This window comes from Bos taurus, chromosome 29 (assembly GCF_002263795.3).
Source record: "Bos taurus isolate L1 Dominette 01449 registration number 42190680 breed Hereford chromosome 29, ARS-UCD2.0, whole genome shotgun sequence".
Lineage (NCBI taxonomy): Eukaryota > Metazoa > Chordata > Mammalia > Artiodactyla > Bovidae > Bos > Bos taurus.
This window is the reverse complement of record NC_037356.1, coordinates 26,963,001-27,079,382: the sequence shown is the minus strand read 5'-3', so window position 1 is coordinate 27,079,382 and position 116,382 is coordinate 26,963,001. Positions and strand designations below refer to the sequence as shown.

The following is a 116,382-nucleotide window of genomic DNA, read 5'->3' as shown; positions in this document are numbered from 1 at the left end:
TTGTGGCACAGGAAGGTATTTAAACATTCGTCATATGGCAGTGAGAGGTACTGAATTTATTGTATACGTTCAAGAGATTGGGTAAAATTAACTGCTTCAAACTATGGGAAGAAATATTTGGTTTCACAGCAAAGACAAACATCCCTATCATCAGACTCACCCTGACCTGACAGTCATAAAAGTTGGAGCACAGACTAAATAACCACGTACATAGCAGATATTCTCTCAGTTCAGTTCAGTCAGTCAGTCGTGTCTGACTCTTTGCGACCCCATGAATTGCAGCACGCCAGGCCTCTCTGTCCATTGCCAACTGCTGGAGTTCACTCATACTCACGTCCATCGAGTTGGTGATGCCATCCAGCCATCTCGTCCTCTGTCTTCCCCTTCTCCTCCTGCCCCCAATCCCTCCCAGCCTCAGAGTCTTTTCCAATGAGTCAACTCTTCGCATGAGGTGGCCAAAGTATTGCAGTTTCAGCTTTAGCATCATTCCTTCCAAAGAAATCCCAGGGCTGATCTCCTTTAGAATGGGCTGGTTGGACCTCCTTGCAGTCCAAGGGACTCTCAAGAGTCTTCTCCAACACCACAGTTCAAAAGCATCAATTCTTTGGTGCTCAGCTTTCTTCACAGTCCAACTCTCACATCCATACATGACCACAGGAAAAACCATAGCCTTGACTAGACGGACCTTTGTTGGCAAAGTAATGTCTCTGCTTTTGAATATGCTATCTAGGTTGCTCATAACTTTCCTTCCAAGGAGTAAGCATCTTTTAAGTTCATGGCTGCAGTCACCATCTGCAGTGATTTTGGAGCCCAAAAAAATTCAGTCTGACACAGTTTACACTGTTTCCCCATCTGTTTCCCATGAAGTGATGGGACCGGATGCCATGATCTTCATTTTCTTAATGTTGAGCTTTAAGCCAACATTTTCACTCTCCTCTTTCACTTTCATCAAGAGGCGTTTTAGTTCCTCGTCACTTTCTGCCATAAGGGTAGTGTCATCTGCATATCTGAGGTGATTGATATTTCTCCCGGCAATCTTGATTCCAGCTTGTGCTTCTTCCAGCCCAGCGTTTCTCATGATGTACTCTGCATATAAGTTAAATAAGCAGGGTGACAATATACAGCCTTGACGTACTCCTTTCCCTATTTGGAACCAGTCTGTTGTTCTATGTCCAGTTCTAACTGTTGCTTCCTGACCTGCATATAGGTTTCTCAAGAGGCAGGTCATGTGGTCTGGTATTCCCATCTCTTTCAGAATTTTTCACAGTTTATTGTGATCCACACAGTCAAAGGCTTTGGCATAGTCAATAAAGCAGAAATAGATGTTTTTCTGGAAATCTCTTGCTTTTTTGATGATCCAGCAGATGTCGGCAATTCGATCTCTGGTTCCTCTGTTTTTTCTAAAATCAGCTTGAACATCTGGAAGTTCACGGTTCACCTATTGCTGAAGCCTGGCTTGGAGAATTTTGAGCATTACTTTACTAGTGTGTGAAGTGAATGCAATTGTGCAGTAGTTTGAGCATTCTTTGGCATTGCCTTTCTTTGGGATTGGAATGAAAACTGACCTTTTCCAGTCCTGTGGCCACTGCTGAGTTTTCCAAATTTGCTGGCATATTGAGTGCAGCACTTTCACAGCATCATCTTTCAGGATTTGGAATAGCTTAACTGGAATTCCATCACCTTCTCTAGCTTTGTTTGTAGTGATGCTTTCTAAGGCCCACTTGACTTCACATTCCAGGATGGCTGGTTCTAGGTGATTGGTCATACCATCGTGATTATCTTGGTCATGAAGATCTTTTTTGTATAGTTTTTCTGTGTATTTTTGCCACCTCTTCTTAATATCTTCTGCTTCTGTTAAATCCATACCATTTCTGTCCTTTATTGAGCCCATCTTCGCATCAAATGTTCCCTTGGTATCTCTAATTTTCTTGAAGAGGTCTCTAGTCTTTCCCATTCTATTGTTTCCCTCTATTTCTTTGCATTGATCACTGAGGAAGGCTTTCTTATCTCTCCTTGCTATTCTTTGGAACTCTGCATTCAGATGCTTATATCTTTCCTTTTCTCCTTTGCTTTTCTCTTCCCTTCTTTTCACACCTATTTCTAAGGCCTCCTCAGACAGCCATTTTGCTTTTTTGCATTTCTTTTTCTTGGGGATGGTCTTGATTCCTGTCTCCTGTACAATGTCACAAACCTCCGTCCATAGTTCATCAGGCACTCTATCAGATATAGTCCCTTAAATCTATTTCTCACTTCCACTGTATAATCATAGGGGATTGGATTTAGGTCATACCTGAATGGTCTAGTGGTTTTCCCCAGTTTCTTTAATTTAAGTCTGAATTTGGCAATAAGCAGTTCATGATCTGAGCCACAGTCAGCTCCTGGTCTTGTTTTTGCTGACTGTATAGAGCTTCTCCATCTTTGGCTGCAAAGAATATAATCAATCTGATTTCAGTGTTGACCATCTGGTGATGTCCATGTGTAGAGTCTTCTCTTGTGTTGTTGGAAGAGAGTGTTTGCTATGACCAGTGCGTTCTCTTGGCAAAACTCTATTAGCCTTTGCCCCGGTTCATTCCGTGTTCCAAGGCCAAATTTGCCTGTTACTCCAGGTGTTTCTTGACATCCTACTTTTGCATTCCAGTCCCCTATAATGAAAAGGACATCTTTTGGGGGTTCTAAAAGGTCTTGTTGGTCTTCATAGAATCGTTCAACTTCAGCTGCTTCAGCATTACTGATTGGGGCATAGACTTGAATTACTGTGATACTGAATGGTTTGCCTTCAAATGAATAGAGATCATTCTGTCATTTTTTAGATTGCATCCAAGTACTGCATTTCAGACTTTTTTGTTGACCATGATGGCTACTCCATTTCTTCTAAGGGATTCCTGCCCATGGTAGTAGATATAATGGTCATCTGAGTTAAATTCACCCATTCCAGTCCATTTTGGTTCTCTGATTCCTAGAATCTCAACATTCACTCTTGCTCTCTCCTGTTTGACCACTTCCAATTTGCCTTGATTCATGGACCTGACATTCCAGATTCCTGTGCAATATTGCTCTTTACAGCACTGGATCTTGCTTCTATCACGAGTCACATCCACAACTGGGTATTGTTTTTGCTTTGGCTCCATCCCTTCATTCTTCCTGGAGTTATTTCTGCACTGATCCTCAGTAGCATATTGGGCACCTACTGAACTGGGGAGTTCCTCTTTCAGTATCCTATCATTTTGCCTTTTCATACTGTTCATGGGGTTCTCAAGACAAGAATACTGAAGTGGTTTGCCATTCCCTTCTCCAGTGGACCACATTCTGTCAGACCTCTCCACCATGACCCACCTGTCCTGGGTGGCGCCACATGGCGTGGCTTAGTTTCGTTGAGTTAGACAAGGCTGTGGTCCTAGTGTGATTAGATTGACTAGTTTTCTGTGATTATGGTTTCAGTGTTTCTGCCCTCTGATGCCCTCTTGCAACACCTACTGTCTTACTTGGGTTTCTCTTACCTTGGATGTGGGGTATCTCTTCACGGCTGCTCCAGCAAAGTGCAGCCGCTGCTCCTTACCTTGGGCGAGTGATATCTCCTCACAGCCACCCCTCCTGACCTTGAACGTATGGTAGCTCCTCTAGGCCCTCCTGCCCCTGAGCAGCCACCATTCCTTGGGCGTGGGGTAGCTCCTCTCGGCTGCCATCCCTGACCTCAGAGGTGTGGTAGCTGCTCTCACCTGCCGCCCTTGACCTCGGACGTGGGGTAGCTCCTCTCTGCTGTTCCTGCGCCATCGCAGCCTGGCACTCTCGGCCACTGCCCCGACCTTGGACAGTGGGGTAGCTCCTCTTGGCCGGTGCCCCTTGGGCATGGGGTCCTCTTGGCTTCTGCCCCTGACCGCACACGTGACATAGCTCCTCTCAGCCGCGCTTGTGCAAGGTCGCGGCCACCCACGCTTGTGCACTGTTGCAGCCGCACCTAATGGGTAGTTGGATTAAATGTACTTCTAATATCTTCATTCTAATGGATCCTGATTATGTTAGACAATAGAGGATCAAATCCTTAGCTTAATCCCATTCTTTCTATGGAGTCTTGAGATAATATATCTACTCTCCAACTCTGAAAAAAACAGATATACTAAAATCCACCTTCTGTGTAAATTCAGATAAATGATTCCTATGAGGTGCTTAGCACAGTCCCATACAGTTGGTAAGAACTGGATTCTGTCAATGTTATTTTAGTTTCAATCTATTGAGTTGCTTTCCATTATATCTTTTGTCTCAGTGGCATTTTCAATCCTTCTATGATGGCTGGGATTTAAAATTTTTTTTTTCTTAAGACATTTTCTTGCTTCTACTTTCTACCTAAATACATACCATGATACAGAAATTTGAAATTATTATTAAATATTAACCTCTTAAATACAATATTTTCCAAGGTTGCCAAATAAAGTTTGAATAAATGTCTGTCATTCAATGATTTATCTTACCCAATAACAAAATCTTTTATTTTTATATCCCACCAGGTATCACATGATTTAACAATGACACAAAACAGCACTTGATAGAATTTCTTTTATGACTCATCATATTTCTTTATCTTCTATCACACATTCCCAGGGCATCTGATGAAATCTATTAAATAGTTAGGGTCCTTAAGTTAAGGGCTTTAATAATGTAAACCCCAGTTAATAAGACCATTTTCTATGTGCTGAGGAATACCCTTCTTATGTTTACATTCTTAGAACACGCTTGATTCTTTATCAATTATTATGAGTTGCTTATTGGCTTTTCTTCTGTACTAGACTGTAAACTCAATGCAATGCTTGCCACAATGCCTTGCATACAGCTACCAATAAATATGATTTTTTAATAAAATTAATGAAAGAATTGTAGTGATAAATTAACATAGACTCCAACACAAGTGAAGGAATCTCTCACACTGCCTGAGTTGAAGTGAGTAAACAAAGAAATACTGGCCATACATTTATCCAGTGGGGACAGAAAGATGGTAAGGGAACCTTTGCTCCTCAGGAAGTGTTGATATTAGAGTGAGGACAGATAGAGACAGAAAATAGCTACTTGCAAATCTATTAGTGCACTGAGAGGGAGCTAGAACAGAAGATCTGACTTTTTAAAGTCCAGGACTGGGATTCAGATACATCCCTCTTGCTCCCAAAAACATCAGTGCTGTGTATTCTTCTACTCTATTTCTCTGAAGGGAAAAATGGTTCTGGTGATGCTGATGGATAGTTCTGAGTACTAACCTTGCAGGACTCATTGTAGAGTCATAACCTAGAAGACTCTGTTGCAATAATTTTGAGTCACTGGTCCTGACTTGTTGAAATCAATAGCCCTCTGCAAAGGTAGATTGATATGAATTGTGATTTACACTCTGAGTATTGATGCTAAGAGTCAGATGAGGAACAAGTAATGTTAATGATCTCCAATTAGAATCAACTGTCAAGTATCAACTGTCAGGAAAAGTTACAATTAGCTCTTCCCTTTTCTCCCACTGACTCTAAAGTATTTAATAGTGTCATATCATTGTAATTTTTCATTTTTGTTAGATTATAGGTTGGAAGAAATGTTGTGATAAATCTTATTAGAGCTCTGGTGAATTTCACATCAAGCTATGTAAGAATTCAAAATTTTAGGAAATTTTTATGACCTGCATTAAAGGAACACTCTAAAGAGATTTCACACAAGAGATAAATAAAAAATCAGAAAAAAAAATTTGTGTGCAATATTTGAACTTTTTTTCCTCATAGACCTATAATAACTGTATTTAGATGTCATGATGTATTTATAAAACAGTAGTACTTTAAATATTTTAACATGTGTGCTGCAGGAAGGTTTCAACTGGTTACTGTCATAACCCCATGAAAACTCCTAACAAGTAGAATAAGTTAATGACTTTTCTAAGTATATAAACAAAAGAAATATTGGGGAATAATATAGCGATCTGTCAAATAATGTGAAAATAATTACTAGATATTGTTTGCTTAAGATATAGAGTAATAAAAAATCATGTTCTGGTTCAAGGTGACAATCTAGGAAGATCTACAACTCTGCAACAATATAGCTCATCATCTTTTCTCTTTATCTAGAAATTAAATTTACATATGGTAAAATTCTACATACTAAGAATTTTCTCAGTGTCAATATAGGTGATGTTCTTTTCTGGTCTGCTTATGGGAAACCATGGTAATCTAGACTGGAGTATTCGAGTTCCAGATACCACTGTATCTCCAGATTTGCTATGTTGCCCCATCAGATAACAAATATACATATTATTTTTTTAACACATATATGCTACATGCTTGAAAACCAAGAGTTTTGTTTCAAGGACTTGGGGTAGTTGACTTCATTTAATGGCTTAAAAAATCATGTGTTCATGAGTTATCTTACCTGTACTGGGGTTTGATACAGAAGTTACTCAATTTCATTCTTCTAAATTTTTTATAGAAATAATTTAGGATGTCATCAATTTTATTGCAGATCTTTGAAGAACTCTTCAAACATAAGTTCAATTGATTTTAACTTTTAAAAGTCATATGTAGCTAACTGGATAAAGTAATGGATAAAGATAGCATGAGATGTTTATGGCTTCCCATAAATATTTTTTAAAAAGGAAATAAGAAAATTATCAAAGTCTTTCTAGTGCCAGGAACTATCTTAGGTCCTGCAGATATGGCAGTGAAATACATGCACAAGGATAACCTTCATGAACATTACAGTACAATAAGCAGGCAAGTACACACCCAAAACAATAAATGACATAGTAGGAGCATACAGGTTTGAGCAATGGTACAAATCAAAATTGCTGGGAGAAATATCAATAACCTCAGATATGCAGATAACACCACCCTTATGGCAGAAAGTGAAGAGGAACTAAAAAGCCTCTTGATGAAAGTGAAAAAGGAGAGTGAAAAAGTTGACGTAAAGCTCAACATTCAGAAAACTAAAATCATGGCATCTGGTCCCATCACTTCATGGGAAACAGATGGGGAAACAATGGAAACAGTGACAGACTTTATTTTTTTAGGAGGGGGGGCCTCCAAAATCACTGCAGATGGTGATTGCAGCCATGAAATTAAAAGATGCTTATTCCTTGGAAAGAAAGTTATGAGCAACCTAGATAGCATATTCAAAAGCAGAGACATTACTTTGCCAACAAAGGTCCATCTAGTCAAGGCTATGGTTTTTCCAGTGGTCATGTATGGATGTGAGAGTAGGACTGTGAAGAAAAGCTGAGCACTAAAGAATTGATGCTTTTGAACTGTGGTGTTGGAGAAGACTCTTGAGAGTCCCTTGGACTACAGGGAGATCCAACCAGTCCATTCTAAAGGAGATCAGTCCTGGGTATTCTTTGGAAGAAATGACGCTAAAGCTGAAACTCCAATATTTTGGCCACCTCATGCGAAGAGTTGACTCATTGGAAAAGACTCTGATGCTGGGAGGGACTGGGAGCAGGAGGAGAAGGGGACGACAGAGGATGAGATGGCTAGATGGCATCACCGACTCGATGGATGTGAGTTTGTGTGAACTCTGGGAGTTGGTGATGGACAGGGAGGCCTGGCGTGCTGCAATTCATGGGGTCGCAAAGAGTCGGACACAACTGAGCAACTGAACTGAACTGAACTGAACAAAGCATGAAGGGGTTCTTAACTCAGATTTTAAGCTCTGATAAGGATTTTGAAGTAAGAGAACCAAACACCCAACAATGTAATAAGCAAAGACTATATCTAAAATAGCATGCTTATGTTATGTCCAGTCACAAAAACATTCTCTCTATCATTTTCATCACGACAACATTGACATCTTTATTCCTGAGGCTGGAGAACAGGGGATTCAGCATGGGCACAGCAATAGGATAAAACACAGAGGACACTTTCCCTTAGTCCATGGAGCTCACAGATGATGCATGCAGGTACATGAATGTTAGAGATTCATAGAAAATAGCAACAGCTGAGATGTGGGAGCTGCATGTGTTGAAAGCTTTGGACCTGCCCTCTGTGGACCAAATGTGGATGATGCTGGAAATGATGAAGATGTTGGAGCTGAGGATGGTCAGGATGGGGACAGAGATGTTAGGTGCACCAAAACATAAAACCAGGAATTCACTGAGATAGGTGCTAGAGCAGGAGAGCTTGAGGAGGGGCAGAAGATCACAGAAATAATGGTTCAGTGCAGTTCAGTTCCATTCAGTCATTGAGTCGTGTACAACTCTTTGTGACACCATGGATGGCAGAACGCCAGTCTTCCCTGTCCATGACAAACTCCTGGAGCTTACTCAAACTCATGTCCATCTAGTTGGTGATGCCATCCAGCCATCTCATCCTCTGTGGTCCCATTCTCATCTGCCTTCAATCTTTCCCACCTTCAGGGACTTTTGCAATGAGTTTGTTCTTCAGATCAGGTGACCAAAGTATTGGAGTTTCAGCTTCAGCATCAGTCCTTCCAGTGAATATTCAGGACTGGTTTGCTTTAGTATTGACTGACTGGATCACCTTGCAGTTCAAGGGACTCTCAAGTGTGTTCTCCAATACCATAGTTCAAAAGCATCAGTTCTTCAGCTCTCAGCTTTCTTTATAGTCCAACTCTCACATCCATAAATGACTACTAGAAAAATCATACCTTTGACTGCTGCTGCTAAGTCACTTCAGTCGTGTCCGACTCTGTGCGACCCCATAGACGACAGCCCACAAGGCTCCCCCATCCCTGGGATTCTCCAGGCAAGAACACTGGAGTGGGTTGCCATTTCCTTTTCCAATGTATGAAAATGAAAAGTGAAAGTGAAGTCGCTCAGTCGGGTCCGACTCTTCACGACTCCATGGACTGCAGCCCACCAGGCTCCTCTGTCCATGGGATTTTACAGGCAAGAGTACTGGAGTGGGGTGCCATTGCCTTCTCCGACTAGACAGACATTTGTTGGCAAAGTAATGTCTCTGCTTTTTAATATGCTCTCTAGGCTGGTCATAGCTTTTCTTCCAAGGAGCAAGCTTCTTTTAATTTCACAGCTGCAGTCACCATCTCCAGTGATTTTGTAGACCGCCCCCCACCCCCCCAAAAAAAAGTCTCTCACTGTTTCCATTGTTTCCCCATCTATTTGCCATGAAGTGATGGGACCGGATGCCATGATCTTAGTTTTCTGAATGTTGAGCTTTAAGCCAATTTTTTCACTATCCTCTTTCACTTACATCAAGAGGCTCTTTAGCTCTTCTTCACTTTCTGCCATAAGCATGGTGTCATTTGCATATCTGCTGCTGCTAAGTCACTTCAGTCGTGTCCAACTCTGTGCGACCCCACAGATGGCAGCCCACCAGGCTCCCCCATCTCTGGGATTCTCCAGGCAGGAACACTGGAGTGGGTTGCCATTTCCTTCTCCAATGCATGAAAGTGAAAAGTGAAAGTGAAGTCGCTCAGTCATGTCCGACTCTTAACGACCCCATGGACTGCAGCCTAAGAAGCTCCTCCCACGGGATTTTCCAGGCAAGAGTACTGGAGTGGGTTGCCATTGCCTTCTCCTCTGCATATCTGAGATTACTGATATTTCTCCTAGCAATCTTGACTCCAGCTTGTGGTTCCTCCAGCCCAGCGTTTCTCATGATGTACTCTGCATAGAAGTTAAATAAGCAGTTTTGCTGGAGCAGCCGTGAAGAGATATCCACATGCAAGGTAAGAGAAACCCAAGGAACATGGTAGGCACTGAGAGAAGGTATCAGGGGGCAGACAGACTGAAACCACAATCACAGACAACTAGCCAACCTGATCACATGGACCACAGCCTTATCTAAGTCAATAAAACTAAGCCACGCCATGTGGAGCTGCCCAAGATGGACAGGTCATGGTGGAGAGGTCTGACAGAATGTGGTCCACTAGAGAAGGGGATGGCAAGCCACTTCAGTATTCTTGCCTTGAGAACCCCATGAATAGTATGAAAAGGCAAAAAAGACAGGACACTGAAAGATGAGCTCCCCAGGTCAGTAGGTGCCCAATATGGTACTGGAGATCAGTGGAGAAATAACTCCAGAAAGAATGAAGGGATGGAGCCAAAGCAAAAAACAACACCCAGTTGTGGATGGGACTGGTGATAGAAGCAAAGGAAAGAAGAAATGATTCTAAGATGAAACTGACACGAAGTGGTAATTGTTTGTAAATTATGGTTTTTTGGCTACTATAAGTAACTGTTCCATAAATAATACAGCATTACTAGTATAAAGATAAAAAATGTTTTGGGCCACTTTTATAAAAATTGTTGGTGTTGAGCATAGAAATTTGAATCTCTTTAGTAAGACTCTGTTATAAGATTCTGCAGTAACTCTCCAACTGATTTTTTTTTTCCCCTTTGATCAGGACAGGTTTGAAATATTTTAATTATTTCATTATATCAAATGAAACAAAAGTGATACTAGGATTGGATAGAGAGAAGAAAGCAGCACAGTCTTATAAGGAACTGTATATTAAAGTGTAGAAGAAAATTACTGGTAAGGCCTTAGACTTACCCACGTTTACTTGGGGCCAAGTATTTATATTTTGAGTAAAATCACGGGTCCTGGAGCCAGACATTCTAGATTCTTGTCATTTATTATGTTTGGGAACATGGACATTTACTGAAACTAAATAAGTGTCAGTTTATTCAGCTTTCAGAATAAAATAGCACCAGGGCTTGCCCTGAAAGAAAACTGTAAATGCTAAATGAAGTCATCTACTTTAAATTGCTGGGCTTTCTGCTTGATATTTTATACTATTTTAATCATGTATGCTATTATTTTATGATGATCATCATAGTTGTGGTTGTCTGTATCAAACTGGAGCTTCTTTAATTATTAGGAATCTGTGAGTTTATTCTTGTTATTTCTCCATACATAGTCACTGTAAAACAGTTTCAATGGAAGTGTCCCAGAGAGAATTTGGGAAAGGTATTATATGAGAAAATGATTCTGAATTTCCAAAAATTTTAACAATAAAACTAAAACATTGCCTATCTCGGCAAACCAAAGGCATATTTCTGATATGACACTATGACATTGAGTCTATTCATCTACATTTTCCACTCTCTAGAATTTTCTTCAGAGCAAATTTGACATCCTTATTCCTCAGACTGTAGATCAGAGGGTTTAGCATGCTTACAATGCAGGTATAAAACACAGAGGACACTTTCCCTTGGTCCATAGAGCTCACAGATGAAGGCTTCAGGTACATGAATGCTGCAGATCCATAGAAAACAGCAACAGCTGAGATGTGGGAGCTGCATGTGCTGAAGGCTTTGGACCTGCCTTCAGTGGAGTGAATGTGAAGGATGGTAGAGAGAATGAAAATGTAGGAAGCAAGGATGGTTAAAACAGGAATCAGGACATTAAAAGCACTAAAGACTAGAGCCAATAATTCATTCATGGAGATGCTAGAACAGGATAGCTCCAAGAGTGGGAAGACATCACAGAAATAATGGTTAATTACATTGGCCTTGCAGAAATGGAGTCTCAACATAAAGCCTGTATGGATTGCAGATTCAATGATGCACAAAATATAAACTGTCACTGTGAGCTGGAAGCACCTATAACAAGACATGATGACATTGTAAAGCAAAGGGTTACAGATGGCAACATAGCGGTCATACGCCATTACAGCCAACATATAACATTCTGCAATAATAAAAACAATAAAGAAATAGAGCTGAGTCATACATTCAGGGTAAGAGATGACACTTTTCTCTGTCATAAAGTTCACCAGCATTTTAGGGGTAACGACAGTGGAATGACAGAAATCAATAAAGGACAAATTGGTGAGGAAATAGTACATGGGGGTGTGCAGGTGAGAACTGAGCCCTATCAGTGTGATCATGCCCAGGTTCCCCACCACTGTGACTGAGTAGATCCCTAGGAAGAAGACCAGAAGGGGAATCTGGAGCTCTGGTTTCTCTGTGAGCCCAGCGAGGATGAACTCAGTCACTGAGGAGTGATTTCCAGGGTCCATTTTCTTCTCAGCAGGTTCTAGGTTTAAAAATGAGAAAATGAGTGTACTTTTCTGTTAAGGTGTGTGAGAGACAGAGAGAGATATTTTTGGACATATGTATGTGCGTGTGTGTGCTGCAGAGAGTAATCCTGCTGAGATCATTGTTTATTGGTCATCAGAGGACATAGTGTGGGGATTTCTTTAGCATTTATTGCCATTCTAGGACGACTATGATTCTGGTTGAATTAGAATGCTATGCTAAGTCACTTCAGTCATGTCTGACTCTGTGCGACCCCATAGACAGCAGCCCACCAAGCTCCCCCGTCCCTGGGATTCCCCAGGCAAGAACACTGGAGTGGGTTGCCATTTCCTTCTCCAATGCATGAAAAGTGAAAAGTGAAAGTGAAGTAGCTCAGTCGTGTCTGACTCTTAGCGACCCCATGGATTGCAGCCTAACAGGCTCCTCCGTCCATGGGATTTTCCAGGCAAGAGTACTGGAGTGGGGTGCCATTGCCTTCTCCTGAATTAGAATAGAATTCATAAACTTCAAGAATTTTATAATTGAGATATTTCATAAAGTTTAAGAGAAACACTGATTTCTGGACTTTTAAAGTCAAACAAATTGAACATTTCTACTATTCATTTGAGCACTCTTCTTTACTCCAAATTTCTGGATTCCAACCTATTTCAAGTCAGCAGAATTTTACATCGAGGCCAAGATTTTAAGTTTTATAAGCATGAGCATGATATAGACACAACTTATCATCACTTCATATAGTCAAGTGGAACTGGATCTCATGATATGCTTGTCGGTAAGATGGAATTCCATGGGCTGGTCACTTTATGTCTAAGTCACTTCAGTCGTGTCCGACTCTGTGTGATCCCATAGATGGCAGCCCACCAGGCTCCCCCGTCCCTGGGATTCTCCAGGCAAGAACACTAGAGTGGTTTGCATTTTCCTTCTCCAATGCAGGTGTAAAAGAACATATCTGAACACAAAGGATATCTGTTGATTCAGGGATTCACCAATATGGTTGAGCATCACAGTCACATAGACAGAATACAATATTTATAAAAATAATGAGTGTAAAAATGTAAATATATTATAATTAAAACCACAAGTCCTGAATCATCATCCTTAACATTCTTTACTTCAGGGATATATTAATCTCTGTAGAACAGCTCTGAAATGATTTTTGTTTCTGTCTATTCTTTCACTTTCATGCATTGGAGGAGGAAATGGCAACCCACTCCAGTGTTCTTGCCTGGAGAATTCCAGGGATGGTGGAGCCTGGTGGGCTGCCGTCTATGGGGTTGCACAGAGTTGTACATGACTGAAGCGACTTAGCAGTAGCAGCTGTTCTTCAGAAGATTGCCTCTACAGCTTTAAATAATTCATAAATCTTGGTACTTCCAGAATTATCAACCATGAGCATTTTATCAAATTTCTATTTTATTATCTATGTTGTTACTTTAGTTAACTTGCTGGCATATTGAGTGCAGCAATTTCACAGCATCATCTTGCAGGATTTGAAATAGTTCAACTGGAACTCCATCACTTCCACTAGCTGTGTTTGTAGTGATGCTTCCTAAGGCCCACTTGACTTCGCATTCCAGGATGTCTGGCTCTAGGTGAGTGATCATACCATTGTGATTATCTGGGTCATGAAGATCTTTTTTGCATAGTTCTTCTGTGTATTGTTGCCACCTCTTGTTAATATCTTCTGCTTCTGTTAGGTCCATACAATTTCTGTCCTTTATTGTGCCATTCTTTGCATGAAATGTTCCCTTGGTATCTCTAATTTTCTTAAAGAGATCTCTAGTCTTTCTCATTCTATTGTTTTCCTCTATATCTTTGCATTGATCGCTGAGGAAGGCTTTCTTATCTCTCCTTGCTATTCTTTGGAACTCTACATTCAAATGGCTATATCTTTCCTTTTCTCCTTTGCCTTTCACTTCTCATCTATTCACAGCTATTTTTAAGGCCTTCTCAGACAGCCATTTTGCCTTTTTGCATTTCTTTTTCTGGGAGATGGTGTTGATCACTGCCTCCTGTACAATGTCATGAACCTCCATCCATAGTTCTCAGGCACACTAAAAAATTTAATCCTTTGAATCTATTTGTCACTTCCACTGTATAATCATAAAGGATTTGATTTAGATCATACTTGAATGGTCTAGGGTTTTCCCTACTTTCTTCAATTTAAGTCTGAATTTGTCAATAAGGAGTTCATGATTTGAGCCACTGGAGTCAGCTCCCAGTCTTGTTTTTGCTGACTGTATACAGCCTCTCCATCTTTGGCTCCATCAGTCTGATTTTGTTATTGACCATCTGGTGACATCAATGTCAGTTTTTGTTCCAATCCCAAAGAAAGGCAATATCAAAGACTGCTCAAACTACAACACAATTGAACTCATCTCAGATGCTACCAAAGTAATGCTCAAAATTCTCTAGGCCAGGCTTCAACAGTACATGAATCGTGAACTTCCAGATGTTCAAGCTGGATTTAGAAAAGGCAAAGGAACCAGAGATCAAACTGCCAACATCCATTGGATTGTTGAAAAAGCAAGAGAGTTCGAGAAAAACATCTACTTCTGCTTTATTGACTATGTCAATGCCTTTGACTGTGTGGATCACAATAAACTGTGGAAAATTCTGAAAGAGATGGGAATAGCAGACCACCTGACCTGCCTCTTGAAAAAATTGTATGCAGGTCAGGAAACAACAGTTAGAACTGGACATGGAACAACAGAATGGTTCTAAATTGGGAAAGGAGTATGTCAAGGCTGTATATTATCACCCTGCTTATTTAACTTATATGCAGAGTACATCATGAGAAAAATTGGGCTGGATGAAGCACAAGCTGGAATCAAGATTTCCAGAGAAATATTAATAACCTCCGATTCCCTGGTAGCTCAGATGGCAAAGCATCTGCCTGCAATGCAGGGGACCCTGGTTCGATCCCTGGGTAGGGAAGATCCCTTGGAGAAGGAAATGGCAACCCACTCCAGTATTCTTGCCTGGAAAATCCCATGGACTGAGGAGCCTGGTAGGCTACAGTCCATGCATTCGCAAAGAGTTGGACACAACTGAGCTACTTCACTTTCACTTTCAGATATGCAGATGTCACCACCCTTATGGCAGAAAGTGAAGAAGAACTAAAGAGTTTCTTGATGAAAGTGAAAAAGGAAGTGAAAAAGTGACTTAAAACTCAACATTCAGAAAACCAAGATCAGGATATCTGGTCCATCATGTCATGGCAAATACATGGGGAAACAGGGGAAACAGTGACAGACTTTATTTCAGGGGGGGCTCCAAGATCACTGCAGATAGTGACTGCAGCCATGAAATTAAAAGACACTTGCTCCTTGGAAGAAAAGTTATGGCCAACCTAGACAGCATATTAAAAAGCAGAGACATGTCTTTGCTAACAAACGTCCATCCATTCAAAGCTATGGTTTTTCCAGTAGTCATGTACGAATGTGAGACTTGGACTATAAAGAAAGCTGAGTGCTGAAGAATGCTTTTGAACTGTGGTGTTGGAGAAGACTCTTGAGAGTCCCTTGGACTGCAAGAAGATCCAACCAGTCCATCCTAAAGGAAATCAGTCCTGAATATTCATTGGAAAGACTGATGCTGAAGCTGAAACTCCAATACTTTGGCTACCTGATGCAAAGAACTGTCTCATTGGAAAAGACCCTGATGCTGGGAAATATTGAAGGCAGGAAGACAAGGGGACAACAAAGGATGAAATGGCTGGATGGCATTACTGACTCAGTGGACATGAGTGTGAGTAAGCTCCAGGAGTTGGTGATGGACAGGGAAGCCTGGCATGCTGCAGTTCATGGGGTCGCAAAGAGTTGGACATGACTGAGCACCTGAACTGAACTGAACTGAACTTTAGTTAAATCATTAACACTGCCTCCTTTTTAGTCTAATATTTGATGCTTATATTTTTAAAAAATGTTTTTCTTAGTTGATCTTTATCTTTAAAAATGTTCTTAAAAGTTTTTAGAATCTTGGAATATTTTAAAGATATTAATATCTGATAATCAAAATAATATAAAACAAATAAACCAACAAAGCCTCCAATGTAATTCTGATGATTAGCCAGCTTGGGGTACTAGTGAGTGACACAAAGTTCATGTAACAGCATGTTTTAGGTGGAGAACTTGAGAAAATTTTTTCTCCTTTCTTTTCCTTTAATGTTTTTATTTGTTTTACTCCTTTCTTCCCTTTCCTTGTTTTCATCCTTCTTTCTCTACCTCCTTCCTTCATTCTTTCTTCAATAATTTAGCAAAAAATGCTGAAACAGCACTTTACTACAAAATGAAGTTTAGTCAAGAGTATAAAAATTGAAAAAACACAGTTACGAACCTGTGTGAAAAAGAAGAGTGAAAAAGTTGGCTTAAAGCTCAACATTCAGAAAACTAAGATCATGGCATCTGGTCCCATCACTTCATGGGAAATAGATGAGGAATCAGTGGAAACTATAAGACTTTATTTTGGGGGGCTCCAAGATCACTGCAGATGGTGATTGCAGCCATGAAATTAAAAGATGCTTACTCCTTGGAAGGAAAGTTATGACCAACCTAGATAGCATATTCAAAAGCAGAAACATTACTTTGCCAACAAAGGTCTGTCTAGTCAACGTTACTGTGTTTCCAGTGGTCATATATGGATGTGAGAATTGGACTGTGAAGAAAGCTGAGCGCTGAAGAATTGATGCTTTTGAACTGTGGTGTTGGAGAAGACTCTTGAGAGTCCCTTGGACTGCAAGGAGGTCCAACCAGTCCATTCTGAAGGAGATCAGCCCTGGGATTTCTTTGGAAGGAATGATGCTAAAGCTGAAACTCCAATACTTTGGCCACCTCATGCGAAGAGTTGACTCATTGGAAAAGACTCTGATGCTAGGAGGGATTGGGAACAGGAGGAGAAGGGAATGACAGAGGATGAAATGGCTGGATGGCATCACCGACTTGATGGACCTGAGTTAAATGAACTCCGGGAGTTGGTGATAGACAGGGAGGCCTGGCATGCTGCAATTCATGGGGTTGTAAAGAATCGGACACGATTGAGCGACTGAACTGAACTGAACTGAACTGAATATTCTTTATAAAGAAGCATAATATGAAAATAAAATTGGAGTGAAGACTCAGAGGGGCATGCAAATTTGAGCAGGTCTCCTAATGGATTCAGAGCAAGGTAGCTAAATGTTTTGTAACTTTTGTTTCAAAATGTCTTCTGTTATTTATTAGTCCTGATCCAAGTTCCATTTATAAACCTAATGTAAGAATTAGGTGTATATCTCATCCTCTGTCATTCCCTTCTCCTCCTGACCCCAATCCCTCCCAGCATCAGGGTTTATTCCAATGAGTCAACTCTTCACATGAGGTGGCCAAAATACTGGAATTTCAGCTTTAGCATCATTCCTTCCAAAGAACACCCCAGGACTGATCTCATTTAGAATGGATTGGTTGGATCTCCTTGCAGTCCAAGGGACTCTCAAGAGTTCTCCAACACTACAGTTCAAAAGCATCAATTCTTTGGTGCTCAGCTTTCTTCCCAGTCCAACTCTCACATCCATACATGACCACTGGAAAAACCGTAGCCTTGACTAGATGGACCTTTGTTGGCAATGTAATGTCTCTGCTTTTGAATATGCTATCTAGATGTATATAACAATGACATATATGTTGGATTTAAGTCATTTATCAGAATATAAGATGAAATCACTGAACATTAAAAATGACAAAGATACTTCTTACTGGCCTTTAGCTTATTTGACTTTTAATGGGGATAGGAAGGAGTACAATTAGAAAAGAGCAGTTGGGACTCCTCTCTTTCTCTCAAATTTTTCTTTTCTCAGTGAAGCTTGAGCTTTAATTTTGCCAATGCTCCCTGATTAGCGCACACTCTGTGATCAGCAAAACCTTCCAAGTTTGTACAGCCTAGACCCTGATGGTGACGGCAACTGGAAAAATGAGTAGAAACACTGCAAACAGTTGAAACAAACAAATTGAAATTTAGCAAAGCAAAGAGTATTTATGTTTAAAATTTAGATTTTAAAAAACCTAATTCTTTGTATACTGGACATAGCTTTGGGTGCCATTCACTTGAAAAGAATAAGGGATCAATTCTTTTTTAACTCAATAAAACTCACAAAGTAAGTGGCTGGTTAATAATGATATTAGTTTCAGATTGCACTTGAAGAAACACAATGTCTAGAGTATGATCAATAGAAAATCCAATAGCATGATTTTCTAATACTAGTTCCATGGAACTACAAAGCCACAAATATGAGGAAGTGTGAGTGAACCAGTACTTCATCATATGTTAAACTGATCACCATAGTCACGTGCAGCCTGGTTCACTTAATCTGTCAATTCGCACAAATATTACCATTTTCTATGTGTGCAATTAGGTTAAGAAGCACTGTGCTACACTTTAATTATTTCTGGAGTTTGGAGTTTAGTTGTGGATATTCTTTTTAAGGAGAGATATTGACAAGATAAAAAGCAAATAAAGACTGTGTACAACTTGAAATATATTTGAGGGTGTTGGGATAATTAACAGATTTCATCATATTCTCAAGGGACTCTAAAGAGACAAATGTCATTTTATATATGGCATTTGAAAGATCTAAGGATACAAGGAAAATATTCTAAACCTTTGAGTTCTTTTTTTAATATAAATTTATTTATTTTAACTGAAGGCTAATTACTTTACAATATTGTATTGGTTTTGCCATACATCAACATGAATCTACCATGGGTGTACACATGTTCCCCATCCTGAGCCCCCCTCTCACCTCCCTCCCCATACCATCCCTCTGGGTCATCCCAGTGCAAAATGTCTATTCTTAATCACTAAATACACTCAAACAGACTCAGTTCACATCTGATTCCTTCCAGTTTCAGAAATTACATTCAAATTCAGAAAATGTTCATTTTCTGGAGTAAGTCAAATTCTCTCAACTTGTCTAGATTTTTACTTGCTCATGTTTTCACATGAAATAAGTCTCACCACCTCATTCATCTCTATTATCTGCTAAACAGTTTTTCTTTACTAATCTCATTTACAACTAATGTCATCATAGTAGTAGTAGTGATAGCTGCTCAGTCATGTCTGACTCTTTGTGACCCCATAGACTCTAGCCCACCAGCCTTCTCTGTCCATGGGGCTCTCCAGGCAAGAATACTGGAGTGGGTTGCCATTTTCTTCTCCAGGGCATCTTCCCAACCCAAGTATTAATCCCAGGTCTTCTGCATTGTACAGCAGATTCTTTACCACCTGAGCCACAAGAAAAGCAGAAATCCTTAGACTCCTTCTAATCGATTAGATTTTCTTACTATATGCTGAAGAATCTTTCATTTCTAAACAGCACATTTTCAGACTCCAGCTGCACTTTAAGTCAAGTGATGAACAAATCTGACTTAGTCTCCTCTATATCCAAGAAAACAGCCCACATCTGGCACATCACAGCAGGTTTAAAAACATGGTTTGTGAATAAATTGATAATTATATGAATGAAGAAGTTGTGGAATATTTGCCTGAATGCCAATGATTATTACTTTCATAATTGAAGTCTCAAATATCAAGTACAAAGTTAACACACTCACCTTTCTTTGTTCCTAGAAATCAATGCCAAATCTATTTCACAGTGTGTTCTCAGGGAAGAATAGCACTAGTGTTAGTGTAGGGAGTGATAGGTACCCAGCATTCTGCTGTCTTTACTGCTGGGACAGCAGGTCTGACAGCCTTGGTCTTAAGAGTCAATTTTGAAGCTGTTCTGCATTACACATCAGCATCTCCAATTCTAAGTCTTCAATGTTGTTTTTTCAGGGTAGCAAACATCCTGACCTTTCTCAGTTCTCCCCTGAGCTCTTGTGATCACCATACTATGAGGTTTGTACTGGATTTAGATATACCAAACAATAAATAACATGGAGTCAAATACTCCCCAAGGATTTTCATTTCTCAAGAGACTGGTTCTTGAGAAAAGAGGCAATTGCAGGTGATGGGTCCCCAGTTATCCAACATTTTCTTTCAAAAGGTATTATTTGTCAATCCTGAACTTACCAATTAGTGATAAAGATTTGTTCACAGGATCTCCTGAGGATTTTGTTAAAATGCAGATCCTGATCCAGCCGGTCTAAGTTGGATCTGAAATTCTGCATTTCTTACAAGCTTCTACCAGTGCTGTGGATTCATGGTCCAGACTGCGAATAGCAGATTTAGAGTATCAGGACATATTCTGACAATTTATCTTACTGTTAATAAAGCCAGAAAGCTTTAATAATGAGTTAATATCATTTTTCATGTAGTAACTATATTTAATTTTTATAGAAATAGGTGATATAGATAATTGATTTAACAATGAAATCTATATATAATTGAATTTTATAATTATGGGGCAAAAATTCAGAATACTGATGTAGTATTTGGGGTTTTTTAATAAAAAGTAATAATTTTTATTATTATAATAATTTCACTAATAATAATAATTAATATCACTAATAATTTTACTTGTTAAATTGTATATTTAATGAAATAGTTTCTTATTAGGCAATTATATTTCATAAAATCTTTTTTTTTTATATACTTTTGCTTTTTTTCCAAAGCTGGAATAACTGGAAGCAGTCTTAGATTTTAGCATGATGTAAGATAAATTGGAAACTCACATTAGGGAGCACTTATAAAATATGATTAAATATATTAGGTTCAATTATTTTTAAAAGATTTACAATTGGGTGACACAGTGCTTCTCCATCATTTTTCCACATTGAAACTGTCAAAAAACTCAATCACTTACTCAAATGAAATAAGCTTCAATTATACTAGAGCCTGCCATGAGAGAATACGGTAAACAGTTACCCATTCAAAGATAGGGCATAGTGTTTATATTTCATAAATCATTCATTATTTGTTATTTTTATTGAAATATAATTTCTTTACAATGTTAGTTTTTCCTTTATAACAAATGATATTTGTTTTTCTGTTTCTGCTTTACTTCACTCTATAGGACAGATTCTAGGTCCTTCCACATCTCTACAAATAATAGCATAATAAAGTATATTACTATAATTTTCTTCATCATCATCATTGCTGTAGTTTTGCTTTATTGTAGTTCATTAAAAATAAAACAAAGGCTCTGTTAATCCTCAAGAACATTTTATTTTATTCTTCCATTTCTCCATTCATAATCTTTGTAATATACCTTTGAAGAAGTGTCCAGGAAGAGAATGTTAGAGATGAGTTATATGGGGAAGTGTCACTGAAGCTATAAATATTTAAATAACAAACCTAACTCACGGCAAATTATTACTATGACATCATGATACAGATTCAATTCATGAATGTTTTCTACTGTCCAGAATTTTCCTCAGAGCAAACTTGACATCTTTATTCCGCAGACTATAGATCAAGGGATTCAGCATGGGCACAAGGATGGTATAAAACACAGAGGACACTTTCCCTTGGTCCATGGAGCTCACAGATGATGGCTGCAGGTACATGAATGCTGCAGATCCATAGAAAACAGCAACACCTAAGAGGTGGGAACTGCAGGTGCTGAAGGCTTTAGACCTGCCCTTGTTGGAGTGGATTTGGAGGATGTTGGAGAGGATAAAAATATAGGAGGCAAGGATAGTTAAGGCAGGAGTCAGGAGGTTAAATGCACTCAAGAATATGACCAATAATTCATTGATATAGATGCTGGAACAGGATAGCTCAAAGAGTGGGAAAAGATCACAGAAATAATGGTTAACCACATTGTTCTTGCAGAAAAAGAGTCTCAACATAAATCCTGTATGGACTGTGGATCCAGTGATGGCCAAAATATAAACTCCCACTGTGAGGCGGAAGCAGATGTGATAAGACATGGTGACATTGTAAAGCAAGGGGTTGCAGATGGCAACATAGCGGTCATATGCCATTGCAGCCAGCATGTGACACTCTGCAATAATAAAAACAATGAAGAAATACAACTGAGTCATGCATTCAGGATAGGAGATGATGTTCTGCTTTGTCACAAAGTTCACAAGCATTTTGGGGGTGACAACAGTGGAATGACAGAGATCGATATAGGATAAATTGGTAAGGAAATAGTACATTGGGGTGTGCAGGTGAGAACTGAGCCCTATCAGTGTGATCATGCCCAGGTTCCCCACCACCGTGACCACATAGATTCCTAGGAAGAAGAGAAAAAGGGGCAGCTGGAGTCCTGGATGCTCTGTGAGCCCAGCAAGGATGAACTCAGTCACTGAGGAGTGATTTCCTGCAGCCATTTCTCTCTGGGTAGTTTCTGAAGGGGAGAGAGTAAGGGACAGTTTTTGGACTCATGACTTTGCTATGCCCCCTATTAATGGCAAATTACATAGAAAATTAATCATTTGAATTTTCTCTTGCTTTCTGTGAATAATTTTAACTCTGGATAAGTTTACCTAAGTAATACTTTCTTAATTACATGTTTTTGCACCTTTATATTAAAGGTATTAAATTATCTAATTTAAAAGTATTTCAGGGCTCTGGCTGATTATCAGTTTAGGTTTTTGAGTGATTACTCTCTAGTTTGGACATTTCATTTATCTTTAAATGTTTTTTTTCTAAAGTGTGGTTTGCAGACTTGAAAACTTAGAAGACCTATTAAAAATGACAGAAGCTGATTGAGCATCAACCTAGGAAGAGCAAATCCCATATAAGTGCAAAATCTTTTATTCATCAACAACTGATTTCTGCCAGGGGTGAAAAGAGACACATCATTACTAGATTTTGGAATTATTTTTCTGAAAATCAAAAATTTGGGTTTCTACATAAAAATCATCAGATTTTTTAATATTGTTCTTGAATTAAAATAACACAGACAACATTTATTGTGCAGACGTAATACCGAATTGTCTCACCTTTAGCCTGCTTGTGGTCCAAATGCCTCTGTCTTTACTTGAGAGAAGAAATATAGTGCTTAAGCACTATATTTAAGTGCTTAAATTAAATAAGCACTTTAAAGTCCAAGTGTATGTGTTCTTCTACTGACCCATCATTTACAGTGATAAACCTGGAAAAGTAAAATAACTTCATTATTTAATTAGCAAGGTTTAACACTCTGAAAATGGTAATAATTGTTGTTATAATATGTTATCAATTGAAAATAAGAGATAATCATACACTTCAAAATACATAGAAAAATCAGTTATTATGTTTAAGCCATTTTTATCTTTCATTAACTAAGAGGGTATAAAAAGAGTCATAAAAATAGAGGATATAGAATAATAGATGCAGTTCCCTATTCTATTAAATAATAAACAGATTATTTTATCTGTTTATGGATCAAAGTATATTAAAATAATTTCTACTTGAATAAAAATTAAAAAGAAGAAACAAACTCTAAAATGTTCTACCTCACAGCTAAATAAAAATATAATTGAAATGAATCTTAATTCTAAGCAAAAAACTAAACTATTAAACTTCTGGGAAAAAACACTAAAGTATCATTTAAACTATAGTTTAAACACTAAACTATAATATTGTATAGTTAGTATGTATTAGAACACATGCTAACTGTACAATATTGATCAATTCTGTTATATCCAAATTAAAAATTGTTCTTCAAGTGTATTATTAGAATATTAAAAGCAAGCCACTGACTACAGACTGTTACTGAAAATATAAATTAATATTAAGACAATAATATGAAGACAAGCAAATTAAAAAATAAGAAAACTATTTGAACAGATATTATCACAGAAGATAAAAGAATAATTAATAAGCATATGGAAAGATACTAAAATTACTATTCATCAGGGAAATGAAAACTAAACTAAAACATGAACAATAAAACACTGCTGCTGCTGCTGCTGCTGCTAAGTCGCTTCAGTCGTGTCCGACTCTATGAGACCCCATAGACAGCAGCCCACCAGGCTCCCCCGTCCCTGGGATTCTCCAGGCAAGAACGCTGGAGTGGGTTGTCATTTCCTTCTCCAATGCATGAAAGTGGAAAGTGAAAAGTGAAAGTGAAGTCGCTCAGTTGTGTCCGACTCTTAGTGACCCCATGGACTGCAGCCTACCAGGCTCCTCCGTCCATGGGATTTTCCAGGCAAGAGTACTGGAGTGGGGTGCCATTGCCTTCTCCAGAAAAAACACCACACATCTACAAAGAAAAGAGAGAAGAAAGGAAACAGAAGTGAAAACTTACAACCCAAAGTTTTGAAACAATGTGAGGCAACCAGAGGTCTCAAATACAGATAGCTAAAAAAGGTATAAAATTGTCCAACGAATTTGGAAAACTGACAATTTTTATGAAGTCAAGATAACAAGCCAGAAAGAAAAACACCAATACAGTATACTAACGCATATATATGGAATTTAGAAAGATGGTAATGATAACCCTGTATGCGAGACAGCAAAAGAGACACAGATGTATAGAACAGTCTTTTGGACTCTGTGGGAGAGGGAGAGGGTGGGATTATTTGGGAGAATGGCATTGAAACATGTATACTATCATATATGAAATGAATCACCAGTCCAAGTTCGATGCATGATACTGGTTGTTTGGGGCTAGTGCACTGAGATGACCCAGAGGGATGGTACAGGGAGGGAGGTAGGAGGGGGGTTCAGGATGGGGAGCACATGTATACCTGTGGTGGATTCATGTTGATGTATGGCAAAACCAATACATAAATATTCTATACTCTAATCCTTTGGGGCTTCCCTGGTGGCTCAGAGGATAATGCATCTGCCTGCAATGCAAGAGACCCGCGTTCAATCCTTGGGTTGGGAAGATCCCCTGGAGAAGGAAATGGCAACCCACTCCAGTATTCTTGCCTGGAGAATCCCATGGACAGAGGAACCTGATAGGCTACAGTTCATGGGGTCGCAAAGAGTCAGACACGACTGAGAGATTTCACTTTCTAATCCTTTATTAATTATATGCATTAAAACACATTTTCCTATGTTTAAAAAATATATATTGTAAAGTAATTAACCTCCAATTAAATAAATAAATTTATATTTTTTAAAAAAAGATAACATAGTTTAATAACTCTAATCTTTGGTGTTTTACTCAAGATAAAAATAGACATATCCCTACATAATGACTTGTACAAAAATGGGCATAGAGTATTTGTTATTAACAACCAAAAGCATGAAATAAGGCAAGTATTCAACAAACTAAAATGAATTGTAATACGTATGCACACAGAGTAGAATACTACTCACAAATAAAATGCAACAAATCACAGATACATGCAGATTAATCTTGAAAATACTATCTTGAGTAAAAAGAGCCAATATGCATAGAAGAGAAGATGCATATTTCCATTTATATAAAGTTCTAGAAAAGGAGTCTAATCTATAAAGAGATAAAAATAGACCAATAACTGACAGCATGGGACATGGGAGAATAACTGGCAAAGGCCATGATAAAAGATTTTAGGGTGATTAAAAACATTTCATGTCATTACTGAGATGTTGCTTTCAATGCACAGTGTATGCAACTATCAAAACTCCTGTAGGTGAAATTTATTCTTAGAATGGGTACATAATTCTTTAAGTAATCTTAATAAAGTTGTACCTTGCTATGAGTGTGAAAAAAATATTAATATACCAAAATACATTTTAAAATAAATTAATAATATTAATTTAAATAGAAAATCTAACAAAAATTGGAAAGGGTTAAGGAGGATCCCAACAAGATTTGTAAATGTGTATAAATGTGTAATTTATGCATAATTTTACTGCATGTAGCAATTAAATGACATGTATTCTTCTTAAGGGGACATAGAACTTTTTAAAAATTATATGTATGCACTTCACAAAATTATTTGTATGCAGGTTCGTTATTCAAGCTAGAATACCATTTCAAATGTTTTCACTGGTCTTCAATTTAAGAAGGGAACGACAGTAATTTTACAGATTTCCTTCTAAAATATAGAAAAGGAAACAATATTCAATAGTAATAATAACCTTGTAGAAAATGCAGAATAGATAATGAGTTCTAAAATCTGTTTAAAGAACAGCCATAGCAAGCAACAAACTTAATAGTGGAACATGACATATGTCCTCTGGTACTGTGAGAGTGACAAAGATAATTCCTGTCACCATTCCTACTCATTATTTTACTGAACATACTAACAAATTCAATAAGGAATTAGAATAAATTAAGGATTGGAAAGGAAGAAATAAATCTCTTATGTATAAGTGATATGACTGAGTAGGTAGAAAAAAGTGATAGAGATAAGTCTTAGAAATTAATAAATTAAATACAAATTCTAGACATTAAGTTGAATGTTTGAAGGTAGATTTTTATAAGAAATAAAAAATAATAATAATAATAAAGAAAATATTTAATTTTAGAATTTAAAAATTTTTTTATTATTATTATTTTTTACTTTACAATATTGTATTGGTTTTGCCATACATCAACATGCATCTACCATGGTGTACACGTGTTCCCCATCCTGAGCCCCCCTCCCACCTCCCTCCCCATACCACCCCTCTGGGTCATCCCAGTGCAGCAGCCCCAATCTTCCTGTATCCTGCATCAAACCTAGACTGGTGATTCGTTTCTTATATGATATTATACATGTTTTAATGCCATTCTCTCAAATCATCCCCCTCCTCCCACAGAGTCCAAAATACTGTTCTATACATCTGTGTCTCTTTTGCTGTCTCACATAGAGGGTTATCGTTACCATCTTTCTAAATTCCACATATATGTGTTAGTATACTGTATTGGTGTTTTTCTTTCTGGCTTACCTCACTCTGTAGAATAGGCTCCAGTTTCATCCACCTCATTAGAACTGATTCAAATGTATTCTTTTTAATGGCTGAGTAATACTCGATTGTGTATATGTACCATAGCTTTCTTATCCATTCATCTGCAGATGGACATCTAGGTTGCTTCCATGTCCTGGCTATTATAAACAGTGCTGCGATGAACATTGGGGTATAAGTGTCTCTTTTAATTCTGGTTTCCTCAGTGTGTATGCTCAGAAGTGGGATTGCTGGGTCGTATGGCAGTTCTGTTTCCAGTTTTTTAAGGAATCTCCACACTGTTCTCCATAGTGGCTGTACTATTTTGCATTCCCACCAACAGTGTAAGAGGGTTCCCTTTCCTCCACACTCTCTCCAGCATTTATTGCTTGTAGACTTTTGGATAGCAGCCATTCTGACTGGCGTGAAATGGTACCTCATTGTGGTTTTGATTTGCACTGAATTTAAATATTGGTGTATGTCTAAAATAAATTCACTTTCTCTGTGTGCCATATGATGATGTGTATGTATGTGGATGTGTGTGTATGGCTAGATTCAAATTGCTAACATTAAATTTCCATAATCGTAAGAAAGATGGATCTCTAATTTTTCTTGTTTGTAATGTTCTTGCTGGAACTGTTTTTAAAACCTCTTGACCTCATAAGAGATTTAGAAAATGATTGTTCTCTTTCTATTCTTGGAATATAAAAAGTACCTTAAATGTTTGGATGTGTTCCCACTGACACCATCTAGACCTACGGTGTCCTTTGAAAAGTAAATGAAAGTCTCTCAGTTGTGTCCGACTCTTTGCAACCCCATGGACTATACAGTCCATGTCATTCTCTAGGCCAGAATACTGCTGTGGGTAGTCTTTTCCCTTCTCCAGGGGATCTTCCCAACCCAGGGATCAAACCCAGGTCTCCTGAATTGTGGACAGATTCTATACCAGCTGAGTCACAAGGGAAGTGCAAGAATACTGGAGTGGATAGCCTATCCCTTCTCTAGTGGATCTTCCCGACCCAGGAATCAAACCAGGGTCTCCTGCATTGCAAGTGGATTCTTTACAAACTGAGCTATCAGGGAAGCCCCTGGTGTCCTTTATGGTCAAGTTTTTAATAACAGATTGAAATTGTTGAACAATTATCAGTTTTTCAGATTTTCTTCTTTCCTTTTTGTTCTACTTAACTGAAATTGCAAGCCATTTACCATTTTGAAAATTGTCAGGTCATTTTTATTTTTATTTTTTATCTTCCATTGAACTAAAATGTCATGAATAGCTTATAACAGTGCTGAGGTCTTGGTCTTCATCATTGAGGGAGTCAGGCTGAGTCTGTGACATCCATAAACTCCTAGGTGGTCACCACTGGCCACTTTTTCTTGTCCACTTAATCTGCTACCTCATACAAATATGACCATATTCTGAGAGTGCCATAAGATTAGGAAACACTGTGCTACACTTAAAGTACAGCTATAGTTCTGGGTTTTGTTATAGATATTCTTTTTTAAGGAGGAACATTGACTAAATGGAAGGCAAATAAGAACTATTGAATTTGGAAAATATTTGAGGGCTTCCATGGTGGAAAAGACTCTGATGCTGGGAGGCAGGAGGAGAAGGGGACGACAGAGGATGAGATGGCTGGATGGCCATCTGATCTGATCTGATGGTGCTCAGACAGTAAACAAATTGCTTGCAAGGCAGGAGACCTGGGTTCTATCCCTGGGTGGAAAGATCCCCTGGAGAAGGAAATGGCAACCCACTCCAGCATTCTTGCCTGGGAATCCCATGGACAGAGGTGCCTGGTGGGCTACAATCCATGGGGTCACAAAAGAGTCAGACATGACTGAGCCACTATCAGGGGGTATTCTTTTTAAGGAGGAGCATTGACAAAATGGAAAGCAAATAAAATGTATTGAACTTGGAAAATATTTTAAGGTAATGGCATAATTAGCAGGTATCATCATATATCGCAAAAGAATCTAAAGAGAAGAAAATAGAACTTATGTACAATATTAGAAAGATCTAAAAATATACCCTTTGTGAAATAAAAGGAAAATATAACAATTTGAATTCTTAGAAATTAGTGAGGCACTTATTCTTAATGACTGAATACACTCAACCATACTTCAGAATTTGATCCACTTCCAGAGACAGTGGAGAAAAGATTTCCTCCACCACATTTAAGATAGTGTGAATATGTACCCTACTTCTTGCCAGACTCAGCTCACATTTTGTTCTGTTTATGTTTAGAAACCTTACTTCCCACTTAAATTTTCATTTTCTGAGATGGGTTACATTCTCTCAAACTATCTGTATTTTATTTGCTCTTGTTTTCACATGAAATAATAGCCTTACCAACCTCATTTCAGAGAAGGCAATGGCACCCCACTGCAGCACTCTTGCCTGGAAAATCCCATGGACCGAGGAGCCTGGTGGGCTGCAGTCCATGGGGTCGCTAAGAGTCAGACACAACTGAGCGACTTCACTTTCACTTTTCACTTTTCACTTTAATGCTTTGGAGAAGGAAATGGCGACCCACTCCAGTGTTCTTACCTGGAGAATCCCAGGGACGGGGGAGCCTGGTGGTCTGCCATCTATGGGGTCGCACAGAGTCAGACACGACTGAAGCGACTTAGCAGCAGCAGTAGCAGCAACCTCATTTATCTCTGTTTTCTGGTAAATATTTTTTTCTTTTTCAATTTCATTTATATTTGCTGTCATAATAGGAACCACCAATTCCTTTTAAATGATTGGACCTTCTTACTGCATGCTCAGAAAACTCATTTCTGAGCCACAGTTTTAAGATTTGAGCTGCACTGTAATCCAGTGCATGCATGCTGTCGCCTCAATTGTGTCCAACTCTTTGCGGCACTAGTGGGTTGTCATGCTTTCCTCCAGGGGATCTTCCCAACTCAGGGATAGAATCCATGCCTCTTTTGTCTCCTGCATTGGCAGGTGGATTCTTTACCACAAGTGCTACCTGTAAGCCAGTGGATGGGCCAAATCAAACTAAACTGTCCTCTGCATCCAAGTAAACAGCACACATCTGGCACATCATAGCAAGTTAAAAAATATTTTATGAAGAAATGAATATAATATGGATGAATGAAGATATCATGAGACATTGCCCTGAATTCCCAAGGTGATTGCTCCCAGACTTAATAGTCTTATAACACAAGTATGAAATCAAAACACTTACCTTTTTTACTCCTGGAAAACTAAACATAAGTTTTTTCTTTACTTTGGCATTCTGCTTTCAGAGGAAAATAGCATTAATGATTTGTTGGGAGTAATATGAACCCAGAATTCTTTTGTCCTTAGTGCTGGGAGAGCAGGCACAGCCCTGGTGTCAGAGCCATTTTTGAAGCTGGTCTCCATTGCAGGTCAGCATCTCCAATTCTAAGTCTTCAGTGTGTGTTTCTACAGCTTCAGTGAAGCAAACATCCTCAGGACAGCCCCCTGAGAAGTTATGACTGTTGTGCTGTGGAGGTTTGTCCTGGTTTTAGATGCTCAAGGCAATAAATATAATAGAGTCAAATACCCTCCAGGGATTTCCATTTCTCAGGGAACAAGCTCTTGAGAAAAGAAGCAATTGCAGTTGGCATTTCCCAAACTGTTAAAATTTTTCTTTCAAGAGGGAATCTTTGTTAATTCTGAACAATTCATGATAAAGATTAGTTCACAGGGTCTCCTGAGGACTTTTTTTTTTTTTTAAGTGCAGATCCTGATCCAGCAAGTCTGAAGGGGATTTGAGATTCTATTTCTTATAAGCTCCTAGTCAATGCTTTCCCTTCAGTGTCAGCAGTGTGAATAGCAGGTTTTAGAGGATCAGGACATACCCTGACAAGTCATCTTATTGTTAAGAAGGCTAAAAATGTTAAAAAATTAAATATTTCTTCATTGCAAAAATATATATATATTTAATTTGTCTTATGTAGAGGTAATATGGGGCTTCCCAGGTGGCACTAATGATAAAGAAATTGTCTGCCAATGCAGGAGATGTAACAGACATGGGTTAAATCCCTGGGTTGGTAAGATCCCGTGAAGGAGGGCATTGCAACCCACTTAGATATTCTTGCCTGGAGGATCCCATGGACAGAGGAGCTTGGTGGGCTACAGTCTATGGGGTTGCAAAGTCAGAAGCAACTTAGCAGGCACACATAAGTAATGTAAATAATTGATGCAAAAGTCAAATCTATATAAAACTGGAATTTGGGGTAGTGGGGTAAGAGTTCAGAATATTAATCAAATATGTGATTTTTTTTTCAGGTAGTCATTTAAAATAATTCTACTTGTTAAACTGTATATTTAATGAAATATTTTCTTTTTAGGGACCTATGTTTCAAGTCCCTTCTTTTTTCTTGTATACTTTTATTTTTTTCCCTAAAACTGGAATAATTGGAAATAATCTTAGATTGCAACATGAGTCAAGAAAGTTAAACTGGAAACACACATCAGGAAGTTCTTATGAAATGTGGTTAAATGTATTTGCTTGGTCTTTTTCGAAGGACTTTACAGTTGACCTTTATAGTGTTTTTCAAATATGGCTGTATATTTTAAATCATCAAGGGATATTTTTAAACCTCAATAACAAGGGGACGATAGAGGATGAGAATGGTTGGATGGCATCACTGACTCAATGGACATGAGTTTGAGTAAACTCCAGGAGTTGGTGATAGACAGGAAGGCCTAGCGTGCTTCAGTCCATGGGGTTGCAAAGAGTCAGACACGACTGAGCGACTGAACTTAACTGAACTGAGCCAAGTTGTACCCCATATCAATTAATTCAAAACCTTAGATGCAAAACCTTAAGCTTTGTCTGGGAATAGATATATTTTTACAAACAATTAAAATTTAGTGTGCACAGGAATAGCCTAGTGATCTTGTTTAAATGTAGATTCTGATTTAGCCACTCTCATATATCACTTGAGATTATGCAGTTTTTACTAGCTTGCAGTTTTTACCTTGCCAGAACATGGAACACTCTGAGAAACAAGGTTGTATATGGTCTCTTATTTTTAATCCCTCCCACTATAATTCTTTCAGATTCAAGCAGGGGCTCCATGTACATACATCAGAAAGTTTCTTTTAAGTTTGGAATCGCAGTGGCCACAGGATTCTGGGATGATATTAAGGGTTCTAGGTTTCTGGGGTGATATCTTATAGGAATGGAGTCTGTGATTGACAATTACTCCATTATGCTGAATAAAAGAAGAGAGAAAGAGAGCTGGGGCTTGGGTAAGGACAAAAATAGAAAGAATATAAACTGGCCTTTATAAATTATTATATGATCATAAAAATTATTTAAAGACTCATAGACATTATTGTTTCAATTATCTCAGTGTATATGTATTGACAGGAGAAAAAAATATATATATATATAATATTCATTTATTTATCATGTATATATAAATATATAAGTACACAAAGATAAAGACAAAGAGTCATAGAGTTTGAGTTTTATGCTGACTTATGTGACCCATTTCTGCCATGGCTTCTATTCTAGAGTTAGTGAGCTTCATCATAAGAGTTCCACTGTTATCCATTCTTTTATTTATTATTGTAAGCTAGGCACTTGCATTTATCCTCATGGTTTCTTGAACCTTCAACACGCTTCACTCTGTCATGTCTAAATTGTCAGTTTTTCAAAAATCTCCACTATCACAGTCATGCACTATCTTTCTTAGAATAAAAAAAAAAAAAAAAAAGTGGCTGCTGACTTGTTTCCTTGAATTCAGCCTTGTCTTTCCATCCGTCCTCTACACAACCTAAGAGTGATTTTATTGACATTCAAAACTGTCACTTCCCTATTTAAAAAAACATTTAGTAACTCCCTTCACACACACACACACACACACACACAAAAGGGTGACGTTTTACAATGATCCACATATGATTCATGAACGGTCTGCTATTTACTTTTCAAGCCTGGTAGAATTATCGTATCATGTGAAATATGACCTGTTTTTTGTGGATCTGCATAGGGTTTTCTTCTCTAGTGAGACCATTTCCTGTCACTCAGTCAATGTTTTATTTAAGAGCCTAAGCCCCAGTAGCTCAAGGAGCTATCCTCCAGGACCCTTAGTATTTGTCCTCTGTTAATCCACTTGTGCTTATTGGGAAAAGCACTGGGCTAGGAATCATGCCTACGACAGGAGCTGTGACTGTAGCCATCTCCCCTCTTTTATATGACTGGCTTCCCAGGTGGCTCTAGGGGTAAAGAATCCCCCTGCCCATGCAGGAGATAGAGATGAGGGTTTGGGAAGATCCCCCAGAAGTAAAAATGGCACCTAGCCCCACTATTCTCACCTGGAAAATTCCATGGACAGAGGAGCCTGGTGGGCTACAGTCCATGGGGCTGCACAAGGTCAGATATGACTAAGCAAATAAGCCCATATGACTGATGAAAATTAAGTCAAATGGTAAATATGAGTGTTCTTTTAAAATGATTATCTGATATTGAATGAATATTTAATAAAATACAGGGAGGTAGTTATATTTATGGGCTTCCCTGGTGGCTCAGCAGTAAAGAATCCACCTGCCAATTCAGGAGACATGCATCTTCCAGTACATTGGGAAGATCCTCTGGAAAGATCCTCTGGAGAAGGAAATAGTAACCCACTCCAGTACTCCCGCCTGGGAAATCCCATGGACAGAGAAGGCTGGCAGGCTACAGTCCATGGGATTACAAAGAGTTGAACAGAGCTTAGTGAGTAAAAACCAACAAAGTTATATTATATATTTTGTCCAATATTAGGATTTTATAAGTAAACACTGCAACTTGTTATATTAGGTGAATAGGCAGCACACGATCTAAAGGACATTGATATGGCAACAATTAATAGGATGCTTTAAACTAGGAAAAGACAGAAGATAACTATTTAGAATAACAAAAGAATTTATAATTATAAAGACCCACAATCAAAAAGCAATAATATGAGAGAAAAGAAGAAATGGTTTTTTTTTTCTTTTTTAATTAATTTTATTTTATTTTTAAACTTTACATAATTGTATTAGTTTTGCCAAATATCAAAATGAATCCACCACAGGTATACATGTGTTCCCCATCCTGAACCCTCCTCCCTCCTCCCTCCCCATACCATCCCTCTGGGTCGTCCCAGTGCACTAGCCCCAAGCATCCAGTATCGTGCATTGAACCTGGACTGGCATCTCGTTTCATACATGATATTTTACATGTTTCAATGCCATTCTCCCAAATCTTCCCACCCTCTCCCTCTCCCACAAAGTCCATAAGACTGTTCTATACGTCAGTGTCTCTTTTGCTGTCTCGTATACAGGGTTATCGTTATCATCTTTCTAAATTCCATATATATGCGTTAGTATACTGTATTGGTGTTTTTCCTTCTGGCTTACTTCACTCTGTATAATAGGCTCCAGTTTCATCCACCTCATTAGTACTGATTCAAATGTATTCTTTTTAATGGCTGAGTAATACTCCATTGTGTATATGTACCACTGCTTTCTTATCCATTCATCTGCTGATGGACATCTAGGTTGCTTCCATGTCCTGGCTATTATAAACAGTGCTGTGATGAACATTGGGGTACACGTGTCTCTTTCCCTTCTGGTTTCCTCAGTGTGTATGCCCAGCAGTGGGATTGCTGGATCATAAGGCAGTTCTATTTCCAGTTTTTTAAGGAATCTCCACACTGTTCTCCATAGTGGCTGTACTAGTTTGCATTCCCACCAACAGTGTAAGAGGGTTCCCTTTTCTCCACACCCTCTCCAGCATTTATTATTTGTAGACTTTTGGATTGCAGCCATTCTGACTGGTGTGAAATGGTACCTTATAGTGGTTTTGATTTGCATTTCTCTGATACACAGCAGGATCCTCTATGACCCACCTCCCAGAATATTGGAAATAAAAGCAAAAATAAACAAATGGGACCTAATTAAACTTAAAAGCTTCTGCACATCAAAGGAAACTATTAGCAAGGTGAGAAGAAATGTTTTAAAGAGAACACAGCATGAAATGGCAACTCTATGAATTATGGGACAAAAGAGCATTAACATACATCAAGACTATATATTGTCACCCTGCTTATTTAACTTACATGTGGAGTACATCATGTGAAATGCTGGGCTGGATGAAGCACAAGCTGGAATCAAGATTACTGGGAGAAATACCAATCACTTCATGTATGCAGATGACTCCACCCTTATGGCAGAAAGCAAAGAACTAAAGAGTCTCTTGATGAGGAGAGTGAAAAAGCTGGCTTAAATCTCAAAGTTCAAAAAACTTAAGATCATGGCATCTGGTCCCATCTCTCCTTTCATGGCAAATAGATGGGGAAACAGTGGAAACAGTAGGAAACTATTTTCTTGGGATCCAGAGTCACTGCAGATGGTGACTACAGCCATGAAATTAAAAGACACTTGCTCCTTGGAAGAAAAGTTATGACCAACTTAGACAGCATATTAAAAAGCAGAGACATTACTTTGTCAGCAAAGGTCCATCCAGTCAAAGCTTTGGTTTTTCCAGTAGTCATGTATGGATGTGAAAGCTGGACTATAAAGAAAGGTGAGCACTGAAGAATTGATGCTTTTGAACTGTGGTGTTGGAGAAGACTCTTGACAGTCCCTTGGACTGCAAGGAGATCAAACCAGTCAATTCTAAAGGGAATCAGTCCTGAATATTCATTGGAAGGACTGATACTGAAGCTGAAACTCCAATACTTTGGCCACCTGATGCAAACTACTGACTCCTTGGAAAAGACCCTGATGGTGGGAAATATTGAAGGAAGGAGGAAAAGGGGATGACAGAGGATGAGGTGGTTTGATGGCATCACCAACTCAATGGACATGAGTTTGAGAGGCTTCCAGAAGATGGTGATAGACAGAGAAGCCTAATGTGCTGCAGTCCATGGGATTGCAAAGAGTTGGACACGATTGAGTGACTGAAGTGAACATGAAATGGCAACTCTATAAGTTATGGGACAAAAGAGCATTAACAACATGAAAGTGATATAACTCAGCAGGATATTTGGCTTTCATGAACAGTTGCTTTATAAATAGCTATAGTGTTATTAATATAAAGGTAAGACAATGTTTGGCTGCTTTTATAAATATGTTCATATCAGTTATAATTTGAATCTCTTTAATGACTCTCTACTGTGAAATGCTGCAATAAATCTCCATATTTGCATTTTTTGCTTTGGCCAGTACAGTTTGAAAGATTTTTATTATTTTCATTATCTCAAAGGAAATAAAACTGAAAGTAGCATAGAAGACATCTAGAGGAAAGAAACACTGTCTTTTAGGAAAGTGATGATGCTTGATATATAAAAGGGAATTCTCAGGGAGGCATTGGACTTAGTCACAATCTTCTTGTGCAAAAGTACCACTTATTATGTCTGCTCTATCATTTATTATGTTGGGGACTGTGGCATATGAACAAATGAAATAACCTTCCATTTCTTCTCTGTCCTGAAGGAATGTAGTAAATACAGCTATAAATTTAAAATACTGGGCATAGTGCTTTATGCACCATACAATAATATGGTGATTTTCACCATAATCATCATAAGCATTGTTGTTCTTCCTAGATATACTATCATTAAAAATAAAACTAAGCTCCATTAATATTCAATAACTTTTTAAATTTTATTATTGTGTTTCTCCTTAAATAATCATTGTAATGTATGTTCAAAGAAGTAGCCAGAAGGAGAATTTTGGAGGTGAATTATATAGAGACGTATCAATAAATTTCCAAAAACTTGAAAAGTAAATATAACACACTGCTTATCTAAGCAAACCAAAGGACTTCTATAACATCATGCTATTGATTCTATTTATATACATTTTCCTCTTTCCAGAACTTTCTTCAGAACAAGTTTGACATCCTTATTCTGCAGACTGTAAATCAGAGGACTTGGCAGGGGAACAAGGCAGGTATAAAACGCAGAGGACACTTTTCCTTGATCCATGGAGCTCACAAATGATGGCTGCAGGTACATGAATGCCGCAGATCCAAAGAAAACAGCAACAGCTGAGATGTGAGAGCTGCAGGTGCTGAAGCTTTGGACCTGCCCTCAGTGGGCTGGATTTGGACGATGCTGGAGAGGATGAAGATGTAGGATGTAAGGATGGTTAAGGCAGGAGTCAGGATGTTAAATTCACTCAAGACTAGAACCAATAATTCATTGATATAGATTCTGGGACAAGATAGCTCCAAGAGTGGAAAGAGATCACAGAAGTAATGTTCTTGCTCTGATGGGCAGGGCCATGCTCAGACTTTACTTTCATTACCAGTCACATCCACAGCTGGGTATTGTTTTTGCTTTGGCTCCATCCCTTCATTCTTTCTGGAGTTATTTCTCCACTGATCTCCAGTAGCATATTGGGCACCTACTGACCTGGGGAGTTCATCATTCAGTGTTCTATCTTTTTGCCTTTTCATACTGTTCATGGGGTTCTCAAGGCAAGAATACTGAAGTGGTTAAGTACACACTTAATAGTATATATACTTATTATGAGTTTATTTTTTAATTCATTTTTCTTTTCTATTAGACTGTAAACTCAATACAGTATTTGGCACAGTTCCTGACTTACAACAAATACCAATAAACACGTGCTTTTAATAAAAATATTGAAAGAAATTTAGAGATAGGTTAGAGACTAAACACAAGTCAATGAAATGCTTACACTGCCTGAGTTGAAGTGAGTAAACAGGAAGTCTTTGCCATCATTTTATTAGAAGGAACAAGTAGATGAATCAGGAAATCTCTGTTCATGAGGGAGTGTGAATATTAGAGTGATGACAGGTAGAGATAGATAAATAACTATGAGCATCTCTAAATGCTGTGAGAGGGAGCCAAATTAAAGGACTCTAAATTTTAATAGTTAAGAGTTGGGATTCAGACACAGCACAGATGCTTTCCAAGATGTCAATACCTTGTATTTTTCTTCCCTATTTTTCTAAGAGAAAAAATTATTCTCATGATTCTGCTGGATAGTTCTGAGTCCTCACCTTGCATGACTCCTTGTTGTTGAGGGTCAGGATCTAATAGTCTCTATTGTGAATCATTGGTCCTGACCTCTGAACATGTCAGCAGCCTTCTGTAAAAGTTGGTTGATATGAATGATGATTTTATACTCTCTGGTACTGATATTAAAAGTCTGATGGGGAACAAATAATGATAATGATCTCCCACTAGAATCTTGTCTCACAAGTATCAACTCTTCAGAAATAATCAGAATTTCTCTTTTCCCCATTGACTCACTACTGTTTAATAGATACGATGCCTCGCTTTTATCAGATTATGTATTGTAAACAAGGATGTGATAGGTTTTGTTTGAGCTCCAGGGACTTCTCTGTCAAGCTAATTTACAGTTCAAAACTTTAGGAAATTTTAAAGACATACACTAAAGGAATTTTCTAAAGTAATTGCCCACGAGGAATAAGTAGAAAATCAGAAGGGAAAACCTTTATGTGTCAGATTTGAAGCTTTTTATTCTCATTTATCTCTGCTAATTCTATTTAGACTATTCATAAGACTAGACACATATTAAGAGCAATATTCAAAAAAAAATTTTTTTTTTTTTACTTTACAATGTGTGGTCTGCATCAACGGGATATTGACACCCCATGAAAAGTTTTTAAAAAGACTCACCAGAAAACTGATGACTTAATTTTCCTCTACTACTAAAAGGGAAATGGTGAGGGAAAATATAGAGATATATGTTTTATATATACTTCTTAATATGCTGTCTAGGATAATCATAGCTTTTCTTTCAAGGCACAAGTATCTATTAATTTTGTGGCCACAGTCACCATTCGCATGGATTTTGGAGCCCAAGAAAATAAAATTTGTCACTGTTTCCACTTGTTCCCCATCTATTTGCCATGAAGTGATGGCACCAGTAGCCAAGATCTTAGTTTTTTAGATGTTGAGTTTAGAAAGAATTTTACCACTCAATGCTATTTAAACTGGAATAAAAGAATTACAAAATCACAGTTATAGACCTCATGAAATTTGAAACTTCATACTAAGGAGGTATAATACTTAACATAATGAAACATAATATGAAAATATAACTGGAGAAAACTCAGAGAAACATACTTTGGCCACCTGAGGCAAAGAGTCAACTCATCGGAAAAGACCCTGATGCTGGGAGAGATTGAAGTAAGGAGAAGGGGTTGACAGAGGACAAGATGGTCAATGGTTGGATGGCATTGCCAATTCAATGGACATGAGTTTGAGCAAACTCCAGGAGATGGAGAACGACAGAGAAGCCTGGCATGCAGCAGTCCTCAGGATCATAAAGAGTCCTTGGACACGACTGAGTAACTGAACAACAATAGAGAGACATACAAATTTGAATGGGTCTCCTAATGGATTGAGAACTAGGGAACATTAGCTGCAACATCTTGGAATTTTTATTAACTTCAAATTATCTTGTCTATTACTTATTAGTTCTGACCTAATCACCAAATAATTCACCTCTTAGAGTCCTAATAATATATATTTGTTGGAAAACAATTTACTAACACCTATTACAAAGGGATCAATTAAGGATAGAGTTTTTTCTATTAAATATATTCTAGATAATTATGATTGGGATTTCTTGGCAGTCCAAATGACTGATATGCCATTATGATATTGGCTCTTTTCATATATGTTTTGCACAGTCTAGAATTTTTTTCAGTGCAAATTTGACATCTGTATTTCATAGGGGGTGGATCATGGGGTTTAGCATGGGCAAAATAATGATATAAAACACAGAGGACACTTTCCCTTGGTCTGTAGAGCTGACTGATGATGGCTTCAGGTACATGAATGCAGTAGATCCATAGAAAATAGCAACAGCTGAGATGTGATAGCTGCAGGTGCTGAAGGCTTTGGACCTGCCCTCCTTGGAGTGGATTTGGAGGATGCTGGAGATGATGAAGATGTAGGAAGCAAAATAACTAAGGCAGGAATCAAAATGTTAAATGCACTTAAGAATATAACCAATAATTCATTAACATAGATGCTGGAACAGGATAGCACCAAAGGTGGGAAGAGATCATAGAAATAATGGTTAACCACATTGTTCTTGCAGAAAAGGAGTCCCAACATAAATCCTGTATGGATTGTGGATCCAGTGATGCCCAAAATATAAACTCCCACTGTGAGGCAGAAGCAGATTTAATAAGACATGGTGATGTTGTAAAGCAAGGGGTTGCAGATGGCAGCATAGCGGTCATATGCCATTGCAGCCAACATGTGACTTTCTGCAATAGCAAAAATGATGAAGAAATAAAATTGAGTCATGCATTCAGGATAGGAGATAATATTCCTCTCTGTCACAAAGCTCACCAGCATTTTGGGTGTAATGACAGTGGACTGACAGAGATCAATAAAGGACAAGTTGGTGAGGAAATAGTACCTGGGGGTGTGCAGGTGAGAACTGAGCGCAGTCAGTGTGATCATGCCCAGGTTTCCCACCACCGTGACCACATAGATTCCTAGGAAGAGGAGGAAAAGGGGCAGCTGGAGTTGTGGCTGTTCTGTGAGCCCAGCGAGGATAAACTCAGTCACTGAGGAGTGATTTCCAGGGCCCATTATCTTCTCAATCAGTCCTATGTTGAAAGAGAAAATGAGTAGATTTTATGCCCATGTGTGCATGTGTGTGAGTGTCTGTGGGCACGTGTGCTCCTGTGAGTGGGTACTGGGGAGAGCAATTCTCGGAGGGTCATTGTTTGATCCCTCATAAAAAGAGACTCATGATGCAGGGATCTCCTGAGTCTCTCCCGCTCCTCTGAGACAAACAATGATCCTAGTTTAATCAGAGGAAAAATATACAAACTTCATGAAATTTATAATTAAGATACTTCATAACATTTTAAGAGAAAACACCAACCCATAGATTTTTAAAATCAGAGTTAACAGTACTATTGAGACCTCTGAGGACTTTTTCTTTCTTCCCATGTTCTTTATGTATGTCTTAATAATATTCATGTAAAATGGCATTGTATTTTTTTTCATCTTTTAGGATTTTTTTTTTAATTTTATTTTTTAACTTTACAATATTGTATTGGTTTATTTCACTGGGAATATATGAGTAGTGTGTGCTTTCTCTAATAAATTAACAGATGATTCATAAATCTATGAAAAGTAATTGTATTATTCTCAACTATTTTCCTTATTAGAATCATAACACAGAATATCTAAAGGAATGGGAAACTATATCATTTCACCTGAGATCTATGGCTTTAATGTCCCAACTTCCTTCTCCCAGGACTTTGATTCCAGAAGGCAGAAACTTAACTTCATGGCAGACTTCATACTTACACCTCAGTGGCATTTCCAAACTCAGGAACCTTCCTCCTTTATTCTAATTTTGACAATCTTGTGGTTCAGAACATAATGACCTCAATATAGGTCATGTACTCCACCACTGTGACCAGGGGAATCAATGTATAAAATTTATTCCATGCAATTTGCACTTCATGGTTAATGGAAAGGGTGAGAAACTGTTTATATTCCCCCAAAATATAAGATGCCTTTTTGAAGACAAATATTCGGTCTCATTTATTCTGGTCTTTTTTTATCAATACAATCATATATTTTGCAGATGTTCACTATGAAATTCAAAGATGATAGAGATGTGGATTAGTAGAGTACACAAAAATACAATTAGAAATTTTAATTTAAATTCAGCATTTGTTAACTGTGGGAGGTGTTCTTTGTTTAAAAATCAACTCACTCTTAGTTTACACTTGTACAGATAATGAGCAGATTCTATAAAATGAAAATTCATAATCTTACTTAAAACTCAAGCAATGGTTGGATTAATGTGTTCAGTTCAAGGTGAAATGCTTTATGTGACAGAAAAAAAATTGGAAATTTTCAGAAAAATGATCAAATATTTTCCATATTAGAATGCTGAAATAACTGAGGATGCTTTTCCAGCAAAATACTTATGTGACACCTGATAGTTATCTTATAGTTCAACATATTGCTTTATTTAAGAGTTATTGGGTTTATTTTATGTATCATCAGAAGAGTGAAGAAAAATTACTGCTTGAAACTGTTGGAGAAATATTTGGTTTCACAGCAAAACAAACACTCCAACCATCAAAATACCCAGATCTTACAATAAAAATGTTGATTTCATACTGAATAACTAGTTACTTAGCAGGCATTTTTAATAACAATAAACACTTGATGCTTGTATTAAATAATCTTTAACATCTCAGTTTCACTGTTTCATGATTTTAGAATTTTTATAAGAATCTGCTTGCAATGCAGGAGACACAGGAGACTCGGGTTTGATCCCTGTGTTGGGAAGATCCCCTGAAGTAGGAAATGGCAAAACACTCCAGTATTCTTGCCTGGAGAATCCCGTGGACAGAAGAGTCCGGTGGGCTATAGTCTATGAGGTCACAAAGAGTTGGACATAACTTAGCGACTGAACACACACATGTAAGCCCTGATGCTGTTAGAATTAGTGCATTGAAACCTCCCTGAATCCCATACTTGCCACATGACCTTCAGATGATCAGGTCTGCTCTCCAACACTGAAAAATAAAAAAATCTGTTTCATGTGAAAATTAAGTAAAATGATTCTTATGAAGAGCTTAGCCCAGTCCCTAGCTTTTGGTAAGAAAATGTCAATGTTATTTTACTGTTAATCTATTCAGCTTCTCTCTATAATATGCTTTATTTGGCCAACATTTTTATTCTTTAATCATGGCAAGAGTTTTAAGTTTTCTTTTCCTTAGCATATCTTCTTGTTGCTCCTTTCTACATTAACACATATGGTAATACAGAGATTTGAAATATTTTGCTGAATATTAAATTTTTAAATTATGAATATTTTCCATGGTCTCCAAATAAAGTCAAGCCAAATTCTTTGTCATTCCAAGATTCATAACATCTGACAAGAAAAGTTTTCTTTATAATGTCCCAACAGGTTTCACATGATTTAATTATTTCACAAAACAGCATAATAGGCTCACAGTTTTGAATCAACAAAGTCCTTTAGCTCTTCTCACTCTACTCCCTTTATCTTATAAAATGTAATTGACTTTAAAGACCCTTTAGTTAAGGACTTTAACAGTGGAAGCCCCAGTTAATAAGATTTTCTATGTGCCCATTAATATAATTATTATGTTATAGTTAGTACATAAATAAATTTGTATCAATTATTATGGGTTATGTACCGATTTTACTTCTGCACTAGAGTGTTCACTCAATACAGTGTTTGGCATGGTGCATTACATACAGCAAGTACCAATAAACAAGAGTTTTTAATAAAATCATTTGAAAGATGTTTCAGTTCAGTTCAGTTCAGTCACGCAGTCGTGTCCGACTTTGCGACCCCATGAATTGCAGCACACCAGGCCTCCCTGTCCATCACCAACCCCCAGAGTTCACCCAAACTCATGTCCACTGAGTCGGTGATGCCATCCAGCCATCTCATCCTCTGTCATCCCCTTCTCCTTCTGCCCCCAATCCCTCTCAGCATCAGAGTCTTTTCCAATGAGTCAACTCTTCACATAAGGTGGCCAAAGTATTGCAGTTTCAGCTTTAGCATCATTCCTTCCAAAGAAATCCAGGGCTGATCTCCTTTAGAATGGACTGGTTGCATCTTCTTTCAGTCCAAGGGACTCTCAAGAGTCTTCTCCAACACCACAGTTCAAAAGCATCAATTCTTCGGTGCTCAGCTTTCTTCACAGTCCAACTCTCACATCCATACATGACTACTGGAAAAAGCATAGCCTTGACTAGACAGACTTTTGTTTGCAAAGTAATGTCTCTGCTTTTGAATATGCTATCTAGGTTGGTTATAACTTTCCTTCCAAGGAGTAAGCATCTTTTAAGTTCATGGCTGCAGTCACCATCTGCAGTGATTTTGGAGCCCAGAAAAATAAAGTCTGTCACTGTTTCCACTGTTTCCCCATCTATTTGCCATAAAGTGATGGGACCAGATGCCATGATCTTTGTTTTCTGAATGTTGAGCTTTAAGCCAACTTTTTCACTCTCCTCTTTCACTTTCATCAAGAGGCTTTTGAGTTCCTCTTCACTTTCTGCCATAAGGGTGGTGTCATCTGCATATCTGAGGTGATTGATATTTCTCCCGGCAATCTTGATTCCAGCTTGTGCTTCTTCCAGCCCAGTGTTTCTCATGATGTACTCTGCGTATAAGTTAAATAAGCATGGTGACAATATACAGCCTTGACGTACTCCTTTTCCTATTTTGAACCAGTCTGTTGTTCCATGTCCAGTTCTAACTGTTGCTTCCTGACCTGCATATAAGTTTCTCAAGAGGTAAGTTAGTGGTACATTAATACAGACTCCATATAAGTGAACAAAATTCTCACACTACCTTCATCAAAGTGAGTAAATAAGTAAGTGTTGGTCATAATTTTATTCATCCAGGGACAGCTGAAAGAGGGTGTTCTAACAAAACAAGAGAAGACTCTACACATGGACATCACCAGATGGTCAACACCGAAATCAGATTGATTATATTCTTTGCAGCCAAAGATGGAGAAGCTCTATACAGTCAGCAAAAACAAGACTGGGAGCTGACTATGCCTCAGATCATGAATTCCTTATTGCCAAATTCAGACTTCAGTTGAAGAAAGTAAGGAAAAACACTAGACCATTCAGGTATGACTTAAATCAAATCCCTTACAATTATACAGTGAAAGTGAGAAATAGATTTAAAGGACTAGATCTGATAAACAGAGTGCTTGATGAACTATGGACAGAGGTTCATGACATTGTACCGGAGACAGGCAGCAAGACCTTCCCCAAGAAAAAGAAATGCACAAAAGCAAAATGGCTGTCTGAGGAGGCCTTACAAATAGTTGTGAAAAGAAGAGAAGTGAAAAGTAAAGGAGAAAATAAAAGATATACCCATTTGAATGCAGAGCTCCAAAGAATAGCAAGGAGATATAAGAAAGTCTTCCAGTGATCAATGCAAAGAAATAGAGGAAAACAATAGAATAGGAAAGATTAGAGATCTCTTCAAGAAAATTAGAGACCTAGGGAATGTTTCATGCAAAGATGGGCTCAATAAAGGACAGAAATGGTATGGATCTAACAGAACCAGAAGATTTTAAGAAGAGGTGGCAAGAATACACAGAAGAACTGTACAAAAAAAATCTTCATGACCCAGATAATCATGATGCTATCACTCACCTAGAGCCAGATATCCTGGAATGGGAAGTCAAGTGGGTGTTAGGAAGCATGACAAAAGCAAAGCTAGTGGAGATGACGGAATTCCAGTTGAGCTATTTCAAATCCAAAAAGATGATACTATGAAAGTGCTGTTCTCATGTGTTTGTTAGCCATCTGTATGTCTTCTTTGGAGAAATGTCTATTTAGTTCTTTGGCCCATTTTTTGATTGGGTCATTTAGTTTTCTGGAATTGAGCTGTAGGAGTTGCTTGTATATTTTTGAGATTAGTTGTTTGTCAGTTGCTTCATTTGCTATTATTTTCTCCCATTCTGAAGGCTGCCTTTTCACCTTGCTTATAGTTTCCTTTGTTGTGCAGAAGATTTTAAGTTTAATTAGGTCCCATTTGTTTATTTTTGCTTTTATTTCCAATATTCTGGGAGGTGGGTCATAGAGGATCCTACTGTGATGTATGTCGGAGAGTGTTTTGCCTATGTTCTCCTCTAGGAGTTTTATAGTTTCTGGTCTAAGTGCTGTTCTCAATATGCCAGCAAATTTGGAAAACTCAACAGTGGCCACAGGACTGGAAAAGGTCACTTTTCATTCCAGTCCCCAAAATAGGCAATGCCAAAGAATGTTCAAACTACTGCATAAATGCACTCTTCTCACATACTTGCAAAGTAATGCTTAAAATTCTCCAAGCCAGGCTTCAACAGTGCATGAACTGTGAATTTCCAGATGTTCAGGCTGGTTTTAGAAAAATCAGAGGAACCAGAGATCAAATTGCCAACATTCATTGGATCATCAAAAAAGCAAGAGAGTTCCAGGAAAACATCTATTTCTGCTTTATTGACTATGCCAAACCCTTTGACTGTGTGGGGTTCACAGTAAATTATGAAAAATCTTAAAGAGATGGGAATACCAGACCACCTGAACTGCCTTTTGAGAAATCTATATGCAGGTCAGGAAGCAACAGTTAGAACTGGACATGGAAAAACAGACTGGTCCCTAATAGGGAAAGGAGTATGTCAAAGCTATATTGTCACCCTGTTTATATAACTTACATGCAGAGTAAATCACGAGAAATGCTGGGCTAGAAGAAGCACAAGCTGGAATCAAGATTGCTGGGAGAAATACCAATCATCTCAGATATGCAGATGACATCACTCTTATGGCAGAAAGCGAAGAAGAACTAAAAAGCCTCTTGATGAAAGTGAAAGAGGAGAGTGAAAAAGTTGGCTTAAAGCTCAACATTCAGAAAACTAAGATCATGGCATCTGGTCCCATCATTTCATGGCAAATAGAGATGGAGAAACAGTGGAAACAGGACAGACTTTATTTGGGGGGAGCTCCAAAATCACTGCAGAGCTGACTGCAGCCATGAAGTTAAAAGACGCTTACTCCTTGGAAGGAAAGTTATGAGCCTGCTAGACAGCATATTAAAAAGCAGAGACATTACTTTGCCAACAGAGGTCCGTCTAGTCAAGGCTATGGTTTTTGCAGCAGTCATGTATGGATGTGAGAGTTGGACTATAAACAAAGCTGAGTGCCAAAGAATATCGGATGCTTTTGTACTGTGGTGTTGGAGAAGACTCTTGAGAGTCCCTTGAACTTCAAGGAGATCCAACCAGTCCATCCTAAAGATCAGTCCTGGGTGTTCATTGGAAGGACTGATGTTGAAGCTGAAACTCCAATATTTTGGCCAACTGATGTGAAGAACTGACTCATTTGATAAGACCCTGATGCTGGGAAAGATTGAAGGTGGGAGGAGATGAAGGTGGGAGATGACAGAGGATGAGATGGTTGGATGGCATCACCGACTCAATGGACATGAGTTTGAGTAAACTCTGGGAGCTGGTGATGGACAGGGAGGCTTGGCGTGCTGCGGTCCTGGGGCCACAAAGTGTTGGACACAACCGAGTGACTAAACTGTTTCTGAATATTGACTAATCAAATTTTAAAAGGTTTTAATTTATTGTTGGGTATAAGATTTTAATCTGATTTTCAAGGTATTTTTTCAAATTGCTATGAAAAAGGGTAAAACCTAGAGTAGAATATTCCATAAACACATAGGAAAATGTTGCTCATCAATAACTATCAGAACTTAGAACAATAAATATGGTATAGTGTAACACAAAACAACTATTGTCAACATTCTGATAACTTTGATAGAATACTCACAAACATTCTCTAATGATAAGTAGTATCATAAAATACATCATTATTACAGTTGTGTGAGGAACCAGAAATGTTCTTGATAATAGTGTGGAGTGGTCAGAAATGCATGGAGAATTAAAAACTTGCATTTGTTCTTGAAAGGTGTTTATAACTGAAATATGTGTAAAACTGGAAAAGGAGTATGGAGTCAAGAAGCTATATCAAGACAGGAAAGCAGCAAGAATGAAGTGATAGGAATAAACCACATTGTCGAGATATTACAGAAACTATCTCACCCAGCAGGACAAACAGCCTTCTGGCAGATCCTAATAGTTATGAAATATTAATATATTTTGCATATTATACACATAATATATATATACATATAATTTTAATCACAGTTCATATTATTATTCTTTTAGATCCAAAGCCAAATTCAAATGTTAACTCTAGAGAGAACAACACACAGCTGTCTAGGACTAAATACAAATACTCAAAAGAGTGGAAGAGATTAAGTTATTCCTAATTTACCCTCTCTTCCTCAATAATAAATGCCCCAGTTCTTAGTTAGGCAGGTGGCTACATAGATATGGTATTTCTTAGCCCCTCTTACAGCCACCTTGGACCATATGACTGGGTCACACTGAAGGGAAATAAGAGGAGGTGAGGTCTGTCACTTCCAGGTGGTTGTCTTCAAGTTAGGGGACATTCTCTCCTTCCCTTTCTTTAGTTCTGATGGCTGAGAGGTAGAAATGAAGGATGAATCTGGAACTACTCTCTGAGACCAAACGGTGGATGGAAGCTAGATGTTGTAGCAGAGCAGCAGTTGGTAAGCAGCTTATGTCCCCAGTGAGCCACTGAACCTGTCCTGTGTCACTTTCAGGATTATGTACCATGGTATGTATGTACTTCTGTGTGTGTAATGCATAGAAACAACTAACTGTGACTAAAGCAGAAGATATAAAGTAATTTTCCAAAATCCACTCCTGTGACATCCTTGAAATGCTAATTGTACATAAGGAACTGTATAATTTTTAGAAATTAATATGTGCTTGTATGAGAACTAATGAAAGACACACTCTGTATGAGAGCTTTATCCAAGGTTATCATACTGCCTAGTGTTAGAATATATTTATTGTATCATGTTATTTTCCATTATTAAAACAGTGTGCCCTCTGTACTGGTATCTAAAAAATCCTATTTATTTGTTAATTTTTGTCTCATTTGTAGTAGTTCTTTTTCAAAGTCCTTTACCTCTCATTTTTGTGGTAAAGTTTCATCTCCACTTTGGAATCTGTCTATCTATTCCAATATTTTAATCCATATCTACTATCAGTTCTCATATCACTAGAGTAAATACAGACATGTTTTATCTTTCTTTAATCTTTTTGATAGTTTTAATACACAAATGGAGCTTCCCAGGTAGTGGTAATGCTAGGGAATCTGCCTGCCAAGGCAGGAGATATACGAGATGCAGTTTCGATTCCTGAGTCAGAAAGATCCCCTGGAGGAGGAAATGGAAACCCACTCCAGTATTCTTGCCTGCAGAATCCCGTGGACAGACGAGCCAGATAGGCTACAGTCCATGGGGTCACAGAGAGTCAGACATGACTGAGCACTGAGCAGCAGAAATACACAAATGAATGCTCAGAAACAAACAAAAATTCTCAGAAATATTCATTCCTATCTTTCAGCCATCCATATGAAAAAATTTATTCAATATTGTTTGTTTAATCCATAGAGTAATAAAATAATTATTACACACATAAGCCTTATAAAGCATATCCTAGCAATAAAAATGCAGATTGGTTTAGAATTATAATATTCATATCGTTTACACATAAACATAGACATATATACATACACATATGTACACATATAGATAGATATACATGTATACAGAGAGTTTTCATGGATTAAAAAGTGGAGTAGGAACTTTCAGAATGATTAGTACTGCTGCTGCTGCTGCTGCTGCTGCTAAGTCACTTCAGTCGTGTCCGACTCTGTGAGACCCCATAGATAGCAGCCCACCAGGCTCCCCCGTCCCTGGGATTCTCCAGGCAAGAACACTGGAGTGGGTTGCTATTTCCTTCTCCAATTCATGAAAGTGAAAAGTGAAAGTGAAGCCACTCAGTCGTGTCCGACTCTTAGCGACCCCTTGGACTGCAGCCCACCAGGCTCCTCCATCCATGGGATTTTCCAGGCAAGAGTACTGGAGTGTGGTGCCATTGCTTACATAATAAGTCAAAAAGAAATTTTCCTCTAATTCTCAAAGAGAGGCATAACCTTGCCTCACACATTATGAATTTAGGTTTTATAAGATAAGATAAAGGGTGATATCTCACAGAAGTGTTACTATTGCATGTTTGAAGGCAAGATGACTTCAAAGAAAACACTGCTTTAGCATTTTTAGATGAGACAGATGATGTTTAAAATACAGTTTGAAAAGAAAAAAAGTGTTAGTCATTCAGTCATGTCTGACTCTTTGTCACCCGATGGACTGTACCCCACTTTGCTCCTCTGTCCATGGACTTTTCCAGGCAAGAATACTGGAGTGGGTTGCCATTTCCTCCTCCAGGAGATCTTCCAGACCCAGGGATTGAACCTGCATCTCTCATTGGCAGGCAGACTCTTTACCATCTAAGACACTAGGGATTTTTACCAGGTATAACAGCTCATACTGAGTCAAAGGGTAAAGCTGGAATTTATTGCTTAAATATCTCCTTTTCTTCCTCAAAATAATTCAGTTTCTTTTCCATGATAGATACTTTGGGGATAAGACAGGTACTTACCATTAATCAGAAAAATTTTTTCAATTGTAAACTTCTATGTGAGTGAATGGTCCATATGTTGTAATAATAAAAGAATGTCACTTCTAAATCTTAAGATTCTATAATATGAATGGCACAAAAGGATATGTTTTTTAGAGAGAAGAGAAAATGAGTACAGGATTGTCAGGGAAATGGAAGTAGAATTATCTTAGAACTGTGGAGTAAGGAATGCTGCATAAAGATAGAAGTCAAAATGAACATGATTTTTCAGTACTGTTTATTATTGTCAATCTCTCCACTATAGTGTGGATCATATGTGTGCCCTATGACATAGGAATTATGTCTTATCACCCATCATATGCCCTTGTAACTCCTAATACATTTCTGTGCACAAATTAAGAATTAAAGATTGAATTTTATAGATTCAAAATGACTAAACATTGTTTATTATAGAGATCACACTTCCAGAGACATTTGTCTTACTAGTAAACAGCAACAGGTACACAACATATTGAGAAAAACAAAAGATACTGATTAGATGGATTTATTCCTTGAATTAAGAAAAATAAATTTTGAATTTCCCTGGCAGTCCTGCAGTTAGGACTCAGCATTTTCAACGTGTGGACCCAAGTTTACTTCTTGGTTGGGGGAACTAAGATATTGCAAGTCACACAGGGTGGCCAAAAAAATAAAAATTTTAAATTTAAAAAAAGAATTAAAGATGAATAAGTCTTGGCTAAAAAAGTTCCATATTCCATGCTTGTAGTAATGCACATGAAGGCCTTTGAATACTGTATTAATGTTTAGAGGTAATACAGAGTTTTATGGACATGTGGACTCTGGCACATCCTCAAACAGCGCTGCTCTCCATATCATAACACTATGACTCCAGTCCTCTCCTTGCCACTTTCATCCCCAAAAATCAAGAATTAATAGTAGAAACCATCTAATTACTTGTGGACACACATTCCTGTGTCTGGACTGTTTTCTTACCAAACTTTCTCAGGAAATTATAAATTTTTGCCAAGGCAAAACACTCATTTTCACAGGAAACTTCTTTTTTCAAGGATTTTATTGAAGGCAATTTTGACATCTTTATTCCTCAGGCTGTAGATCAGGGGATTCAGCATGGGCACAATAATGGTGTAAAACACAGAGGACACTTTCCCGTGATCCATGGAGCTGACTGATGATGGCTGCAGGTACATGAACGCTGCAGATCCATAGAAGATAGCAACAGCTGAGATGTGGGAGCTGCATGTGCTAAAGGCTTTGGACCTGCCCTCCTTGGAGTGGATTTGGAGGATGTTGAAGATGATGAAGATGTAAGAGCTGAGGATGGTCAGGAGTGGAGTGAGGATATTAAATGCACTGAAACACAAAACTACCACCTCATTGATGTAAATACTGGAACAGGAGAGCTCCAGTAGAGGAAAAAGATCACAGAGGTAATGGTTGATCACATCAGCCTTGCAGAAAAGCACTCTTAGCATGCAGCCTGTGTGAGCTGTGGCACCAGTCAAGCCCATGATATAAACCCCAACTACCATACAAGAACAGAGCTGATAAGACATGGTGACATTGTAAAGCAAGGGGTTACAGATGGCAACATAGCGATCATATGCCATTACAGCCAACATATGACTTTCTGATATAACAAAAATGAGGAAGAAGAAGAGTTGAGTCATACACGCTGGGTAGGAGATAGTATTCTTCTCTGCCACAAAGCTCACCAGCATTTTGGGGGTAATGACAGTGGACTGACAGAGGTCAATGAAGGACAAGCTGCTGAGGAAATAGTACATGGGGGTGTGCAGGTGAGAACTGAGCCCAATCAGTGTGATCATGACCAGGTTTCCCACCACCGTGACCACAAAGATTCCTAGGAAGAGGAGGAAAAGGGGCAGCTGGAGTCCTGGATGCTCTGTTAGCCCAGCAAGGATGAACTCAGTCACTGCGGAGTGATTTCCTGCTGCCATTTTCCTCTGGGAATTTATGGAAGAAACAAAAAATTGTAGTGGGTATTTATTGTCTTATAACACAGTGATGTGTAATATAAAAACCAAGACTTCTCAAGCAGATAGCTCCAGTTCTCTGTCTGTTCCTAATCTACATTTAGTATGTTCCAGTTCTCTGTCTGTTCCTAATCTACAGTAACATAGGACATGTAAATATTAACAAATATAAGATGGAATGCTCCTTTGTTTGTTCTATGCTATCAAACCAAAGCACTCTCCCAGTGGGCCTCAGTATTGCCAGTCCCTAGACAGCCAAAGAAATTTTCTGTTAACTTTATTATAAGAACTTTCCATGATTTGTTTTCATTCCTCTCAACTCTTCTACAGAGCAAATACTAGTATGCCTATTTTACATGCTGGATAACTAATATAGTGGTTGGATATGTTCCCACAGTTAGGCATATAAAAAGTACGTGATCAAGGATACAAAATAAGGCCTTTCTGTCTCACTTTCCATCTCTTCTTTTAGCTACTCATATCTGCCCTTGTATCTCTATCTCTTTGTCATATCAGAGCAACCATTCACAGTAATTAATGTAAGTGGAAAAATTAATATAAAGTACTAACAGTAGTGTATCAATAACTGATCCTTTGCAGTGAATACCTTCATTATGGTCACCTTTTCAAAAATACAGATAGAGTAGCTCTAGAAAGCAGCTGGATGGCTAACAATAAGTCTATCATTCAACATGAACTCCACATCCAGGAAAGATGAGTTTCTTAATGAGGAGAATTCAGAACTGTGAAATATTAAAGCCTAAATTCATTCACCCTAAAATCTCTTATGGAATATTCACCATGTGCCAAGTACTTTGTATGGCCTGTTATGATCCTGGGCTTAGGTTCTGGAAAATCAGGGCTGTAGGCTGTCAATCTTGCATAATCCTTAGGCTATAACAACAGTATTGGTGTGGTTTTGATGACTTTGTACTCCCCTTCAAACTCACCTTCAAACCAAAGCACTCCCCCATAGGGACAAGAGACCAAAGCAGAAAGAATATTTGTATGTTTCCATCTCTGGGATATGGGTTTGGAAGAAAGCTGATGATCCCATGCCCAGCAGAGTGCAGTGACTTCAAAAGAAAGAGACCCAAGAGATATCATCAGAGATTATTGGTGTACCAAAAATGATGACTATTTATTCAGGGCATACCATGTGCTGTCCAAGGTCTTTTATAAATGGTGTCCCAGCAACCTTATGAGTGTATTATTCCCACCTATTTAGATGAAGAAGCTATTAACAAATTCAGAGACAATTGATTTGTTAGCCTTGATTGTGGTTTTTCAATATGTAAATTTTCAATATAATGATCTCCTAATAGTACAGATTAAAAACATTGACATAGCCATAAGAAATAAAAGAGGTAATTAAGAGTTTGACCCCATACTGATATCTTCTGGAAATACTATCTCAAAATCAAAGCATGCATAAAACATATGCTAGAATCAAAAAGCATAAAAGCTAAAAAAAAACTATAATCATGATATTACCATTTATTTTCTGCCACCCTCTTGTTATTCACATTTTTAATTCATAGGCATAAATTTCAGTCCTGATTATGAAGATTGTTATTTCAGAGTAAGGTCCTCTTAGTCTTTAGCTAGCAGGACACTGCAAATTGTGATTTTTTTAAAGCTATTTTTCTAGAATTTAGTGATAACAGCAGGTAAAACTGTTTACATTTTTAAATACAAATTTATATTTTAAAAAAGTGGAACTTGCACTTCGAGATATTATTTTGAGAATTATTCCATGGTACTGTATACCTAGTCCTATACTGAAAAAATATTCTACTAATAACTCTGATAATACCGTAAAAGAAATCATTATGAAATTTATAGATGATGTTAACATAGAGAAAAATAACAGACACTTTTATGATGATAACGATGCTAGAAGATACTATTAGCCTGTGGATCTGATAGCCTTTGATATTAGAAAGAATTTAATAGTCTGTAAATACAATTTGCTGTGGACGTTTAGGATATAGAGATAAATAAGATAGAATCCCTACTCTTCAGAGTTTTACAGTCTAGAGAGAGTGGAGGGGGCAGACCAGACAATGTAATAAATGATTGAACAGATCCTCTAGAACATGGTGACTATAGTGCTAACCCAGGGTAGGGGTCAATGAAAGCTTCCAAACAAAAACAAAAAACTGAATCTGGAAGGATATAAGTAGGAATAAGCCAAGTCTTCAAAAACATTCAAAATTGGGAAGCACTGGCCTAACAACTCTGTGTTCAAAATATCTGTATCAAGAGAAAATGCTTCAAACTGCCAATGAATTCATTAAAAAGAACATAACATCCCAATTTAAGGGAGTGATAATCACACAAGAAAAAAGAAATATGTCTGATGAATTGTGCTTATTTCTGGGGGCTATACTTTACAATGGTGAATTTCAAATTGTAATTATCCAAGACAACAATATTTGGATCAAAATAATCTACTCCAAATAACTATACAACTAATAACATGAATTGGAATTAGATTTATTGTATGTTACCTCAAAGGACAGAGCTGCAGCCCATAAGATACCTGTTTCAATAACAAGGCTGTCTAACAATTAAGTGGATCTGAATATCATATAGGTTGAATTATAAAAAAGACAGTTGTCTGCCTTCAGAGGCATTAAGAAATGAGCAACCGTTTTTAAATGTTAACCATTTTCAGGAAATCTCTGTAATGATGTGAAGAGGTTAGACTCCTTTAATATTCTCAGATTAAAAAATTCTGGAACAGATGGAGTTCAGATACTCACCCTTTTCTTGGAAACCTTAGCCTGGGATGTATGTCTGCTTTAGAACAACTACTCTCTAAGGGAAATCTCAATGATGAAGGTAGGAGCTGCTCAAGATAGAAGTTCCTATGCTCTCTTTTACTCGGTGTTCAAATTCAAATCTTGATTCCTGAGTTGTTCGTAGGGATACTATGAATCAAGAGTCATGACTCCTTATTGTAGCTTCCTCATAATTCTACCAGATTCACTTGACAAAGTGACATCCTTTTATGTAAGATTTCAATATATAAGAGGTATTAATAATATCAAAAACATGTTGGAAGCTACTGGAAACTCCCTCAAGATTTTCTTTCTTCAGGGATGAGCTATTGAAGTATAGGAGCAATTAAAATCTGCTTTTTTCATTCATTGTTGATAATATCATTAGCTCCCTTGTGTATAATATTCTCAGTGTTGAGACAGTAAACAGTCATTAGTTTAACGGCTAGAAAGTAAAGACTGCAGACATTGCTTTAGAGAGTCTTTGAAAACAACTTCCTATATGAATATAATTTCTGAAATATTTGAAGCCATGACTTCAATATTTTTCTGTTTACTTGAGGTTTGAGGAAATACGTAACTGTATCTATTATTAGTAGTAAATGCCTCATTAGCACAGTAGTAGGTAATGTATCAGCCATTAGTTGTAGGTGCTCTATGTAGTTTTCAAACACTTTATTTTTATGTACATAAGTCCACTATGCAAAGAAGCAAAATGGCTGTCTGAGAAGTCCTTACAAATAGCTGTGAAAAGAAGAGAAGTGAAGTAAAGGAGAAAAGGAAAGATATACCCATTTGAATGCAGAGTTCCAAAGAAGAGCAAGGACAGATAAGAAAGCCTTCTTAGTAAACAGTGCAAAGAAATAGAGGAAAAACAATAGAATGGGAAACACTAGAGATCTCTTCAAGAAAATTAGAGTTACCAAGGGAACATTTCATGCAAAGATGGGCTCAATATCAAGAAGAGGTGGCAAGAATACACAGAAGAACTATACAAAAAAGAACTTCATGACCCAGATAATCACGATGGTGTGATCATTCACCTAGAGCCAGATATCCTGGAATGTGAAGTCAAGTGGGCCTTAAGAAGCATCACTACGAACAAAGCTAGTGGAGGTGATGGAATTTCAGTTGAGCTATTTCAAATCCTAAAAGATGATGCTGTGAAAATGCTACACTCAATATGCCAGCAAATTTGGAAAACTTAACAGTGGCCACAGGACTGGAAAAGGTCAGTTTTCATTTCAATCCCAAAGAAAGGCAATGACAAAGAATGCTCAAACTACTGCACAATTTCACTCATCTCACACGCTTGTAAAGTAATGCTCAAAATTCTCCAAGCCAGGCTTCAACAGTACATGAACCATGAACTTCCAGATGTACAAACTAGTTTTAGAAAAAGCAGAGGAACCAGAAATCAAATTGCCAACATCCATTGGATGATTGTAAAAGCAAGAGAGTTCCAGAAACATATCTATTTCTGCTTTATTGACTATGTCAAAAGCCTTTGACTGTGTGGATCACAATCAACTGTGGAAAATTCTGAAAAAGATGGGAATACCAGATCACATGACCTGCCTCTTGAGAAATCTGTATGCAGGGCAGGAAGTAACAGTTAGAACTGGACATGGAACAACAGACTGGTTCCAAATTGGGAAAGGAGTACATCAAAGCTATTATTTTTATTGTCATTGTGCTTATTTAACTAATATGCAGAGTACATCATGAGAAACTCTGAGCTGGATGAAGCACAAGCTAGAATCAAGATTGGCGAGAGAAATAACAATAACCTCAGATACGCAGATGACACCACTCTTATGGCAGAAGGTGAAGAAGAACTAAAGAACATCTTGATGAAAGTGAAAGAGGAGAGTGAAAAAGTTGGCTTAAAGCTCAACATTCAGAAAACTAAGATCATGGCATCTGATCCCATCACTTCATGGCAAATGAATGGGGAAACAGTGGAAACAGTGACAGAGTTTATTTGGGGCAGGCTCCAAAATCACTGCAGATGGTGACTGTAGCCATGAAATTAAAAGACGCTTACTCCTTGGAAGGAAATTTATGACCAACCTAGACAGCATATTAAAAAGCAGAGACATTACTTTGCCAACAGAGGTCCATCTAGTCAAGGCTATGGTTTTTCCTGTAGTCATGAAGGAATGTGAAATTTGAACTATAAAGAAAGCTGAGTGCCGAAGAATTGATACTTTTGAACTGTGGTGTTGGAGAAGATTCTTGAGAGTCCCTTGGACTGCAAGGAGATCCAACCAGTCCATCCTAAAGGAAATCAGTCCTGAATATTCATTAGAAGGACTGATATTGAAGCTGAAACTCCAATACTTAGACCCTGACGCTGGGAAAGATTGAAGGCAGGAGGAGAAGGGGACGACATAGGTGAGATGGTTGGATGGCATCACCGACTCAATGGACATGAGTTTGAGTACACGCCAGGAGTTGGTGGTGGACAGGGAAGCCTGACATGCTGCAGTCCATGGGGTTGCAAAGACTTGGAAATGACTAAGAGACTGATCTGAACTGAACTGAAGTCCACTATTTATAGGCAGAATTTACTAAGCACTTACTGTGCATTACATTTAATATTAATCTTGTTACATTTGCTAACTCATTAAATTCTCATTATAGCTCAGTGTGGAAGATAATATTAGGTTGAAAAGTGAAGTGTTAGTTGTTCAGTCATTTTCAATTCTTTGAGACCCCATGGACTATAGCCTGACAGACTCTGTCCATGGAATCTCCAGGCAAGAATTCTGGAGTGGATAGCCATACCCTTCTCCAGGGGATCTTTCTGACTTAGGGATTGAACCCAGGTCTTCTGCAGTGTAGACAGATTCTTTACCATTTGAGCCAACAGGGAAACCCTGAATATTAGGTTGAATCAGGTAAAAATTTGATATAATAAAACCTAATAAAAATGTAATACTTAAAAAATTAAGAAGCTGAGACACAGAAATATTAATTAATTTTCCAATGCTTATCAGGATAGTAAGTCATAGTTCAGTTCATTCATAAAATAATTGTATTTGATATATTACATTTATTTTAAAATAGTCAATAATTTATTCATTCAGCAGACATGCAACACACCATAGTAAGTATTAGGACAAAAACTCAGAGATACAAACTGCATGTTTTTAAATATGTCTACAATAGATGGGGAAACAGTGAAATCAGTGTCAGACGTTTTTTTGGGGGGCTCCAAAATCACTGCAGATGGTGACTGCAGCCATGAAATTAAAAGACGCTTACTCCTTGGAAGGAAAGTTATTGATGGTTCTGAAAGAATTGGTGGTTCTGAACTGTGGTGTTGGAGAAGACTCTTGAGAGTCCCTTGGACTGCAAGGAGATCCAACCAGTCCATTCTGAAGGAGATCAGCTCTGGGATTTTTTTGGAAGGAATGATGCTAAAGCTGAAACTCCAGTACTTTGGCCACCTCATGCAAAGAGTTGACTCATTGGAAAAGACTCTGATGCTGGGAGGGATTGGGGGCAGGAGGAGAAGGGGACGACAGAGGATGAGATGGCTGGATGGAATCACTGACTCGATGGACATGTAAACTCCGGGAGTTGGTGATGGACAGGGAGGCCTGGTGTGCTGCGATTCATGGGGTTTCAAAGAGTCGGACACGACTAAGCGACTGAACTGAACTGAACTGAACAATAGGCTTCAGCAATATGTGAACCATGAACTTCGTGATGTTCAAGCTGGTTTTAGAAAAGGCAGAGGAACCAGAGATCAAATTGCCAACATCCGCTGGATCATCAAAAAAGCAAGAGAGTTCCAGAAAAACATCTATTTCTGCTTTATTGACTATGCCAAAGCCTTTGACTATAAGGATCATAATAAACTATAAGGATCATAATAAACTGTGGATCATAATAAACTGTGGAAAATTCTGAAAGAGTTGGGAATACCAGACCACCTGATCTGCCTCTTGAGAAATTTGTATGCAGGTCAGGAAGCAACAGTTAGAAGTGGACATGGAACAACAGACTGGTTCCAAATAGGAAAAGGAGTACGTCAAGGCTGTATATTGTCACCCTGTTTATTTAACTTATATGCAGAGTACATCATGAGAAATGCTGGGCTGGAAGAAACACAAGCTGGAATCAAGATTGCCGGGAGAAATATCAATCACCTCAGATATGCCGATGACACCACCCTTATGGCAGAAAGTGTAGAGGAACTAAAACACCTCTTGATGAAAGTGAAGGTGGAGAGTAAAAAAGTTGGCTTAAAGCTCAACATTCAGAAAATGAAGATCATGGCATCCGGTCCCACCACTTCATGGCAAATAGATGGGGAAACAGTGGAAACAGTGTCAGACTTTATTTTTCTGGGTTCCAAAATCACTGCAGATGGTGACTGCAGCCATGAAATTAAAAGATGCTTACTCCTTGGAAGGAAAGTTATGACCAACCTAGATAGCATATTCAAAAGCAGAGACATTACTTTGCCAACAAAGGTCCGTCTAGTCAAGACTATGGTTTATCCAGTGGTCATGTATGGATGTGAGAGTTGGACTATAAACAAAGCTGAGAGCTGAAGAATTGATGGTTTTGAATGGTAGTGTTGGAGAAGACTCTTGAGAGTCCCTTTGACTGCAAGGAGATCCAACCAGTCTACCCTGAGGGAAATCAGTCCTGAGTGTTCATTGGAAGGACTGATGTTGAAGCTGAAACTCCAATACTTTGGCCACCGGATGTGAAGAGCTGACTCATTTGAAAAGACCCTAATTCTGGGAAAGATTGAAGGCAAGACGAAAAAGGGATGACAGAGGATGAGATTGTTGGATGGCATCACTGGCTCAATGGACATGAGTTTGAGTAAACTCTGGGAGTTGGTGATGGACAGGAAAGCCTGGCATGCTGCAATCCATGGCATCACAATAGTGGAACCCAACTGAGTGAATGAACTGAACTTAATTTTAATATAACCATGTGAAAATTTTGAAATACACTGTTTCGTGTCAACATCTATAGAATTTGATCATGTGGGTGCAATTCTTCTTCCCTCAGTTGTTGAATTCCTTCTGTGAACCCAGCACATATTAATTATACACAGAAATCAGAAATATAGCCACAGTGTCCAAGGAGCTTAGAGGACACAATATAATGTAACATGTGTAACATTAGGGTATATATAATCTAAAGTTAGAGAACAAAGGAAACAAGTCATCTTGTGGGAATCAGGTCAGACTTTTTACAGAGGAACATTAGCAGATGAAATAGAAATGAATTGCATTTCAAAGACTTGGAACAACATCTCCAAAGACAATAAATTTTGATAGCATTTTCTTTTGGAGAAGTGGCAAATAGCTTGGTAACTTTGGACTGAAGAGGAAAATAGAGGCTGGATATTTAGATGCAGCCAGGCAATGCAAATCATTATACATATATTAAAAAGTTTGTTTTGTCAGGGGAGTTTGTAATTTCCTTGGTTATGTCTCACCACAGCAAAAATTTGAACTGACGGATGGACCAGTGTTACAGCTCAGTTTTATTTGGCAAGGAAAGGAAAATACATCCTAGAGGCATGAGGGCAGGCCGACCCAAAAGATACGAAGAGAAGAGAGGCCCCAGGCTCAAATTTGTCTTCTCTTTTTATATGTTTTTTTCTCCTCCTCCTGAGCCTGCCCTAAAGGCAATGGCACCCAACTCCAGTACTCTTGCCTGGAAAATCCTATGGATGGATGAGCCTGGTGGGTTGCCATCTATGGGGTCGCACAGAGTCAGACACAACTGAAGCAACTTAGCAGCAGCAGCAGCCAGAAGGGCTGTTTGTTTTACCTGAGGTTCTAACTCCAGTCTTCAGACCTACCTTTGTTCTGTTTTCGTGGACTTTTTCCTTTCTTTGTCTTTTAGCCACCACCATTATGGACTCTTTTTTTCCTATTCTAACTACCTAACATTCTCCCCTCAAGAGATGGGAGGCCCAATTCTTTGGGAATAGGGGTGTTGAGGTCTCTCTGGCTACTTCCTGCTGAACTGGGATGGCGAGGGGCATTGGGCCTCCTCCTCTTGCTAATCTCAAGCCTCAGAGTCCTTATAGTGGTGTCCATCTAAGGGTGAGTGATATTTTCCTTGGTTGGGTGTAGTTTTATATATCCTTGTTGAACTGGCACTGCATGTTGTAGCTTGTTGACCTGGGCAGAGACAAAATGGGTTAGACAAACAGCCCTTCTGGCTACTGCTGCTGCTGCTGCTAAGTCACTTCAGTCATGTCCGACTCTGTGCGGCCCCATAGACGGCAGCCCACCAGGCTCCCCGATCCCTGGGATTCTCCAGGCAAGAACACTGGAGTGGGTTGCCATTTCCTTCTCCAATGCATGAAAGTAAAAAGTGAAAGTGAAGTCCCTCAGTCATGTCCGACTCTTCACGACCCCATGGACTGCAATACATAGAGCAATCATAAGCAGCATCAATATGGTGATAACAGGGATTAGTAGGGACAACAGCCAACCCCAAATCCCCCTCACCAGGAAAAGGATCCCCCAAAGAGAGATTGTAGCCACCCTGAAAACTCTCCAGCTTGTTCTTTGAGATCCAGTAGAATCTGAATGTTTTTCTCGAGGACTGTGAGACTTTCTTTAACTTGGCTGGAGGTATTTACCCAGAAACAACAAATCTCATTCAAGATGGCTCAAGTCCCTTGTTGTTCAGGGATCAGGAGATCTATCTCCTGTCTATTTTGGAGTACAACCCCTAGCCAGCTTTGTTTGCTTTTTAGAGCTATCCTGAGAAATTGTATCCTCAGAAACTTAATTTTGGGGGTGTTCACTAGAATGCCACTCATTTGTAGTCCTGAATATGTATCTGAGATCTCCCAGGGCTCACAGGTGTATTGAGAGTCCTCTTCTGTTTTCTTCTACAACTTGACCCATGAGTAGTGAATCCAGGAGTCATGTCCTGGTACCTTGAGTGCTGTGGAGGTAGAAAGTATACAGCCCTTCCATGTGGGCTGGAGTTGAGCCTTTAGGGACCCATCTTTCCAGACTTTAATTAGGAATTGAGTCCCTGGTGCATATAATGGTGGCTCTTTAGAATCTTCTGGGTCCTGGTTGATACCCACAGTGAATATGCTGTTGGAATTGCCCAATGGGCATGGTATAACACCAGAGGGTCTGGGCCTCTGGATCTAGGAAGAGGTCATTGACATAAACAAAGGACTAAGACCAACCTGTTCCTTAGGGGCAATACGGGTATGGAGGACAGCTATTACTAAAGCTTTCTTCCATCACATGGAGGTCTCCTGGATTATCTTTTTTATCTCTGATTTTAAGAAGTGGTTGGCTTTTTCTACTTTTCCTGAAGACTGAGGCCTCCGGGTGCAGTGGAGATAATAAGTAGTGCCCAATGCTTTAAAGACCCCTTGAGTGACCTTAGAAGTAATGATGTCCCATTGTCACTTTGTAATGACTTGGGCAGACCAAATCTCCAAATGATTTCATGGAGCAGTTTTTTTTTTTTTACCAACTCCTTCCTTTTCAGTCTGGGTGGGAAAACCTTCAATCCATCCTGTGAATGTATCTGTCATGACTAATAGGTATTTTTACCCTTGAGAAACTGGCATCTGGGTGAAGTCCATCTGCCAGTCCTCTCCTGGGTAGGTCCCATGTCATTGGATGGGCTGAGGCAGCTAGGGTCTTTGAGCTTCTTGGGGGTTGTTTAATTGGCAAGTGGGACAAGAGGAGATCACTTGCCTTATAGTTGTTTGGAGGCCTGTTCCTCTGAGGGACCTTTTTAGTAATCTTGGAGGGCCTTCTCCCTTAAATGAGTGGTGACATGTAAGGAGTTCACCAACTTCCATCGGAGGTTCCCAGGCAGAAAAAGGAGTCCCTCCTTTTGGCACCACCACATATGATCTTCTTGAAAGCCCTTACTCTTAGCTTTAAGAGTCTCACCTTCAGTATATGAAGGAGTTTCGGCAAATTAGTCTGTGGAACTAAGGTGGCAACCCCTATTAGGTCATTGTTCTGTAATGCTGCTCTCTTAGCTGCCTGATCGGCTGCTTGGTTCCCTCATACCACTTCCGTGCTCCCTTTCTGGTGTCCTTTACAATGGGAGACTAAAACCTCAGTGGGCAGATGGACTGCATCCAAGAGCCTAAGGATTTGATCACCATATTTGATTGGGGACCCTCGGGGGGACAAGTGGCCCCTTTCTTTCCAAATAGCAGCATGTGCATGTAGCACCAGAAAGGCATACTTGGAGTTAGTGTAAATGACTACTCTTTTTCCTTTTCCCAGCTCTAAAGCTTGAGTCAGGGCTATGGGCTCAGTTAATTGAGCTGAAGTACCTGGTGGCAAAGCTTTAGCCTCTATGGTCTCAAAATATGAGACTACTACATATCCAGCTCTTCTTTTTCCATCCATGACAAAGCCATCAGTGTACCAGATTTCCTCAGGACTGGTCAGAGGATCTTCCAACAATCTCTCTCAGGGTTTTGTCCAGTGGTCCAAGGTTTTTAAATAAGAGTGAAAGGGGAGAGAGTCCTCAGGGCTAGGCAAGAGCATAGCTGGGTTAAGAACCTCACAAGGGGATATAATGAGGCCTGGACTTTTCATCAGCACTACTTGATATCTGAGGATTCTTTGATCAGACACTCATAAATGACCTTTCCCATTCAGGAGTTGTTTCACTTGGTGGCTGGTGAAAATAGTTAGTTTGCCCCAAAAAGAGAGTTTTAAAGCATCTTCTATCAGGACCACAATAGCTGCAAGATTTCGAAGGCAGGGAAAGATCTTTTCCCGATAACGGAGTAGGACCCTCAGGGACCATCAGAAACTGGTGGGCAAATATTTGCCCATCCCAGTAGCAAAGTGCTCAGGTGAATCTTTTTGTAACTGTTTTTCCTGTAACACCCAAAATGGTAAAGGTTTGGGAGGAGAAAGCTCTGGAGTAGGAGGTCAGGACAGAGTACATAGCCCCTGGGTTAACCAAGAAATTCTCAGACCTACCTGCCATATCCAGTTGTACCCATGGCTCCAGCCCAGTGATGGTTATCTGTGACAGGTTGGCTGGCTGGAGCAGGCTGCTTCAGTCCTGTTGAACCATCCTGAGGGAAGGCTTGGCGCTTGACCTTGATGCTCTTGGGTCCCCAGGGCAGAGTGCCTCCCAATGTCCCAGTTGATGGCATTTGTAGCAAGCCATTTTAGGAGAATTGGCTTGGTTTGGACACTCTTTGGCCCAATGTCCCACCTATCTACAGATTAGTCATTTGCCTCATGCCTTGTCCTTTAAGGACTCAGGGTTTGCCATAGGGATTCCCAGGAGGGCAGCCAGCATCTAGGCATGACTTGTCTTTTCTTTTCTCCCTTTCCTGGGCCTTGGCCTCCCTCTCCTGTTCTCTGTTATAAAAGGTATAACTGAGCTGTTGTCTGGGCCATCTCATCTAAAGAGGCAGCAGGATTCTGGTGCTGTAACTGTTGTAACTTTATCCTGATGTCTGATGCACACTGGGACAGGAATTTGTCCTTTAAAATCATCTGTCCCTCATAAGAGTCTAAGTCCAGATTGGTAAACTTTTGGAGGGTCTCTTTTAGCCTTTCCAGAAAGGCAATGGGGCTCTTATTGGGCTCTGAATTACTGCTGAGACTCAGGTGTAGCTGATTACTTTTTGCTGGGCCTGCTTTTAGTCTTGCCTTTACACAGATCAGAAAATGATCCCTTTCCCAGATGTGCTCAGGGTCATTATAATTTCAGTTAGGATCAGAGGAGGGGACCGCAGTTTCCCCCACTGCATATGAAATGTGAATGCATATGACATGTGAAATCCAGTAGCATCCCTTTGGGTTTCCTTTAAGACCCTAGCATGCTCAGGGTCAGATAAAGTTCGACTAAATATGACCATGATGTCCTTCCATGTCAAGTCAAAGGCCAAGGTAATGTGTTGGAATGTACCTATATATTTGCCTGGGTCATCTGTATAGCTTCCTAGGTCTTGTTTGATCTGTCTTAGTTCTAAAAGGGAGAAGGGCTTATGGACCCAGTTGGTCCAAATTCTCCTCCAGTTTCAACGAAGGGACATACTTGAGTTGGCTTTTGTGGAAGAGGTGCTCCTGGATATGGGGGCACATTAGGATACAAGGAAGGAGTACCAGGCAACTCAGGAGCCATGGGAGGTGAGCCTTCACAGGGGGCTTCCTTCTCTATGTTGTCTATGCCTAACACCATTTGCCTAGTAGGCTCACTTTTAGGGCATATGACAATCCCATACTTAAAACAGAGTTCCTTCATATCTCTTGGTCAGAAGAAGATTTGGACATAGGTGAGCTCTGTCCATTTCCCTTGTCTTTTGCAGAATAAGTCTAGCTGCAGGATGGTACTGCAATTTAAACTCCCATCCTCAGGCTAGCGTTCCTTGTCCCCCAGAGGATACCATGGCCATGTAGTACACAAAAGGATTTTAAGTAACTTCTCTTTAGAGTTAGAGGATTGAACAGCTTCTGGTTATCAAGGATGCATCTCAAGGGCATCTGTTGGGAAGTGGATTGATTATTTCCCATCTGAAAGACAGTCATGACAGGAAGGGAAAAAAAAGAAAAAAACTAATAGGCCTCCTTCTATTTCCATGGGTGGACTTCCTTAGGGGTGAGTCTTTTTGAAGCTTATCCTACCCAGTACTGTTGCAATCTGAGAGCCAAGTGTCCCAGGGTCATGGTGCAGATTCCCAGGCAAGCTGAGGCATGACAGCCTTCTGAAGATTGAATCCCCAGGCAGGTCGAGGCAGGTTGGCCTCCTGGAATCCCTGGACTGGCAGATCCCCTAGCAGGTTGAGGCATAACAAGCTTCCAAGGACCAGATCCATAGGCAGGTCAAGGCAGATTGACCTCCTGGGACTCCCAGACTGAAGATGGGCGTTTGATAAATGCTGGGTAGGATGAAGGGGTTGTAATCTTAACTCATTGTTGGTTTGTCTACCACAGATGGGAATAGATGTGAAGTGAACTGAAAGTCACTCAGTCTTGTCTGACTCTTTGCGACCCCATGGACTATACAGTCCATGGAATTCTCCAGCCACAAGGGAAGTTTACATCATAGATATCATGATGTAAAGCAATCCTAGCTTATGCCCTGAGACTGGGAACCTAGTGAAAGAGCCATAAGCCTTATCCTCTTATTGCTCTGAGAGAATGTAAGTCACTGATTTCCTCCTCTAGTCCTCCATAAGAGCAGTTTAGCGTGTTTCCAGTGGTAAACATTTCATTGTCATAGACCCACTTTAGGTAATAGCAGAAGTAATGACAAAGGAGTGGGTTATCTGGTCCTGTTAGGAACATTAAGAGTATTTTAATAATAAGTGGGGTAGAGCAGTGTTGCCTATAAGGGGCCAGGGTCCTGGTTGTAGGAGTTAGTAAGTGGCTTAAGAACAAATTGACAAGAGGCAACAAACCAGATGTTCCACAATAGTGGAGTGGAAATTTGATCCAGAGGTATGCTTGTAAATTTAAGAGAAGAGTGGTATGGGTTTGGGCCCAAGCGGACTGCAAGGCTAACTCCCAAAGTGTCAAGCATTATCCCTGGAAGCCCAACTCCCCTTGAAGGGAGGCCAACAGATGGACTTCTAGCAGGCACTGTGTGCCTGTCACCCACCCTAGTGTGTTCACTGAGATAGGCTGTTGTTACACATATAGTAGGAAACATAGAAGATGAAGGACTTAATATCTAGAGGGGTTGGATATTATATAGTATTTCCCTCCCAAGGGCCAGCTAATTTCTGGTTGTCACTCCAGAAGAATGTAGAGGCAACATTGTGGGCCCAGACGGGGAAAGAGCATGAAACAGGAGGGAAGGGGGAAGGCCCAACTTTTGAAAGAATGACATAGCCCAAGGGAATAACATAAATTGAATAAAATCAAATGGGTCCAAGATGACAAGTCAAATCCAACTAAACTTTGATCCTCAGTCTGCAAGCTAAATGACACAACCCAGAGGTACCAGGACAGTTTTAGTGAAGTCGCTCAGTCATGTCCGACTCTTTGCGACCCCATGGACTGTAGCCTACCAGGCTCTGAGGAGCCTCTCAGTCCATGGAATTTTCCAGGCAAGAGGACAGTTTTAAGTCACTGTCAAAAGACAGAGGAGTGGGTTCCCAAATTGTTGGAATGATCCTCCTGCTCATTAGCATATGAAATCAGCCAGCAAGGAAAAACTAACCACACTGCATTCCATGGATGCCACACTCCCCTCTGTAATGGCCCTCTGTGATGGCCCACACTCTTGGAGTGTGCTTATCTCTAAATCCAAACAAATCCAAACAAACTTATCTATCGCTGTGTCTCTCAATGACTTTTTTTGCAATGAGACATCAAAAGCCTGACCTTCATTAGGTCCTAAAACCAGGCATTATGGGTTTTGGCTGGGCTCAAGTCCCAGTCAGACATGACTGAGAGACTAAGCATAGCACAGAGTGCCTGCCGTGTGGGTTTGAGTCTTAATCTTGGGTAAACAGTTTCAAGAACAACTTTCAAAAATGGAAAGATGATGACCTGCCCAATACTTTGTAAGCAGTGGCATAGATGGAGAAAGGAGCTAAAAGACAGGAGGAAAAACGTGCCAAGGAATCTCCATCATAACCTGCTGAAAAATCTGCTAAATACCTGACTGTGCTCACAGTTTTCATTGGCCTGGTCCTTGACACAAAGGATATTAAGGACTGAAGAACCCCCACCTGCTTGGGCAACACCTACTAAGGCACAGCAGATAGTAGAGCCTTCAGAACACCCTGGGACACCCACGGCTGCTTGCCCGTTCACAGGGGGTTTGAGGAAACAAGAAACAAGAGATTGTAAAGGAATTAAGATTTAAGATTTTGTTAGCCATATGTCCTTCCAGTCATAGGAGTGAGGACTTCCTACCCCAACCAGAGGTCTTCTGGAATCTGAGACTGAGCTGCCTGAGCTTTCTGTGGAGTTTGTTTTTGCTGTCCTGGTTTCCACCACACTGGGCTTCTTGTCACCTCCTATGTGCTGGGTTTTCTTCACGTTCAGCTTCTACCACGGGAGCTTTTGCTCAGTTGGGCTTCTGCTGTACTTGGCCTTCTGCCTCATGGGGGCCGAGCCAAGGTTGTTTCCAAGTTAAATCCGAGCCAGGTTAAATCCAAGTCATGGCACCATAGATGTCGAGGAAGTTTGTAATTTCCTCGGTTCTGCCTCGCCACAGCAAAAATTTGAAGCGACGGATGGACGAGTGTTACAGCTCAGTTTTATTTGGCAAGCAAACGAAAATACATCCTTGAAGCAGGAGGGCAGGCCGACCCAAAAGACACAAAGAGAAGAGAGACCCGGGCTCAAATTTGGTTTCTCTTTTCATGTGTTTTTTTCTCCTCTCCCTGACTCTGCCCTATGTAAATTGGGCTAGCCAGGAAGGCTGTTTTTGTTTGTTTGTTTGTATCTGAGATTCTAACTCTAGTCCTTGGACCTTCCTTTGTTCTATTTTCACGGGCCTTTTCTTTTCTTTGTCTTTTAGCCACCGCCATCATGGACTCCTTTTACCTATTCTAACAACCTAACAGTTTTATTCTAAAGTACATGGATAGACACAAAAAAATTTAAAGCACAAAAGTAATGTCATCAGATGGACTTCTACATTGTTAAATACAAAATGGAGACTGGACTTGAGAATTTTCTGAATAGCCAAAACTATTTAACCCAAATAAGTAAATAAAACTAATTCTAGCTTATTTCATGAACTTAAGTGAGACTTAATTTAGGCTATTTCTTGTAAATGCTTCTGATAATCATGAAAGAAGGCTTCTAGGTGGCATGGTAGTAAAGAATCCGCCTGCCAGTACAAGAGATGCAAAAGACTCAGGTTGGATCCCTGGGTTGGGAAGATCCCCTGGAGTAGGAAATGGCAACCCACTCTAATTTCTTGCCTGGAAAATTCTATGTGCAGAGGAGCCTGGTGGACTATGGGGTAGCAAAGAGTCCATGGTGTAGCAAAGAGTCAGACATAACTGAGGGACACACACAATCATGAAAGCAGCTTAAGTCATCTTCCTAAAAATGGTATGAGTGTTAACGCAAGTTTGTGTGCATAATTAGGCCAAGTAAACTGAAACACAGGAGTTTGGAGCAGAGAAGTGCTTATTGCAAGGTCATGCAAGGAGACGGGTGATTCATGACCTTAAAAACCCCTAGCTCCCCAAAAGAGTTCAGCAAATCACTTTTAAAAGGCAGAAGGGGGAAACAGGGCACAGGGTATGTGATCAGCTCCTGCACAGTTCTCTGGCTGAAGGTCAGGAAACAGCGTGGTGTCACAAAGTTTAATTTAAATCAGTCTTTAGGCTCCAGGAAGCCTGGGGCTGTGCGCTCTTGGTTATTAAGTGGTTAATATCTTCCGTTTGGGATGGAGTAGGTGTTCACATCTGCAAAACGACTCAGGAAATCTGCATCAAATACTGCTACCTAGGTACTTCAGAAAGGAGCTAAGGCAGAGGGTCTGGGGGAAGGGCTGTTCCAGGAACGCCCCACAGGATCCTGCTCAAAAACTTGAGATGGTCCCTTGTGACTAGTCCCCTGACATTTGGCTTCCCAGGTGCCCCAGCAGTAAAGAAACCCACCTGCCAGTGTAAGACTCAAATTCAATCCCTGGGTCAGGAAGATCACCTGTAGGAGGAAATGGCAACCCACTCCAGTATTCTTGCCTGGGAAAGTCCCATGAACAGAAAAGCCTGGTGGGCTACAGTCCATGGGGTCACAAAGAGTCTCACATGACTGACACATGTAGCACTAACACTGCCATTTGGAAACCGCATGGTAATAACTGATCATTGTGGAGATTACACAGCTTCCTCATTTCCACTTTGCCAACAATCCTATAAATTCATGATCATATCAGTCTTTGCATTTGAAAGTTCCTACTTTGTGAACTGTTCTCATATACACAATAAACTCTCAGAAGTACAGTTCATTGATTGGTGAGTTTAATTTTGCTATTTCTGGATTTTTGACAACATAGACAGTAAAACTGATTTTCAAAAAATACCTATTTTATCAAGCAGTCATTATTTAAAGAAAACATTTTACCACAAGTAATAATCACAAGTATTCATTGTAATTTTAAAAAGTCATATCAGAAGAAATGTCTACAATTCAATTGGATTTAATTATTTTTACCACTTCTACTGAAAAAATAGGTGCAACCTAAAAGTTGAGAGTTACATTTTTATTCAGCAGGAATTTTCAGGACATCAAGTCTGGGAGACAGCATCTTATGTAATCCTCAGAGAACTGTTCCAAAGAGGAGAGGGTGGGGAGCCATGTTATATAGAAGTTTTGTGATTAAGAGAAAGTAGTCTGAATGTCCAAAGATAATTGCAAATTAAAGAAAAAACAGATATCTCAAGATAAAGAATTTAGCATGTTTTTATGTATGGGAAAATGTAAGAGTTTGGGCTCACTGATATCATTCCTTTCACACACACCTCAACTGTCTGAGGCCAAGATCCTGCATTCTCATATCCTGAGTTTCCTCAGGGCTCATCGTAGGTAGGGGCTACAGTCTGATGGCTGCGAGATGGCAGGTATTCTTCCTGAGTTGCCTCAGGGCTCACCAGCTCACCTTTGGTGGTGCCTGCACTCTCCAATAACAGTGACATCCTTTGTTTACTGATATGGCAGCAAATATTCCATTTCTTAACACCATTTTTTAATATTTCAGTTGTTTCCTGTGTTTTCAAATATTATAAATATTTTATAGACAGTATCTTTGTACATAACATTTATTCAGAATTTTTATCTCTTCAAAATTATCGGCTCATGTATAAAACAAATTTTCTCCTCTATCCGAGTCCCTCCAAACACAAACATATTGTTGATTTCTAAAGCCAGGGAGAACCCTTAATTCTGTGCTAGGTTTAGAGATGCACTTCATCCACCAGAGGCCGACAGAGCACAGTTTGCAGAATACAAACAGCTGGCCTTGTCCACCTTGGATCAATTGATGTCTAGATTTAACTGACTTAGATTGTATCATAGATCCAAATACTGCAAGGATTCCTGTTCATCTGTAAACCTAATATATATTGGAAAAGATAAGGCAACTATCTTGTGCAAGGACAAATAATGGGAAACACATCAGAATATCAGGGATAATTTAAAGAGCTCAAAGAGAGCCTACAAGCCTTATTATTTTCAATCACAAGCTCCAAAGTCAAAGAGGACAAAGTGAGTTCCTAATTCTTGCATCCTTCTGGGTTTGCAGTAGATGCCACACCCACTGATTTACCCTCAGTTTGGTAAAATAGGTCACAAGTGGGATCCTTGTGACTTTGGACACCATCTTTTTGCAATTTGCATTACACTGGTGTGTCAGTTTTCATTCCAATCCCAAAGAAAGGCAATGCCAAAGAATGCTCAAACTACCACACAACTGCACACATCTCACATGCTAGTAAAGTAATGCTCAAAATTCTACAAGCCAGGCTTCAGCAATACGTGAATGTAAACTTCCAGATGTTCAAGCTGGTTTTAGGAAAGGCAGAGGAACCAGAGATCAAATTGCCAAGATCTGCTGGATCATTGAAAAAGCAAGAGAGTTCCGGAAAAACATCTATTTCTGCTTTATTGACTATGCCAAAGCCTTTGACTGTGTGGGTCACAATAAACTGTGGAAAATTCTGAAAGAGATGGGAATACCAGACCACCTGACCTGCCTCTTGAGAAATCTGTATGCAGGTCAGGAAGCAACACTTGGGACTGGGCATGGAACAACAAACTGGTTCCAAATAGGAAAAGGAGTACGTCAAGGCTGTATATTGTCACCCTACTTATTTAACTTATATGCAGAGTACATCATGAGAAATGCTGGGCTGGAAGAAACACAAGCTGGAATCAAGATTGCCGGGAGAAATATCAATCACCTCAGATATGCAGATGACACCACCCTTATGGCAGAAAGTGAAGAGGAACTAAAAAGCCTCTTGATGAAAGTGAAAGTGGAGAGCGAAAAAGTTGGCTTAAAGCTCAACATTCAGAAAACGAAGATCATGGCATCTGGTCCCATCACTTCATGGGAAATAGATGGGGAAACAGTGGAAACAGTGTCAGACTTTATTTTGGGGGGCTCCAAAATCACTGCAGATGGTGACTGCAGCCATGAAATTAAAAGACTCTTACTCCTTGGAAGGAAAGTTATGACCAACCTAGATAGCATATTGAAAAGCAGAGACACTACCTTGCCAACAAAGGTTCGTCTAGTCAAGGCTATGGTTTTTCCAGTGGTCATGTATGGATGTGAGAGTTGGACTATAAACAAAGCTGAGAGCTGAAGAATTGATGCTTTTGAACTGTGGTGTTGGAGAAAACTCTTGACAGTCCCTTGGACTGCAAGGAGATCCAACCAGTCCATTCTGAGGGAGATCAGCCCTGGGATTTCTTTGGAAGGAATGATGCTAAAGCTGAAACTCCAGTACTTTGGCCACCTCATGCAAAGAGTTGACTCATTGGAAAAGACTCTGATGCTGGGAGGGATTGGGAGCAGGAGGAGAAAGGGACGACAGAGGATGAGATGGCTGGATGGCATCACTGACTCGATGGACGTGAGTCTGAGTGAACTTCAGGAGTTGGTGATGGACAGGGAGGCCTGGAGTGCTGTGATTCATGGGGTTGCAAAGAGTCGGACACGACTGAGCAACTAAACTGAACTGAACTGGTGTGGTGTGTGTGTTCAGTCTCCCAGTCGGATGACTCTTTGTGACTCCACGGAATGCAGCCCACCAGGCTCCTCTGTCCACAGAATTTTTCAGGCAAGAATACTGGAATGGGTTACCATTTCCTCCTCCAGGGAATCTTCCAGCCCCAGGGACTGAATCAGAGTCTCCTGTGTCGCCTGCTTGTCTTTGCATTTTGCATTCCATTGATAAAGCAGGCTATTTAAATACAGCTTGAAGTCACACAGACTAAAGAAGCCTGCACTTTGCTCACAGTACAGTAACTCAAGACTCAAAATAGGGAGACATTGGATTCTGTTACTGACAGCTGTTCAAAGGGAAGCTCCGAGTTCTCCAGCTCTTTGGGTTGCTAAGAAGCAGAAAATATGAAAACATTGTTATGACCAGGGCATGCAAATTAGTATAAATGTGTCTCAGATCCATTACAAATGTAAAATGTACTATTAATATATCCTGTATATTTGTTACTTCTGTTTTTACCTAAGTACACAATCATAAATTGAGGAAATTTTATAAAGGATTATCATTCTCTAAGAGCTTCCCTGTGGGTCAGCTGCTAAAGAATCTGCCTGCAATGTGGGAGACCTGGGTTCGATCCCTGGGTTGGGAAGATCCCATAGAGAAGGGACCAGCTATCCACTCCTGTATTCTGGCCTGGAGAATTCCATGGACTGTATAGTCCATGGGGTCGCAAAGGGTCGAACATGACTAAGCAACCTTCACTTCACTTCACTTCATTCTCTAAAGTGAAGCATTCAGTTTAGCTGTATTGAATACAAACATTCGGAATCAGTGGCGGTTGTTGGCTCCACAATTGTCATAACCACTGTGGGTCAGTTATTAATAAAAGCCTTTAGCTTTCAAGGTATTCTAAATACAACTCCTTATCAAAGTCTATGGCTTCCCTGGTGGCTCATTGCTAAAGAATCCACCTGCAATGCAGAAGACTTGAGTTCAATCCCTAGGTCAGGAAGATCCTCTTGGAGAAGGAAACAGCTATCCACTCCAGTATCCTTGCCTGGAGAATCTCATGGACAGAGGAGCCTGACAGGCTACAGTCCATGGGATTGCAAAGAGTCAGACATGAATGAGAGACTGTCTTTCTCTAAACTGAGGCATTCAGTTTGACTGTATTGAGTACAAACATTCCAGTGGTGGCTATTGGTTCCACAACTGTCATAACCACTATGGGTCAGTTATTAATAAATGCCTTTAGTTTTCATGGTATCCTAGGTATAACTGCTTATCAAAGTCTTTGAGTGTACTGCAAACACTTCCTGCTGAAACTTAGTTATTCTGCTATAAATTCCATTTGGGTCTTATTGTTTCATATAAATTTATTGATCCCAGTAGGGCTTGATGCCAATGTATCAGGTATTTGCTTAGTATAAAAAGCTTTTGTCATTTTATTTCCCTCCACTCATACTTTTTCCTCAGCTTGGTAGTAGTTGTTAAGAATGTTAGCTGAACCTCTGTAAGGGAAAGGGATGTTTCTCTCCATTGGGTTCTGTAGGATTGAATCATTAGCCATCCTGGTAACCTACCTGGAGTAAAGGCTGAAAGCTAATCAAGGACAAAGAACAAGATAAAGCACTCTGTGCATTGGGAAAACAGGCCCTCAGATAGTTGGATATATTTCAGGAGAAATGAACCCAGATTCTTGTATCTTCCCTGAGATATCCATTCTTTGTGATTAGCAGTAACCTTCTACTGAGATGGCTGCTGGATTGCTCTTACTCTTTCACCACTATGACATATATACTGGCTTCTCCCCTTACCTCTTCAGAGTAGTTGTTCAGAGCTCCATAAAAGACTGTAATAAATGCTGGAAAGGGTGTGGTGAAAAGGGAACCCTCTTACACTGTTGGTGGGAATGCAAACTAGTACAGCCACTATGGAGAATAATGTGGAGATTCCTTAAAACACTGGAAATAGAACTGCCATTTGAGCCAGCAATCCCACTGCTGGGCATACACACTGAGGAAATCAGAACTGAAAGAGACATATGTATCACAATGTTCATCACAGCACCGTTTACAATAGCCAGTACACAGAAGCAACCTAGAAGTCCATCAGCAGAAGAATGGATAAGAAAGCTGTGGTACATATACACAATGGAGTATTACTCAGCTTTTAAAAAGAATGCATTTGAGTCAGTTCTAATGAGGTGGATGAAACCAGAGACTATTATACACAGCAATGTAAGTCAGAAAGAAAAGCAGCAATACAGTACATTAATGCAAATATATGGAATTTAGAAAGATGATTATGACGATCCTATATGCAAGACAGTAAATGAGACATGCATATGAAGAACAGACTTTTGGACTCTGTGGGAGAAGGTGAGGGTGGGATGACTTGAGAGAATAGTATTGAAACATGTATATTACCATGTGTGAAATAGATGACCAAAGTTCAGTGCATGAAACAGCACACTCAAAGCCAGTGCACTGGGACAACCCAGAGGGATGGAGTGAAGAGGGATGTGGGAGGGGGGGTTGGGATTGGGGGGGGTGGGACATGTACACCGTGGCAGATTCATGTCAATGTGTGGCAAAAACTACCACAATATTGTAAAGTAATTAGCCTCCAATTATAATAAATAAATTAATTTTTTAAAAAAAGACTGTAATCCAGGCTATGGTCCCCCCCAAAATCCCCAAATAAAATTCAATTTCACAGCTCTCCAGATGTGTGGCTTTTGTTTTAAGTCTACACATCCAAACAAAAGGGTTCAGAGTAGAGAAATGTAACATCAAAGTCTTTGGAGAGGCTGGGGTGAGGCTGTGCTTGGATATTGTCTTGAAATATGAGTATGATTTATTTGGACATATAAATAAAACTCATATGCCAGGCTGAGGGACCAAGATCAAGACCCAGGGTCAACAAAGACAGGGCATGAATGAGGAATGCACCAAAATTCAGGCTCCATGGTCTGGTGTTGTGTACAAAACATGGCTTACATGGCAACAGGATCTTTTCAGTCAGGACTGAACTGGGAAATCTAGGCTATTTTGTTACATTACTTCAGGGAATTACAAACTAGTTTAGGTTAGCTTGTGCAAAAGCCATATGTGTGTGTGTGTGCTTAGTCGCTCAGTCGTGTCTGACTCTACAGCCCACAAGAGGCTTCACTTTCCATGGGATTTTTCAAGAATACTGGAGCAGGTTGCCATTTCCTACTCCAGGGGATATTGGCAACCCAGGGATGTAATCATTATTTGTTGAATTTTTTTTCTTCATAATTACTGAGACTGGACGTCTGGCTCTGTAAGTATGCTTGTTCTGTGGTACCAAGGGACTTCTGCTTAAGACAAATACACAGTTGCACTTCTAGGGCAGTTGAGAACTGAGTGCTTACCCCAAAGTCTTCCTCGGACCTGTCCCAGTGAGCATCTAGGGTCTTTGTCATCCTGTGTGCTTCTAGTTTGGCATTCCTGTCTTCTCAGTGAGGCTAACAGGTTCTCAGGAGTTCGTCATACCACCCATCCCTCAGAGTCATCTCTGCCCTAGCTGAGCAGGGGAGAACCCAGGACATCTTCTGTATAAGCAGTGAAGGTCAGAGACACACCAGGTGTATGAGATTCCTATTCCTGCTGTGACAAATTACCACACATGTAGTGGCTTAAAACAATGCAATTTATCATCTACAGTTCTAGAGATCAGAAATCCACAGTGAGTGTCACTGCTTCCCTGGTGGTTCACTGGTAAAAAATCTGCCTGCCAAGCAGGAGATCCAGGTTCATCCCCCTGTTGGGGATGTCGGGAACATCCCCTGAAGAAGGAAATGGCAACCCACTCCAGTATTCTTGCTTGGGAAATCCCATGGACACAGAAGCCCGGTGGGCTACAGTCTATGGGGATCACAAAAGAATCAGACATGACTTAGCAATAAAACAACTCAACCCCACTAAAATCAAAGAGTTGGCAGGACTGAGTTCCTTCTCAGCTGTCATTTCTCTGATTCTCTTCTGCCTTTCTCTTCCACTTAGAAAAATCTTTGTAATTATATTGTGCTTACCCAGATCATCTAGGATAATTTCACTTCAAAGTCAGCTGATTAGCAACCTTAATTCATCTGCATTCTTAATTCCTTTTTGTCAGTAACCTAACACTTTCATAGGTTTTAAGGATTTGAATGTGGGCATCTCTGGGGAGCATTAGTCTGTCTACAACACTAATTGACAGATTTTTTTCACTGCTGAGTTATCAAATTCCACCATTAATCAATTTTTACTGGATAGGAATGCTAAACAAAGATTATTGGAAGTGTTCAATAAATCCACCCAAGCACGGTTTCTGGAATACAGAATTAAATCTATGTAACTCGACATCCACCCAGAGTGGATCACTGAAAATGTCACCTTAGCTGCTCATTCACAAATTGTGGGATCTGAAAGTTAGCAAATTTATTTAGCAGCTCAAAAATATTAGACAAGTCTTTAAAATTAATCTATTTTTGCTTTAAAAATTGATAGCTGAGTTGTTGCCAGAGGCGTAGTAGGGGAAGGAGAGCAGAGAGTCTGAGAGCACGAGCCTGACTCTCACACTCGTTTTGAATCACACAAGCATTTCTGTTTTACTGGTGTGTGAAAACCTGTAACGTGTTGCCATGACAATCTGCATGCGTTGCCATAACAACAACAACAAAGATGATATCTTTTAATGACCAAATGAGGAGAAAACAACACAGTGTGGAGCCCCATTTTTTAAGCTTTGTTGTCTGGACAAGGATCCATCAAAATTGGACCTGAGATTCATGATGCAATAGAATAAATAAGAGTTACCTTTATAAAGTCCTCAGACTTTTAAACTTGAAATTTTGAGGATGAAAAAAGTCCTATAAAAATTAAAAATGAATCTATTATGGAATAGAAAATAAAGTATTTATGAAGCAAATTTTCAAATAACCTTTAAATTAAAAGAGAGAGAGAGCTTAGACCATTTCTAAGATGGATGAAGAACCAGATATCTATCCTCTCCCCATTATCCCCTGTTCCCTCTCAACTTCATTCCATCCTACACAATTTTCTCTGCATAGCCTTTCGAGTCACTTCAGTGGAATATTAAAAACACTGGCTAAAGGCATGGGAATAGTACTAAGAATCAGAAGACTTGGGCTTAAAAACCAATTCTACCCAAATTATTCTATTTCCTTAGTTATGTGTCTTAGATATTTTCAAGTTATTTTTTATCAGTACAATAAGGGAGAGTGCAGAAATTAGCAACATGTGTTGATCCATCCATCACCAGGAAAAGCTTAGCAGTTGTTCCAAAGGACTCCATAGACTGAGATTCATAACACTAGCAAATTTGTCACAGTCTAGACATCTGACCTTCAGTTTTGTACCTTTGGAAACTTAATTTTCTCCACATGCAGAAAGGAAATTGATCTCTCAGGGGACCAATTTCACATCAACCAGGCACATAAAACAGGCATAAAGCCAGAATCCTAATTTATTAATTTTCCATGAACCTAAGATACTAATCATTGTAAAGAGCAATATTGTTACCCGTGGGAAGTCTGAATACCAAAAGTTCAATTTAATTTAAAATTGGAATCATAAATGCCACACAAACTAGCAAAATCTGCACCCTGCAATTTCTCTCCAGTGAGATCTTATTAAGAAGTCAAATGACAAGGAAAATAGGTGTATTGAATCAAATTGAACAGAATCTGTTTTTCTCAGTCTTTGAATTTTATTATTCAGTAATTTAAAAAAGAAAATAATTCAATTAAAACTACATTTGGAGTTACCTACTTCTTATTTTGGCAAGATATTAATTAAAAATGTAATTAACACTAAAAACTACTTTTTAAAAAGAGGAGGGGGAAGACATATAGTTTCACAGAAAAAAAAAAAAACATTATTCCCAAGGAAAGGCAATGCCAACATTAAAATTTTAGTTTTGCCATTGACTGGTGAAAATTTTATCACAGTTTCATACTATTCCATAGGCCACAAGTAATAAATCACCAGATTAAGTATTTTAAATAGCTGTTGCATTCATCACTCAGTATAAGTAAGTTTCCAATGGGCTGGTAATACTTAGAATCAATTGGCTACAGCTTCCTTTAATTCCTTTCTACATGAGTGTAGACTTGACTTTGAAACCATAATACTTGGAGTCTATCTATTGGGTTTATTTTAGCTGTAAATATTTATCTTAATAATGTATCTTTTTTTGTGGTTCTGGATCTGAACAATTCCTACCTATCCTGAACACAGTCCCACTGCCATGGTTGAACATTCGTATCCTTCTAAAATTCATGTGCTGAAATCCTAACTCCTAAAGTAATGGTATCAGTTAGTGGGGCCTTAGGTAGATGATTAGGTCATAAGGGAAAAGCTGTTGTGTGTCAGTTGCTCAGTCATGTCTGACTGTTTGTGACCCCATGGACTGTAGCCCTCCAGGCTCCTCTGCCCATGGAGGTCGATTCCCGACCCAGGAATTGAACCCAGGTCTCCTGCATTGCAGGCAGATTCTTTACTGTCTGAGCCACCAGGGAAATCCTATTTTTAGTGTCATTATGAAAGAGATTCTAGAGAGTTCCTTTGTTTTTTCCACCATAGGGGACACAGTCAAAAATGGCCGTTTATGGACCAGGAAGCAGGCTCTCACCAGACACCAAATCTGCTGATGCCTTGATCCCGGACTTTTCAGCCTCCAGATTGTGGAGAGATAGTGTTTAAGCACCCAGCCTATGGTATTGTTGTTCCAGGAACCTGTATAAGTTGACACTAATAAATTATATTCTGGATAAACACATTATTTCAGATTACAATCAAGTCTGGCTGGACCAGAATACATTACATTTGGTAAAGTTTGTTTATCTGATATAGTGTTCACTGAATATAGAATATGTCTCAGAGAGTAATCTATTTACAATCCCAAGTTATTTGTGAGCATCCTTCTTTGGCACCTGGTTTAAGAGCCAAGAATATCTACCTTATACTTTTCCAACCTCATAGGTCTATTTTGAGAATAAAAGCAGATGATTTGTGTAGAGTAACTTTGCAAACCACAAATGACTATGCACACATTTGGGTTTATTATCATCATTTATAAGAAGGCCAGAGATACCAGTGATGTGCAACTCTTGGATTTAAATTAGGGACCTTATTAGACCAAATCTGATACTCTTCCAGTTATTATTTGAGTTCTACTTTCTAAGTCCTTCTATCCTGGTTCATATGATCCTTTTGAAGCCCTTTAATTGTCTTCTACATTAACTGATTTTGTGCCAATGGCCAGGGGACAGTCTATTGATATAGGAAAAGAAGACATGAGGAGTATCACCAACACAGGGAGAAAAGGACCTTACGCCGGGTTTCCCTGCTGGCTCAGCTGGTAGAGAATCCACCTGCAATGCGGGAGACCTGGGTTCTATCCCTGGGCTGGGAAGATCCCCTGGAGGAGGGAATGACTACCCACTCCAGCATTCTGGCCTGGAGAATTCCATGGACTATACAGAGTCACAAAGGGTCGGACATGACTGAGCGACTTTCACTTTCACTTTCCACCATAAACAGAGACTGGCTTTGGTACCACCCTTCCCAGAGCTTTCTACTTGAGAAATATGAGGAGAAATTGAAAACAGTCAAGAGAACTTCTATGACCACCAGCTGTAGCACCTGTTAATTTGGTACTGAAGTTACATATATATAAAGAGAGATGCATATGTATATGTCTCTGTTTTCCTGGATTGTATACTTTTACAGAACTAGAATAAATTTTATTTTCATCTTTTTTCAGTATCTAAAAAACAGCTTATAAGATATGGATCAGAATATTATCTATAGCCCTTGAAGGGAAATTAAACATCTCTGACTCTGCTTAATGACTAAACTATTATTTGGTCTTGTTTATTTTCCTTTGCTTCTGCATTCCTCACTTCTCTGATTAAATTTATTCTTCTATTATAGTTTTTATACAGGCAAAAGGCAGACAGAGGACATGGGGGGTAGGACCATAGGTCCCTGCTCTGTCAGTATTTTGTCTTCAATTTTTCATTTTGTCTTAAAATATTACAAAAAATATGTATTAGTGAAGCAGGAAAAGTGCAGTCCCATTAGTATCATTTCTCTAGGCCCTTGGGTGAAGTTGGAAACCACCAAGGTACTCTTGGATATTTTTTGTAGGATATCCACTCCCCATTAACAGAGCCTTTGGGATGTTTCTGAAATTCAGCAGAAGGTGAATTCGCCAGGCTCAATGCAAACAATAGTGTAGCTGAGAAAAAGGCTGTGAGCTTCTAGAATAAAGGTTGTAGTCCAGATCAGGTGAGGAATAAACACTGGGAAAGTAGCATCCATCTCTTTCATGGTCCAGGGAATTTCCTCATGAAGGGGATGGAGACCACAGGCGACAGAGGTGGCATGGGGTCGATGTTTGCTTGGAGACAGAGCTTTGTCTCCAGCTCTTGCTCATTTTTTTATATCCTTGGTCTTCTCTCCTCTTTGCAAGTTTCCTCAGATTAGATATAATCAAAGTTTCCAGTGCCTTCATTTATAGCGCCTGCCCTCCTTTTATTTTGGAAAAAGACACAGAGAAAGATGTAACACTTCTAATTTCTGGGTGGCCCTCCTTGCTTTTCTGTTACTGTGTTGGATCCTAATTGGTGTGCCCCTTCATATCTCACTATAGGGCCAGAGTGAGGTAAACACCCCACTGACCACTTGGGTTACCATTTCCTTCATAAGGGTTGAAAAAAAAAAAAAATGTCCTTATCTAGGTTCTTTATCTTCTTGTGTTTGCATAGATAAAGATAAGCAATCCTATTTAGTGCCTTACCTATTCTCAACAGGAAAGATCCCTAAGTATTTGGTAAAGATTTTCTCATTAAGAGGAAAAAGCCTCAGCTTCATAACCTAGTCCTATTATATTCTAGCTATGTGAACTTGAGCAAGAAATTTATTTTTTATCAAGCCCTGGAAATTCATTAATACAATTGAGATAATAATACAACTGTCACAAGATTGTTGTAAGGAATAAATGAGGTCATTTTGTATAGCATTTTGCATATTATCTGACAAACAGTAAGGGCTCTATAAATAATGATCTTCATACTACTGAACCAAAGACAGGAATGTGAGGCACAAATGAGTGAAGAGACTATTGAAAACAATTATATACAGATAGTCCCCAACTTACAACTGTTTGACTTTTTTTTTTACTTTCTGGTGATGCAAAAGCCATATGCATTCAGTACAAACCTTATTTCTAATTTTGAATTTTGATCTTTCCCTGGATTCACTATGTGTGGTAGGATATTCTCTCATGATGCTAGACAGCAGCCATGAGCCCAAGCTCCCAGTCAACCATAGGATCATGAAGATAAACAGCTGATACACCTACGACCATTCTGCACACAAACAACCATTCTTGTTTCTCACCTGCAATACAGTATTCTGTAAATTACTTGACCTATTCAACACTGTTTAAAAGTAAGTTTTATATTAGATGATTTTGCCCAACTGTAGGCTACTGTAAGTTTTCTGAGCATGTTTGAAATATACTAGGCTAAGGTATGATTTTTGGTAGGTCAGGTGTACTAAATGCATTTTTTACTTAAATTTTCAACATATAAGCTCATTAGAATGTAATCTGAAGTTAAAGAATATATGTACATGATATTTCGAAGGTTTCAGAAAGTTTGGGGAGGAGACTTTCCCATTAGGAATCACTTCTAAGAATTCTCAGGAGGGCATTTTATGAAGCTGAACTTATTTTCTATCAGACTGAATCAGGAGATATTCTAACTGGAATTTTAATAGTATGGTGCTTAAGCGAGAGGTACAAAGGGTTAAGATAAAATTATGAGTAATCCAGGCACTGAGTATGATAGATTCCATGAAACCCACCCTTCCCGTCTATAACATTTCATATCTAATCAGTGCCTTCTGAAAACTTCTGTGTAGCCATTTGTGGACAAAAGTAGATATCGCTGATATAGATCAAATAGTAAAGAGGTTACATGAGACCAAGTATATAATAATATATAGGAAAAAGAGAATTGTCTGAGAGGTATTTAAGTGAACTCTGGGACTTTAACTAGTACAAGCTCAAGTAAAGGTCGAAGAGGTAAGGTCAACATTTGGGCGCTGGAAAAAAGACAATTATACCTTTAAAGTTATGGTAGAAGAAAATTATGTACACCATGGTGCTTAGTTCTGGAAGGTACCATGAATGTTCTATATTCCAGAGGCTTTCAAACTTTTATCAATGGAATTTTCTCAGAAATACAATATATAAAGTAGACAAAAGGGAAGTTTTCATTATACTTAATACAAAGCCTTAGAATAAATTCGCTAGAGTCTCAGGACTCCTGGAATCATGCTTGGAAAACCACTGGCTCAGTCTAATAATATGACCTGATAAAGTGACTGTTTTATCACATTAATAGGCTTCCCAGGTGCTGCTAGCGGTAAAGAACTGGCCTGCCATTGTTGGAGACATAGAGATGTGGGTTCGATCCCAGGGTTGGGAAGATCCCCTAGAGGAGGAAACGGCAACCCACTCCAGTCTTCTTGCCTGGAGAATCCTATGGACAGAGGACCCCGGCGGGATGCAGTCCATAGGGTCACAGAGTTGACACGACTGAAGCAACACAGCACAGCACAACACGGCACCACAAAAACAATCACACTATTGGCAGGTAGTGAAACATATACATGTAATCTACAATGCTAGTCATAAAGCTTTTCACTTTCCTTTCACAGTTGAGCTAATTTTAGTTGCCTGAGAACCCACAGGCATGAGGAAATCATGGGATAAAGAAGAGAACATCCTTGCTAGCACACGTATTCCCTTCTTACGCAGTAAAGGAGGAAAAATAAAAACTTTATTTTTTATTCAGTCTGTTAATACTAAAAAGGATAAGACCCTATCAAGTTCTTTTTTATTCAGTCTGTTAATACTAAAAAGGATAAGATCCTATCAAGTTCTTATTCAGTATTTAAAATCACATTTTTCTATTTATTCCCTCGCTTCAAAGCCTTGGTCTCACACATAGTTTCAGTTCAGTGTAGTCACTTCGATGTGTTCTACTCTTTGTGACCCCATGGACTGAAGCACGCCAGGCCTCTCTGTCCATCACCAACTCCCGGAGTTTACTCAAACTCATGCCCATTGAGTCAGTGTGCCATTCAACCATCTCCTCCTCTGTTGTCCCCTTCTCCTTCTACTTTCGATCTTTCCCATCATCAGGGTCTTTTCAAATGAGTCAGCTCTTTGCATCAGGTGGCCAAAATATTGGAGTTTCAGCTTCAACATCAGACCTTCCAAAAGATATTCAGGACTAATCTTCTTTAGGATGGACAGTTTGGATCTCCTTGCAGTCCAAGGGACTCTCAAGAGTCTTCTCCAAAACCACAGTTCTAAAGCATCAATTCTTCGGTGTTCAGCTTTCTTTATAGCCCAACTCTCACATCCATCATGACTACTGGAAAAGCCATAGCTTTGACTAGATGAAACTTTGTTGGCAAAGTAATGTTTCTGCTTTTTAAAAAGCAGTCTAGGTTGGTCATAACTTTTCTTCCAAGGAGCAAACATCTTTTAATTTCATGGCTGCAGTTACCATCTGCAGTGATTTTGGAGGCCCAAAAAATGAAGTCTGACACTGTTTCCCCATCTATTTGCCATGAAGTGATAGGACCAGATGCCACAATCTTAGTTTTCTGAATATTGACTTTTAAGCCAACATTTTCACTCTCCTGTTTCATTTTCATCAAGAGGCTCTTTAGTTCTTCTCCACTTTCTGCCATAAGGGTGGTGTCATTTGAATATCTGAAATTATTGATATTTCTTCTGGCAATCTTGATTCCAGCTTGTGCTTCTTCCAGCCCAGCATTTCTCATGATGTACTCTGCATATAAGTTCAATAAACAGAGTGACAATATACAGCCTTGATGTACTCCTCTCCCAGTTTGGTACCAGCCTGTTGTTCCATGTCCACTTCTAACTGTTGCTTCCTGACCTGCATACAGATTTCTCAGGAGGCAGGTCAGGTGCTCTGGTCTTCCCATCTCTTGAAGAATTTTCCACAGTTTGTTGTGATTCACACAGTCAAAACCTTTGGCATAATCAATAAAGCAGAAGTAGATGTTTTTCTGGAACTCTCTTCCTTTTTCGATGATCCAACAGATGTTGGCAATTTGATCTCTAGTTCCTCTGCCTTTTCTAAACCCAGTTTGAACATCAGGAAGTTCACAGTTCATGTATTGCTGAAGCCTGGCTTGGAGAATTTTGAGCATTACTTTACTAGCCTGTGAGATGAGTGCAATTGTGCAGTAGTTTGAGCATTCTTTGGCATTGCCTTTCTTTGGGATTGGAATGAAAACTGACCTTTTCCAGTCCTGTGGCCACTGCTGAGTTTTCCAAACTTGCTGGCATATTGAGTGCAGCACTTTCACAGCATCATCTTTCAGGATTTGAAATAGCTCAACTGGAATTCCATCACCTCCACTAGCTTTGTTCATAGTGATGCTTCCTAAGGCCCACTTGACTTCACATTTCAGGATGTCTGATTCTAGTTGAGTGATGACACCATCATGAATATCTGGATCATGAAGATCTTTTTTGTACAATTCTTCTGTGTACTCTTGCCACCTCTTCTTAATATCTTCTGTTTCTTTAGGTCCATACCATTTCGGTCCTTTATTGTACCCATCTTTGCATGAAAATTTCCCTTGGTATCTCTAATTTTCTTGAAGAGCTCTCTAGTCTTTCCCATTCTATTCTTTTCCTCTATTTCTTTGCACTGATTGCTGAGGAAGACTTTCTTATCTCTCCTTGCTATTTTTGGAACTCTGAATTCAAATGGGTATATCTTTCCTTTTCTCCTTTGCCTTTCACTTCTCTTCTTTTCAAAGCTATTTGTAAGCCCTCCTCAGACAACCATTTTGTCTTTTTTGCATTTCTTTTTCTTGGGGATGGTCTTGATTGCTGCCTCCTGTACAATGTCACACACCTCCATCCATAGTTCTTCAGGCATCTATTAGGTCTAATCCCTTGAATCTATTTCTCGCTTTCACTGTATAATCATAAGGGATTTGGCTTAGATCATACCTGAATGGTCTAGTGGTTTTCCCTACTTTCTTCAATTTAAGTCTGAATTTGGCGATAAGGAGTTCATGATCTGAGCCACAGTCAGCTCCTGGTCTCTTTTTGCTGGCTCTATAGAGCTTCTCCATCTTTGGCTGCAAAGAATACAATCAATCTGATTTCGGTATTGACCATCTGGTGATGTCCATGTGTAGAGTCTTCTTTTGTGTTGTTGGAAGAGAGTGTTTGCTATGACCAGTGCATTCTCTTGGCAAAACTCTGTTAGCCTTTGCCCTGCTTCATTTTGTACTCCAAGGTCAAATTTGCCTGTTACTCCAGGTATCTCTTGACTTCCTACTTTTGCATTCCAGTCCCCTATAATGAAAAGGACATCTTCTTTGGGCATTAGTTCTAAAAGGTCTTGTAGGTTTTCATAAAACCATTCAGCTTCAGCTTCTTCAGCATTACTGGTCGGAGCATAGACTTGGATTACTGTGATATTGAATGGATTGCCTTGGGAATGAACAGAGATCGTTCTGTAATTTTTGAGATTGCATTTTGGACTATTTTGTTGATGGCTGCTTCATTTCTTCTAAGGGGTTCCTGCCCACAGTAGTAGATATAATGGTCCTCTGAGTTAAATTCACCCATTCCAGTCCATTTTAGTTTGCTGCTTCCTAAAATGTTGATGTTCACTCTTGCCGTCTCCTGTTTGACCAGTTCCAATTTGCCTTGATTTATGGCCCTAACATTCCAGGTTCCTATGCAATATTGCTCTTTACAACATCAGACTTTGCTTCTATCACCAGTCACATCCACAACTGGGTGTTGTTTTTGCTTTGGCTCCATCCCTTCATTCTTTCTGGATTTATTTCTTCACTAATCTCCAGTAGCTGGAGAAGGCAATGGCACCCCACTCCAGTACTCTTGCCTGGAAAATCACGTGAACGGAGGAGCCTGGTGGGCTGCAGTCCATGGGGTCACTAAGAGTCGGACACGACTGAGCGACTTCACTTTTCACTTTAATGCATTGCAGAAGGAAATGGCAACCCACTCCAGTGTTCTTGCTTGGAGAATCCCAGGGACAGCGGAGCCTGGTGGGCTGCCGTCTGTGGGGTCGCACAGAGTCGGACACGACTGAAGTGACTTAGCAGCAGCAGCAGCAGCAATCTCCAGTAAGCATGCTGGACACCTGCCAACCTGGGGAGTTCATCTTTCACTGTCCTATCTCACAAAAAGTTTAGCAGGAAATAAAGTAGAAAAGGTAGGAAAAGTGCAATGGCAAAGGCAATCTTCCTTCCTTTTAGTGGGAAGAGATTCTCCACAGAAGGAAAGCAAAATAACAAGACTATACTATTTTGAGGGTTTCTCTGGTGCTCAGTGGTAAGTAATCTGCTTGCGAATACAGGGGAAGTGGGTTCAATTCCTAGGTTGAGAAGATCCTCTGGAGAAGGAACTGGCAACCCACCCCAGTTTTCTTGCCTGGAGAATCCCATGGACAGAGGAGCCAGGCGGGTTACAGTCCATGGGGTCAAAGAGTCAGGCATGACTTAGTGACTGAATAACAAAAACATGCTATTCTGAAGCTATGAGGAGGGGCTTAGGTAGTACAAGAAAATAAAACAGACAAAATGATGACATATTTTGACATACCCATCCACAGCATTCAGCATGAGCTGAAAAGACACATGTAAGAATTCCAGAGAAAAATTTCGCATATTGAGCCAGAAAGAATTCCACATCATCAACCCTTCCAGCCATTCTTTTTAAATCACAAGAACATGGTTTGTCCTGTGCAATACTTTTTTCAGAGCCGTTTTTACTTCTTTATTCCTCAAGGTGTAGATTAAAGGGTTCAGCATTGGTCCCACCAGATTCATCAGAATTTGCACCACGGTTCCTAGCATGGGGTTAGGTGTGGGCTGCAGGTAGACGGTAATGATGTGTCCATAGGCACAGAGGATGGCGATGAGATGGGCACTGCAGGTGGAGAAGGCCCGGTGACGGCCCTCAGCTGATGGAATCCGCAAGATGGAGATGATGATCCGAGTATAAGACACAAGGATTAGGAGAAAGCAGACTAGAGATACTAGGCCAACGTTAGTGAAACTCACCCTCTGGGCCAAGGATGTATCAGCACAGGCCAAGGGTAAGAGTGCTGGAATATCACAAAAGAAGTGAGCCACTTCATTGGGACCACAGTACGGCAGGGTGAAGGTAAGCAAAGTCAGGACGCTGGAATGGACACATCCTAGCAGCCACGTCCCCACAGCCAAGGCCACGCAGACTCTAGGGCTCATGATGACTGCGTACCGCAGAGGGTGACAGATGGCAGTGAAGCGGTCATAGGCCATCACGGTGTACAAGAAACAGTCGATGCTGCCGAGGAAATGGAAGAAGAAGAGCTGGGAGACACAGTCCTTGTAGGAAATGCGTGGGCTCAGGCCCATGAGGTAGAGCAGCATTTTAGGACAGGTCACAGAGGAGAAACTCATATCAAACACAGACAAATTCCCCAGGAAAAAATACATGGGTGTGTGAAGGCTATTGGAAGAAAGAACAGTTACAAGGATCGACATGTTTCCCAGCAGGGTGCAGGCATAGAAGGGCAAGAACAGGACAAAGAGTAGAGTCTCCAGCCCCTCCGTGTGCGGGATTCCCAACAGGATGAACTCAGTCACCTCAGAGCAGTTCTTCATCTCCGTGAATGTCAGTCCTGTGGAAGGAAACGGAAGCAGAGAATGTAGAAGAATGTCCTGATTTGATGTCAGCAGACAATGTACTGGAGAAATGAAATATGTGAGGGAAATTACAGGGTTTTGATTCAAAGTTAAGGAAATACTATATCTAAGCCAAATTACAGAGCATTTAACCTGGAATGCAGCTACCATAGCAAAACGTCATAGTTTTTATACCAAATATTTTTATCATACTGATTCTAAATGCAAATATCCTTTATTAAAACACTACTTTTAATGTTGGAGCAAGGCTTTTAAAGAGAAGGGTGATGCCCATACAAATATGCTCCCTCAGAGTGGAGAAAGCCTCAAAAACAGACAAAGGCTCTTTAATGTCTCTAGTATGAAACTTGAGAATCACTATATTTGTGAGCCACTGCTGGTGACAAAATTACATTTTATCTGTTTTCTGGTGAGACCTAGGGTTGAACCTCATAACAGTTTGAAACGCTTACTCAACATGATCTCAGTTCATTTAATCCTCCCAGTAACCCTTTGAGATAAATGTATAGAAAAGGAAATTTCTGAACATTAGGAAGAGTGAACGACTTGCCTAATTTGAGGTTACTATACATGGCAGACCTAGGTACTTAAATCTTTTTTTTTCCCCCTGACATAAGTCTTTCCACTGTGTGCACTTGTGATGGACTGTGGCGTTACTGACCTTGTCAAATTTTGTCCTTCACCTCCGTGTTGTTTATGTTTTTCCTTTTGATGTCACCAGGCTCCAAAAATGCTCCCAGTTCTCTTTAGTAAACAATGTAAACCAGCTTGTCTCTCCATGAAACACCACCACACACACACACACACATACACATTTAAATATAAAGTCTAGAAGAATTAATACTTTTTGACATGTACTGCTATACCCTCGGTGCAGAAAACAGTGACCAGCACAGAGTAGGTTCTTAATAAAGATCTGATGAATGAGATGATGAAACGACTCCATGAATAACTGGAAAGGAAATCATTCAGTTGTTTTGTCTTGTACAAGGACTTACATGACACTATCAGATGTTAGTCTTCCTAAACAACCATGTAAAGAAGCTTGATCATATACCTGTTTCTTTTTTGCACCATCCTCTGAATAGTTGAAGTTTCTCTGTTACCTATATGGCATCTGAACCCAAGAAGAAGCTTTGCTTTGTGCTGTAAAAGATGACCCAAGACAAGAGCTACATAATCTGTATGTGAGTGCATGCTAAGTCGCTTCAGTCTTGTACGACTCTTTGTGACCCCATGAACTGTAGCCCGCCAGGCTCCTCTGTCCGTAGGATTCTTCAGACAAGAATACTGGAGTAGGTTACTGTGCCCTCTTCCAGGGGATCTTCCTGACCTGGGGATCAAAACTGCATCTCCTGTGGCTCCTGCATTGCAGGTGGATTCTTTACTGTTGAGCCACCTGGAAAGCCGACATAATCTGTAGTCTAAAAAAAAAAATAAAATAAAAATAAGACCTGGATATCTTATTAAGAGAGTCACACAGAAGGAAAGAACTGGACTGAAGGTGTCCAGGGATAGGCTCATCTAAGTGTCCAATCTTTTAATTATTTTGAATGAAGACCAAAGCCCTAGTTGTAAAGGAAGATTTGGAGTTGGTGAGCCAATATCATGAGGTAAATGACAAACCAAGCAATCAGTGTTCTATTCTTAGCCACAACTTTCTGTTCGTTTCCTGGACTTTGAGACCATTTGTAAACCAGGGACTCCAAATTCTCCTTTCCACTGGATACCTGAGGAAGAAAAGAGGACTTAAAAAGAGAGAGATGAGGGTGGCACTTACATGACTAGCAAGGAGGAAGTTTCATCCCTGTAGTATTTGTCTCTCTAGGATATGTCACCCAAGTTTGCTTCTGACATCATACCATAAGCCAGGATCAGGGATCTCCTCTCATAATCTGGAAAGTTCTTTCTTCTTAGTGAAATAAACTCAGATTAAGTGACAGAAAGCTGAAAGTCCCTCTGCCTTCTGCAAAGATCTCTTGCAAAACACTAATAGCAACATTGTTTTCTCATAGTGAAAATTTAAAAGCTCTTGAAGCCCTTGGGGAACCCCATTCCTGAATGAATCCTGTTTTGCAGGGGTTGTTGAGAAAAGGGAGTAATTAGAAGTGAGTGATGATAACTCCCCTGTGACATTACTGTGATGTGAACAAGATAGAGCCATATCTATATTTTCTACTTCTGTGAATGACCTGGGGAAGTTAGAGAAAAGCTAAGATGTACAGCTCAACCTTAGGACATATGTAGAAACCATTTCCCCAGTTTCAGGGTATACTTTTAGAATAGCAACCATATATCTCAGGCTTTTAACTATCTAATTTCATATACTTTATCTCAGTTTCTCTTTAGCCCATATACTTTTCTATGATATTTTAGTTTGGAAATATAATTTCCGATATCAGATTCTCCTAAAAGCAGAATTCTCAATTGGCAAAGTTGACTTCCCTGAATGAGGAATTGTTCTCCACATGACTTTCCCAGAATTCTATTAATGTATCGATCAGCAAATATTTATTAGTAATTTATACTACTATGTCCAACTAAGCACAAAACATGTTTGCTGAGTCTGGAACTTCTCTTACTTAACAGAAGTCAATAAACTTGACTCTTGAACACAAATGTTGGAAATGTGAGAACTGATATTTTATGTGGCAGAGAGCTACCTAATTTTCAAAGAACTAAAATAAATAAAAGCATAAACTAATGAAATAAAGAAAACCAAAAGCAAAAAGATGAATGATGCTAAATTTTGACCTTCTTAAAATACTAAGAAAATAGATATACTGCTGCAAAGATTATTACTGAAAAAAACACCATATGGGTTAAGATTGATCAATCTCAAAAGCAAGTTTGATGGGAATAAGGGCAATCACGTTAGTCTTTTTAAACAATTTTTTTTAATTTTATTTTATTTTTAAACTTTACAATATTGTATTAGTTTTGCCCAACATCGAAATGAATCCACCACAGGTATACCCGTGCTCCCCATCCTGAACCCTCCTCCCTCCCCATACCCTCCCTCTGGGCCGTCCCAGTGCACCAGCCCCAAGTTTTAAAACCAGAAAAAAAAAATAGTATATTGTTTATATGCACTCATAGTGGCAAATCCATAAATAAAAGGAAGGTATTTTCTTAACAAAAATTCAGCAGTCTAACAACTGCTGAGAAGATGAGGATGACAAAATTACACAAAGGGAACTTCTAGATTAAGTTCTATATCCTGTACTGGCTGAAAAGCTCCCACGAATTTACTAATATTCTTTTTTTATTATTATTATTTATTTATTTATTTTTACTTTACAATATTGTATTGTTTTGCCATACATTGACATGAATCCACCATGGGCGTACACGTGTTCCCCATCCTGAACCCCCTCCCACCCGCATCCCCATCCCATCCCTCTGGGTCATCCCAGTGCACCAGCCCCAAGCACCCTGTATCATGCATTGAACCTGGACTGACAATTCATTTCACATATGATAATTTAAAGATGTTCCACAAGGAAAACAATTTTAAAAACTGTAATAAATGAAAAATGTTATTAATTTTAAATAATATATGAAACATATACATGTATATATTTCTAACCACTAAAGAATGTACCCTATTAAGTTATCTTGAATTGATTATGGAAAACAACAAATAATTTATAACCACATTTTTTTCATGCCTTATTATGCTATGTTTGGCTAGTTTACCAAACATGTACAAAAAGTACAGACTAAAATGCCATTGAGTATTAGGACATATACATGGACAAAAACAGTTTTTAAAACCCACTGCCTAAATTTTAACACTTCATGCTTTAAATTTTTAAAAAGTAATGTTAAAAAGTGAAGGATTCAGTCTTTTATTTGTAAACACTTATCAGCTATTTTAAAAACCAAGGGCAAAGTCTATATCCTCAGGAAAAGAAACAAAACCTTTGTTTTAATTGTTGCTATATATCTTACAGTTGATTTTAAACCAGGGACCAAAATTTGATGAGATGAGTATAATATCCGAAGTTCAACGTGAGCCAAATATGTTATTTATGTCAATCCATCTATCTTCTGTAAACGGCAACCCACTCCGATATTCTTGCTTGGAAAAACCCCATAAACAGAGGAGCCTGGCCGGCTATCGTCCATAGGATTGCAGAGAGTCAGAAACAACAGCAACTGAGCACGCACACATTTACCCTCTGTATTAGTTTGAATCTCAGTATCATTTTTCCTCATGCCTTGTCTTTTTAACCATTAGTCCAATGTGAATATAATTACATATAAACAGTTAAGACAAACAATTTAAAGATACAGTGGGTAATCAATTGTTATTTTTGCACAATATCAACAAATCAGGCTTTCCCAAGCCTCAGAAAGTAAAGAATCTGAGGGCAATTCAGGAGACACAGGAGACTCCAGTTCAATCCCTGGGTGGAAGATCCCCTGGAGGAAGAAATGGCAACCCATTCCAATATTCTTGCCTGGAAAATTCCATGGACAGAGGAGCCTGGCTGGCTACAGTCCATGAGGTTAGAGAGAGCCGGACTCAACTGAGCGACTAAGCACACACATCAACAAATCAGTGACCAAATCGTGAACATATAGTCTCATAGCCTCAAATTGCTGCTCTTGTTTATTCAAGCCACACACAGAGGCTTTCAAAGCTTTTATTTAGGGGAAAATGCATTAAAATACTCTTGTTAACTCATTAAAAAAAAAAAAAACACATATTGGAAAAAAGTAACACCTTTGCTCTCCTTACTGATATGAAGTGCAAGGATCATTTCCAGGAAATCTCTGTGGGTTTTGAAACCCTCAATTTGAAAAGGCTGCTGAATAATTTAGAATATACTCTGTGAAACCTAGAATGCATTCCAGTGCTTCTGGGCCAAGAATGACACTCTTTCCAAGCAGATCATTCTGTAATAATTATCTCTTCCATTTAAAGCCTACCTCCTTGAGTTTTCTAGCAAATATTCCTTGTTTTACTCTTTGCACATTACCAATAGAATCTAACCCTTTTTTCATTCAGCATCCCATTACAAATTTGAGATCCTTGGTTATATCTGCTTTCTCTTTGTCTAAACAGTCTAATTTCCAACAACCGTTTCTCATATACCTTGCTCTTTTGGCTTTCTGACATTTCTGCATCTGGTTTGTCAATAGCCCCCTAGTGATTTTAGACTTGACTTAGTCAAGTACTTTAGAGTTAGTATTTCAGGTATAATAACATTTAGATTGTGCCTTGGATATAAGACTGCTCAATAAACGTCTATTGAACAAATAGATGACTTCTTTCTTCCACCTTTTGTATTTCTTTGTGTTGGACTAAAGTTGCTATTCATGTCTGGAAATTCATTCTACCTCCCCCATACACATTCTCTAGTTGAACAGTGACAGCTCCTATCTTGCTCTTAGTACTTCATTTCCTGGAGGTTTGTCTTTTCAGACCACATCTCTTTGCTAGCACACTCTTACATCTTAAACCGGTGTTTTCCTTTCCCCAAGAGAAGGCGCTTTCATGAAGAAGTCATTGCTGAGAGAGTGATATCTGCCTTCACAATTCAATCTGTTTTTTACATTTACTTGTTCTCAGTTTTCATATCCCTTGTTTCTATTGCTATCCTTCTAATAACATCATTTTTTTTTTAATCAGAGAAAAAAATGTCTTGTCTAAACCAGGTTCAGATTGCCAACCTGCAACATGTACCTCTGACTTATCAAAGGGTGAGAGCCAACAAGGAGAAAGTGAGACACAGAGGGACAAATTTGAGACTGTTTTGTAAAAGGACTAAAGATTTTCCTTCCTGTGATTAACCTTGGATGCTCTGAGTTTTGATATAGTAAGACACATTGAACAAACACATGAAAAGATGCTCAACATCACTCATTATCAGAGAAATGCAAATCAAAACCACTATGAGGTACCATTTCACACCAGTCAGAATGGCTGCGATCCAAAAGTCTACAAGTAAAAAATGCTGGAGAGGATGTGGAGAAAAGGGAACCCTCTTACACTGTTGGTGGGAATGCAAACTAGTACAGCCACTATGGAGAACAGTGTGGAGATTCCTTAAAAAACTGGAAATAGAACTGCCTTATGATCCAGCAATCCCACTGCTGGGCATACACACTGAGGAAACCAGAATTGAAAGAGACACGTGTACCCCAATGTTCATCACAGCACTGTTTATAATAGCCAGGACATGGAAGCAACCTAGATGTCCATCAGCAGATGAATGGATAAGAAAGCAGTGGTACATGTACACAACAGAGTATTACTCAGCCATTAAAAAGAATACATTTGAATCAGTTCTAATGAGGTGGATGAAACTGGAGCTTATTCTACAGAGTGAAGTAAGCCATAAAGAAAAACACCAATACAGTATACTACCGCATATATATGGAATTTAGAAAGATGGTAACAATAACCCTGTATACGAGACAGCAAAAGAGACACTGATGTATAGAACAGTCTTTTGAACTCTGTGGGAGAGGGAGAGGGTGGGATGATTTGGGAGAATGGCATTGAAATATGTATAATATCATATATGAAACGAGTCGCCAATCCAGATTCAATGCACAATACTGGATGCTTGGGGCTGGTGCACTGCGACGACCCAGAGGGATGGTATGGGGAGGGAGGAGGGAGGAGGGTTCAGGATGGGGAACACATGTATGCCTGTGGCGGATTCATTTCGATATATGGCAGAACCAATACTATATTGTAAAATTTAAAAATAAAATAAAATTTAAAAATAAATAAAAGACAGATTGATACCTTTCAATTTCATATTCTAGGACTTGTTGGATGACATCCTTTACTCAATACTACCTATGGCATGTACTAGAGGAAACAGAAGGTACGACGAACACAGTGTTGTTAGTGGGAAAATAAGCAACTGTACTAAGAAGGGATTTTAATACTTATAAAATGTGACATCATAGAATATTAGGAAGAATTAGAAATGCTGTCAAAGTTTCTCCACTATTAGTTCATTTGAAACAGTATGTTCTAGGAGATGTAAGGCAATGGTCCCTCTCAGGAGATGAAAGTAACAGATTTAAGAAAAAAAACAACCTCTATAAATAAAAAATTCAATGGACTTGAGAACAGATGTGAGGATAAAGCCTGACAACTCCCAATTGTCCCAAGTTCCTCTCAGTATTATTTTTCCATATACAGGCAACTTTTCTTAAGTCATTCTTTTAGTTTTCTTACTTCTTAGACTAGACACCAAGATTTCAGATGGATAGTTCTTTTCTTGGTGATTCAGACAGTAAAGAATCTGCCTGCAATATAGGAGACTAGGGTCAATCGTGAGGTCGGGAAGATCCCTTGGAGAAGAAATGGTAACCCACTCCAGTATTCTTGCCTGGAGAATTCTATGGACAGAGGAGCCTGGTGAGTTACAGTCCACGGGGTCACAACGAGGTGGATACAACTGAACAACTAACACTTTCAATCCTTTTCCAAACCTCTGTTGAATAATCACAAAAATAGAAGGTAAGAATACACAAATGTATCAATATATAAAATTAATATCAATTTAAGAGTAATAATCACACAGACTTCTACCCATGCCACAAGAACCATGGTTAATGACAATCTTTCTAGAAAAGGTCAAAATCAGAAGTTGGTGTGATCTTGCCAGTGTGTCTATAACAGTTGGATTCTGTCCTTTGGAAGAAACTTGTATTTTATATTTTAACAGAGGAGAATTAGGAATGGCAAAAGAGGAGCTCCAGTATACTAAGCCCCTGTTAATTTATTTTTTTGACCACTCTGCACAACATGTGGTATCTTAGTTCCCCAACCAAGGATCAAACCCATATCCCCTGTATAAGAAGTACAGAGTCTTAACCAGTGGTTCACCAGGGAAGTCTCTCCAATATACTATAATAGTAGTTTAGTCACCAAGTTGTGTTCAATTCTTGTGACCCCATGGACTGTATCCTGCCAGGCTCCTCTGTCCATGGGATTCTCCAGGCAAGAATACTGGAGTGGGTTGCTGTTTGCTTCTCCAGGAGATCTTCCTGACCCAGGCATTGAACCCGGGTCTCCTGCATTGTAGACAGATTTTTTACCGACTGAGCTACAAGGAAAGCCCCCTCCAATATACTAGCCACTTTAAATATTGTATTTAAAGTGGCTAGTATTTTTGTTGGATCTGCTTTTATGTGGAAATGGGAAAAAAAGAACTTGGCCCAATATCACTAGAAAGAAGGCTTTATCTATATCTTTCTATCTGCTCAGGCTGAGGCCGGCTCGAGTTGCCTGTACCACCTAATAACACAGTTTGCTCAGTTAGTTAAACAAGAACTTACACAGGTTCCCAGAATACATGGAGTGTGAATAAAACATGCAAAGTCCATGGTCCCAATGAGAGAACTATCTTTACTTCTCAGCTCCCTCTCAGCTCCCTCAGAGGGGCTGGTCACACTGCTGAATAAATATAGTAACACACATGAACACACACACATATTGTGTCCTTTACCATTGAGCATGGAGTCTAAAAACTAAAGGTTCCAGGAGGAGATTCACGCTGTTGACAACTCTGCTAAACTGAGATAAAATAATCCTATCTTGTGACAAAACTTGGTAGTCATTTCAACAGAATATTCCAAGGTGCCCACCCAGTCACCTTTGGGGCTTTAGAGCTGGGATGCTAATGGAGTGGTTGATACCAACAGAGGGAAGCTGAGCAATTTCTGAGGTAAACATAAATTGCTTTTATAAGCAACAGTAATGACCTCTATGCATCTTCCCTGTAGCTCAGACGATAAAGAATCTGCCTGCAATGCAGGAGACTCGGGTTCAATCCCTGGGTCGGGAAGATCCTCTGGAGAAGGAAATGGCAATCCACTCCAGTATTCTTGCCTGGAGAATTCCATGGACTGGAATTCTGGAGCCTGGCAGGCCACAGTCCGTGGGATCGCAAAGAGTCGGACATGACTGAGTGACTAACACTACTACTACTAATGACCTCTATGACCTTCAAGCCTCAGAAAACTGGCCACAAACCATTTCTAGTACCAAGACCAAAGATATCAGTACATTTCTAGGCATTGTTGCTGTTGTCTAATCTTTAAATTATGTCTAATCTGTGCAGCCCCATGGACTGTAGCCTGCCAAACTCCTCTGTCCATGGGATTTCCCAGACAAGAGTACTGAAGTAGGTTGCCATTTCCTTCTCCAGGGGATCATCCTGACCCAGAGACTGAACCTGCATCTCCTGATTGGAAGATACATTCTTTACCACTGAGCCACCTGGGAAGCCCATTATTTTTGGCACTGTTTGTTGTTCAGTCACTAAGTCATGTCGGGCTCTCTGCAACCCCATGGTCTGCAGCACACCAGGCTTCCCTGTCCCTCACTGTCTCCTGGAGTTTGCTTAAACCCATGTCCATTGATTCGGTGATGCTATCCAACATCTCATCCTCTGTCACCCCTTTCTTCTCCTGCCCTCAATCTTTCCCAGCATCAGGGTTTCTCTCCTCTGTATCAGGTGGCCAAACTTTAGCATGGGTTATACTCAGATGAGCCTGTAGTGATAACAGGTCTCACTGAGATGCTGTGTGCTCCCTGTGTTCCTGACACCCATCCCTTCCTTGACCATCTTTGATCAATAGTTCAGCTTGTGCCCTGGTAGGACTCAGCCCACATCAAAGTCCAGTCTTGAAGCACTATCAACGTAGCCTTGAAAAAAAACTGATTTCAAATTCAAGTAACCTCTGACAGAGATCAGCAAACTATGGCTTGTGGGGAATATCTTGCCTGTAGCCTATTTGTGTAAATGGAATTTCACTGGATCAAGCCTTCTCTTTTTTCATTCATTTGTGTTTATTCATTCATTCTATGCCTGTTTTCATGCTACCATAGCAGAATCTTGTATTTGTGATAGAGACCCTCTGGTTCCCAAAGCCTAAAATACATACTATCTGGACCTTTAGAAAAAATATTTGCTGATGCCTGGTCTCTGAGATGGGGGAAATGCCACCAGTTTGGATCAGCTAGAGTTGCTTCCCCATTTCTCTTTATTGCAAAAAGATCTTTACAACAGTCATAGATATATTTTAAAAATTAACTTAATATACAAATGAGGAGGGGAAAAAAATCAGCTTTACCCACAAGTGACTAGTGACCTCCTTCTGAAACCATCTGGCCCCCAACCAGTTTCTTCAGGGCGCCCTTGACATCTTTGTTTCTCAAAGTATAGATTGTGGGGTTCAGCATGGGAGTGATTACACTTGCAAAGATTTGCACTGGAGTGACCAGCACCTCACTCAAAGACGGCTGGGTATAGACAAGAGCACAGGGCCCAAAGAACAGAGTGACCACAGAGAGGTGGGAGGCACAGGTGGACGCCGCCTTGTGCCGCCCCTCAGCCGAGCGCATCTTTAGCACTGCAGTGATGATGCGCAAGTAGGAGCAAACAATGAGGAGGAAACAGATCATGGGAATGAGGCCAATGTTGGTGAAGCTCACCGTCTCAATGACGAGTGTGTTACTACAGGCCAATTTGACAACAGGAAAGATGTCGCAGAAGAAATAATCTATCTCATTAGACCCACAGTATGGCAATTGGAAGGTCAGTGTAGTGAGACTTGTGGCGTGGAAAGAGCTAATAGCCCAGGTGCCAGCCACCAGCAGGGCACACGCCCGACGGTTCATGATGATGGCATAACGCAGCGGGTGGCAGATTGCAGCAAATCGGTCATACACCATCACCGTGTAGAGCAGAGACTCCGTGCAGCCTAGGAAGTGGTAAAAGAAGACCTGGGACATGCAGCCATCCAGGGAGATGACCCGGCTCTTCACCAGCAGGTTGGCCAACATCTTTGGGGTGCTCACAGAAGAGAAACCAATGTCCAGCACAGAGAGGTTACAAAGAAAGAAATACATAGGAGTGTGGAGGCGGGAATCAGACACCACAGCTAGCAGGATAAGCAGATTTCCTAGCAGAGTGCAGGCGTAGAAGATGAAGAACACCACAAACAGCACAACTTCTTGCCCCTGGGTTCGAGGGATGCCCAACAGGATGAACTCTTTAACCAAAGTGTGATTCCTTATCTCTGTAAAAGTTAGATTTTTGTCCTGGAAAGAGGGGAAGTGACAGTAAGTTAATGACCCACAGCACCAAAATCCGCAGCTTGCTACCAATAGATTCATAAAAGGAAAGACGATCATAGGTTCTATTCATGGAAGGATAATGCTTATTGTGACTGAGACATCAAGAATAGCAAATACCCCAGAAGGAGGTGCCGTCTCTGAGGTGAGGACTGAAGGCAGGCTGGTATATGGACAGACATTGTTTTATTATTATCAGAGAGAGAGGAGCAAGTGACAAAGAGAGTAGAAGCCTTGAAAACTGATGAAGGGAAAAAAAAAAAAGGAAAGGGAAGGAAAACAGAGTAGAGAAAAGAAAAGGAAAAAATGAGGCATGTTTATAGTTTACAGAGAATTTTTATGACCATTCTCGAGTTAAGCCTTAATAGAGTCTGATAAGGGAAGATCCTCTGGAGAAGGAAATGGCAACCCACTCCAGTATTCTTGCCTGGGAAATCCCACTGGCAGAGGAGCCTGGTGGGCTACAGTCCATAGGGTCACAAAGAATGGAACACGACTGAGTGACTAAACAATAACAGAGTCGTATATATAAGATAGGAATAATATTTCTATTTCATAGATGATGAAATTATGATTCAGAGAGATTAAGTAACTTGTTGAATTTCTCATATATAACTCATGGAAGATCCAGAATTAGACTCCAAGGATTCTAAATCCATTATACCGTAATTGGAAAAGAAGAAAAATAATTATGGAAATGCAGATAAGATAAAATATTATTGTATTTTCTAAACTGAGAGGACAAGACAATGTGGCTTGGTCATTCATTTTTTTAAATTTAGATTTCTCCATAAACACCCTTGCCAAGTTGTCACTGAGTCCCTCCTTTCCAATTTTTGTCTCACTATGCTCTTCCTGTCTATTATTGTTAAACATTGCAGACAGTTATACAATGAGAGCTGTTACCCTGCATTCCTTATTCTATTTCTGTCAGTGCACTTATACATTTCATGAACTTTCAAAGCAACTTTGAGAACACTGTGATCTGAAATTGAATTATTCACATGTGAAGCTAAAAAGACGTTTTCACACTGGTTTCTGTTATTTAGTGCTGAAAACATTTTTTATGTCTTTTTTTATGAAAACACAGGTTCCTACATATATAATTTATAGGTGTCCAGTTTTATAGTTTTAGTATTCACCCATCACCCAAGCCTATCAAAACATCTTTGTGTATTTGGACTGTCATCAAAAATACACAATACACTGTATTCTTTCCAGCATGCCCTTCCTTTAATCATAAGGTGTTGTATAGTGTCCACATTTTCATCTACATCCATATGGAAGATATTGGTAAAAGAAACTGCCTAAAATGGCAGTAAGTTTTTCTTTACTAAAATATTTGGATATATTATGTATCCTATTTCTGATCTAAGTAGGGAAGATATATGGATCAACTTTTATAATTCTTTCAATTTAACTAAATTTGAGTATTCTAACTGGCATTGCACAAATGTACATACAAAACATTTTCAAAAACTATGGATAAAGTAAATCACTGAAAATAAAGAATATTTCATAACATTCTGGAGAGGTTTTTTTGTATTCTCTAAAAGAGATTCAGAAATAACAAATTTCATGAACTATCTGAAATAGGATACTTTTTGCTCCCGAAGCAACCATATGAAATCAGATGAACTTAACATCCTAAACAGTTTTTTTTTTTTAATATGCAAAGGGAAAGCAACTTTTAAGAGTAAAATCAAGACTAACATGCGTGATGAGTCAGAAATTAATCAGAAAAACAGATTATTAACTTTAAGGGATCCATCTTACACACATCCTTCAGCTTTTTTTCTTCATTGCCTCAGGGAATAATAAGATATCTAAAATTTTATGATAAAATAAATCATAAAAGTTTATTTAGACCATGCCTTTTTTAGATAACATGTTTTGATTTTTTTTATTGAAGTTTTGAATAAAAAGAATACATTCTATTGATTCTATTGATCCAAGAGCAGAAAGGGGACAGTTTTCAAATCAGAAAAGAGAAATTATAACACGCAATAAAACAACATTAGCAAATGTTTAGACATTGAAAAAACCCTCATTCCTATAATGCTAAATTATTCTCTTAATTCAACATGGTGGATGGTAGTGCTATTCAATGAAATATGGAACTAAGTGAATTATAGAATGAAAATCTATTTTTAAGGTAAATAATATAATTGTTCCTGTATCTATTGACTTTGAGGAACCTATGGACCAAGTAATGATGATGTCCAAAGTGGAGTTGAATGCATGACTCTGAAACCAAAGAGAAGTTCAGGGCTAAAGATGTAACCAAAAAATGGAAGATTGCTCCTTGCATTTAGGAAAATATAGATGAGTACAAAATATAGAACACAAGAGAGGAACTGGGAGCACTTGAGAAGTCTAGGGAATTATGAGTCCTGTCTTCATTCCTTCCCCTCACCACTCCTCACATTATTATCTGATTTCAACGTACTGCTAAAAATCAGTAAATTAAATAAATAATAACTAATAATCAGCCCTTTATATACATTAACATATTTAATCCTCTTAACAACCATCTGTAGTAGTTGTATTATTATTCCCCATTTACAGAAGAGTAAATGGAATAATAATTTGCCACATTACTTACGATTGAAAATGAAAGTGCCTCAGAAGAGTAAACTGCATAATAGAAGATTAAATAATTTGCCACATTACGTATGATTACCAGATAGTAATTTCTGACACTCTCTCTCCCCGCCAAAATAGAGATCTGGTGAGGTGTTTGCTAAGCATGAGTCACCTGATTACAGTTGGTCTATAATTATTTCTGAATTTTTAAAAGTCTCAGTCCAGGTTTCATGTTGGTGAAAAAGAAGCCTAATACAGTTGTAAGGCTGTAAAATGAGTCAGAAAATAAAATGGATAGAAAAAGGACTATCAGGCTGTGTTTACTCTGTGTATAATAGCATTGACGTGAATACCAGGAAATGACATACCAAGCAATGTCAGTCATTTGAATGACTCTCCAGGGACAAGAACACTGTAAATATATTAAAGTGGTTATTTTAAATTTCTTCTCTCAATTCATGAGAACAGTTAGGCCAGCGAACAATTTAACAATCCAGGAGCCCAAATCGTAATGTTCTAATGAATAATTCTATGGCACAATTCCTTAACTGTAAACATATCTTTATTATCATCATACAAAGGAGAGCCATAGAGCTGACATATACTATAACTAATGCAGAGTAAATCCTACGTGGCTAAACCTGGAAGGAGACAAAAAGACGAACTCAGTTTGTGTCTCGAATCGTAAATGAAAAAATAAAGATCAAGAGAGGACAAAAACGCCCAATGTCTTAGATTCAGGATTAGAATTTAGGTCCAGGGTATGTTGTGGTTAATCTGAATCAGTTCTACCTAATCCCTTGACATCATTTTCACCATGTCATATCAGGGGGACGGGGAGGGAGATACACACAGACATACACACACAGACACATATTTTTTTCTGGGAAAATGTCCATAAGTATTTTTGGGTTCTTAAAAGGGGTCACAGCCATCAAAATGATGAGCAATCACTACTTAGACTAAACTAGAAAAATGACACATAATGTCTATGACTGAGCAGGTTAAGAACTAAGGTGAAACAAATATATTTGTGTTTATATTCCATAACAAAGACTGAAAATGTCTTAGCATCTACTTAAAGCAAATGGGGAAAAAATAGAATAAGGAAGTTACATGGCAGAAAGGGCAGATAGGAGTGAGAAAGTGATAGGAAAAGATACAGGGAAAAAGAAAGGAAACTATATGTTATAATAAACATGTAGGCTTATACCATCATAAAAACAGAGTTGTGGTCCAGGTCAGTACAGTTTTACATTTCTCTGTTCTTCTGGTGCCTCTTATGGACGCTTTTATGGTCACCTTGTCAAGAAAGGATACAAACTGGCTTGATCCTGGGGTCTTTAGGCTTGTGGTGTGGCTGTGGTTCTGTGCTTGAGCTGGTCAGGGTCTGTGCAAATAGATTCCCAATCTAGAGCTCATTGAATCATTGATCCTTTCTCTAGGCTCTAAAACCTCCTCAAGAGTGGGTATCAGAGGCTTAAATAGAACTGGCATCTCTAAACAACCAGATTCCATGAAGTCTGTTTTAAGTCCCTAAGGCTTACAGACAACATCATTTTCTCCCTAATTAGTTTAAGGAATCTAATACTGTTTTTGTTTTGTTTTGTTTTGTTTTTCAATGAGATGTAGCCAATTGGTCTCTGTATTGAAGATGATGAAACTTTTGCCAAGGACCATTCTGGAAGAGCTACCAGATATGCTGGAAAACATTCAACTTATTATCTATGAAAAGTAAAGACCTAATCCTACATTAAAGTTTTCATTCCTGACATTTAAAGTCTCAATGGTTGGTTCTTCCTCAGAACACTTATAGTACCTCAGAACAATTATAGTTCATAATTGCTGCTTGGTACTTAAAGTGTAAGATTTTGAACCATAACATCTGGGTTTAAATCCTGACCACACAATGACTGGTGTGTGAGAATGAACAAGTTACTCAAATTGTCTGATGATCACCAAATTTCTTTATCTGTAAACCTGAGATGATAATACCTCTCACATTATAGTCTTATGAATTTCACATGAGATAATGTATGTGCAAATTTGATTTTGAATTGTAAATCTTTCTGTAAATATTAAGAATTAGCACTATTTTAATTATTTTCACTTAATTAGTATGATTAAAAGTGGCTGGAATAATGTGTTAAAAGGACCTAGACTATTGACTTTTTAATAACAAATTTCTTGAGATATAATTCACACATCATAAAACCTACCATTTAAAGTATACAGTTCTTTTTAATGGCTGAGTAATACTCCATTGTGTATATGTACCATAGCTTTCTTATCCATTCATCTGCTGATGGACATCTAGGTTGCTATTACTCAGCCATTAAAAAGAATACATTTGAATCAGTCCTAATGAGGTGGATGAAACTGGAGCCTATTATACAGAGTGAAGTAAGCCAGAAGGAAAAACACCAATACAGTATACTAATGCATATATATGGAATTTAGAAAGATGGTAACAATAACCCGGTGTACGAGACAGCAGAAGAGACACTGATGTATAGAACAGTCTTATGGACTCTGTGGGAGAGGGAGAGGGTGGGAAGATTTGGGAGAATGACATTGAAACACATAAAATATCATGTAAGAAACGAGATGCCAGTCCAGGTTCGAGGCACGATACTGGATGCTTGGGGCTGGTGCACTGGGACAACCCAGAGGAATGGTATGGGGAGGGAGGAGGGAGGAGGGTCCAGGATGGGGAACACATGTATACCTGTGGCGGATTCATTTTGATATTTGGCAAAACTAATACAATTATATAAAGTTTAAAAAAAAAAAAAACAATATTCCAAGGCCAAAAATAAATAAATAAATAAAGTATACAGTTCAGTGATTTCACAGTTTTGCCACCAATACCACAATCCAATTTTAGAACATTTCTATCACATTAGAAAGATCCCTCATGCCTACTTGCAGGCATTGCTTCTTCCCATCCCTCACTCTAGGACACCATAATGTGCTTTTCTGCTGTTATGGACTTGTCTTTTGTGCACAGTTCATGTAAATACAATCATACACCATGTAGCCTTTTGCATCTACCTTCTTTCATTTGGCATAATGTTTTCAAGGTTCATCTACTTCATAGCACCTACCAGCACTTCATTCCTTTTATAGCCAAAAAATTGTGCATGGTGTAGATATAGTACATTTTTTACTAATTCATTACTTTATGGGTATATGGGTTGTTTCTGAGGTTATTAAGTTTACTGCCTCAGGAATGCAGATAACCTCAGATATGCAAATGACACCACCCTTATGGCACCTTTATGGCAGAAAGCAAAGAAGAACTAAAGAGGCTCTTGATGAAAGTGAAAGAGAAAAGTGAAAAAATTGGCTTAAAACTCAACTTTCAGAAAACTAAGATCATGGCATCTGGTCCCATCACTTCATGGCAAATAGATGGGGAAACAATGGAAACAGTGACAGACTTTATTTTTGGGGGCTCCAAAATCACTGCAGATGGTGACTGCAGCCATGAAATTAAAAGACGCTTACTCCTTGGAAGGAAAGTTATGACCAACCTAGACAGCATATTGAAAAGCAGAGACATTACTTTGCCAACAAAGGTCCATCTAGTCAAGGCTATGGTTTTCCCAGTAGTTGTGTTTGGATGTGAGAGTTGTATTATCAAGAAAGCTGAGTGCTGAAGAATTGATGCTTTTGAACTTGGTGTTGGAGAAGACTCTTGAGAGTCCCTTGGACTACAAGGAGAGCCAACCATTCAATCCTAAAGGAAATCAGTCCTGAATATTCATTGGAAGGACTGATGTTGAAGTTGAAGCTCCAATAATTTGGCCACCTGATGTGAAGAACTGACTCATTGGAAAAGACCCTGGGAAAGATTAAAGGCAGGAGAAGGGAAGAACAGAGGATAAGATGGTTGGATGGCATCACTGACTCAATGGAAATGAGTTTGTGTAACCTCTGGAAGTTGGTGGTGGACAGGGACTCCTGGTGTGCTCCAGTCCATGTGGTTGCAAAGAGTTGGACACAACTAAGCAACTAAACTGAAACTGAACTGAACTCGGTTGTTCCTACTTCAGATTATTATTAATAGTGCTCTTATGAAAATTTATATATAAGTTTCTGTTTGACCATACGTTTCCAAATCTCTTGTGTATATGCCCAGAGGTGAAATGCAGAATCTAGATTGTTGGTACTTCAACTTGAATTATATACAATCAGAAAAAAATGTTCTTGTTGACTATACATTTTCTTAAGTATTGTTATCTCTAATTTGAAACTAGATGTGAATGGTTGCTTTCAACCTTTATATAGAAATAAGCAAAATAAATGCAAAAAATATACTATAAAACCTATAAAATCCTAAATGCACTGATTTGATCTAAATGATTATGTTGTTTTATGTGAAATCAAATAATTGATACTGAATTTAATCAAAGAAATATATTTATATTTGTGAGTTTTATGTGTCATTTATCAACTTGATTTTATTTTTTCTTAACTTTTTATTTTATATTGCTGTATAGCCTATTAACAATGTTGTGATATTTTCAGGAGAACTACAAAGGGACTCAGAAATACATATACATGTACCCATTCTCCCCCAAGCCCCTCTTCCATCCAGGCTGCCACATAGCATTGAGCAGAGTTCCCTATGCTATAAGGTAGGTCCATGTTGATTATCATTTTAAATTTAGCAGTGTGTACCTGTCTGTGCTGTAAAGAGCAATATTGCATAGGAACCTGGAATGTTAGGTCCATGAATCAAGGCAAATTGGAAGTGGTCAAACAGGAGATGGCAAGAGTGAACGTCGACATTCAGAGAATCAGCGAACTAAAATGGACTGGATGGGTGAATTTAACTCAAATGACCATTATATCTACTACTGCAGGCAGGAATCCCTTAGAAGAAATGGAGTAGCCATCATGGTCAACAAAAGAGTCTGAAATGCAGTACTTGGATGCAATTTCAAAAATGACAGAATGATCTCTGTTCATTTCCAAGGCAAACCATTCAATATCACAGTAATCCAAGTCTATGCCCCAACCAGTAACGCTGAAGAAGCAGAAGTTGAATGGTTCTGTGAAGACCTACAAGACTTTTTAGAAGTGATACCCAAAAAAGATGTCCTTTTCATTATAGGGGACTGGAATGCAAAAGTAAGAAGTCAAGAAACACCTGGAGTAACAGGCAAATTTGGCCTTGGAATATGGAATGAAGCAGGGCAAAGACTAACAGTTTTGCCAAGAAAATGCACTGGTCATAGCAAACACCCTCTTCGAACACCACAAGAGAAGACTCTACACATGGAAATCACCAGATGGTCAACACCAAAATCAGATTGATTATATTCTTTGCAGCCAAAGATGGAGAAGCTCTATACAGTTAACAAAAACAAGACCAGGAGCTGACTGTGGCTCAGATCATGAACTCCTTATTGCCAAATTCAGACTTAAATTGAAGAAAGTAGGGAAAACCACTAGATCATTCAGGTATGACCTAAATCAAATCCCTTATGATTATACAGTGTAAGTGAAAAATAGATTTAAGGGCCTAGATCTGATAGATGGAGTGCCTGATGAACTATGGAAGGAGGTTCGTGACATTGTACAGGAGACAGGGATCAAGACCATCCCCATGGAAAAGAAATGCAAAAAAGCAAAATGGCTGTCTGGGGAGGCCTTACAAATAGCTATGAAAATAAGAAACCTGAAAAGCAAAGGAGAAAAGGAAAAATATCCCATTTGAATGTAGAGTTCCAAAGAATAGCAAGGAGAGACAAGAAAGCCTTCTTCAGTGATCAATGCAAAGAAATAGAGGAAAACAATAGAATGGGAAAGGCTAGAGATCTTTTCAAGAAAATTAGAGATACCAAGGGAACATTTCATGCAAAGATGAGCTCGATAAAGGACAGAAATGGTATGGACCTAACAGAAGCAGAAGATATTAACAAAAGGTGGCAAGAATACACAGAAGAACTGTACAAAAAAAGATCTTCATGACCAAGATAATCACGATGGTATGATCACTCACCTAGAGCCAGACATCCTAGAATGGGAAGTCAAGAGGGCCTTAGAAAGCATCACTACGAACAAAGCTAGTGGAGGTGATGGAATTCCAGTTGAACTATTTCAAATCCTGAAAGATGATGCTGTGAAAATCCTGCACTCAATATGCCAGCAAATTTGGAAAACTCAGCAGTGGCCACAGGACTGGAAAAGGTCAGTTTTCATTCCAATCCCAAAGAAAGGCAATGCCAAAGAATGCTCAAACTACCGCACAATTGCACTCATCTCACACGCTAGTAAAGTAATGCTCAAATTTCTCTAAGCCAGGCTTCAGCAATATGTGAACCGTGAACTTCCAGATGTTCAAGCTGGTTTTAGAAAAGGCAGAGGAACCAGAGATCAAATTGCCAACATCCACTGGATCATCGAAAAAGCAAGAGAGTTCCGGAAAAACATCTATTTCTGCTTTATTGACTATGCCAAGTCTTTGACTGTGTGGATCACAATAAACTGTGGAAAATTCTGAAAGAGATGGGAATACCAGACCACCTGACCTGCCTCTTGAGAAAGCTATATGCAGGTCAGGAAGCAACAGTTAGAACTGGACATGGAACAACAGACTGGTTCCAAATAGGAAAAGTTGTACATCACAGCTGTATATTGTCATCCTGCTTATTTAACTTATATGCAGAGTACATCATGAGAAATGCTGGTCTGGAAGAAGCACAAGCTGGAATCAAGATTTCCGGAAGAAATATCAATAACCTCAGATATGAAGATGACACCACCCTTATGGCAGAAAGTGAAGAGGAACTAAAAAGCCTCTTGATGAAAGTGAAAGAGGAGAGTGAAAAAGTTGGCTTAAAGCTCAACTTTCAGAAAACGAAGATCATGGCATCTGGTCCCATCACTTCATGGCAAACAGATGGGGAAATAGTGGAAACAGTGTCAGACTTTATTTTTCTGGGCTCCAAAATCACTGCAGATGGTGACTGAAGCCATGAAAATAAAAGACGCTTACTCCTTGGAAGGAAAGTTATGACCAACCTAGATAGCATATTGATAAGCAGAGACATTACTTTGCCAACAAAGGTCCGTCTAGTCAAGGCTATGGTTTTTCTAGTGGTCATGTATGGATGTGAGATTTGGACTGTGAAGAAGGCTGAGCACCAAAGAATTGATGCTTTTGAACTGTGATGTTGGAGAAGACTCCTGAAAGTCCCTTGGACTGCAAGGAGATCCAACCAGTCCATTCTGAAGGAGATCAGCCCTGGGTGTTCTTTGGAAGGAATGATGCTAAAGCTGAAACTCCAGTACTTTGGCCACCTCATGCGAAGAGTTGACTCATTGTAAAAGACTCTGATGCTGGGAGGGATTGGGGGCAAGAGGAGAAGGTGACGACAGAGGATGAGATGGCTGGATGGCATCACTGACTCGGGGGACATGAGTCTCAGTGAACTCTGGGAGTTGGTGATAGACAGGAAGGCTTGGCGTGCTGCGATTCATGGGGTCACAAAGAGTTGCACATGACTGAGTGACTGAACTGAACTGAACCTGTCCATCCTAAACTATTCAAGGTATATTCAATCATCCTTTGAATTATCTTTCTTACCCTTGCTGTAATCTTGCTTCTTTTAAAAGTGAGCTTTTAACATCATCAATATATTATTTTTACCAGCTAATTAATTTAAAGGGATTGTAGAAATTCGATTTGGGAGGAAATCTAAAGGGGTCTCCAGTTTATGATGAGGGGAGTCTCCATGGGATGATGATGTTGGATGTCAATGTTAGATAACAATGTTGTTGGGTGACCATGGTAGGAAAGGGTTACTTCCAGCAGATGTCAGGACAGATAGAGTTGACCAAACACCATCACAGGTCACAGTACATATCAGAGGAGACCACAAGAAGGTGTATCAAAGTGGAAAAATGGACATCCCTCTTTACCAATGCTATAGTTTGTAGTCACAGAGCTCAGAATCAACCCTGGAGAAATGAAGGATGAGGGTAGAAAGTTCAAAATTGACTAAGTTTGTAACTTGAATATAATAAGTGTAACTTGAATCTCATTGACTTCAATGTAACTAGGATATTTTTCCTACCAACCATTTGGCAGAAATGGAGGTGCAAGATAAAAATAAGCTAGGTATGAAAAAACAAAGGAAGTTACATTTTGTGCATCTGAGTTTGTCCCATAAGAGCAACAGTTGCCCACTATATATCTTCTTTGTATGTTTGCATGAGTGTTCAGTTGTGTCTAACTCTGCAATCCGATGGACTGTAGCCTCCCAGGCTACTCTGTCCATGGCATTTCCCAGGTTTATTACTGGAGTGGGTTGCCCTTTCCTCCTCCAGAGGATCTTCCTGAGCCAAGGATCGAACGTGTATCTCTTGCGTCTCCTCCATTGACAGGCGGGTTCTTTACCACTGAGCCACCTAAGAAACCCACTTACATGTTTGAAATGACCTTAAATTGTGACTCCCCAAGAGATACATAGAGATGTAAGTTATATACATGTATCTGGATGTGGTCGGGGACCTGATAATATGATGGCTAGGAATAGAATTACGGGTGGAAAATAATAGGCCTAATTATGTTCAATGGACTTTGAAAATTATTCAGCCAGTGCAATTTTACTTGCAACATTTTCTCTGACCTTCAAGCTTACACCTCATTTCAAAGGGCTCAGCAAACCAGCTTCAGTCAGTCGCTGACTTACAGGGTCCTCTGGAAGGTTTCCATGGAAACCAAATGCAGAGCAGAAGGAGAGCATGGATAGCCTAACAATTAATTTCAAGCCTGCTGTTTCTCTTTTTCCTGACCATATAGCCAATGCTTTTAGCATGGCTTTTGCCAAATGAGTATAAATAATACCATGCTACAAACATTGAAAATACTATAAAATACTATATTAACAGTATACAATAAAAATAGAACATATTACTATATATATATATATACAAATGAATTATACATATATGTATAGTATACATTGTATGTATGTACCATATTATACATAATAATAGCTGCTATATTATAAACATATAACACAATATTAAGCATTATATATTACTGATTTTTTTTTTTTTTTTGCTAAAAAGGAAAAAAAACTAATGACTTTTCTATTTCTCTTGACATTTCTATGCCTTAACCACTCCTAGGTTTTCCTCTTACGGCCATCCCCATTCTCAAATTTTTAAATCCTACCAGCCAGCGATACACATTTCATATGTGATCTTCTCTTTTAGGCTCACCCTGGTATTCCCAGACCAAATAAACCTCTCTCATTTGAACCCACTTCATATTTTAATTACATTTTTGACACATAATACTTAATTTGTTTCATAACTAATTACATAAAGACCTCTGCCCAAATCAGCTTTTCTTTCTCTGTTAACTGACTTAACAGTGACTCAATGAATGTTTGCTAAATTAATACATCAGTTAATTAAAATAAGAGGAAATCAACTTAGACTTCAGATCCCTTGGAGAACAGAACTCCCAGTTTAGTGCCTTCACTTCTGAGCACTCAGTAAGATACAAAGACCTCTTTCCTCTTTTCTAGGAGAGGTATTTATATGAGGGATCTCTGAGGTCCCTTCCACCTCAACAGTTCTATTTGATAATCATGATCTAAAAATAAGATCTAACTATGTTGCATTTAGACTATCTTTTCATGTGGACCCTAGTCTAAATTTCTCTCTTTACTTCTGCTCATCATTTGCTTCCCAGTAGATAGACTTAGCTCTATAAATAATAAACTGGCCAGAGAGTTGAGGACCAGGCTATGTACAGACATCACTTACTAAAGTATATCCAATTCAATATTAAAAATAGTGATAGACTTTCAGCTGTGCTCAGACTCTGTGCTGAACCACTGCATGGGACACAAAGACGGGCTTAGTGGTACAAGATATATGAGACATACAGTACCTATTCTCAGAGAATTCACCAGCTACGAGGTGGAGAAGACAAGTATAAAGATAACTATAAAAACTATAGAGGAGGATTCAGGAGAACACATGTATGCCTATGGCCAATTCATGTCACTCTATGGCAAAAAACCATCACAATATTGTAAAGTAATTATCCTCCAATTAAAAGAAATAAATAAAAATTTTAAAACTTATTCTAAACAGACAAACTCAGTATAAGATTTAGATCCTAATTTAGATACCAATCCATCCTTTTAAGTGAAGCTGCATTGGAGAACAGAGTCCCTAACTTTTTTCTCACTTGTTCCATGTTATTTTATGTATGTTGTTTGGGCTCTCTGGATTCAGTTGCCTCATTATATATATAAAATGAAATCACTGTTTTCATTTTATATTGAAACTTTCATTTATATTGGTTAAATTAATTATAAAATTCATTTATAATTATAAAATTATAAAATTCATTTATAAAATGAATTTATAAAATGAAATTTATAAAATGAAATTATAAAATTCATTTATATTGGTTAAATTAATTTATAATTTATAAATTTATATAATTTATAAAGTATATAAATTTATAAAATGAAATTATAAAATTCATTTATATTGGTTAATTTATAATTCATAAATTATATATAATTTTCATTTATATTGGTATGATCTTTAAGGTCTCATAAATTTCTATCTTCCTATGTCTTACAGGACTTAAGAATGTAGCTCTTTGTTTTCATAGAAATGGTTTGTTTATTGGCATCCCTAAAGGACTTTTATATTCACTTTAAAATAATGAATTTCATTCTGTTGGTATATTATCAGAATTATTGTCAGTTCCATTGATTGTATCACGTGTGTGTGTGTGCATGGGTTTTGTGTGTGTGTATTTAAGGAAATTAAATATTCCTTAGCTCTCTCAAAATAACTAAGAATGTAAAATACTTCTAAATTTTGGGTATCAAAACTGCAGGCAATAACATGAGATACAAATTTTCATAGCAACTACTGATGGAAAGAACTAGCAAGTATCGGATTGATTTAAGCCATGAGAACTGTCAGGGCTGATAAACTGAACCTTCTGCATTCCATCTTAAAATTCACTCTGAGTGTCAGATTGCTCACCCTGGCCCTGCTGTTTGGTCTAACTGCCTTGCTTTAATTCTGCTTTTTATTAGGTGCTGGGCAAAGCCAGCTCTGAGCCCTGGAATGTGATTGAAAGATTCCAATGGTGTTTCTTTGAGATAAGAAGATTCCATGCTCAGAATATGTAGCCATTTGAAACTCTGAATTATTTTAACTGCTTTGTCTAGACCATATAATTGCATCATAACTGGCAAGTGACATTTTTATCACTAACTCTCACAAAAAGGTAATATCATAGAATCTCTCTCTTTTAATGCAATAATTTAGGAAGAAATCAGTCTCACCTTAGAAATGCTAGAAAAACTGAGGTGAATGAAATTTTGCCTGAACGTGTGTGGAAAGTAGGCTGTATGTTGTGTGTGTGTGTGTGTGTGTGTGTGTGTGTGTGTGTGTGTGTATACACATATGCATATACACATGTATGTTACACTCACACTTAGTTCTTCCCTTGAATACTAATTGCAGAGAAAACCCAGACCATAAAACTAACAAGCCTTCTTGTACTTCCAGTATCAATTCCCAATCTTATTAATCCACTTGGCCCTGATATGCAGCTCTGAAGTGAGAACTAAAAATTAGAGGGCAAAAATAAAAGCCAAAGTCATAATGAGCAGGAGAAGCATCTCATAAGAGTGAGTACCTTTGAGATTAATTAACTAGAGAATTCTCTTCACAATGATTCCCTTAGAGAAATCTTACAGCTTGGTGTAAGTGGTAAGAAAAGTTTTATAAATGTGTTTCTTATCTGGAACTTTCCATTACCTCCTTTGGGAAACAAAGATCATTTCTGAGTCTCAAACAGTGATGTTAATAGGAATGAATATAGAAAGAGCATGCTGTTATCAGCAGCACAAATCATACGTTGGATATGGGAGGCATTAGAACAGATCTGGGCTTGGAAGTCTCGGTTTTCTAGGACTATGGGGACAAAATACTGAACCACAAATTGGGTGGCATAAAAAACAGACATTTATTTTCTCACAGTTCTGGAGTCTAGGAGTCTAAGATCAAGGAGACAGAAGGGTTGGTTTCCTCTGGGAGGACAAGGGACCCATTTCAGGCTCTGTCCTTGATGACTTGCCGATGGCCACCCTCTTGTACATCCTCATGCCGACATTCCTCCAACTGTATCCCTGGTGTCTCTTTGTATCTGCATATTACCTTTCTCATAAGGACATCAGTCATGTTGAATTGGGGTCCACCCTAAGAGCCTCATTTTAATTTAATTACTGCTTTAAAGGTCCTATCTCCAAATTACAGCCACATTCTGAGGTATGGGGTCTGGCAGGGGACAGTTAAGACTCCAACATGTGAATCTGGGGGGAAAACACAATTCAGTCTATAACAGAGAGTAAGCCAAACATGAAGAAGGCAATGGCACCCCACTCCAGTACTCTTGCCTGGAAAATCCCATGGACGGAGGAGCCTGGTGGGCTGTAGTCCATGGGGTAGCTAAGAGTCGGACACGACTGAGCAACTTCACTTTCACTTTTCACTTTCATGCATCGGAGAAGGAAATGGCAACCCACTCCAGTGTTCTTGCCTGGAGAATCCCAGGGACCGGGGAGCCTGATGGGCTGCCGTCTATGGGGTCGCACAGAGTCGGACACGACTGAAGCGACTTAGCAGTAGTAGCAGCAGCAAGACAAACATAGGGCTGGACGGCAGCCAAGGTACACATGACATGTATGGTTTTGAACAAGTTTCCCATGCTCAATCTCATATTTCTAAACTGTAAAATACAAAAATACAGTAATAACAAGTATTTAGCTCATAGGGTCATTGAGTGAGTGAAAGTCACTCAGTCATGTCTGACTCTTTGTGACCCCATGGACTATAGAGTCCATGGAATTCTCTAGGCCAGAGTAGTGGAGTGGGTAGCCTTTCCCTTCTCCAGGGGATATTCCCAACCCAGGGATCGAACCCAGGTCTCCCACATTGCAGGTGGATTCTTTACCAACTGAGCCACTAGGGAAGCCCAAGAATACTGGAGTGGGTAGCCTATCCCTTTTCCAGGGGATCTTCCTGACTCAGGAACTGAACCAGGGTCTCCTGCATTGCAGGCAGATAGGATCATTACAAAAATAAAATGATATAATAATGCAAATAAACTAGTATAGTGCTTAGTACATGATAAATGCTCTATAAATCTCCATTTATCACATTTTCTTGGTCTCTCCATTCCTGGTGTAGCTTCAGTGTATCTTTTTCTGTCTACAGTTATAATTTAACTATTGTATGTCTGTTTTCTCCAGCAGACTATGACATCATTTAGGTAAGATCATCTGTGTCTTCTTTATCTTTGCCTCGCCTACTCCTAGCAGAGTTATCTATCAGATGACATCTGAATGAGTGAAAATGAATAGGAATTTGATTCCATCTTTTATTATTACAAATTGTGCTAGGTTGACCCTCTGAGCTGTTACAACCAGGAAACTGAGGAATGGGAAGAGATCATGTAGACTCAGAGAGGCTTAGAAGGGTTTGTGTATGCATGTGTGTGTGCTTAGTCGTGTCCAACTCTTTGTGATCCTCTGGACTGTAGTCCACCAGGCTCCACTGTCCATGGAATTCTCCAGACAAGAATACTGGAGTGGGTTGCCATTTCCTCCTCCAGGGGATCTTCTTGACCCACGGGCGAACCCACATCTCTTATGTCTCCTGCATTGGAAGACAGATTGTTTACCACTGCACCACCTAGAAAAATTTGGGATATATTAAACTTAGAGCCATTTGAAGTGTATTTGAAACTTCCCCTTTAGACTCTTGTTTACTGAGCAGCAAAAAAATAAAAAGGTTTTTAAGAGTTAAAGAGAAGAGACCAACAAGAGTTTGTCTCTGATCCAGGACTGATTGCTAGCTCACACCAGTGCCTGGAGGTAGACACAAGAGTGCTAGTCTGGTCTGGAAGTTTCCATGGCTGCTGTCTGATTTTGAGAAGTACAGAGGCAGGAATAAAGACTCCTCTCTATCTCTGCCCCCTTCTCATTTATCACCCTCTTTCCAGTGTCCTTCCATCCCTACGTCTCCGTTAGAATGTTTATTCTAGTCACTAGATTCCCCAAGTGTGATAGTAATGCTCAATCAGTTGAGCTGTGAAAACAAACTGTATTGAAACAGCACATTTTTCAACCTTCCCATATTTCAGCCAAAGCAAAAAGAAATGTGGGCATGGGGACCAAACTCAAATTCTTTCCATAAACAGAGAAGTCAAAGGTACAAAACAATGACATCTAGGGTGCCACATTGCCTCCTGGCTGTGCTGAGGAATACAAAACCAAGTCCAGATTTTCTGAAACAGCATCACAGTGCAGTCACGGCTCTGTGGATTCTCCCCATCTCCCCATTCCCCTTCACATGCTGCACATTTCCAGCCAGGACTGCTTCCCAGCTGAGCCCGGCAGACAGGGTTTGTAGAAAAGAAGTTCACTAGTCCCTCTGCCTCACTCGTGAGAGACCTGCCTCAGGTCCCAGCTACTTGGGCTTCCCTGGTAGCTCAGGTGGTAAAGAATCCACCTACATTATAGGAAACCTGGGTTCAATTCCTGGATTAGGAAGATACCCTGGAGAAGGGAATGGCTAC

The 116,382-nt window shown here is 39.1% G+C and overlaps 5 protein-coding genes, 1 long non-coding RNA gene and 2 pseudogenes across 7 annotated transcripts; 1 reads left to right on the top strand and 7 right to left on the bottom strand.

Moving 5' to 3' along the window:
• Positions 7,754-8,167, bottom strand: OR8G60P (olfactory receptor family 8 subfamily G member 60, pseudogene; annotated as a pseudogene).
• On the bottom strand, positions 11,020-11,955 carry OR8G3L (olfactory receptor family 8 subfamily G member 3L). Its single transcript, NM_001390301.1, has one exon. It carries the CDS (start codon positions 11,953-11,955, stop codon positions 11,020-11,022), a length of 936 nt encoding a protein of 311 aa, NP_001377230.1.
• A 9,333-nt stretch (positions 11,956-21,288) lies between these two features.
• Positions 21,289-22,224, bottom strand: OR8G3C (olfactory receptor family 8 subfamily G member 3C). The gene has a single exon (NM_001390153.1). It carries the CDS (start codon positions 22,222-22,224, stop codon positions 21,289-21,291), a length of 936 nt encoding a protein of 311 aa, NP_001377082.1.
• On the bottom strand, positions 39,318-40,252 carry OR8G40P (olfactory receptor family 8 subfamily G member 40, pseudogene; annotated as a pseudogene).
• On the top strand, positions 42,162-103,509 carry LOC132344231 (uncharacterized). 2 transcript variants are annotated; one of them, XR_009493408.1, is made up of 4 exons: positions 42,162-42,292; positions 44,075-44,308; positions 47,706-47,804; positions 103,362-103,509. It is a non-coding gene; the product is annotated as an uncharacterized lncRNA (long non-coding RNA). The 2 variants fall into 2 exon arrangements; XR_009493407.1 differs by lacking the exon at positions 103,362-103,509 and having other exon boundaries at positions 47,706-47,958.
• On the bottom strand, positions 50,790-51,725 carry OR8G4 (olfactory receptor family 8 subfamily G member 4). Its single transcript, NM_001389767.1, has one exon. It carries the CDS (start codon positions 51,723-51,725, stop codon positions 50,790-50,792), a length of 936 nt encoding a protein of 311 aa, NP_001376696.1.
• On the bottom strand, positions 87,059-87,991 carry OR10D3 (olfactory receptor family 10 subfamily D member 3). Its single transcript, XM_002699133.1, has one exon. The coding sequence runs from the start codon at positions 87,989-87,991 to the stop codon at positions 87,059-87,061; it is 933 nt and encodes a 310-aa protein (XP_002699179.1).
• Positions 98,157-99,209, bottom strand: OR10AI1 (olfactory receptor family 10 subfamily AI member 1). The gene has a single exon (XM_002699132.1). The coding sequence runs from the start codon at positions 99,207-99,209 to the stop codon at positions 98,157-98,159; it is 1,053 nt and encodes a 350-aa protein (XP_002699178.1).
• Positions 103,510-116,382: the final 12,873 nt, after the last annotated feature.

Coding starts and splice junctions, on each gene's coding strand:
- OR8G3L (NM_001390301.1), bottom strand. CDS start 11,955: ATGGACCCTGGAAATCACTCCTCAGTGACTGAGTTCATCCTCGCTGGG.
- OR8G3C (NM_001390153.1), bottom strand. CDS start 22,224: ATGGCTGCAGGAAATCACTCCTCAGTGACTGAGTTCATCCTTGCTGGG.
- OR8G4 (NM_001389767.1), bottom strand. CDS start 51,725: ATGGCAGCAGGAAATCACTCCGCAGTGACTGAGTTCATCCTTGCTGGG.
- OR10D3 (XM_002699133.1), bottom strand. CDS start 87,991: ATGAAGAACTGCTCTGAGGTGACTGAGTTCATCCTGTTGGGAATCCCG.
- OR10AI1 (XM_002699132.1), bottom strand. CDS start 99,209: ATGATCGTCTTTCCTTTTATGAATCTATTGGTAGCAAGCTGCGGATTT.